The sequence below is a fragment of the Ovis canadensis genome, chromosome 6, assembly GCF_042477335.2.
Source record: "Ovis canadensis isolate MfBH-ARS-UI-01 breed Bighorn chromosome 6, ARS-UI_OviCan_v2, whole genome shotgun sequence".
NCBI classification, from domain to species: Eukaryota; Metazoa; Chordata; class Mammalia; order Artiodactyla; family Bovidae; genus Ovis; species Ovis canadensis.
The window spans coordinates 72,108,484-72,252,662 of NC_091250.1; the positions used below are offsets into that span (position 1 = coordinate 72,108,484).

At 38.0% G+C, this 144,179-nt stretch overlaps 1 protein-coding gene across 1 annotated transcript; it reads left to right on the top strand.

The window, feature by feature from the left end:
* Nucleotides 1-505: 505 nt before the first annotated feature.
* Nucleotides 506-87,549, top strand: DTHD1 (death domain containing 1). The gene is made up of 10 exons (XM_069593028.1): nucleotides 506-934; nucleotides 2,912-3,524; nucleotides 6,969-7,299; nucleotides 11,192-11,371; nucleotides 12,414-12,658; nucleotides 31,728-31,892; nucleotides 33,298-33,587; nucleotides 43,087-43,331; nucleotides 82,450-82,507; nucleotides 87,094-87,549. The coding sequence occupies exons 1-10, from the start codon at nucleotides 664-666 to the stop codon at nucleotides 87,453-87,455; spliced, it is 2,760 nt and encodes a 919-aa protein (XP_069449129.1). The 5' UTR covers nucleotides 506-663; the 3' UTR covers nucleotides 87,456-87,549.
* Nucleotides 87,550-144,179: the final 56,630 nt, after the last annotated feature.

Sequence of the window (144,179 nt, forward strand, 5' to 3'; positions counted from 1 at the left end):
CCCAGTGGTAATAGACTCTGTTCCAGCAGAGGAATATTTTTTTAAATTCTTTATGGTAAAAATATTATAAATATATGCTAACTAGAGATAATCATAAGGACTCCCACATGGAACTATATCCAGCTTCAACAATTATTAACCTATAGCTAATTTTATTTCATCTATACACCACTGCCACGATCTCAGATTATTTTGAAGCAATTCAGACAACATATTAGCTCATGCATAAGTATTTTAGAGTATCACAGAATTATTAGCAATGTTATTAACTTAGTTTACCTTTGATTAATAGACTTCTCATCCTACCACAGAATCCACATTTTGTTGCCTTAAAACGTGAAAAATACATGGAGCTTCCACGGTATATCAAAACTGTAAAACTTACATGGCAAGTGGGACTATGTGAGCTAACTCTGTCCCCGTGGTTTACCATTCTGTACACAATGGCATCCAGGGTGTTGGAATGCCCCTCCTTTGGTCACCTAGTAACTTTTCACTGGTCAACAGAAGCTGAATAAACTATTATGTTGCAGGAAAGTGCTTGGCGAGCTGACTTGGATTATCTCCTAGATTTTAGAAGAAAAAAAAAATCCATAGCCAAGATTAAATTTGCTAAACCTTTAGGCTTTGCTGTCAGGAAACATTCCACTCTTGGAGCGTAAGATGGATGCAGAAGACATGGGCTCAGGTAAACTAGGCCATATATTGAAGCAGATTTGGAGACAAAACCTGATGCTAACGCAGGTGCTTCTGGGTGAAGACCACTGTGAAGGGGCTGGTGGGGCCACTTGGATCGCCACAGTGGTCTTTCTGGGTCAGGAGCTCAGTGGGGCCCTTCACCAACTCTTGGAGCACACTGCAGGGACTCTGCGCTCCACCTGCCAGCAGCTGTATGCACTGCTTGACAAAGAGAATCATTGTACCTGGAGACAAGGCAAGTATTTATTTATTCTTTCTCTAAAAAATATTTATTAGCCACTCTGAGAGGGCTAATGAGCACACAGAGGTTAGGTTAAGGTCTCAGTCCATAAGGGATGAATGATTTGATGTGGGAAGTAACACAACTGCACAGTAACACAAGGGACATTGAGAACAATCCCATTACAGACATACAAATGAAGTGCCTAAACAGTTTTCAGAAACAGGTGAGATTACATTTTTTCAGGTGGAGAATTTTGCTAAGACAAACACAGCATCTAACCTGAGGGTGAAGGAATGGATTGGGTTTATGCAGCCAGAACTTGGGCACCTTGAAAGAACATTCCAGGCAGAGGTGTTATCAGCAGGATCCAACACTTAGAAGTAGGAAAATATAGTTTTAGTTTGAGGAAGGTTGATCAGTTTTTCCATATTGAAATATGATATTCTATTTTTAGACTTATTTGAACTTGAACTTGCTAATAGCAAAAATATTGGGAAGTCCAGTGTGGGATGGAATATGAAATTACACCACCAAGACACACGTAAAGAGGGGTGCAGTTTCTTGGGAATAAGCCCAGTTATGGATGCTAAGTACAGCATGGCAGGAAGAATGTGGTACCCAATGCCTATTATCTCAGACAACAGTTGCTCTAGATAAGAAGATGGGCATCATGAAATCCAACTCTAAATAACATGGTGTCAAGGCAAGTGGGCAGGTCTCATCAATTGGGAACCCAGGGAAGATAATGTTAAAAATTCAGTCTAGAGAGCAGATAATGGACATTGAGGGAAATCTGTCCAAAAGCAGCATGACCCAGAGACCCTCAGGTGGAATTCAGAGACAGGAGTTAAATCTCTAGAAAGAAGTGAATGTGATTCTAGGCAACATATGAAGACATGATTATTCATGGAGAATGATAAGGTCAGCTCCTAGAAGAGGAGTTCAAAATAAAGACTGGTTCTCAGAGAAAAGACAAAAAAAAAAAAAAAAAAAAAAAAAACAAAAAACAAAGTCAGAACTAGAGCCCCGTGATAAGGTTAGACTAGCTGAAGGTAATTTAGTGATGACTTTGAAAACACTGAGCTATATGGCACCTTAAATTACATATTCCTGAGTTCAGAGTTGAATTATAAAGATTGGAGAGTTGCTAAGCCTATAAGAAGCCATCAGGTAACCCCAGCTGTGAGGAGAGGAGGAATGAATAAATGGGAAAATAATAAGAAATAGGGATGGAGTGAGAGACTCTGTCAGATCAGATCACAGTGAGGGTTTACATGAGAGCAAAGAGGTTTGACTTGGTTTATTAGTTTTTGAGTAGCCACGTTCCAAAGAGAATTGGTGTCATTAGAGCTATTCTTTGAAAGCCTTATTTGAAAATTGTCAGTGATCACAAGCCCAGCAGGATGAACAGTGTGAACCTAATTAAATCATAATAGCAAACAAAGTACTCAACAAAATATAGCATCTGCATCAGCAGAAATAATGTAGATATGGCACGCCTGCTAACCAAGTCTATCTGAAGCGTTCCACTAAACTTCAGGCAAATCATTATAGATAGATCATAAACTATATAGTACATTCAAAGAAGAAAAATAATTTTCCCAAAATCATACCAAATGAGGAATGAATGAATGGAGGGAGATGTTGACTTCAATAGGACAGCATGTTATGGGGGAGGGGGTCATGATACCTTCAAATATTCAAACAATTTTCACAAGCAAGAGGAATTGGATTTACTCTCTGCTCTTATGTTAAAAAGACAATTTGTCCCCAATTTCTAGATGTGTTGAAAAAATTACAGTTGAACAAATGACTTCTTTAAGAGGGATACAGGCTTTAAAGCCTAGTAAGGGTCTTACACACACAAGGGTCTTTACAGATTTCTAGGATAATTTCTCCATACTTTATTACATATCAGTAGAGAAACATAATGTGGTTTAGTTTTGTATTTATTCTTTTTATGTGTCTCTGTGTGTATTGTGTGTATAGAAACCATTACGTTCATAGACTGCCTCATGAAAATAAATGAATATTTGGGGAGCACTGCTACATTTCTAAAGAAAGAAGAAAAGGAGATGTGTAATTTATGCGGCATGCATGATGAATGCACTCCACTGCAGACAAAGTCCGCCATTCAAGATATCAAAGCAACAGACATTGCTGCAAGAGGGGAACAAAATGTCATAGAAACAGCTACTGTTTCTCCCACAAATGGAGAGGAAAGTCATTACACAAACCAGGTCCAGTTGAAAAAAAATAAAATACATAGGAGTTCAGAATTAGTGGAAAAAGAAAACAATACATCATTGAATGGAGATGTAACAGGGCAAGAAGAGTCACAGAACAAAATGTTCCCAGATAATGCAGAAAATAAAGATGATAAACAAATAGAACACATGACTATTGAGAGCATAAATGGCAACAGGGAAGAGTTGCATGACATAATCCAGACAACAGAAAGAGAAATTCAAGAGATCTCAGAAAGCCAAAGAGAAGAGATTACCACATCCTCAATAACATGTGATAGCTCCAATAAATGTGTGAATAGTCTTCCCAGTGACTCAGAGAGTCTAAAGCAAAAGAATAACATAATGGAAAAGGAGTAAGTAAATACAATGTAAGAGGTGCTTGTGTATGCCTACTTATACGTGTTTCTACTTGTATATAAAACAATTTATGTATAAATAAATTTTTATATCTATATTTCATATCTCCAAAAGATATTAACAATCAATAACTGTTTAAATGACTCCCATAAAAATTTATAAGGCTGGTATTACTAGTACTATTAGTTTCTTACAGCTTCCAGAAAAAAAAAAATACTTCTTTAATGGAAGAAGGAATTGACTGTTTAAGAAAGTGGTTAAAATGAACAATTGTCCTGAACACGGACAGTTTCCTAAATCAGTACTCTTTAGATTATCATGAGGAAAAAACAACTAGGAGACTGAAGAGTTCAAATATTAGAAGAGAATTTCCTAGCCTCTGATTTATTTTATGTATATTTTCAAATTCTCACATTTATTTTATATATTAATATAAATCATTGTGTATCTGTAACCTGTGTCTGTAGAACTCTGGGAAGGCTCATGCATAAGCTGCAGGAGATTCTTAAAATTGAATATATATTTTCACAACTACTTTATATCCTTGGAGATGGTCTAGAGCTGGCTCTAGACCACAATCTGGCTCTAGCCAGATTCTCAAAGAGCCCATGACTTAAAAAAATATGTTGAAATTGACTGGTCTATTTTATGAATCATCACCCCTATACAAGGTAATAATAATCCATATTTATCTAATAAAATAAAATATTCACAAGCTATATTTTCCCAGTAAAAATAAGACTCTTAGAAGACAATGGGGAATAAAAATATCATTGGTTTAGAAGCCAGATAGACATAAATTTATCTCCTGTTTTATTCCATACTAGTTCTGTGACCCTGAGCAACTTGTTTCATTTCTTAGACCCATTTTCTTATTTGTAGAAATTATATATACTTCCTGGGATTATTTGATAAGATCAAAGGAGAAAATCATCTAAAAGGTCGAGTACCTTGTTGCTTGGCCGACCTTCACTCTCAGCTAAACATCTCTATGTTGATTTATTTCACCACCACCAACCCTCACTTTCTCCACCACACACACACCATCAAACATCACTTATCCCATCTGTGCTCTTTCAAACACACAATACCATTTCCAGGACACCACCACAAACGAGTCTATGGTCTCAGGCAAGTCACTTTGCTCACTTTGACTTAGTTATCTCATCTATAAAAGGAAAGGGTTGAGCTCTGAGGTTCCCTACATGTCTGAAAATCTAGTCGATTTCATAGATGTCACAGGAGCATATTCAAGGCATGAAAGACCCCCCCAGGTTTGAAAGACTTACGCTTCTGAAAAACAACTGTTAAAAGCAGTCAATATGCGGTTCCCATTTCACTTGAGAAAAACATTAACACTTTGTATCCTCACATTCAGAAATGACTCAATGCATCAACCAATGAGTCACTGCTGAACCACTCCCTCTAACACCTCCTTTAGGTGTTCTTTGTTGGTGATTTCCTCTCTGTGGCAATGTAACCAATTTTGCTTGGCTTGCATGTTTCTTAAGATGACTACTCACTGAAGCTCTTCAGGCTAGGAAGCCATGGTGCCTCCAGAAAGATGAGAGTCATAAACAAAACCTAGTTCGGAATCTGTCGTGATTCCCCCCTGGAGAATATTTTTTTAAAAGTCTATCTCTTTCAGGGTAATTGTCCTAGTATATACAGACTCAAAGGGAAACAACACTGGAATAAGCCAATATGATTATTTTGGTGGCTGGACTAGATCTGCTTGATTAGATCTAGGGGAAATGGAAGCATTAACAGGTCTCCTCGCTCTACTTTGTCAGTCTTTTGGAAGGAGAGTGTATTGAGTTGGGCTTCCAGGGCAGAGAAGAGAGTCAGTTTTGAAGTGATACAAGGCAGAATCATTTGCACCTTCCATTAAACAATGTATCTAATTTTCTGAAGTACCATTATCATCATGATCAGAGAATACTCAAACAGACCAATGACTTGAATAATTTTCTATTCCTTCTAACTGTATGGGTTCAGAATTGTAAATATAAACAAATAACCCTCTCTTCTATTTCAACATATTTTTTAGATTTCTGTGTTACAGGGCACTTTAAAGTTACATTTATTAATTGAAAATAGTTAAAACCTGATTATTTTAGAACTGGATATTTACGCTGTATTTCATAAAGACCCTTTTCTTTTTTAAAAAATATTTTTTAAAGATTCTCTTATTTCTCTTTGACACTATTTATGTTTCAGTCATGTCACTGGGTAGGAAACAAGAAATAGCAAGAAGAGAAGAAGTGCAAGCTGGTAGCTATAATGTAGAGATTTAATGTTTATTGAAAACTCATTTTATGTTAATTCACTATTATAAGAAGTTGAAACATTTAATCTCATTCAATCTTCACAGTATTGTGTATTTGATATTTGTTTCCATTTATAATGGATAATGAAACCAGTGTTTTAGAATGATTTGAGGAAGTCTGATATAATAGACAGTTTGAACTTTTGTGTTAAAGACAGATGGATTCATTTATTGACTCTACAACTTACTATCTGTGTAATTTTCAGAAAGTTAAAACTTCTAAATCTCCGTTTATTTATAAAATGGTAATGACAGTAGGGTATGCCTGACCCCATAGCATGGGAATTTAAATGAAATAATGTATAGCACAAAACCTGATCACAGAAAGAGCTAAAATATTATTGATAGCTATTTTAATAATTATTATTGATGTTGAAGATCAAACAGTTAGTAAGTAATATCAAATTTGAATTCAAATCTATAAGATTCTAAAATGGTTGGCAAAGCTGATGGTACAGAAAGTAAGAGTAAAACCAAATGTAAAAATTAGCTTTTGGATTGATTCTTTGAGGACTTGTGAATATTCTGTTTCTATTCACCTTGATTAAACATACATTTACAGTACTTTTATACTTTCTCAATTTTTCTTAAAAATGTAATAAGCATCATCACTTGATTTATGACATTTAGACAATTCCAAGACTACATATATATACATTTCCTTTCCCCAAAATTTAGAAAACTATCCAGGTATTAGTTTTTGATTTATCAAGAAGCTTCAGCAATCTTCAGATTTATATTTGAAGTGAGCAAAACTGAGAGATGAACTGACCACCTAAATAATAACTGTAATAACAACAATAATAATGGATAACTTACACGGTACTTACTATGTGCCAGGCATAGCTTTTAAATGACTTTACTGCATAATTGTTCATTTAATTCTCACAGACTTCATATGAGACTGGTATTATTCTTCACTATTTTACAGCTGAGGAAATTGAGGCACAGAGAAGTTGTGTATCTTGCCCAAGGTCACAGTGTCAGAAATGGGAGAGCTGGGATTCACACAACAACAGTGTGACTCTAGAACTGGTACTCTTAGGCATTTCACTATATAGTCCATAAATCAACTAACTGAAAAACAATGATGTCCGCTTTCCCCCTGCAGGTATCTTGATGTGCTGAGTGATGACACTGTCCCCCAAGTGTCTTGTTATATTACAGCACCAGCCTATGTTCTACAACATTTACAATGCAGGATAATTAATAGCATGAGTTCTTTAATAGTGAGTGAGAATGAAGAGTTGGTCAGCAATGTCATCACTGTGGAGTGCTCAGATATGGAAAAGAGGATTCCATTTCCAATATGCATTGCGATTCCATTTACTGCACGGTACAGGGGAAATTACAGAGATATCATGGTGAAAGTGTCTGACATAAACCTTCAATCAAGTTATCTAACTCCAAATTCACTGGAAGGAAAGAGAGGAAATTACAAGGTTGGTCAATCCTTGATTACACCTATATTTGCTCTTTGACTCTTCTAACTAATTACTCAGACTACCAGATGATTGTATAGATACAATTGCTTCATTGGTAAAAATGGAAGGATTGATGAGATTTATGCTGGTCAATTCAAGTGTTATTTTTGTTTGTTTGTTTCATTTTTCTATATATAAAGATCAAACAGCAGAGCTTTTTGGTCAAATTTGGGAGTGAAAAACTTGATTCTAGGAACCAGCAAGTGTTATATTTTTGCCTGGAAAGCAAAACCAATGTCATTGTTTAATTAGCTTCATATCTTAGACTAGTTTAGACTAACATTTTTAATGGGATGAGCTTCTGTTTAGAATCTCTAGATGACAGTAGCTTTATTTTTATCATTCATGGGTTGAGAAAATATTTGAGTGTCTTTGTGTTCTTGTATGTGTGTATGCACTGAGATAAATCATGTTTAATATAAATCATGTTTAGTATATATATGGAAAACAGTAAATGTGGTAGTTAGGATATGGATTGTGGAGGAAGACTGGCTTGAGTGTGAAGTTTGGTTCCTACATCAGACTTTGGTTGCTTGCAATGTCAACTTGAGTAAATTATGTAACCTTGCTATGACCCAATTTTTCCATCTAAAAAGTGAATACAATAATAGTGTCTACCAGGTAGGGTAATAAGGATTAAATGAGAAAATACACCCAAGATGATGGAAGGAAGCCTATAAACACATGATAGTAGTTAATAAACTATCACTAATATGGTAGACTTTATTATAATAACTCTAAAGCCATCTATTCCATTCCAATCCCAAAGAAAGGCAATACCAAAGAATGTTCAAACTACTGCACAGTTGCACTCATCTCATATGCTAGCAAAGTAATGCTAAAAATTCTCCAAGTCAGGCTTCAACAGTACCTGAACCAAGAACTTCCAGATGTTCAAGTTGGATTTAGAAAAGGCAGACGAACCAGAGATTAAATTGCCAACATATGCTGGATCATTGAAAAAACAAGAGAATTCCAGAAAAACATCTAGTTCTGCTTCACTGACTATGCTAAAGCCTTTGACTGTGGAACACAACAAACCATGGAAAATTCTTCAAGAAATGGGAATATGAGACCACCTTACATGCCTCCTGAGAAATCTGTATGCAGGTCAGGTAGCAACAGTTAGAACTGGACATGGAAAAATGGACTGGTTCCAAACTGGGAAAGGAGTACGTCAAGGCTATATATTGTCACCCTGCTTATTTAACTTGTATGCAGAGTACATCATGCAAAATGCCAGGCTGGATGAAGCACAAGCTGGAATCAAGATTGACAGGAGAAATATCAATAACCTCAAAAATACAGATGACACCACCCTTATGGTAGAAAGCAAAGGGGAACTAAACAGCCTCTTGATGAAAGTGAAAGAGGGGAGCGAAAAAGCTGGCTTAAAACTCAACTTTCAAAAAACTAGGAAATGGCATCCAGTCCCATCATTTCATGGCAAATAGATGGGAAACAATAGAAACAGCGAGAGACTTTATTTTCTTGGGCTCCAAAATCACTGTAGCTATGAAATTAAAAGACATTTGCTCCTTGGAAGGAAAGCTATGACCAACCTATACAGCATATTAAAAAGCAGAGACATTACTTTGGCAACAAAGGACAGTTAGTCAAAGTTATGTTTTTTTTCAGTAGTCATGTATGGATGTGAGAGTTGGACCATAAAGAAAACTGAGCGCCAAAAATTTGATGCTTTTGAACTGTGGTGTTGGAAAAGACTCTTGAGAGTCTCTTGGACTGAAAGGATATCAAACCAGTCAATCCTAAAGGAAATCAGTCCTGAATATTCATTGGAAGGACTGATGCTGAAGATGAAGCTCCAATACTTTAGCTACCTGATGTGAAGAACTGACTCACTGGAAATGACCCTGATGCTGGGCAAGATTGAAGGCAGGAGGAGAAGGGGATGACAGAGGGTTTGGTGATTTGATGGCATCACCAACATGATGAATATGAGTTTGAGCAAGCTCCAGGAGTTGGTGATGGACAGGGAAGCCTGGCACGCTGCAGTTCATGGGGTCGCAAAGAGTCCGACACGACTGAGCAACTGAACTGAACTGAACTGCAGGCCATCTGTGGTGACAAAATCATGTGCTTTGAAGAAAGAATACACGCACAATTATTAAACTGAGCATAGAGTCCATGGGAACTAAAATTTGAAGTTCTTCTCTGGACCACTGGAACTTATTTTTCAATAATTAAAATTATTTACTTTTCAGCTTTATATAAGTTGTCATTATTTGTAGATGGGGGTAGGGAATAAATGTAAAAAAAAATGCCATACATACAAAGAATTCTTGACTCATCTCTTCCTCTTCCAATTTGGGTCTTTTCTGAGTTATAAACGAGATTATACAGTTGAATATGAAAGCTGTGCCTGTTCTAATTATTTACTTCAATTCATGCAACCAAGACATTTTCTATTCAGTCTAAGAAGTCTGTAAGTAGCTTGTGGCCTTTTACCATTGACCGATCCATGTGACTATTATAATAATAACAAAAACTGTTCATAGCACATATGCTTTTCACCAAATAGATATGAAGATGGTTAATAAATAGTGCAAAAGAAAAAAAAGGGAGAACATTTCTACTGAGAAAAATAAAAGCATACACTTTTCTTTTAATAGTTTTCTAATGGTAGTTATCCCTATATTTAGCTTAAGAAAATTTAAACTCTGGATTCCTTCCAAATTTTTATGTGGTTCATATGACATTTAAGAAATCTAATTCTGGAGTCAGATAAACCATCGTCAGAACTCTGCTTATGACACTCCCCTGCTTAAAAATCCTTCCGTTTCCCCACTATCTGCCAAATATACTTTTTAACTGCATGGCAACCATCATGAGTTCCGAGAAAACCTTTTTTCTTACCTCTCACCATTTTCCCTCTGGCCAATTAAGAACATTCATCATGCCGTGAATTTTCCCAGCAACAGATTCATGCGGAGATATTGTGAAATCTCTTCCTTAGTCAGTTTTCAAATGATAGATTATTTTCCATTGTGATTGTCCCTGAAATGTTTGTGTGTGTGTCTGGATGATTATCCTCTCATGCCTGGGTGGAGCTCGGCTGGTGTTTGGGGAAGCATTGAATAGACCAGATTACTTCTAAGTCCTCCTCTTCATTTTAAGCTTTGGTGATTATATTGAGTAGATAATTATGTTTTCATTTATGTACACAGTTTCTTTCTGTGTGATAAAAAAAGCTTGAATATGTCCTTGCATATATGCATTCCAAATTTAAATGTCACCATATAAAAAGGAAACACAAGTGTGTCTCTGCAATCATCTGCTCCCCTTGCATGGAAGAGAGAAATAGAGAAAATGACTTTATCAGGAGGTTATGAATTGTCAGAGGAAGGAATTTGCTGACAGTACAAGTGCTGTAGGATTTGTGTAAACTACCCAAATGATGAAATTTTAGCCCTCGGAATTTCTAAAACTGTTAAACTTTCTGGATAGAGGCCAGTGCTTAAAGTCCATTCTGGTAAAAGAGGATAGGAATCCAAACATGGTTAATATTTGTGGAAACACTAAATGTGGTTGCCCATTATCCATTTACCTTTTCAGGGAAATAATTTAAATTTTAAAATATATTTATTTCTCTTTTTTTCTATTGTGTGGTTCGAATTTGAGAAACTCCTAGTAACTACTTCTAGTTTATCTTATGAAAGGACCATCCATTTGGGGTTAATGAAGAAATTCTCAATGACAGGAACAGTATATAGCTGTTGTTTTTTCTTTTTTCCCCACAGCTGTAGAATATGTACAGCATATACTTCCAGAACAATGCACTGCTAATGTGTTTTAATGTCATTGTCTTAATATCCTTCAATCCATACAGGGGACCTGTGCTGAAGTGAAAGTTTACAAGTTGGGGATCTTTTCTGTTGTATCTTGTTTAAAGAGAGAGTCTTTTACAGTAACAAAGAAAGGTCTTACTCATAAGACAAGCATGGATTCCCGAATATCCTTAAATTACCCTCCAGGAGTTTTCAACTCATCAGTGCTTGTACAAATAAAGGTAAATATTAAAAACTGGTGAGGCTTTTGGTGGGTTATCAAACTTTGTCCTAAAGGGAAGAAGATACAAATATTTAATATAGCAATAAATGAATTTTCATACTTTTAATCACCTAACTTATAGTGCCATTAGTGAAAAAGTGATGATTTAGAGCATATTAAATCTCTTTCCCAAAGAAATCCCTGACTTATTTTGAAGCCTTTTCTAGCTATTTTTTGTACTGTTTTGTTGTATTGTTTATGATATTTGTTGACAAAAAAATGTTGAATATCTTTGATAGAATTAATGTCGGACTTTGGGGCTTTCACATAATTCAAGAATTCCACCTGAAGCTAATCAATTAAAACATTTATGATTATGAATATTTGGTTATATTTAATTATAAAACAGTTCTTTGGAGATGAGAATTTAATTCATACAAGTATTATTTACAAGATGTACAACTATGTATCAATATATATTTTAGAAAACATATTGCCTCAGTATTTCCTATCCTTCTAGCCTAACTCTCCCTCATGCTCTCCTAATTTTTCCCAGTTGTTACCATAATGGATAAGAGAAGAAAACTCAGGAAGAAAACATATTATACATAATTGATTCATAAATATTTTTTATAAACCATGAAATTTTGAAATCATGCTAGTTATTTTTATTAGCCATTCTTATGTAAGAAGAAACAAATAAATGTAGTCTTGTTTGTCTAGTTTCTGAAGATCACTTGATCTAACAATAGTTCTAATTAGAAATTATGTAAAATGTCTATTTTGTTTTCTGGGTCATCTTGTTGCCTACAATTAAGAGCGATATCAGTTATTTATACCATAGAACAAGAAACCTAGATTTTACAAAGGCTTTGTAAAAAGAGGACCAGTTGCTATGATCTTTCATAAGATAGTATTGATTCTAGCCAACAATGCGCAGAAAAATGTATAAAACTATGTTCTAGTAAATTTTTAGAAAATTGACTTAGACATGTGCTGATACTTTGCACCTTCTGCTATTAAGATATAGCAATGTATATCCTTTATTTGTCTTTGTTTAGGTTCAACCAGTTGATCCATCTCTGGTGGCATATTTAAAAACTCAGCAAGAGACTTCCTACTCAGTACTATCCACAAGCCCTGTGATTCATATTCAGCACCCATCAACACATCCTTTTCAGAAGCCAGTCACTGTATTCCTACCTTGTTCTCCACACCCTGACAAAAAAAATCTTGGATCTGAAATAGATCATAAAAGAACAGCTTGTACCACAACAAACAGAATCATACCTTTATACTTCAACAGGTAAGTTTGACCCTAATGGCTTTAGTTGACTTGATGGTAAACAAAGAAACATAATTAAAAGTGTAATCAGATATAGTTAAGAGTCAGCATTGAAATATTTTTAATATAGAAATAAAATGTGGATCTGGAAGGGTAATAGCTTTAGCTGTCATGGGTCCAAAAGTATGCTATGAGAAAAGACTGACACAAAAGAGGCAAAATTAATCCTTGCTTTCAAAAAATTTATGATATGGTTAATTACAAAGATATGATATGATTTTAATTTCTATATTTAAGTGTAGAAAAAAGAAATCTGATCTTTAAAAAAATAAATTTGAGTCTTTATTTGCCACATAGGCAGTTTACTTTCTGTCCTAATTTTTATAATTAAAATAATTCCCCACAAATGAGACTAATATACATAATGAGTTGCCAGCCAGAATAAAACAGATATGAAATTTTAGCAATAAATAGTGGGCACTAAATAATAGTTGGGGTTTCCTTGGTGACTCAGTGGTGAGAGAATCCGCCTGCCAATGCCTACCAATGTAGGAGATGCAGGTTTGATCTCTGGGTCAGGAAGATCCCCGGGAGAAGGAAATGGCAACCCACTCTGGTATTCTTGCCTGGAAAACCCCATGGACAGAGGAGACTGAAGAGCTAGAGTCTGTGGGGTCTCAGAAGAGTCAGACACAAGTTAGTGACTAAACACACACACACACACACACACACACACACAAATAGTAACCGTAATCTTTATTTCTGTCCTTTAGTTTTTTTTTTTCCTAATAAGAAAGGTAAACAGGAACCTTTACATTCTTTGATTCTGAGGGCAATTTCTTTCTCTTTTTTGAAAAAAAATTAGAGGGAGAAACAACTACAGACAGAAATAATAACAATTATTAACTGAGAAGCTAATTTTTTAAACCAGATTCCTTGTGTGTATTATCTCATCCAATCTGCCCACCACCTCACCTTCATTTTGTCACATGGAAGTGTGAAACTCAATGAGACTAAGAACTTGTATTACAATTATCTGAAGGTTGTACATCTGAGGATCAATCTATCGCAGGTAGATAATATTTTTTTTTAATTCTAGCAAGTTCCCCCAGGCAAAACTTGAATATGCCATGTACTGGCAACTATTTATATACCATTTACACTGTATCAAGTATTATAATTAGTCTTGAGATGATTAAAAAGAAGATGTGTGTCTAGGTTATGTGCAAAACCTATGCCATTTACAAAAAGGACTTGAATATCCATAGAGTTTGGTACCTCTGGGGGTCCAAACTGTATGATTATACAGTAGAAGTGAGAAATAGATTTAAGGGATTCGATCTGATAGAGTGCCTGATGAAATATGGACTGAGGTTCTGACATTGTACAGGAGACAGGGATCAAGACCGTCCCCATGGAAAAGAAATGCAACAAAGCAAAATAGCTGTCTGAGGAGGCCTCAGAAATAGCTGTGAAAAGAAGAGAAGCAGAAAGCAAAGGAGAAAAGGAAAGATATAAGCATGTGAATGCAGAGTTCCAAAGAATAGCAAGAAGAGATAAAGCCTTCCTCAGCAATTAATAAAAAGAAATAGATGAAAACAACAGAATGGGAAGGACTAGAGATCTCTTCAGGAAAATGAGAGATACCAAGGGAACATTTCATGCAAAGATGGGCTCGATAAAGGACAGAAATGGTATAGACCTAACAGAAGCAGAAGATATTAAGAAGAGGTGCAAGAATACACAGAAGAACTGTGCAAAAAAGATCTTCACGACCAAGATAATTACAATGGTGTGATCACTCACTCAGAGCCAGACACCCTGGAATGTGAAGTCAAGCGGGCCTTAGAAAGCATCACTGCGAACAAAGCTAGTGAAGGTGATGGAATTCCAGTTCAGCTATTTCAAATCCTGAAAGATGATGCTGTGAAAGTGGTGCACTCAATATGCCAACAAATTTGGAAAACTCAGCGGTGGCCACAGGACTGGAAAAGGTCAGTTTTCATTCCAATCCCAAAGAAAGGCAATGCCAAAGAATGCTCAAACTACTAAACAGTTACACTCATCTCACACGATAGTAAAGTAATGCTCAAAATTCTCCAGGCCAGGCTTCAGCAATACGTGAACTGTGAACTCCCTGATGTTCAAGCTGGTTTTAGAAAAGGCAGAGGAACCAGAGATCAAATTGCCAACATCCTCTGGATCATGGAAAAAGCAAGAGAGTTCCAGAAAAACATCTCTTTCTGCTTTATTGACTATGCCAAAGCCTTTGTGTGGATCACAATACTGGAAAATTCTGAAAGAGATGGGAATACCAGATCACCTGACCTGCCTCTTGAGAAACCTATGTGCAGGTCAGGAAGCAACAGTTTGAACTGGACATGGAACAACAGACTGGTTCCCAATAGGAAAAGGAGTACATCGAGGCTGTATATTGTCACCCTGCTTATTTAACTTCTATGCAGAGTGCATCATGAGAAATGCTGGGCTGGATGAAGCACAAGTTTGAATCAAGATTGCCGGGAGAAATATCAAAAACCTCAGATATGCAGATGACACCACCCTTACGGAAGAAAGTGAAGAGGATCTAAAAAGCCCTTTTTTATTTTCTCAGTTGAATATCTAGATTTTTATTAAAATATTTTCCTAACTATTTCACTTTCAGTTCAGTTCAGTTCAGTTGTTCAGTCGTGTCCGACTCTTTGCGACCCCATGAATCACAGCACGCCAGGCCTCCCTGTCCATCGCCAACTCCCGGACTTCACTCAGACTCACGTCCGTCGAGTCGGTGATGCCATCCAGCCACCTCATCTTGTGTTGTCCCCTTCTCCTCCTGCCCCCAATCCCTCCCAGCATCACAGTCTTTTCCAATGAGTCAACTTTTCGCATGAGGTGGCCAAAGTACTGGAGTTTCAGCTATAGCATCATTCCTTCCAAAGAAATCCCAGGGTTGATCTCCTTCAGAATGGACTCGTTGGATGTCCTTGCAGTCCAAGGGACTCTCAAGAGTCTTCTCCAACACCACAGTTCCAAAGCATCAGTTCTTCGGCGCTCTGCCTTCTTCACAGTTCAACTCACATCCATACATGACCACAGGAAAAACCATAGCCTTGACTAGATGGACCTTAGTTGGCAAAGTAATGTCGCTGCTTTTCAATATGCTATCTAGGTTGGTCATAACTTTTCTTCCAAGGAGTAAGCGTCTTTTAATTTCATGGCTACAGTCACCATCTGTAGTGATTTTGGAGCCCCAAAAAATAAGTCTGACACTGTTTCCACTGTTTCCCCATCTATTTCCCATGAAGTGATGGGACCAGATGCCATGATCTTTGTTTTCTGAATGTTGAGCTTTAAGCCAACTTTTTCACTCTCCTCTTTATTTTCATCATGAGGCTTTTTAGTTCCTCTTCACTTTCTGCCATAAGGGTGGTGTCATTTGCATATCTGAGGTTATTGATATTTCTCCCGGTAATCTTGATTCCAGCTTGTGCTTCTTCCAGCCCAGAGTTTCTCATGATGTACTCTGCATATACGCTAAATAAGCAGGGTTGCAATATGCAGCCTTGACATACTCCTTTTCCTATTGGGAACCAGTCTGTTGTTCCATGTCCAATTCTAACTGTTGCTTCCTGATTGTATACAGATTTAAATCATTTTATATAGATTTTCTTCCTTTCTATCTTCCTTTCTGCCTTTTCCCCTCTCCTTCTCTCTCACTCTTTCATTAAGTAGTTTTAAATCTAATTTTTTTTCTTTATTTTACTTTACAATACTGTATTCGTTTTGCCATACATCAAAGCTTCTTCATGAAAGTGTAAGAGGAGAGTGAAAAAGTTGGCTTAAAGCTCAACATTCAGAAAACGAAGATCATGGCATCTGGTCCCATCACTTCATGGGAAATAGATGGGGAAACAGTGGAAACAGTGTCAGACTTTATTTTTGGGGGCTCCAAAATCACTGCAGATGGTAATTGCAGCCATGAAATCAAAAGACGCTTACTCCTCGGAAGGAAAGTTATGACCAACCTAGATAGCATATTCAAAAGCTGAGACATTACTTTTCCAACAAATGTCTGCTTAGTCAAGGCTATGGTTTTTCCAGTAGTCATGTATGGATGTGAGAGTTGGACTGTGAAGAAAGCTGAGCACTGAAGAATTGATGCCTTTGAACTGCGGTGTTGGAGAAGACTCTTGAGAGTCCCTTGGACTGCAAGGAGATCCAACCAGACTATTCTAAAGGAGATCAGTCCTGGGTATCCTCCTTTCGAAGGAATGATGTTAAAGCTGAAACTTCAATACTTTGACCACCTCATGCATGCGAAGAGTTGACTCATTGGAAAAGACTCTGATGCTGGGAGGGATTGGGGGCAGGAGGAGAAGAGGGCGACAGAGGATGAGATGGCTGGATGGCATCACTGACTCGATGGACATAAGTTTGAGTGAAGTCTGGGAGTTGGTGATGGACAGGGAGGCCTGGCGTGCTGCAATTCATGGGGTTGCAAAGTGTCAGACACGACTGAGTGACTGAACTGAACTGAGGGTCCTGGAATCAGTCTCTTGCACCCAGATACTGAGTAAGGACTGTGGCTAAGAAGTGTGTGAGCTTGGTTTGGACTCACATATTTTATCTTTAATCATGACTCTCTATAGCACATGAATCTGCCATGTATTTATTTTGAGGCTGTAAGATTAGAAATTGAGAGGTAGATTATTTGCTCTTTACCACTGTGTTTCTAATTAAGGAAGCTGACAGTAGTAGAACATTGGCCAGGAGATCAAGTTAAACTTTTCTTAGTATTAGGTATGTGAGAGCGAACATAGAAATATAGACACGATTCAATTGTATGTGCTTTTGCTGTACAAAATTATATGCATTATATCCTAACTGCCATTGAGTTAATCCATGTTCTTGTATATCAAGGAAATGTAATATTTAAAACCAGAAATACCCTGGAGCTTCCTATTTAAACATATGAGTCTTAACAGATTAAGACATTCTCTTTCAAATATCCTCTCATTTTATATACATATATTTTATATGTCTATATATATATATACATATATATATATATTTAAAGATGAGAGCTTAACTCTAAAATCTGATTCTTACTGGTAACCTATTGCTAAAATCTAGTAAATGTTTCCAGAGAAGGCAATGGAAACCCACTCCAGTACTCTTGCCTGGAACATCCCATAGATGGAGGAGCCTGGTAGGCTGCAGTCCATAGTGTCGCTAAGAGTCAGAATGACTGAGTGACCTCACTTTCACGCATTGGAGAAGCAAATGGCCACCCAGTCCAGTGTTCTTGCCTGGAGAGTCCCGGGGACGGGGGAGCCTGGTGGGCTGCCCTCTGTGGGGCTGCACTGGGTCGGACACGACTGAAGCGACTTAGCAGCAGCAGCAGCAGCAGCAGCAGTAAGTGTTTCTGTTGTCTCTAGGGTAGGTTGAGAAGGATTAATAAAAATAAATTTGTGTTGACATGTACTTTATATAATAAAAACAAAGTAGCTACATTTGCCAGAAAGATAATAATAAAACAATTTCCTGTTCCCAATTGTTGATTTTATTCATAGTCTATATACACCCGTGAGAATAAAAACGTATCCGTCATATGCAAATATCATTTGTGCAAGTGACTGGATCAATATTTCTTTTGCCTCTCCCTTGCTGTATTTCCGCCTCCCTCAGAAACAAAAGGGCAGAATGTGGAGAGAAATTGGAGGCAGTGTATTGCACTGCCAAAAGTGAAATCGCCAAAATATAGGGATAACAGTAGAGGCAATAAGATCTCTAAAGGATACACTTACTGGGGATGGCACATTTTCATACACTTCATTGACTTGAAGTACTGGAAATCTAGTCAATACCGATAGGAGAAGTTACACCTTTGTCCAGAGAAATTATACTCAGCAAAAATGACTAGACACTGAAAACTGGTTTAGAAATTTTGCCCTCTAGATCTATGAAAGATTCAAATGCAACCAAATTGAAAATGGGTGAACAGATGTTCACTTGAAGATAAGAAAACACCCAACTCCTCCATGATTTTTGTAAGGGAAAAAAATGATACCAATCAACACCAAAACCTCAAAGAAGAACAAACATAACAATGAAAAAAAAACATAGAAGTGACCATCAGGATGGGGCAGAAAAGAATAAAGAACCACAGGATGAGATACAAAGATAAGAAACTGAGATGAAAAGTCACCAAGGTATGATAAGGACTCATCTAAAGTGATATAACTTAAGAATTTTAAGTACCATTGAGAAAAAGACCAAAACAACCATGAAAGAAGTAATAATCAAAGGCATAGAAAGGTAATTTTCTGAAACCTTGAGTTATAAAGTGTTGATTTCAAAATTTATGAAAAAAAATAAACCTATACTTTAGACATAACATAGCAAATTGAAATGTATTTTAAAATAAAATGTAAGTCCATAAGCATTCATTCAGCAGAAATAGATTAAGTAAGAAGGAATAAAATCAGTCTGGCCCCAGGCTCATTCTGTGTAGCATGAAATATCAAGGATAAACGGACTAAAGCCTGCAGAGTTTTGAAGGGAAGATGTGGAATTAGGGTTTTCACCTAACAAGCAAGTTTTTTTTTTTTTTTAATACAAGTGCTCACAAAATGTACTACTCACTCGTTCTTAGCAAAATAAATAAATAGATAAAATTAATGAGTTGAGGATAAAATAAAATTTAACAGATCAAGAATAGGACATTAACTCATTTTCAGAAATTTAGAATTGAATATAAATAATATAAAAGCAAAAGAAAAGTAAAAATTCATATGGCAAAGTGGTAACAGAGCATGGTGAAATTAAAGAGAAAATAGTATATAAATAAAATAATCATTTATATTAAGTAAATATAAATAGGTTAAACATAATGTATATGAATGTCCACCTTAATCTTAAATATTTTTAATATTTTACATGCTACATTTGTGGAGATTTCCTTAGATTTATCATATAGTTTACCAATTTTACTGTCAATTGTTTAACTTGTTCATTTTAATAATTATAATCCTCTTCTAAATGGCTATTGCTATACTTTAAAATTTTTTAAAAACCTTTTCTGAGGTCCTCTATTTTTTCATTATGCTTACTATTTCTTCTTTTATTCCTTTGATCATTGTAAACACTTCCATTTTAAGTCTCATTCAGATTATTTTTGAGCATGATATTAACTGTGATATCTATTTACACGGTGTAAACTAGTAAATTGTCTTTCATACTAATTCTACTCTATGAATTTTAACCTTAGAAATTTATTTCCAAGTATTGATGATCATTTTTGATCAGATCAACTGTTCTCCCTTCCTTTCCACCCAGAGAAGCTTTTATGTGCTTCACTGTTGCTTTCTTGAGTCGGTGTTCAAAGGGATTTTGGTTGTTTTTGTTGTTTCTCATTTCAAGGCCAGTACTGTCCTTTTGGGGATTCCAGTTTTATGACTGAGTTAGCTCTAGCGGACAGCTGGAGGCTGTATGTAATGTGCCTGAGTGCGTGTTAGACTCCAGACCCCACACATCTGGTATGTGTGCGTGACTGGTGGGATTAGGGCAGGCTGATTCATGGAATCAATCCCTTGTGTTCCCTAGGGAGGAAAAAGAATTCTAGCTTTTTGAGATTTTCTTCCCCCCCAGATCTAGGGGATTTTCTTTCCAGCTTCAGAGTTTGTCTAACTTGTGTATTTGTGTATGTGTCATTTTGTCTGGTGTTCTAAGATTGCCATTTGTCATCAATTCAACTAGCCAAATTTCTTTTTTCTTCTCCATTTCTTTGTCTTAGTACACGATCTCTCTGCTTTTTCTACCGTGACTAGCTGAAGAACTCTCATTTGTTCTGTAAGTTGAAGCTCAGCTCTCTCCTTATGTCAAGATAGTCTATGATCTCCAGAAGGGATTGACTGCTCCTCTCGTAGTGCCAGCCCTGTTCTGTTGTATATCTTAATTCACACCATAGTGTTATTAAATTCTCTTTTCCATTTATAATCACTCAGCATCATTACGACATAGTTGGTGCCATGTTGAATTAGGTGAATTAAATAATTAAATGAGTAAATTTGTGGAAAAATAAATCATGCCATTAATTTTCTGTACTTTCTGACAATACTAAATTGATAAATTATGATATGCCCTGCTGCTATTAGTGCTAGACATGGGAGATGCATTTTCTCTATCTAGAGGAGCATAAAACAATTAAGTAAAAACCTATATGAACTATTTATTTAACGTCCTTATATCAAAGAGTAAAAGCTAGCTGAACATTTTCTGTGGAAATAGAAACGCAATGAAGCAATCCACGCCTCAGAATATAAAAAAGATAAAATGATTTGATGTCAAAATATAGTTTGAAAATAAAGAATAAAAGGTTTTTGTTGTAGTACATTCCTTCATGTGTGAATGATTTCTGGGCAAAACAAGACAGTTATTTAATTATGAGCCAGAAAAGATTTCTAAAAGCCTCTTGATGAAAGTAAAAGAGGAGAGTGAAAAAGTTGGCTTAAAGCTCAACATTCAGAAAACGAAGATCATGCCATCCGATCCCATCACTCCATGGGAAATAGATGGAGAAACAGTGGAAACAGTGTCAGACTTTATTTTTGGGGGGCTCCAAAATCACTGCAGATGGTGACTGCAGCCATGAAATTAAAAGACGCTTACTCCTTGGAAGAAAAGTTATGACCAACCTAGATAGCATTTTGAAAAGCAGAGACATTACTTTGCTTACTAAGGTCCATCTAGTCAAGGCTATGGTTTTTCCAGTGGTCATGTATGGATGTGAGAGTTGGACTGTGAAGAAGGCAGAGCGCCGAAGAATTGATGCTTTTGAACTGTGGTGTTGGAGAAGACTCTTGAGAGTCCCTTGGACTGCAAGGAGATCCAACCAGTTCATTCTGAAGGATATCAACCCTGGGATTTCTTTGGAAGGAATGATGCTGAAGCTGAAACTCCAGTACTTTGGCCACCTCATGCGAAGAGTTGACTCACTGGAAAAGACTTTGATGCTGGGAGGGATTGCGGGCAGGAGAAGAAGGGAACGACAGAGGATGAGATGGCTGGATGGCATCACGGACTCGATGGATGTGAGTCTGAGTGAACTCCGGGAGTTGGTGATGGACGGGGAGGCCTGGTGTGCTGCGATTCATGGGGTCGCAAAGAGTCGGACACGACTGAGCGACTGAACTGAACTGAACTGAACTGAATGAAAGGAGAAATTAATTTATTAAATAGAAGCTTATTCCATATTATGCAAGAAATATTTTAGAGAATTAGATGGGAAAGTGGTTTTTTTTTTGCATGAAAAATGCCATTTCTACAAAAGGCTATTGGTTTTAAGATTACCTTATCAAAATATGTGAGTCATATACAAGAATATCTGTACAATATGCATGTCATATAAAACATAATAAAATGGAGAAACTGGTAAAACTATCTCATAACTCAAGAAATTATATATTATCAACAAAATTATATCTCCTTACTTGTCTCTTCCCATCCTATCCCTTACCTCCCTACCCTAATTACTCTTCATTTTCACCAAAGTTAACCACTATTAGAAAATTTTGACTCATTCCTTTGCTTTTAATTTTTTTTGTTTTCATCAATATATTTTTATTCATCCATATATAATGTCTTGTTTGGCTTTGTCTGTGCTTGCCATTTGTAAAAATGCTACCCTTCTGCATATAGTTTTATGGTCTTGCTATTCCATTTATAATTGTATAACGTTTGTTCTCATTTCTGTATAATATTCTATTGAATAGCTTCGTATTTCAATTATCACTGTTCTTATTGGGGGTTATTAGCGTAGTTTCAATTTTTGCTAACATGGATATTACTATTTTGGTTATTCTTCACTCAAAGTGTATTTGTGTAAGCACTTCTTCAGAGTATCTACCAGTCTTACTGCTGGGCATAGTGTATGCACATGTACAGTTTTACAGGTTTTACAAACTGGTAGAACTAAATTTCATCCTTCTTATATTTTTTATATTTTTTAGCCTTGCATATTGCCAGATTTTGTAATCTGAAAATCTAATAGTTGTAAAATGGAGTTTTGTGGCTTTAATCTGCAGTTCTCTAATTAAAATAAAGGTGACATCTTTCATAATGGCTTTTATTAGATATTTGTGTTTTCTTATATGTCAGGTAACTGTTAATTTCTTGCTCATTTTTGAACTTTTTGCATCGATTTATAGCATTTTTTAATGGTTTCAGTGCTAAACCTTTGTCAATTTGTGGCCTGTATTTTTATATTTATGTGACTAATTTATTGTATATTTCTTTTATTATCAGTGTTTTTTTGTCTCAGTCCTAAAATGCTTCTATCTCCTAAATTATAAAAATGTTCTTCTTTATTAGCTTATAATTTTAAAGGTTTGGATTTCATGTAAATCTTCAATCCATCTGAAATTGGCTTTTACATACAATGTGAGGCAGGAATTCATATATTGTTTTTATGTGGATAGACAGCGTGATTTATTGAATGGTTTCCCTAACAATCTGTGAAACCTCCTCTGTCGTATAACGGATTTTCTTCTGAACTGTTCCACTGGTCAGTCTTGTTATATAGTTTTGAGCTAATCTAACACTGTCATAACATTTAAGGCTTTATGATAAGTTGATCCCTGATAGGTAAGCCATATCATATTATTCTTATCCAGACACATTTTTTTTGTTTGTTATCCTTGAAACTTTCCCATTCATATAAAATTGAATCAGTTTGTTAAGGTCCACAAAAACAAACTGTTGGGGTTTTGTTGGTAATTGCCTCTGACATATGGGTCAGTTTGGAGAAAGATGACATCTTTAGTATATTGTGTCTTTAAATCTATTACCTGTAATATATGCTTCAATTTGTGTTGTTTTCCAATGTCTTTCAATGAAGCATTGCCAAAGGCTCCACACATGTACTATATACATTTTATTAGGCTTATTCCTAAATACTATATAGCTTTGGTATGTGGATTAGGAAGTCAAGTAAGAATTTAATTTTCCAAATCAAAAAGAAAATATTGCTCAGACTGGCCAACAGAATACAGTAAGTCTCCTACATACAAACATGCAAGTTGTGAATTTTCAAAGATGTGAACATGTGTCTGTATGTCCAGTCATGTAAGTTAGTTCACATGTCTGGCATACGTCATCGTGTGTATGCGTTCTCTACAAGTGGCTGTGATTTTGTATACTTTATTGTTCTATGGAGTATTCAGTAGAACAGTATCTTTATTTCAAGTCCAGGGTATATGGAAAGAAGAGTAAAAGCAGTGGTGATACAGTTGGTACTGCTAAGAAGTGCCAAGAGATAATGATGGAAACAAAAGTGAAAATAATTGAGAGAGTGGAGCGAGGCGAAAAGACGATAGACATGTCTTATTCTTATAACATGAATTGTTCTGGTATGATTCTAAAGAAAAAAGACTTGTGAAGATTATAGAACGTGTGAAGTCTGCTGTGCTGATGATGTCGATGATGCTGGCAATAATATTTGAGAAGCATGGAAAAGTGATAGAAGAAATGGAGAAACTTCTAAGTGTGTAAATGCATGCATGCTAAGTTGCTTCAGTCATGTCTGACTCTTTGTGACCCTACAGTCTGTAGCCTGCCAGGCTCCTCTGTCCTTGGAATTCTCCAAGCAAGAATACTGGAGTGGGTTGTCATGCCCTAACCCAGGGAATCTTCCTGACCCAGGGATCAAACCAGAGTTTCTTATGTCTCCTGCATCAGCAGGTGAGTTCTTTACCACTAGTACCACCTGGATCAGCATCAAGTCCCACTTAGCTTAATGCTGCCTGGCAGTTGGTAAAGCGTCTGTCTACAATGTGGGAGACGCGGGTTCAATCCCTGGGTTGGGAAGATCCCTTGGAGAAGGAAATGGCAAGCCACTCCAGGACTATTGCCTGGAAAATCCCATGGACAGAGGAGCCTGGTAGTCTACAGTCCACGGGGTCACAAAGAGTTGAACATGACTGAGCGACTTCACTATATTCACTACGTTGATGAAAGCAAGTATTTACTTAGTCTTCCCTGGTGGCTCAGATATTAAAGAATCTGCCTGCAATTCAGGAGACCTGGGTTCAACCCCTGAGTTAGGAAGATCCCTTGGAGAAGGAAATGGCAACCCAATCCAATATTTTTGCTTGGAGAATCCCATGAACAGAGAAGCCTGGTAGACTACGGTCCAAGAAGCCGCAAAGAGTCGGACACAACTGAGCAGCTAATGCTTTCATTTACCTAAGCAGGTTTTTAATGTGGATGAGACAGCGAATGCGCAACAGAGAAAGAACAAAGCAAAACCAAAGGAAAAAGGAGTAACTGAAACACCAAAGAGATTCATGACACAGGAGATGGCAAGGAGATTTTCTTTATCTGAGGAGGTACTGTTGGTTCTTGAGGGACAGGACCCAGATGTAGAATGGTACAGGAAGGTTGCAGCAGCTATTGCAGAATGCAATCCAAAGCTACCTTGTCATCTATGACAAGAAAAAAGAGCTACTACCAGACATCACTGGATTTTTTTTTCAAGAGGGTAGATAGAATTTAATCCAGCAAGAAACCAGAACCTGTGCCATCAACGTCAGGCATGAGTGAAATTGCAGCTTGCCCTCCAACTCCTATTGCTGATGATCCATCAGCTCTACCATCTCCCACTTCTCATTCCTCTAGTCAGTAACTCTTTTTGCTTCTTTACTAGATGGCAGCCCCTGTGTGCAAGCTATTGTAATCTACTACAGTACTTTTCAAGGTACTTCATGATTAAAAATTATTCCTTTATTTTTTGTGTTTGTTTTTTATGTATTATTTGCATGAAAAATATATTAAACCTATTACAGCATAGTACTATATAGCTAATCACGTTAGTTGGGTATCTAGGCTAACTTTGTTGGACTTATGAACAAAGTGGACTTATACACTCTCTCTCAGAACAGAACTCATTCATATATAAGGGACTTACTGTATTAAGGAAGATCAACATTGGAAGACTGACCCTGCCTGATTTCAAGGTGAACTATAAAGCTACGGTGATCAAGACAGTGTGGTAGTGACCACTTAAGAATTGACACATAGGCCAATAGAACAGAATAGAGACCCAGGAAATACAACCAACTTGTATACATCTTTGATGAGGGGTAAAAGGCAATACAATGGAGCCAAGTCAGTCTCTTCAACAAATGGAGTTGGAACAAGTGAACATTCACACGCAAAAAGAATGAATCTAGACACAAATATTATACCCTTTACAAAAATTAACCCAAAATAGTAGCATGTAAACATAAATATGAAACACAACAACATACAAAACTCCTAGAATTAACATAGGTGAAAATCTAAATGATCTTGTGTAAGGCAATGACTTTTTAGATAAAACATCAAAGGTATAGTCTGTGAAAGAAATAATTGACATTGTTGGACCTCATAAAATTAGAAACTTCTACACTGGGCAAAAAATGCCAAGTGAGTAAGAAGATGAGCCACAAACTGGGAGCAAATATTTGCAAAACGTACATCTGATAAAGGACTGTTATCCAAAATTTATAAATAAGTCCTAAAACTCAACAATAAGAAAACAAAGACCTGATTCAAAAATAGGCCAAAAACTTTAATAGATACCTCACCAAAGACAACATACAGTTGCCAAATCAGAATTTGAAAAGATGGTCCATATCATATGTTATAAGTGAGACTCAAAGATATCACTACATACCTATTGGAATGACCAAAATCCAGGACATTGACAACTTCAAATGCTGGTGAAGATGGGGCAAAACAGGAATTCTCATTCGTTGCTGGTGGAAATACAAAATGGTACACTTCAGAAGATAGTTTGTTGATTTCTTACAAAACTAAATATAATCCCACCATATGATCCAGCAATAGCACTCCTTGGTATTTCCCCCAAAGGAGTTAAAAATGTATACACACAGATGTTATAGCAGCTTTATTCTTATCTGTCAAAACTTGGTAGCAAGCAAGATGTTCTTCAGCAGGTGAATGAATAAGTAACACCCACACAATAGAATATTATTCAGCACCAAAAATAAATGAGCTAACAAGCCATAGAAAGACATGGAAGCACCTTCAATGCATACTGCCAAGTCAAAGAAGCCAGTCTGGAAAGGCTACCTACCTACTGTCTGATACACACTGTATGGCATTTTGGAAATGGCAAAACCATGAAGATAGTAAAATATCATAGTTATAGGAGTTTGGCATTGGTGACAGATGAACAGGCACAGTACAGAGAATTTTTAGGTTGGTAAAAATACTCTGTACAATACTATAATGATGGATATGTGTCCATATGTATTTGTCCAAATCCACTGAAGTGTTAGTCACTCAGTCATGTCCTATTCTTTCGATCTCATGGACTGTAGCCCGCCAGGCTCCTCTGTCCATGAAATTCTCCAGGCAAAAATAATGGAGTGGGTTGCCATTTCCATTTCTAGGGTTCCTGTAGGGGAAATTAGAATTGAATGCCTCATCTAAGGAAGATTCCTAGGCATGTTCATTGTCAGAACATTCCTCTCCTTTGAAGCACTTAGGGCTTCCCTGATAGCTTACCTGGTTAAGAATCCACCTGCAATTCAGGAGACCCTGGTTCAATTTCTCAGTTGGGAAGGTCTGCTGGAGAAGGGATAGGCTATCCACTTCAGTATTTTGGGTTTTCCTTGGTGGCTCAGCTCGTAAAGAACCTGCCTGTGATTTGGAAGACCTGGGTTCGATCCCTGGGTTGGGAAGATCTGCTGGAGAAGGGAAAGGCTATTCATTCCAGTATTCTGCCCTGGAGATTTCCATGGACCAGTCCATGGGGTCACAAAGAGTTGGACAGACTGAACAACTTTCACTTTTTAACTGCCAGATTGTTTAATTGTGAGCCGTTCAGTGCAACACAAAGAGTGAATGCTAATGAAATTATGGACTTTGGGTGGCTATGCTATGCCAATGCAAGTTCATCAATTATAGTAAACATACCACTCTGGTGGGGAATGGGGAATGGGGATAAATGGAGGAAGTTATGCATTTGCGGGAGTAGGTGATATATGGGAAATCTCTGTACCTTCCTCTCCTTTTTACTATGAATCTAAAACTGCACTAAAAATATAGTCTAATAAACAAAAAAAGAAAGTATCCTTGAAAAATCCCCTGTATTGTCTATTTGCAGAGACAAAATATTGAGGTACTTTGGAACAGATATTTTTATCTTGGAGAAAAATCTTTAATTGTGTGGCACTAAGGCATGTGTCTGGAAATTATGTTATCAATACACTGTAAGACTTGAAAAAGGCAGCCTAGGGTGGATATGTACTGGTTTGTGTATCCTTCTACTTTTTCTTTAGGTAATTATACCAGATATTCTAGAAATTGTCTTTTCCATCCATGTGGAGCTCATAGAAGTTTTCATGTTCTTCAGTGTTCAGTGTAATTGAATATTTGACCCCAAATGGGCCAAACATAATTCCCTCAATGCCTGGAATTTTGGACATGGAAAGAGTTTTGTACCCAAGAAATAGCAAAGTCAGCTGTTCTTGAATAAACAAGTTGATTTAATAAAGGTTGATTATGTTGTATGGAACTATTTGTATATCAAATTCTCATCTTTTGTGGAATCTGATCAAGGGCTACTCACTGCCAGGTAATACTACTTGTCAAAGTTTGCTAATGGTATGTATAAAACAAAGAGTTTAATTGCAGAGTTGTTAAGAACATCTGGGATAAATAAGGATGTCATCAAATTATTTAATTTCAATACAAGTTGTGTCTATTATCATATTAAAGACTAAATTTTAAATGATAGATGTACTAACTAACCTAATTATGGCAATACTTGTCAATATATACAAGTATCAAATCATCACATTGTACATGTCAAACTCACATAAAGTTACATGTATATTGTATCTCAATGGAAAAAAATAGTCTAAATTTTATCTTCATATCATTAAGGACTTTTTTGATTTTAAGTGACAGAAAAACAAACTCAAAGTGCTTAAGAAATGGAATCCTTTGCTAAGTCACTTCAGTCGTGTCTGACTCTGTGCGACCCCATAGATGGCAGCCCACCAGGCTCCCCTGTCCCTGGGATTCTCCAAGCAAGAACGCTGGAGTGGGCTGCCATTTCCTTCTCCAATGTATGAAAGTGAAAAGTTAAAGTGAAGTTGCTCAGTCGTGTCCAACTCTTGGCGACCCCATGGACTGCAGCCTACCAGGCTCCTCTGTCCATGGGATTTTCCAGGAAAGAGTACTGGAGTGGGGTGCCATTGCCTTCTCCAATGTAAATTACAAATCTAGGAATACTTTTATTTTAATATTTCACTTGAGCCATAAAGAATAATATTAAAATATTATTTTTAAGTATTTCTTCTCTTTCTGCCTTTTTCTGTGCTGGTTTCATTCTTTGACATACATATTCCTCATGCTGGCAATATTTCTACATCTTCAAAACTCCAAGTTCAGTAGAAAAGGAGAATCATCCTTTCCCCACGACTATACATAAAAGCCCTGAGTCTTATTCTTACTCCAAATCTGTCACAAACCCATCACTAAACAGATCACTGAAACCAACAGGAAGATGTGCTATACAAGGCAGGCTCGCCTAGTTTATCACATGATAACAAAAACCTGATTCATCAAAGACAGGCTGCCTCTTGGTCATCTCTCTCCCAGACTTAATTTGAAGGGCAGTCATCATTTTGTTGCTGTCATGGTAGCAGAAAAAAGAGCTTTAGATACACTTAAACTAGCAGTTACATACTTAGCCTGAAAATGACAAAATGACATTTCTCAATATTCATTAACCAGAACTGGTCACATAGCCCCACTCAACCATAGGGAACAAGGAAGTACAATTCTATCATGTGCTCAGAATGTGCAGAAATCGGGTATTTTGGCAAATAGCACTGACGAATGCCAAATGTACTATGTGGCTCAAATCAAATGCCCACCTAGACCTGGGAGTAGGGTCAATCCCACCACAGTTGGTAACATGTAGATTTTCACAGAAAACTTAGGCTATTAGCAGGGAAAAAGTAGTCTTTAATCAGAAAAAATTAATATTACACATAATTAAGTCAATGTATAGTAAATGACTAAAACTCTGGATTCAGTATATCTTCCTGTGTTAATAGATCATTAACTTCCAAGTGTTAAAAATTTACCAGATTTGTGGTTATAAGCCAAAAGCTAAAAACTTACATTTTCCCCTATCCTCTTGATTTTAATCTGGGTTGATCAACATAGTCTAAATTTTTAAGGGTAGACATTTTAAACATAGTTCAGTTCCTCATTCCAGTTCATAAGATAGCTCAACCTGTGAAACTAAAGTGGTTTTAAACATATACCTAATTCTATTCACAAATGAAGATGTGAGATTCATTTTTTTTTGTTTGTTTTCTTTTCTTCTTCTTTTTTTTTTTTTTTCTGTTTTAACGTTTTTGGCCCCATAGTATGGCATGTGGGATCTTAATTCTCTGAGCAGGGATCAAATCCACATCCCTTGTCATGAAAGCAAGGAGTCTTAACCACTAGACCTACAGGGAAGTCCTTGTCTTAATTCTTTTAATTTTTTAAAATGTAGTTTCACTTATTTATTTTTGGCTGTGTGGGGTCTTTGTTGCTGGGTAGGCTATTTATCTAGTTGTGGTTAGCTGGAGCTACTCTCTAATTGGGGTGTGCAGGCGTCTCTTGCTGCGGAGCACAGGCTCTAGGGCATATGGGCTTCAACAGTTGCTGCAGGTAGGTTCGGTAGTTGCGGCTCCTGGGCTCTAGAGTACAGGCTCAATAATTGCGGCGCTTGGACTTAGTTGCTCCACTGTATGTAGTATCTTCCCAGATCAGGGGAATGAGCCCGTATCCTCTGCACTGGCAGGGCATTTCTTCACCACTGGCCCACCAGGTATGCCCCCTGTCTTCATTCTTACGGGATGTAGAGCTAGAGTTGTTCTATCCTTTTATGGGATGTAGCATCATTAGACCAGGTTTCATTTTTCTTTTTACAGCAAGATATTCAGTATCAAGAAATTTTCTTTCTTTAATTATGAGGAACGGTTATCTATTTCAGTGAATTTAAGAAAAGAAGAATTAATTGTAAGGCTTCAATACTTAATCTCTGCTTTCTCCATCTCCTAGCCTACACTACTTGATCATGTTTTTTTGTTTATTGTTTTTCCTTTTCTCTCTTCACATCTGCTCTAGCATTTCTTTCTTAATAATCTCTCTGCTTACTCATTTTCATAGCCCAGGGCACTACAACCAAAGGGCAACAAGTTATAATACAATCTCTGGGCCTCTTTATTAGTTAAATTTCAAAGACAGGAATCAAATTGTCTAGGTGTTGGAAATTGATCCACTGTTAGCAAAATCAGCTCTGGTTAGGGGAAAGTATCACATAACTGCCTCTTTTAAGGCTTTAAGGTGGGGCAGGTTAGCAAGGAGAATTGTACAAGAAAGCTAATTGACCAAGCCTGCTGTAAGAATTAGGATGAGAATATCAATACCATTTACGCTTATACAATTTTATGTGCTTTGCAAACTGTAACTCATTTAATCCTATAAGATTGATAGTATCGTTACACTCATATTACAGATGAGAAGACTGAGATATAGGGAGGTCAAGGCAGAGCCATCCAGAATTTGGAAGTAGGTGGCATTGCTCCAGAATTTATGGTTGCTATATCATGAGTCTTGGCTATCCTAAAGTATTGGTTTACATCAGTGAGTTTACTGTCTTGGGATATTCCTTTAACTTTTTTGCTAGGAGCAAAATGCTTCTCATTCTCCAAAGCTCATCTTGAATATTAGCATTGCCACTTTGCAAGCTCTCCTTCTGTTGTTAAACTGTCTCATACATTCCCTTCATTCCTACACAGATCACCTTGTCCTGTGATTAGTACTGTGAGCTTCTGTTGAGCAAGAGCAAAATATTTCTGATCTTTGTGTTCTTGGTGCATGGTATAATGACTGGCACACAACATATACTTAAAGAACTGTTATTGGATCGTTCACTTAATGAAAGAATGAATTAATTAAATATGATTTATGCTATACAAATCTTACAAATTTCTCTCCTGCTACTGTAATATAGGACAAAAAGCACTTCCATAAGAAGACCCAGGAACAATGCTTGTGAATCTTTTAAATTATTGGGATTCAGAAGCCGGGAGAGCGGTTGGTTTGTGCTTGATGATGTCGTGGTGAGATCCGTGCAGAGTGGCTTGATATCATTTGAATTGTGTGAACATCTAGAGAGGTAATATAATAGTAAACAATAAATGTTGATGATATTATATTCTGATGGCTTGTAATTGATGTTTATAGAAGTAGAATCATAGGATTAGATTTTTTTTATTTCTCAGATAGAGATATGAATAGTCCTTTAGGGTGTGTTTAAAATGCAAACTAGATCTGACATGAATACACTATCTGTAATTTCATTCATGATAGTTTAATAAGTGCTGTTGGAAACCACTCTTAACTTAGACTTATTTTTACAGCTTTCTTCTAACTCCAAAATAGTTCTAAAATAGTGTCTTCATTTCTGAAATTCCATGGAGATAGTAATTAACTGTTCTTATTATGCTCATCTCCTACGTATGTATTAACTGAATTTGCTATTTCTGTGTCCTCATTTTGCTCTCTCATTTCCATGTTTTCTAGACGGCTCATTACAAGAAGAGTTTTAGACATTTTAAAGTTCATGAGAAGTAGACACTCATAAAGAGAGGGCCATCACATGTCCAAAGACAACCTTTATCTTACAAAGGAAGAGCTTACATCTACAATTGTTGGGGGTCAGTTTCCCTAGAAAGGGTCTAAAATGAGAATGCAGACAGAATGAGAGTGACAGACTGAGAGAAGGCTCCCAGGGGACTCCTGTTGAGGAGAAAAGCAGATAGAAGCAAGGGAAGAAATGCGAGAAACTGTGGCTTAAGTTGAGGTTTTACCTCAGCCTGACACCTCAGGAGAGCCCTGATGTGAGTACCGAGGAGACTGGCTTTATACCCTTTCATCAGTTAGTCTTCGTCTGTGGATGTGGGGCTGTGCTGGGGAGGGGGCTCTTTAATGACCTCACACTGATTTGATTACCTCTGTTAAGAACATACCTCCAAATAAGGTCACATTCTGAGGTATTGGGGATCTGCCCTCCAATACAGAAGTTGGGTGGAAATGACACAATTCAAACCATTTGGGGTACACCATAACAACCCTTATCACACAGTGATGAGATGAATATTTCAATCCCCACTGAATATGATGTAATTTTTATCCTATTAATATTAGGTTATTATTGATAATAAGTGGATTATCTTGATTATCTTTCTCTTTTTGACGGGGTACTCTTTGGTAATGCTAGGTAAAATGTAACTTAAAATATGTTGCCATAGGTAGAGCTAAGCTGAAACTGGATGATTTCTTTGTTTATGGGCATCTGTTTTAGATTTAGCTTGATTTAAGCTGGTTTCCTGACTGCCAAGAGTTTTATTCAAGTCATTCATTCAAATTCATTCCATTAATGAATTTAATCAGTCTTTAGAATGCTTGATTTTTAAAGGAGGCTTGGTTTTTAATGGCTTTGGGGAGGTGTTATTAGTTATTTGTGATATTTTTGAGACTGGTTGTTTTCCCTCAGGTCACTCCTCTTTACTTCCATGCAGGTTTATAGTGCTTCACTCTTCTTCCAATGTGGACAACAGCCATTTGGTTTCCTTTGTGAAGTCTTTGGAAGAAGCCATGTTCAGCACCACTGCCTGTGCTATACTTTATTACCGGAAAGACAACCCACATAGAATTGTTATTTTAGTGGTGCCTTCTAAAGATTTATACCAGGTGCTTGGGAACTTGCGCTCAGAAGCTTCTAGTGGTCCTCCAGAACCATCTCGCCATTTCCAAGTGAAAGAAGGAGAATTGCTTCTTTTACGATTTACTGGAAATATATTTGCTTCAAGTAAGTATCATGAAATTGTTTTGTATATGCTGTGGGCTATCAGCCACGTGCTTCAGATGGAGTTCACTAAATGTGCTTCAAAAGAGTCTTCAAAGGACTGAGGGAAGGCTTTGGAAAAGTAGGAAAAGGAAAAGGACTTATTTACATCTTTCTTTCCAGTCTATTTCTTCTCTTCTTAGGGCATGCATGTTCCCTTATGGGCCTACTCTAAGTGACACTCTTTCGGAAATAGTCTTCTCTCCGTAATGGCTCTAGCTGAGACTATGTTAGGATCATCTTTCCAACACCAATGTAGTTGCTTTCTAAATATTCCTTTGCTTCTACTATTAGCCATGTGAAACAAAATGTATTTCCATACAGTAACAACAGTGATCCTTTAAAAATATAAATCATACTTTATTACTCCCCCCAGTTAAAACTTTATAATTACCTCCTATTCTACTTCAAACAATATCAAAACTCTTTATGTTGTCCTGCAAAGAATCTGATCTGGGGTCAGTGTACTCCCAAGAGATGAATGGAGAGAAATATGTTTCAGTATAATTGCCTTATTTATAGTTCCATTTCTTTTATTTTATATGCCTAAAAGACTACACTGAGAAGGAGTCAGTAAGTTTCACCACACTCAAATGGTTTTGAAAGTTGCTACGAACCTCAAATCCCGATGACATACCCCTGCTTACCTCTTATCTTTACATTTATCTAGTGATCTTTTATTTCTATTACAAATCTTACCACAACTTGAAATTATTTATTTGTTCTTATACTTTTCATTCCTATATTTGTGTTATTGACTATAATGTAGATTCCACAAGGGCAATGACTGTGTCTTTCTTGCTATGCATCCCTGAGACCAGAATAGTGCCTGGTACTTCAAGGGCTTTCAGTAAATACATAGAGAATGAATGAATATATGATGCCGAGGAAAACAAGGTAAATGACTATGAGAGGTGACAGGAGAGGTAGGAGAAGTAAGGAAATGACTGAGGTAGAAAAGCTAAAAAGAGATAAAGAAAAGGAAGCAAAAAGAACACAGAGAGAAAACAGCTGTGTGAGAGAAGAGAAGATCTTTGGGGGGTGCTGCCATCATAGGCATTTATTTTTATGAAAAAGACTCCTTTCCCTTTCTAACTCCCTTCCTTGAGGTAGAATAAGATCTAACAGTGTGCTAGTAAAGGAGGAGGTGTGGCAGGAAATTCAGGAATGGGTTTTGTGGGGATTTCTGGCCCAGGAGTCCCATTATAGACTTGACTTAAAGTAATATTCTCTGTTTATTTATAAATTAATATAGATCCCATTGATTTTTTAATGGTTTCTGTTTTCTAATTTTGAAAATTACTCCAAGCTCCACTGCTCTTTTGTTCTTTATTGTTTCCAAAATGATGTGGCTTAAAGCTTCAGCTGACCTTTTTTGGTTTTTCAGAAATAAGTGAGATTCAAAGTGTCCCAATTTGAAGTATCTCTTCCACTGTTACAGACATTGTCTCAGCCATCTGAGCCAGCTGTCGGGACCTAGGGAGTAAGTGACACAATATCAGAAAAAGGGGAAGGAAAGGAGAGGAGGAGAGGAAGGAAGGGTATAAGACATCCCTCCTACTTGGCTTCCAGAGAAGAAACCACCCTGGGACAATCTCTAAGATATAGTCAAAACCTGGAAGTGTCTCACCCAAACTAATGATGCAAAAGACTTCCTGTAATACTTGGGCCAGCAGCTGTGTTTACTTCCTGCCCTAAACAGGAGAGAGTTACTGTGATTCTCATAGGCAGTGGTGAAATGTACTGTCATCTATAAGGGGGAAGTGAGGAGCATATGCTAAAATAAAAGTGCCTGGAAACAGCCAGTGTGTTCACAGTTCCTCAATATAGGAATGGAATACTCCTCTTCAGTCAGGGAAAATTCATCAGGCAGAGTGCCAGGATCCTTCCTGCTTTGCCTTTTTTAGAGATGTATATTCAGACCTGGAGCTTCACTGGATTTTCTCCATCCATCTTTCTAGTGTATCCCATATAAGCCCCCAGTACTATCTAAGAGGAGCAAGTCTCTCAGTAAAGAACTGATACCTCTGTTTGATTCCCTTTGTTGTATGGCAGAAAGTAACACGACATCTTAAATAAACTATGCTCCAATAAAAATTAAAAAAAAAAAAAACAAACCAGAATTGATACCTGGCTACCTGTGGTAGCCTCTGTGAATCTCAAATACACACAGCCAGAGGTTGTCTGCCTGCAGGTCCATCTCTCGACCTATCCCCACTGGCTTCTGCAGTTATCTCCTACTATATTTTCATCTCTCATTTATAATGATCATGTTCAGAGAAGTCTTTCCTGTCTTTCCTGATTATGTCAGTTCATATTTTACTTTTTCAGATTTCTATGTAACTCATTGGAAATGGCCATAGATTTAATCTTCTATTTATTTTTTAATTGCTTGATCAACATCAGTGTCTCTGACTACAGTCCCAAGAGAGGACTATCTCTTTAATTAGTGAGAACTTCAATTCCAAGCACCTAGAATGGTACCTAAAAGCTATAAGAAGTATTTGTTCAAAGAATGAAGAGAAAACCTTGGGGATAAACTCAACATTATAGTATTGTGTGATTAAAAGTATTTAAAATTTTAATAAATTTAGATGGTTTCTCTCTGAGAAATATCAAAATCTGTAGATTAATTGTAGTCAGAAGCTCAGTCATGTCTGATTCCATGGACTTTGTGACCCCATGGATTATATAGTCCATGGAATTCTCCAGGCCAGAATACTAGAGTGAGTGGTCATAACCTTCTCCAGGGGATCTTCCAAACCCAGGGATCGAACCCAGGTGTCCTGCATCGCAGGTGGATTTTTACCATCTGAGCCACCAGGGAAGCCCAAGAATACTAGAGTGGGATCTTCCCAGCGGATACTTCCCAGGAATAAAACCGGGGTCTCCTGCTTCGCAAGCAGATTTTTACCAATTGAGCTATCAGCTGGAGCTATCAGGGAAGCCCGGGCTACCAGGGAAGCCCTCTAAATTTATTACATGGAATATAGATTATTCTTTTGATTGAGGATCTTGTCACATGGAGATTATTTCTACTTCTAAGAGAAAATCAGACATATAGGTGTTCCCATTTACATTGGCCTTTGGCATTCCTCTGGACACAGCTAGAATCTGCTTTCTTTTTCTAGGTTATAGGTGTTGATATAGCACTTAAGCTTTCTAGTGTATCCCATCTAAGCCCCCAGTGCTCATAAAATTCATAAAATGCTGAGAAAGGGGCAGAGAGAATTTTACATAATGATGCCTTAGCACAACTCACTCATAACACTAAGTAACGCCCTAAAGAGGTTTGTGTGTGTCCAAGTTTCCCCAAATACCCTTTGGCCTAGAGAAGTAGTTTTCCCAGACACAAGTGTTAGAGTGTTAAAATGACCATCCTTTTATTCATTTAACAAAGATTCCTTTCCTTTATTACATTGTATTTTACTGCAGAGCGACATAGAAGAAGCAAATAAGTAAGTAAAATGTACAGCTTAATGAGATGGAAGCTTCCTTAAAGAAGAATAAAGCAGGGAAGGGATATAGAAAGTCTCAGAGAGAGTGGCAGATTTGTAATTTTAAATAGACTCATCCAAGAAGATCTTTTTGAGAAAGTACCATTTCAGCAGAGGCTCAAAGATAAGAAAGCAAGCCATGGTCCTATCCCAGGAGAGTCTGTCCCAGACAGAGCAAGAAGGCTGAGATGGCTGGATGAGAGGGAAGGAGATGAGACTTGGAGGAGATGAAATGGATACTGTTCCTGCCTTGAAGGGCATTTCAAGGACTTTTCCTTTTATTCTAAGTGAAATGGAAAGCCCTGAAGGATTTTCAACAAGGTTGTCACACAATCTGGGTCAGATTATATCTGTGTTGATATTAGATGATGTAAGGCAAGTTAGCAGCAGGAAAATACATCAATAAGCCATTGCAGTGAACCAAGCAAAGAATGCTGGAGGTTTAGAGGGAAAGACATTAGAAATCATGTCTGGTATTTTTGTCATAGATATCTTTGCTGTGAGCATTTTTACTGAATAATTTATTGATCATAAGGCAATTTTGCCATAAAAGATATAGTGACAAAAAATAAAAAAGGGACATTTAAAAGCAAATTTTAAAAGCTAGTGGAGGTGATGGAATTCTAGCTGAGCTATTTCAAATCTTAAAAGACAATGCTGTTAAAGTTCTGCATGTAATATATCAGCAAATTTGGAAAACTCAGCAGTAGCCACAGGACTGGAAAAGGTCAGGTTTCATTCCAATCCCAAAGAAGGGCAATGAAAAAAAATGTTCAAATGACCATGCAATTTCATATGCTAACAAGGTAATTCTCAAAATCTTTTAAGCTAGACTTCAGTACTACGTGAACCAAGAACTTCCAGATTAACAAACTGGATTTAGACAAGGCAGAAGAACCAGAGATCAATTGCCAACATGTGTTGGATCATAGAAAAAGCAAGAAATTCCAGGAAAAATATGCTTCGTTGACTATGCTAAAGCCTTTGATTGTGTGGATCACAACAAATTGTGGAAGATTCTCAACCAGACCCCCTTGCTTGCCTCCTGAGAAACCTGTATGCAGGTCAAGAAGCAAGTTAGAACCGGAATAATGGAATGGTTCCAAATTGGGAAAGGAGTACATCAAGGCTGTATATTGTCACCCTGCTTATTTAACTTATATGCAGAGTACATCATGTGAAATGCTGGGCTGGATGAATCACAAGAAGGAATCAAGATTGCTGGGAGAAATATCAACAACTTTATACATGCAGATGATACCACTCTAAAGGCAGAAAAAAAACAAAAGAGGAACTAAAGAGCTTCTTGATGAAAGTGAAAGGAGTGAAAAAGCTGGCTTAAAATTCAACATTCAAAAAACAAAGCTCATGGAATCCAGTCCCATCACTTCATGGCAAATAGGATAAAGTGGAGACAGTGACAGACTTTATTTTCTTGGACTCCAAAATCACTGCAGATAGTGACTGCAGTCATGAAGTTAAAAGATGCTTTCTCCTTGGAAGGAAAGCTATGAAAAACCTATTAAGCAAGTTAAAAAGCAGAGATATCAATTTGCTGACAAAAGTTTCAAAGTCAAAGCTATGAGTTTTCCAGTACTCATGTATGGATGTGAGAATTGGATCATAAAGAAGGCTGAGTGCCAAAGAATTGATGCTTCCAATCTGTGGCACTGGAGACGACTCTTGAAATTCCCTTGTACAGCAAGGAGATCAAACCAGTTGATCCTAAAGGAAATCAATTCTGAATATTCATTGGAAGAACTGATGCTAAAGCTGAAGATTGCATGTGGCCACCTGATGTGAAGGGCCGGCTCATTGGAAAAGGCCCTGATCCTGGGCAAGACTGAGGGCAGGAGAAGAGGGTGACAGAGGATGAAACAGTTGGATGGCATCACTGACACACTGGACTTGGGTTTGAGCAAATTCTGGGAGATAGTGAAGGACACGGAAACCTGGCATGCTGCAGTCCGTTAGGTTGCAAAGAGTTGGACTTGATTTAGTGATTGAACAACAACAAAACCACCTAATGAATCATGAGAAATGATTAACAAAATTATAAAGACTTTTTGTAAAATGTAAAATATTCAAATACAATTAAAATGTGTGTAGTTCCATGCCAATGCTGCACAGATAACTGATTTTATTTTGTGAGTTGTACCTAAGCACTTGTCTCTAGGTATTTGTTCATTTTTTTAAATATATTTTTTACTTGTTTATTTATTTGGCATTGTTTTTATTTTTTTATTCACTAAACTTCATCCATCACTGCGAGAGGTATCAGTTTCCAAATACTGGGATGCATATTTGTAACTGAGCTTTGTGGTGGACTGCAAAAATCTTCTATACTGTCTGTCCTTGGCATATTGTCACATGTCCATTGATACATGTTCCAAAGTTCTATGGGAAAAGTGAAAGTGAAAGTCACTCAGTCATGTTTGACTCTTTGTGACCCCGTGTATTATATAGTCCATGGAATTCTCTAGGCCAGAATACTGGAGTGGGTAGTGTTTCCCTTCTCCAGGGGATCTTCCTAACCCAGGCCTCCCACATTTCAGGCAGATTCTGTACCAGATAAGCCACAAAGAAATATGTGTTCAACTCTGGGTCTGTCAGGCCCGTGGTCTCAGCCTCTTTCTACCCCAATGTAGTGTTTCAAAGAAAAAACAACAACAATAACAATTCATGGGGTAAATCATTGTCATCTGTCATGATTTTTTGGTTGTATATGTCAAATGAACCTATTAACCAGGTATTTTATCTCTTACAGCAAAATTGTCTTGTGGCCTGATCACTAAATCTGTGATATTACATGTGCTGTGCTGTACTTAGTCACTCAGTCGTGTCTGACCCTTCATGACCCCTTGGACTGTAGCCCATGAAACCCAGGGATTGAACCCAGGTCTCCTGCATTGCAGGTGGACTCTTTACCATCTGAGCCACCAGGGAAGCCCAAGAATACTGGAGTGGGTAGCCTATCCCTTCTCCAGGGGAACGTCCTGACCCAGGAATTGAACCAGGCTCTCCTTCATTGTGTTCTTGCCTGGAGAATCCCAGGGATAGGGGAGCCTGGTGGGCTGCTGTCTATGGGGTCGTACAGAGTTGGACATGACTGAAGCGACTTAGCAGCAGCAACAGCAGCAGCTCCTTCATTGCAGGTGGATACTTTACCAGCTGAGCTACCAGGGAAGCCCTATGGCCTGAGAGTTATATGGCAAAAATGTCTGTGGAAAAAGGCTCTGAGAAAGATGTCTATAGCAAATATGCTTACAGTGAAAGTACCTGTAACTAGTAGAGATGTGTTAGGACACAGAAATATCCCTAGCCAGTGGTTTTCAGTCTTCTGGTTCTCTGTGTCCCTAGCCTGTTACTTCCTCATCTTACCTTTCTAAGCAAAAGCACGTATTACTACCTTTGTACTTCCTATGTTTTCAGTGAAAAAATACTCCAAAACCCACTATTGAGAAAATATATTGCTATAAGAAATATCTAGTAACTTACAAAATATAAATAAATCTTGTTCTTTCTATGACAAATTTTTACTGTATAGTTACTATCCTACTATTCCTACTAGGAACTGTATACATAATATGCAGAAGGAGAAAAGTTCTCAAAATGTCAACTTATGATTGCTTTTATAATTTTGTTATGTAATGAATGACTTTTGGTTTTACTTCTCTAAATATGACAGAGTGGGAGAAAAAAAATAAAATGGTGCAATTTTCTGTGCTGCTCATCCTCTTTAGGTTCTGTTTTTTTTTTTTTTAAACTGAGACAAAGGGTCTTCCAAATATAGTGTAGTATATCTTAGTGAAAGTGAAATTCCAACTTTAAAAAGCTACATAATGTTTTCTATATAGAACAATAAGGTAATGTTATTTATTACTAGTAAATGCTCAATAATTTTGTCCTTATTTCATAAGTAAATGTGATTCTTAGAGATTTACATTTTAGATCTTTAGTTTTTTTTAAATTAACTGGCAATAAAAGGTCGATAAGGTTTAGGTCAAAATAGAAATGTGACTATTTCTCATCCTCAATCTTTATACAATGTATGTATGTAAATTATTGCTTATGAATAAGTGTGTACCTGGCAGGGAGCACCATTCATGAGATAGAAGGAGAAATTTAGTAAATTATATTCTACTGGGACAAAAGTAGCAACATTTTGCTTGCTAGTACTCTAGAGGGATGGAAGTAGGAGTTTGTTAGGTGCTCCCCCAGTGATCTAGAAACTCTAATTTATTATTTTCAAGATGGTATTTCAGTTTCAGTGACTCCAAATAATTTTCCTCCCCACTACCCCCATTTTTTTTCTTTTTAACCAGAGTGATTCTTTTAAGGCAAATCTGTCTAGTCATGCTTATCTTAGAATGTCTTAGGAATTTGTTTTCTTCAAGGAACCAGGTTGCCCCTAAAACACAGCCTTGTGCAAAGGAGCATACTGCTATACTTTCCATAACCTGGAGTTATTCTAATTCGAGATTTAACTGTGCTTTAGAAAGCCACCAAAATGACCTCTAGCAGTCACAACAATGAGAAAAGTATTGATGTCACCTACATCTCTCAACTCTTATTTCATTGGGAAGATTGGAAGTTTCCAATCAGAGAGATAGCGAGGAAGATAGAGATAGGTAGATAGAGAGAGATCTTGGAGAAGCCAACTTTCAGGCCTCTCAGAGCAGCAGGAAGTTGCTGCTGATATAAAAGCTTCATACTGACATTTCTTTAAGAAATTTAAGTGGGTTGTTTTTGTCGTAAATACAAATTCAAAACAATGTAAGAATCCCATCTGTTTCTTCTCATATGCTGTCTTGCTCTTGTTTACTGAGCTCTTACTATGTGCCATACCCTTTGCTAATCATTCTATCCACACAGTATCTCATTTCATTCCCAGAACAATCCTAGGAGGTAAGTTTTATTTCTCTTGTTTTAAAGGTAAGGAAGCGAAAGCTCTAAGACGTTCAGATGTGAAAGAACTGGATAAATATTACCATGTAAATAAATACCAGAAGCTGAACTTGGATCTAGATCTTTATGTCAGAAACATACTATAACTGTGACTTTATAGCTTCCTTTTAAATTTGTGAAGGGTGATGCACACCTGTCTTAGGGGGTGTGACAGTGTCTGTTTTACTATTGCAACGAGAAGGTGAAATAGCCTGATAGTCACAGAAAAACCCCCGTGAGTGAAATGTTATATTCACTAAAGTTCCATTATTTTCAGTGGATCTTTGAGAAGACTTTTACGTATCCTTGTATGGGGGGGATTCATTAGGTTTTAATAGAAATTTCAGTAACTATTAAATCTAGAAACTATTACATTTGAAAGTTCTAGAACAGCACTGTATTTCTGCCATGATGAATATGTTTTATATATGTACTCTCCAATAAGGTAGCTACAGACAGATGTGGTTATTGAACATTTGAAATGTGGTTATTTCACTTAGAATGCCTAAGGAATTGAATTTTTAATCTTAGTTTCAACTTTAATTTTAAAAGCTACATGTTGCTACCATATAGGAGAATATATTTCTAGAATGTCTATTGTAAGGTCATGATAGTGTGCAATGTGATATGGATAGTTAAGTGAAAGGAAAAAATGTCATTGTTAAGAAGTGAAAACAATTTTCTAAGTAGAGAAACAGCTAAATATTTCCTATGGTTTCTTGTCGCAAAATGTAACAGAAAGTGAAAATCAGATCAATGATGATTCCCACAAATGCATAAAAAAAGAAAAGAACCAAGGATATGCGATCTAGAAGCAGCCAGAGAGAACATAGTCCAAGTATAGATGAGAATTCTTTTAGCATTTACACAATCTCAGTCTAGTGCCGCTTTGCTAGGTTCAAGAAGTATTTACACGCAACAGATAAATTTAAAAAATGAATGATTATTTGAATTTTTAAAAATTAAGTTAGAAATGTGATATGTATTAATAGTAACAAATACATTTTACTTTTATTTAGGCAATGGGAAGGATTATGGGAAAGACTACAAGCTTATTTTTCACTTACAAAGGAAACCTAGACTGGAACTCCAAATCAAAGAAGTGGATGAATTTGGAAACTATAGCTGCCCTCATTATAAGGGTGCCATTGTAGTTTATAAAGTACCTAGAGAAAAGATAGTCCACAACTTGGATGAATCTCTGACATTTAATGAAAACAATGATCAGTTGCCAATTTGCAAATTAGCATTGAGATTGCCAAAGGTGAGTAATTTTACCTCCCTAATTACTATATTTTGTTAATTTCCTATAATTCTCTACAAATTCAATATTGTAGCCATATGGATATTTATGGTTAAAAGGAAAGCTAGGAATAATGGTGACAGGGAAGGAGTAAGTAGGTCCAATTTAAGAATAATAGAATACATATCAGTATATAAAGTTCTTTCATATCATCATTATTCTAGGAACAGTTCAAGTTGGTTTGATCCTGACAGGATGTTGTTAATGACTACTGAAAAATGTCATTCATTTTCTATAACTGCATCTGATTAACTAGAAAAACCAATTATAAAAACATTGAAAATATTTGGAACACAACACTTAGAAAAATTGTATGGTGAGCAGAAAAATTGTTTTGAAATACATTCAGGATAAACAAATCCTGCACACTTAAGACTTAATTACTCTTTCATTTCTGATTTTACTTGGGTTCTTTTTTTCTTGGTTAATCTAGTTAATGTTGTTTTTTTTTTTTCAATTTTATTTATCTTTTCAAAGATAACTAAAACTAACTTTTAGTTTCATTGACCTTTTATACTGTCTTTTCAGACTTTATTTCATTTATTTCCACTCTGAAAAAAGGAAAAGTATTAATCACTCAGTTGTATCCAACTCTGTGGGGTCCCATAGGCTGGAGCCTGCCAGGCTCTTCTGTCCATGGAATTCTCCAGGCACGAGTACTGGAGTGGGTAACCATTCCCTTCTCCAGGGGATTGTACCAACCCAAGAACTGAACCTGGGTCTCCTGCATTGCAGGCAGATTATTTACCATCTGAGCCACCAGGGAAGCCCCTATTTCCATTCTAATCTTTATTATTTCATCTCTTCTGTTAACTTTGGGCAGTTTTGCTCTTCTTTTTCTAGTTTTTTTTAGGTATAAAACTAGATTGTTTATTTGTGATTTTTCTTGTTTCTGAAGTAAGCCTGTTTTATTATCATGACTTTCTTCTTAGAACTGCTTTAGCATAGATTTTTGTGTTTACATTTCTGTTTTCATTTGCCTATGTATTTTGTGCTTGTGTCTTTGAATTTCTAGTTGGTTATTGGTTATTCAGTAGCATATTGTTCAATCTCCACACATTTGGTGATTTTCTGTTTTTTCTTATGGTTGATTTTTAGTTTCATGACGTTGTTTAGAGAATATGCTTGACAGGATTTCAGTTTCTTTAAATTTATGGAGACTTGTTTTGTGACCTAAGTGTGTGGAAATGGCCCATGTACACTTGAGAAAAATGTGTATTCTGCTGCTTTAGATGGAATGTTTCTTTTTTTACTCTATATATGTATATCTAATCTATTAGGTTCATTTGGTTTAATGTGTTGTTTAAAATTGATGTTTGCTGACTATTTTTCTATATGGATGATGTATCCATTGACGTAAGTGTAATATTCAAGCGGGACTTCTGGTAGTCCGATGGCTACGACTCCAAGCTCCCAAGTATTGCTGTCAATTTCTCCCTTTAGGTCAGCCCTAATATTTGCTTTCTTTATTCTAGTGCTCCTCTACTGGGTGCATATATATTTATAAATGTAACATCTAGAGAAAAAGTTACAATTGACACCATAAAAATAAAAAATATCATAAGAAACTACTATAAACAATTATAGACCAGCAAACTAGGCAACCTACAAGAAGTGGATAAATTCCTAGAAACAAACTATCTTCTAAGATTTAGTCATGGATAAATATACGGAATAGAAGATACTTAATCATGAAGAAAATCTGAATAGATTGATTTCTTGTAAAGATATTGAAATGGTGATTAAAAAAAATCTCTCAACAAACTAAAGTCTAGGATCAGAAAGCATTAGGGGTGAATTCTCCCCCAAATTTAAAAGAATATTTAATACTATCCTTCAAACTCTTCCAAAATGTTGAAAAGGAGGGAATGCTCCTAAACTCATTTCATGAAATCAACATTACCCTGATACCAAAACCAAATGAGGATACCACCAAAAAAGAGAAAAGTACAGGCTAGTATCCTTAATAAATGTCGATGTAAAAATCCTCATCAAAATATTAGCACACTGAATCCAACAATAGACTCATACAGCAGGATCAAGTGGGATTTATCCCAGGAATGCAAGAATAGTTCAAGGTCTGAAAATCAATCGATGTGTTATACCGCGTTAACAAAATAAATGATAAGAATCCTATGATCATCTCAATAGAAGCAGAAAAAGAATTTGACAGAATTCAACATCCATTTATGAAAAAATATCAACAAAGGTACCTCAACATAATAAATGTAATACATGACACATCTACAGCAAACACCACACTAAACGGTGAAAAACTGAAAGCATTTACACTAAGATCAGGAACCAGGCTTTTACCTAAGAAGAGATGCAGATGGTTGACACGCATATGAAAAGATGTTCAAAATCACTAGTTATTAGGGAAATGAGATTCAACACTGCAAAGAGATATACCTCAAATCTCTCATCTAGAATGATTATTGTCAAAAAGACAAGAAATAACAAATGTTAAAGAGGACGTGGAAAAAGGGAACATTCGTACACTTTGGGGTTGGTGGGAATGTAAATTGATGGAAATCTAAATTGGTCCAGCCATTGTGAAAATCATCATGAAGATACTTCAAAAATTAAGAAAAAATTACTATGTGATTCAACTATTCCACTTCTGGGTATTACTCAAAGTATACAAAAATATTAATTTGAAAAGATATGTGTACCCTATCCTCATTTCAGTATTATTTACAATAGCCAGGATATGGATACAACCTAACTGTCCATCAACAGATGAATGGAAGAGGAAGATCTGGTATATATATGCAATGGAATACTACTCAGGGATTAAAAGAATGAAATATTCCATGTGTAATGACATGGCTGGACTTTACGGTACTTAGTCATATTATTGACTAAGTCATATAAGTTGGACAAAAGAAAGACAAATACCATATGATTTTACTCATATGTGGAGTCTAAAAAACAACAACAACAAATGATTAAACAAACCAAAATAAAAATAAATTCATAGATATAGAAAACAGATTGGTGATTACCAATCAGAGGGGAGGAGGTTTTGGGGAATGAGCAAATGGTTGAAGAATGTCGATTGCATGGTGATGATTGATAACTAGATTTTTGGTTTTGTGCACTTTGCAGCATCTACAAATATTAAATGGTAATACACACCTGAATCATAAATAATGTAACATAGCAATTTTACTTCAATTAAAAAAAGAGACAATTGCTTTTGTCTAAAATTCTTCTTTGTATTGGGAAAGTAGGGTTGAGTTGTTCCCCTCAGCTTATGAAGCACAAAGTCAATGATGTTATTGCTATACATACTATTTCTTTTAGAGATCCAGGACTTGTACTTAACTATGTTCTAATGAGAAGTGAAAAATGTTTCACTCCAGAGGAAGAACAAATTTTTTATCCTTTAAAGAAAGTTGAGTAGTTTTCTTACTTTTATAGTTTTTATATTTTTACTTGTGTTAGGAATAGCAGAAACATGTTTTCTATGGGACAAGATTTTGCATTTACTTTAAATACATTAGTAAAGTAAGTAATTAATTTGATAAATATTAACTGAAATTCTGAAATAGAAAATGTGCTAAGTTAGGCATTATGATAAATAATGAGCTATATAGGATAATACAAGCCTTAAAACTGCATTGTCCTGAATGGTAGCCACTATCCACATCTTTCCATGGAACAGTTGAAATATGGCTAGTCCAAACTGAGATGTACCATAAATGTCAAATACACACTGGACTTCAAAGACCTAGTACAAAAATAGAAAATATTTCATTAATTTGTTTATAATGATTTCATTGTAAATGATAATCTTTTGGATATGGAGTTAAAAATGTATTACTAAAACTCATCTCACCTGATTAAAAAAATTTTAAGTAGAATATTTTAAAGTATATTTCTATAGGATATCAATGCTCTAAATTATTTACAATCTAGCAGAGTAGCAAAACATGAACAAAATTACCTTGCAAGATTGTGAATAATTAGATTAATGGTATAAACAGTGTATTAATAGTTATTCAGAGGAGGGAAATTGTTTTCCTGAAAGTTAAACTCGAGAAGAATTTCAAGGTGGTTATGGCAATTTATCTGAGCTTTATAAGTATGTAGACATTTGGCCACTGGAAATGAAGAAAACCTGTGTCAGGCTGAGGAAATGGAATGAATTTGACTGGGGATTGTAGACATAGTTCAGCAGGAATTCAGAATTCATATAATAAGCATTATAATAATTTATAAAGTACCAAAGATCTTTCAAGTGTTTTCCATTCATTGCATTATTAAATTCTCATAAAAATCACATGAGGCATTATCATTTTACAGGAAATTTAGGCACAGAAATTTTAGGCAAGTTGTCCATGGACCAAAAACTAATAAGTGTCAGAAGTGGGCTTCTGACCCAGAAAATCTGCTTCACACATGGGCAACCACAGAGCACTATTGCCTCTTGAGCAGGTAACACAAGGATTTTTATTCAAGGATGCAAGATGGATTTTAGGACACTCAGGTTCTCCCTGGAAGTTGTAAAACAATTTGATGTATAACATGCTTTAGTGTAGAGGTGACAGGACATAGATTCTGGTCATTGGCACTGAAAATAGCCATTTGCAGGGACCCAGAGACATTAACTCTACTTGCTGGTTTCAGAGAGACATCCTGAGGTTCTTAAGAGGCATGAGTAAGGTAGCTGACTGTAGCAAACCAATGATACTGAAAATGACATTTTAAGAAAGGTATAGCATCTTCCCTGGTGGCTCAGAGGTTAAAGCATCTGCCTCCAATGCAGGAGACCTGGGTTCGATCCCTGGGTCGGAGAGATCACCTGGAGAAGGAAACGGTAACCCACTCCAGTATTCTTGCCTGGAGAATCCCATGGATGGAGAAGCCTGGTAGGCTACAGTCCATGGGGTTGCAAAGAGTTGGACATGACTGAACAACTTCACTTACTTACTTACTTACTTATAGCTAGAGAGGTGTATATTCACTATCGGTTGTGCGTTTTCATTTCCATTTAGGGTCCTTGCCCTTGCTTCTCCCTGTGTTTGGGGGTCTCTTCCCTCTGATAGTCACGTCAGTTCAGTTCAGTTCAGTCATTTAGTTGTGTCTGGCTCTTGGAGAACCCATGGACTGCAGCACGTCAGCCTTCCCTGTCCATCACCAACTCCCGGAGCTTACTCAAACTCATGTCCATCAAGTCAGTGATGTCATCCAACTGTCTCACCCTCTGTCGTCCCATTCTCTTTCCACCTTCAATCTTTCCTAGCATCAGGATATTTTCCAATGAGTCAGTTCTTTGCATCAGGTGGCCAAATTATTGGAAGTTCAGCTTCAGCATCAGTCCTTCCAATGAATATTCAGGACTGATTTCCTTTAGGATGGACTGGTTGGATCTCCTTGCAGTCCAGGGAACTCAAGAGTCTTCTCCAACACCACACTTCAAAAGAATCAATTCTTCAGCCCTCAGCTTTCTTTATAGTCTAACTCTCACACCCAAACATGACTACTGGAAAAAACATAGCCTTGATGAGATGGACATTGGTTGGCAAAGTAGTGTCTCCGCTCTTTGATATGCTGTTGAGGTTGGTCATAGCTTTTCTTCCAAGGAGCAAGTGTCTTTTAATTTCATGGCTGAACTCACCTTCTGCAGTGATTTTGGAGCCCCCCAAAATAATGTCTCTCACCATTTCCATCATTTCCCCATCTATTTGCCATGAAGTAATGAGACCAGATGCCATGATCTTAGTTTTCTGAATGTTGAGTTTTAAGCCAGTTTTTCACTCTCCTCTTTCACTTTCATCAAGAGGCTCTTTAGTTCTTCTTCGCTTTCTACCATAAGAATGGTGTCATCTGTATATCTGAGGTTACTGATATTTCTCCTGGCAAACTTGATTCCAGTTTGTGCTTCATCCAGCCTAGCATTTCTCATGATGTACTTGGCATATAAGTTAAATAAACAGGGTGACAATATACAGCCTTGATGTACTTCTTTCTTGATTTGGAGCCAATCTGTTGCTTCATCTAAGGTTTTAACTGTTGCTTCTTGACCTGCATACAGATTGCTCAGGAGGCAGGTAAGGTACTCTGGTATAGCTGATTCTTCTTGTTTAGGTCTTAGCTCAGATATCACCTCCTTATCTATATTCTTCCATCTCTTTATCTCAAGGTGCTCTTTAATTACTGAACCTTTTAAAACTTACTTCATACCACTTATCATTAATTGAAATCATTAGATTTATTTATTTATTTCTACTTGCAATTGCTTCTTGAGAGAGCAAGGTCCATGTTCTGGCTCTACCTTTAGTGATTAGAAAAATGCCTGTCACACTGTTCAGCTCAGTTCAGTTGACTCATTCAGTCATGTCCAACTCTTTGTGACCCCATGAACTGCAGCACGCCAGGACTCCCTGTCCATCACCAACTCCTGGAGTTCACTCAGACTCACATCCATTGAGTCAGTGATGCCATTCAGCCGTCTCATCCTCGGTCGTTCCCTTCTCCTCCTGCCTGCAATCCCTCCCAGCATCATAGTCTTTTCCAGTGATTCAACTCTTCTCATGAGGTGGCCAAAGTACTGGAGCTTCAGCTTCAGCATCATTCCCTCCAAAGAAATCCCAGGGCTGATCTCCTTCAGAATGGACTGGTTGGATCTCCTTGCAGTCCAAGGAACTCTCAAGAGTCTTCTCCAACACCACAGTTCAAAAGCATCAATTCTTCAGTGCTCAGCTTTCTTCACAGTCCAACTCTCACATCCATACATGACCACTGGAAAAACAATAGCCTTGACTAGACAGACATTTGTTGGCAAAGCAATGTCTCTGCTTTTGAATATGCTATCTAGGTTGGTCATAACTTTTCTTCCAAGGAGTAAGCGTCTTTTAATTTCATGATTGCAATCACCATCTGCAGTGAATTTGGAGCCCCAAAAAATAAAGTCTGCCACTGTTTCCACTGTTTCCCCATCTATTTCCCATGAAGTGATGGGACCGGATGCCATGATCTTTGTTTTCTGAATGTTGAGCTTTAAGCCAACTTTTTCACTCTCCTCTTTTACTTTCATTAAGAGGCTTTTTAATTCCTCTTCACTTTCTGCCCTAAGGGTGGTGTCATCTACATATCTGAGGTTATTGATATTTCTCCCGGCAGTCTTGATTCCAGCTTGTGATTCTTCCAGTCCAGCGTTTCTCATGATGTACTCTGCATATAAGTTAAATAAGCAGGGTGACAATATACAGCCTTGACGTACTCCTTTTCCTCTTTGGAACCAGTCTGTTGTTCCATGTCCAGTTCTAACTGTTGCTTCCTGACCTGCATACAGATTTCTCAAGAGGCAGGTCAGGTGGTCTGGTATTCCCATTTCTTTCAGAATTTTCCATAGTTTATTGTGATCCACACAGTCAAAGGCTTTGGCATAGTCAATAAAGCAGAAATAGATGTTTTTCTGGAACTCTCTTGCTTTTTCCATGATCCAGTGTATGTTGGCAATTTGATCTCTGATTCCTCTGCCTTTTCTAAAACCAGCTTGAACATCAGGAAGTTCATGGTTCACGTACTGCTGAAGCTGGCTTGGAGAATTTTGAGCATTACTTTACTAATGTGTGAGATGAGTGCAATTGTGCGGTAGTTTGAACATTCTTTGGCATTGCCTTTCTTTGGGATTGGAATGAAAACTGACCTTTTCCAGTCCTGTGGCCACTGCTGAGTTTTCCAAATTTTCCAAATTTGTCACACTGTAGGCACTCTAAATATTTGTGACTGGTTGAATGAGGGGAAGTCTACAGAGTCCCTTAGCTTCTACTAAAGTTTAGGAATTACTGACTTAATGGAATACTTGAGTACTCCCATATCAGTGATTTATAGGCTGTGTTCAAACACTTGGCAGGTAGGCCAAGGGGTTGATTTGGATCAATATTGAGGATTTGAGAGCAGAGAAAGGATTCATCAAGGGTGCACTCTAGGCACTTTGATTTAGCACTTTACTTCCTATGATCATTATGTTTTTCTAATGCTATTGGGTAACAAAGAGGGAGACAAGTAACGGAGGCTGTTAGAATTCTCTGACAGGATTTGGCCAGAGTTTCACTGCAATGATGACAGAAAAAGGAAAGAAAGGCTCTTATGTGAGAGAGGACAACTTGAGGTACAAAATGTGACCCAAATTCAGCTTTCAGTTTGCAGTGATTTCTCTATGGCCCAACTTCATGAATTAATTAGTCAAATTAGCCAAGCTATAAAATTAAGAGGTTTATATAGGATTTTTCTCAATGAAAGTCTGTTTAGAGATTGTCCAGATCTTTTGCATGAGCTCTTTCTTTGCTTTGATTCTAGAACAACTTCTCCACCTGTTTGCCTGAGCAATTCCTACTTGCCATCCCTTATAGCTCTGCTGAAATGTGACTTCTCTCTGGAAGCCTTCCCTTACCTCCTTCTCTACCAAGTTAGCTGCTCCTGGCATGTGTTTCCACAACATTCTATGCTTTCCCTATCGCTGGAGTTATTATATTTTACTATAATTACTTGCTTTCCAATAGACAAGTGTTTCTCCATCTCTTTTCTCTTCTTAAGGGATCTTCAGACTGTATAACTGTTTATGTATTGTATGTGTGTGTGTGTGTGTATATATATATTATACATTAAAAGTTTAAGGTTTTTTGTCTTACCTAACAACAAATTTTCTGTCCTTAAGAGTGATGGTACCTTGGTTGGGAATGAGTATAATCAACCATGTAGATGCGTCTACTACTCTGCTAAACTTTGGCTTGTCAGTGCCATGTTTATAGTACACATTTGATAATTATTTACCTGGAGAAGGAAATGGCAACCCACTCCAGTATTCTTGCCTGGGAAATCCCATGGACAGAAGAGATTGGCAGGCTACAGCTCATGAGGTCGCGAAAGGGTCAGACACAACTTAGTAACTAAATAATTAGATAAATGAGATAATTTTTCCAATCCTAAAATTGTCTAACCTTGAAATTAATCATCTTGAGACTATGTTGTCATGTTAAAAAATGCATTTTAAATATCCGCTGCCTTTCTTACATTAAACGTATAGCAAGTATGCCATCTGTCTTTTTTTTCCCTCAGAGATAGATCTGTATAGGGATTTCTAGACTCACTCTTTTGACCTTTTCTCACAGTGTAGCCTGGCAGGCTACAGAGCATAGGATTGCAAACAGTCAGACGCAACTGAGCATCCACGCAAACTATCTCTTTACAAGTAAGTTTCTTGGCATTGAGAAAGAATCTGTGGCTGGAAAATTATGTCCCTCATTTAAAACTAACATATCTAAATGGGAATTGAAACCGTGACCTCTGTTTCTGTGAGAACAGACTTCTTCCATAAAGTTCAGAATTTAAAAAAATTCCGTCTCAGCTAGACAGTACTAGGATGTGCTATTTTTCAGGAAATGGAAGTAGCCGCATTATATAGAGCTTGGCATTAATGCATACTACAATACACATACATTTATAGATGTGGCATAAATTAGGTGAAAACATCTGTCAAAATTCAAAGTGTTTTCCACAGAGAAGGTAAGTGGTAAATATTCATATCTATGTATATAGATATAAACACACACACATTGGCATACAAATAATTATAAGGTATGACCTTAATGTTCTACCTCTGTTTTCCAACAATGTGAATATATCACCCATTACTTCATGCTTTTACGTATCTCTGTTTATCTTATTCTTCAGCCTCCATATTCCATTCATTCATATTTTAATTCATCTAACACACATCTTTTGTCTCCTAGGGCCATGCATACTGTGGTGTTCCAATATATATGGTCTCATTCTTCCCTTGTATCTCTACAGACTACTCTCAAATCAGAGTGTAGAGTAGCCTTTAAACCATCAGTCAGATCACCTCCTGCCTCTGCTCCAAACACTACAGTGACTTTCGGTTTCACTCAGAGTAAAAGATTCTATATGAACTTGCCCCCTTGACACTAAGACTTTTGCTTCCTCTTTACTTACTTAATTATTGTCACAACGGCTCTCTGACTATTTTTGGAACTTGCTGATAATGCATAGGTTTTAGGTCTTTGTATTAGTGGTTCCCCCTGCCTGGAATACTCTTCCAACCATTAGATACCTACACGGCTAATACCTTTGTCTCCTCCTTCAGTTTGATCAAATTTCAGCTTCTCTGAGGCCCACCTTGATTCTATTTCTTATTGCAGTCAGTTCCTACCCATACAACCTGACACTCCTGATCCTTCTGAAATTGCCCTGATATTTTTCTTTCCTCTAAAGCACTGCTACCTTCAAACATCTATTTCCTCATGTATTATGTTTATCGTAGGAGCACCTCCACTCCACAGCCAGGACATAAGGTCCTTGAGGGCAGATGTCTTTATCTGTTTTGTTCACTGATGAATCACAAGGAACTATTATAGGATAGTATCTGGCATATGTTAAGTCCTCAAGAAATGTTTGTTGCATGGGTGAATTCATAAATAGAGCTTGCATTTAAAATACCAGAAGTGTAAAGAAGAAAGTAAGAAGCAACAAGAAGAAAACCAAATTAGCATCAGAGGGTTGACAGAATTGGCAGTGGCTGCTTATGGATGAGATGGCCAGTAAGGGCTTCACTGTGGAGGTGTCTTTTGGGCTGAAGGGTCACAGTGACAAGAAGTCTGTGTGCCGTGTGATCAGGAGTGCACCCAGGGTGACAAACAGCAGGTAACAAAACGGCAGTGGGCACGAGCTTCTCACCAAGGACTGGAAGGAAGAATACTACAGTGAATGTACCCGTGAGGGACAGAGAAAGGGCCTGAGGTCTGAAAGTTAAAGAGGGTCCTAATGATAGTTGGCATTTCAATATGATCTTCTGAAAATGGTTATATAATCAATATATATGTGAAAATGTAAGGTGATTTATTTCCAAGTTTTTCTTAAGATGTGCTTCAAACTTCCTCCTTTTACAAAATACTCAAGCCAATTCAGTTCACATGATGTCTATTTGTGCTTTGGTGGAAACCAGGCAAGTTTCAAAGAAGTGTCAAAGGCTTTTAGGTGGCAGGAAGTAGCGTGTGTATGTGCTTCTGAAATCACGTCACGTAGGTGGCTGTCTGTGCAGTTCCGTTATTTGCACCAGCTTGAGTTGTGGCTGCCTTTGAGTGGTGACTCTTCCTTTCTGCTCAGAGGCTTTGCTTTGAAGGAGAGAAAGGCTCCAGGTGGCTGCTTCTGCAGGACTGTATTCAAGGGTGCAGTCATACCTAACCTTCATATTTACGTAAGCCAGCCGTTGACCCAAGTTTTGCTTAGCCTGAACTTCCTCTTTTTTTAATTTTTTTAAAATGAACTCCTGACATGTGATTTCTAGTAAATAATGGTATTGCATCAACGCTTACTTTCTCACCACATAAAATAACTTGCTGTGTCAAAGGGAGGAAGCATGCAGAGGCTGGTGCAACATTCAGTTCTTCAGAATCACCACTTTCTTACCATTTAGGACTTTCATTAGCATCTCCCTGCCCTGCAAGGGCTGACTTTCTTTTTTTTTTAATTTTTATTTTTACTTTATTTTGCTTTACAATACTGTATTGGTTTTGCCATACACTGATATGAATCAGCCATGGGTGTACATGAGTTCCCAATCTTGACCTCCTTCCCACCTCCCATTCCATATCATCTCTCTGGATCATCCCCGTGCACCAGCCCCAAGCATCCTGTATCCTGTATCGAACATAGACTGGCGATTAGTTTCTTACATGATAGTATACATGTTTCAATGCCATTCTCCCAGATCATCCCCCCCTCCCTCTCCCACAGAGTCCAAAAGTCCATTCTATACATCTGTGTCTCTTTTGCTGTCTCACATACAGTGTTATCATTACCATCTTTCTAAATTCCATATATATGTGTTAATATACTGTATTGGTGTTTTTCTTTCTGGCTTACCTCACTCTGTATAATAGACTCCAGTTTCATCCACCTCATTAGAACTGATTCAAATGTATTCTTTTTAATGGCTGAACAATACTCCATTGTGTATATGTACCACAGCTTTCTTATCCATTCATCTGCTGATGGATATCTAGGTTGTTTCCATGTCCTGGCTATTACAAACAGTGCTGCAATGAACATTGGAGTACATGTGTCTCTTTCAATTCTGGTTTCCTCAGTGTGTATGCCCAGCAGTGGGTCATAACTTTCTTTGCTGTGTGATTATTTTTTTTCCCCCAATATGACTACTAAAAAATGACCCTGATTAAATAAATGAGATGTTTCCACTATTGAAAATGTTTATATTCACAGGTACTACAGTTCTATCCAGGCTTTTTAGTTGTAACAATTTATAAAATTATATTACATTTCAACAATGAAATGGAACTTTTAATGCTATTGGTAAGAAAGCAGGTTAGAAAAAAGAATTAAAAAAAAAATAACCTGTAAGAGAAATCAGAGTTGTGTGTGTTGGGGGGAACGGTAAATTTAAAATAGTAATTTAACATTTTTTGATAACTTAGTCTTATGTTTTCCATTCTAATTACAATACTGCATTGCTTCATATTCCACCCCTACCAATTATAGAAAAAAGGCACTAGAATCTTGGTAAGTAGACACATCACGTCAATGTCTTTATCCTCTGAAAGTTTTAAAAGCCTTCTTACTCTTCCCAGTGTTTCAGTGCTGGCATCCTAGGTGCTGCCTAAACATGCCTTCCCAGCCTGTAGCCTAACCTTCCTCTAAGCCGTTAGAATGACCTTCAAAGACAATTTTGCCCAGTGAAAGATGGACTTTATATCATACATGACACACCAAAGGGAGAGAATGAGCAAAACTGGTTTAGTCAGCAACAGGATCCTATATGTTTTGGAAAGTGCTTTGCCCGCCAGTTCAATCGGAAGAGAATAACTGCCTTCTCTTTCCCTTCTCCTTCCGCTTGCCTTCCCCTCCCTTTCCTCGTCCCTCTCCTCTCTTCGCCTCGTCTCTCCAATCTCTTCCCCTTGCTCTTCCCCTTTATCTGTCTCCCCTCCTCCTTCCTCCTTAACCCTCTGTCCTTAAAAGGCAAGGTGTTCTCTGCTCAGTGGGCAGTACAACTAAACCAAGTATTGCACAGTGTTTGGCCATATAGTTTTAATGGTTCTTTCATGAAGGAAGCACATACATTCCTGCCTGTCTGGAAAAATGCAATAAAAATAGGTTAATCGCTATATTTCAATTTATTCTGTTAAGATTATAACATTTAATAAGTAAAAAATGATGTTCATTAATTCAAACAATTTACTAGGTCCTGAACTCTTTACTGTGGCTCAGCAGTAAAGATTCCATCTGAAATGCAGGAGTCACAGGAGGTATGGGTTCAATCCATAGTTCAGGAAGATCCTCTGGAGGAGGGCATGGCAACCCACTCCGGTATTCTTGCCTGGAGAATCCCATTCACAGAAGAGCCTGGCAGGCTACAGTCCATAGAGTGGCAAAGAGTCAGACATGACTGAAGCGACTTAGCGCGCGCACACACACATACACATATAAAATAAAGGGCTTAAAAAATGAATACAGGTCAGTCCTAACTTTCAAGGAAATTATGGTCCAGTGAAGGAAATAAAGCATAAACACTTTAAAAGTTCTAAAACAATGCAAAATATAAATAATAATTGAATACAATAATACAGTAATATCCTAAGACAGGAAGTGACGATAAGTTGCAAATAAGTGACTGAGATGCTAAGTGCTAGGACATTTCAGAGAATTTCCAGTAGACTGAGGTGACTTGGGGACATTTCACAGAGCAAGACAGATGTAGAGAATGTTTAGGTTCTGGAGAGGAAGAGAGAAAGAGGCAGTGTGTTCCACATGAGAGGGATGGCATGGGCTGAAACTTACAAGTATCAAAGCACAATGTGTGTTTCAAGGAAAGACAATGAACAGAACAGCATGGCTTGAGTGAAAGATTTGGAAAAATCATATTGGAAATAAGCTAGGGAAAGATCATAGAGGGATCTGAATGCCTTATTTAGTTCATCCAAATGTCTCTGTGAAATTGTTATGGGGGAACCTTTCTGTCAAAATTTGTCAAAAGAATGTGATTGATTTCATCATAGAGAAATCATGTAGAAGGGAGAAATTCAAACCATACATCCTTAGGATATGAGTAAACAGCAAAATCTCTTAGCCACTGGATTCTTGGAATGAGTCTGGCCATACTGAGGATAGGGAAGTAGGTATCTAACTAGTCATCACTGAGCTTATCTTTGGTCCTATAAGTAGTGGCTAGTGATTGGAAAATTTTAACCAGGAGGGTGATGTGATCAAATTTTGTTAGCTTATTACTGTGACAGCCTATAGGTATATATTAGAAAGAGATGAGTTTCAGCTACAGTAAAATAGAAATATAATGAGGCAGTCTTTGGACTAGATGGTGGTAGCCTGATGTTCAGACCATGGCAGCAAGGATGGCGAGTGGAGAGCAGGGTTGGAGCAGCTGGACGTGGTGATGAAGTGAATACGTGTGGGGATGGGAGGCAGGTGACACTGGGAGATGGACAGAGTTGTGGAGTGGGCTCTTCTAGGTGGCTCTCAGGACGCTGGATTGAGCGGCTATCCTTTGACACAACCTCATGTTTCATTGATTTTAGTTTGGGGGTGTGTTCAAATTTCTATTTCATCTCCATTCTCTCTAACATCTCATCCAGTAGGTCACTGCAACTTTCTCCTTGAAGCCCTATCACTAGTCCCTTTTTCTATCAATACTTCTAGGCTACATGAGTGATAGGTAGTTTTTCTCAAAAATAAATATGATTTTATCTTTTCTCCTAAAACATCTCAATTGGTACTTTATATCTATTGATCAAAGTCCAAGCCACTTACCCATATATAAGACCCTTCACAAACAGCCACAACTTACCCTTGCAACCCTTCATATTACATTTACCCAAAAAACATCTTTGCTCCACTTCCACTTAAGCTCTCACTTTTTCACACATTATTGTCTTAATTGCCTCATGGCTCTTCCCAAAGTTGTCCGTGTGAGCACTGACTCCCCACTTAGCTCTATTATCATCTCTTTAGAAGAAGCTCTTAAGTTTCCCAGGCAGAATAAGGTACTACACAGTAGCTAGAACCAAAGAACTTTGAATATGTACTAACTTCTGGTTTGTTATTAATTTATATAATAATAAAAGTAATGATAATATAGCTAATATTTGTTATTCTTGGATAGCAACTTGGTAAAGCACTTACACATTATTAAACCATTTACTGAAACAGTCAGTGGTTGAAGAACGTGAGATATAGAGTTTTGAGTACCCAAATTTGTCTGATTCCAATGATGGCATTCACAACCCCTCTACCTAGGGACTCCTTTTGTGATAGAGCTCCTCAGAGCTGGACGAATAGCTCATTCAATTCTTTAATCCCATCTCTAATACACATTCAATAATGTTTTGTTGCACTATCAAAGGATAAATGAATGCATGCTGGGGAAATTGATAAAACAATTAAAGGTGGAGTCTTAATAGCTGACCAAAGCTTTACGTGCTTCCTTTCCCAGCTAACAGTTACATTTAGCAGAAACCTTTCATGCCTACAAAGGAATGACTAATGTGGGGATTTCACACACTGGCCACAGATGGGAGGAAGATGTTTGTAGCTATCCAGGCCTTTCCCAGCACATTCATATCATCACCCTTTCTGTTAGAAAGTTTATTCCTATCTAGAAGCAGGAAAAAAACAAGCCAGGAAATTAAAAAAAAAAAAAAAAAAAACCTGTTAGAATATCCCAGAGACTCTTGTTCAGAGTTGAACAGGAACTATGACAGATATTTGTGCCTGACAAAAACTTGGGATTATAATTTAAAAGTGAAACAATGAAGAGACAAGGTGAAAGCTTATACAAGTTCTAATAGTGCTGTGTATGTTTGATTTGTTGAGTTGTTTTTAAAAATCAATATGGTCTCCCACATAACTGCATCTATGCATCAAAAGCATCTGCTTTGGCCAGACCTGCTTGGAATAGTGAGCAAGGTTTTAAGCATATTCCCAATAGTTAACACTGATACGGTACTTGGTAAATTCCAGCTATATTTGAAGTGTTCTACGTGCATTAAGTCATTTAATCTTCACCACAACCCCACATGTTACGTCTACTGCCTCACCCTTCGGTAGATAAAAATATCAATCTGGAGATACCAATTTATATATTAGGTTTATCTATTCCAGACTTCTCTTGATGACTTTCCTTTACTGATTCCATGTGTCCTCCATTTTATTGTTCAGTTGCTAAGTTGTGTCCGATACTTTGCGACCCATGGACTGCAGCATACCAGGCTCCTCTGTCCTCCACGCCCTTCTGAAGTTTGTTCAAATTCATGTCCATTGAGTGCATGGTGCTATCTATATTTCCTGAGTTATCCAGGACCTTACTTTACTTTATGCCTGCAGTTATCCCTAAGACTCCTTCCTTCTCCCTGTTGCCAGCTCTTTCGATCATTTAGGGTTTTTTGGATTGGTCTATCCGGTTTCCTGGGTCCTCAGGTTGTCTTCTTTTGTGATGGACTCCTTCAAAGGTTGAGAGATAATCAATTCCTTCCTCTTAATAAAGTCATAATCAAATTGAAGCCTTAAATAGAGTCATTTTCTAAGAAGTAATTTAAAAAAAAAATAATGAAGAAACAAAAGTTTGGCTCCAGTAAAAAGTGTACAGTTTTAAAACTAAGAGAGATCTAAGCAAAACAAAATGGACATTTCTAGGATTGGTAACTGCCTGATTTCATTTCCTAAGATCTTAATTTCTAGATTATCTCCAAGTGAGACCACTCTGGGTCAGTTCTTTTAGCTCTAAACTCAGTTTTAACTTTTTTTCCACAGTAATCTTACTTCTCTGTGGGCTTATTAGGATCTTTAGATCTTTCTATGTAGAAGCCCTTCCTTTCATTGTGTGGGCCAAGCCTTGAGGAAGTTCTACACTGTGCAGTAAAAATAATAACTGTGATGAAAACAATAACAGGATATTTATTGACTGATGCTTGTGTCTTTTAATCTTTATGTATATATATATATGTATATATTTAAAGGTGTGAGTGTGTGGAAATTTTCAGAAACACACAAAAATAGAGGAACTACAATGAAACTACATGGACTCATTACTTTTTTTTGCCCTTCTTGTTTCATCTAATAGGGAATTTTTATTTGTTTATTTGAGTATTGTAAAGCAAGTCACAGTTATTCCATCACTTTACTTGTAAATAATTCTGTATGTTTCTCTAAGGGTAAGGATTTTTTAACAAACAATGGCAAAACCCAATAGAATTAGTAGTTATTTACTAATAGTATCTACTACCCAAGCCATGTTCTATATTTACCTACTGACTCACGTTCCTCCTTTTATTATGAATTTGTTCAAAAAACGAGTTCTGAAAAGTATCGGTACGTTGCACTTGGCTTGTAAGTCTCCTCCTCCATTTGCTGAATTCTCAGTGTAGGTGACATCTTTTACAGACATCACCTTAATCTAGCCTCAGAGCATACTTCAGAGGTAGGAGCCATCATCTCTCTTTCACCAATCTGAGATTTTAGCAAGAGTTTAGATGACTTGGCTCGACTCACATGATCTCCCAGGGCAGAGGCTGTGTGAAGACCCGGTGCTCCCATGCTGTCCCATGCTCTTCCGCTTCCCCCATTCCTTACACAAGCTGGGTCTTCTGTTTCCTTTTGTCTGCCACTTCTGTCACTACATCGTATTTCCTCTCCTATCTTTTGCCCCTTTCAATGCATTTGGCAACTCTAGATCTTTCAGGAAGCCAGGGTGCTTAAATCTTTTGCTGAAACTAATAGAGCAACCTTAGTCTCATAAGGTGGTTTCCTTTGTTATCTGGAATTTTAAGCTCCTGAGGCAGAAGCGGATTTCTCTGTCATCTTGGTTTTACATACACAGTGACTTCTGAACAGCCCAGTAGGTTCCTCTGTTCTATCCACATAGATAGCTCATAGCTCCTCATTTTCAGAGCAGAGACACTGCTATCCTTTTTAGCATGATGAAAGCTCCAGCTTCCTCTGGCTCAGGTTATGAGTTCACATTTTTAACTTTTTGTTGCTGACCTATCACTCAGTACCCTCAAAATGTTCTTTATGGTTTTAAAAGAACAAAAATACTTTCCTTGCATGTTTACAGTAAAAGATGGTAAAAGGTAAGATTACTGGCAAATAAAAGTCGATGCTCAGTTACATTTTCCCAAAATTTTAGAATTCTAAGTACTTTATTTTTTAGAACAATAACATACCAGCTTTGAATAAAATAGATTCACATAGTGAGGCACTTATTTTATTTTTAATCCTTTTGAATCCCTGATCCTCTCAGTAGATCTTAGATTGGTGCTTACATGATTTCTTAGCTCTCTGAAATACCTGCAGAGTTAACAAGCAGAGAACAATTCTCAGTCTCAGAGATTTTGGCTGGCAAGATAATAAGATTTTTAATTGTATTTGTTTTTAAGATTTCCATGTGTTTATACAAGTTAAATGGTATTTCCACTTATGCCTGAAATATGATTTTTTTAAATGTATTTCTGTAGGTGCAAAAGTAGTTTTAAAGAAAAATGTTAAGTAATAGCTATTATCTTAAGTACTTATTACATGCAATGATCTGCTCAAAGTTATATGATGTAGCAAAAGATTTCTTTTAAGGGCACTCTGAAGCAGATACTGTATATCATCATGTCAATTTCATGAATGAGGCAAATGGGACACAAACTTTAAGATCACAAGGTTGATAGATAGTATCATTAGGAATTGACCTCTGTCCTTCTATCTAATACTGCTTCCAAGTCCAGAGCAGTGATGATATTTATGACTGGTGAGCTTAATACAAAAGGTACTAGAATGGCCAAGGGAAAGCCCTGTCTCATATCCTTCCCTTTATATACACAGGTTATAAATAAAGGATCCACAGGCTTACAAATTTTAGCTTTAGGATGACTTCCCTGGTGGCTCAGACGGCAAAGCCTCTTGCTTACAATGCAGGAGACCTGGGTTTCACATCTGATACTTAGTATGTATGTTTTTGGTCAAGTTATTTAATCTCTCTGAGCTTCAGTTTTCTAGGGAACCCTCCTCTACTGTTGGTGGGAATGTAAGTTGGTGGGAATGTAAGTGGTGCAGCCACTGTGGAAAACAGTGTAGAAGTTTCTCAGAAAACTAAAAAGAGAATTACCTCATGATTCAGCAGTTCTACTCCTGGGCATATGAAAATGAAAGTGACGTCGCTCAGTCATGTCCGACTCTGCGACCCCATGGACTGTACCCCACCAAGCTCCTCTGTCCATGGGATTCTCCAGGCAAGAATACTGGAGTGGGTTGCCATTTCCTTCTCCAGGGATCTTCCTGACCCAGGTCTCCCGCATTGCAGGCAGACACTTTAACCTCTGAGCCACCAGGGAAGCCCTGGGCATATAGTTGGATAAAACTATAATTCAAAAAAGATAAATGCACCTTTATGTTCATAGCAGCACTATTTACAATACCAAAAACATGAAAACAACCTAAATGTCAATGGACAAATGAATGGATAAAGATGTGGTTCATGTATACAACAGAATACTACTCAGGCACAAATATGATGAGATAATGTTCTTTGTAGCTCCATGGATCCAACTGGAGATTATCATATTCAGTGAAATAAGTCAGAAAGAGAAAGATGAATAATATATGTTATCACTTATATGTGGAATCGAAAATATGACACAAATGAACCTATCTTCAAAGCAGAAACAGACTCATGGATGTACAGAAAAGACAAGTGGTTGCCAGGGGAAGAAGTGTTTGGAGGTGGGTTGGAGTGGGAGGTTGGTGTTAGCAGATGTAAGCTATTATATAGAGACTGGATAAATAGCAATGTCCTACCATATAGCACAGGGAACTATATTCAGTATTCTAGGATAAACCATAGTAGAAAAGAATAGAAAAAAATGTATACCCTGAAGAAGGGGGCTAACCACTCACGTATTTTTGCCTGGAGAATCCCATAGACAGAGGAGCCTGGTGGGCTACAGTCCATGGGGTCACAAAGAGTCAGACACAACTAAGTGACTAACACACACACATATGTGTAACTGAATCACTTTGCTGTAGAGCAAAAATTAACATTGTAAATCAACTATATCTCAATTAAAAAAAATAAACTTCAGTCTTCTCATTTGTAAAGTGAGTATAAGAACTACCTCACAAAATTATAGATATACTAGACTCCACCAAGGTTATGTAATATATTTTCAGTTATTAAAGTTATTACTGGTACATGATAAGTAATTAAAATTGTAGCTAATATCATTAACTGGAAGAAATAATGTTTAACTCAGGGCTTTAATTGGAATTCTTTAAGACAGGGCTTTAGATAGAACTGGATTTCAAGATTAGTTCCATGTTACCTTGGAAAAGTTACATCTGTGAAAGGGGAATAGCAAATTTTCAAACTTGGTTTGGAATGAAATAATATAGTTACACATTTAGCCCAGTTGTTGCCACCAATCCTGCTTGGTATTCTCTGAGCTTCCTGAATCTGTGGTTTGGTGTCTGATATTAATCTGGGAAACTCTCACCCATTATTGTTTCAAATACTTCTGTTTCTTTCTCTTTTCCTGGAATTCCTATTGCACACAGGTTTTTATAGTCGTTTCACAGTTCTTAGATGTTCCATTTTAATCTTTTTCCTCTTGATTTTCAGTTTGGGGTTTTCTGTTTAGATATCCTCAAGCTCAAATTCTTTCCATGGCCATGTCCATGTACTAATAATCCTTCTAAAGACATTCTTCATTACTCTTGCAATGTTTTGATCTCTAGCATATCTCTTTGGTTCTTTCTGAGACTTTCCATCTCTCTGCTTACATTGCACATCTGTTCTTTTATGCCGTTCACTTTTACACTGGAGCCTTTAGCATATTAATCATAGTTTTAAAAAATTCCTATCTGATAATTCTCACAGTACTGCTATATCTGACTCTAGTTCTGATGTTGACTTGGTCTCTTCAAACTGCTTTTTGCCATTTAGCCTGTTTTGTAATTGCTTCTCTTGATGGCTGAACACGATGTACTGGGTAAAGGGAACTGCTATAAATAGAACTTTAGTGATGTGGTGGTAAGCATGAGGGAAGGCACGTGTTCTATAGGTCTATGACTTGGTCTCAGTCTTCAGTGAGCCCATGTCTCCTTCCCGTCCACCTTTGGTGGGACAGGATGGCTAGAGGGACCTGAAGTTGGCTATTTCCCTCCCCCTAGGTCAGTTACGCCTGATAAAACACCAGCAAATTAAGCTTTGGTTAAATAGTTTCTTCTGAGGGCAGGCCTTCTATAGAACAGAGTGCTCTGGGGTATTTCAAAAGGCTTCCTTTCCCCTCTCCCTACAAGAAGCACAATGGGATTTTTCTCAGATATTCACTGTAAGAATCTGGTTGAGTTCCTAGAGGTGAAATTCACAAAAGTGTGGACAATTTCCCCGTGACTGGGTCCTCCTAGAGTCTTCTCCTGAGCTCTTGGACTTGCCCTCACTGTGCCTCCAGCAATTTGTCAGTTATAGTTCAGGTTTCCTTAGCCTGGCCCTAGTTCCTGTGGTTGTTTGTGCTGTGGGTTTCTGCTCTGGTTAGTTGTGATTCTCAGTAGCTCCTTGTCAGCCTCTTCAAATTTGACAAAGAGGTTTGCCCCTATGACCTTGTTTCTCTGACAAATTTAAAGGCAGTTGTTGATTTTTAAGCTTGTTCTGCTTTTCACTCTTTAGGACAGAATGGCAACTTCTAGCCTCTCACATGCCTAACTGGAAACCGAAAATCTAGCCTAGTTCTTCATGCCTGTAGGTCCTCACTCAGTGCTACTATAAGCTCTTGTTTGACTTGTATTATGTTGGACTCATAACTGAAGCACAGAGATTTTATGCTAACATTAGTATTTTATATCAGATTACTTCTTTGATCAATATTCTATCTAATGTATTTATAATATAAAATCTCTAAGAGTTTTATAGGAGTCATACATTATGAAGTTTGAAACTCTACAGCTTATTACTATGATGTGATAAATGAACTCAAGTTAAGCAAATGGCTGCTATTACTTAGTTGAAGAGGCCTCTATGTGAAATAAATAAAGAGTAAAGTAAGCGGTTAAAACTTGCATGTAGCTATGATATCTTAAAGGCTTTTGGCAAAATCCATGCTAAAGATACACAAAAATATACTAATTATACATATTTCCTTGATTTATTATTCATACCATTTCCACTTTTATATCTTTTGACTACAAAATAAATGACCTATTTATCAGAAAAATCTACAATAAGTGTTTGGGGATGGGAGAGGTATGACAGTTAAGGCTGGATGGAGGAGTTGTTGCCACAAGATATTATCATAATTATCTGTGAAAATCTCTCCATGAATAATTGCCTTAAGGTAAATGATAAAAATGCTAATATCAGCATCACATTTTTTTTGTTGGATGTGTAATTCTGCCCTTTAGCTATAATTCTGTGTGGCATCCATGTTAGATGGTACTTAAAGTACTGGAAGGTTTTTAGCATGTTACTTTACACAAAAACTGGTTCTTCAGTAGAGACTCCAAGAACTAGTGTGTTTGTTGCTTGCTCAGTCATGTCTGACTCTTTACAAACCCCATGGATTGTAGCCAACCAGACTCCTCTGTCCATGGAATTTTCCAGGTAAGAATACTGGAGTGGGTTGCAATTTCCCTCTCTATGGGGCTTCCCGACCACAGCTCTCCTGCATTGCAGGCAGATTCTTTACTGTCTGAGCCACCAAGAAAGCCCCCAAGAAATAGTAGGCGTGTGTAAATTAAAGAAGAAAAGTCTATAACTTGTTATTTCTATATCCACCAAATAGCAATAGTAAGATCTTCATGACCCAGATAACCATGATGGTGTGATAACTCACCTAGAGCCAGACATCCTGGAATGTGAAGTCAAGCGGGCCTTAGGAAGCATCAGTATGAACAAAGCTAGTTAAGGTGATGGAATTCCAGTTGAGCTATTTTTGAAATCCTGAAAGATGATCCTATGAAAGCACTGCACTCAATATGCCAGCAAATTTGGAAAACTCAGCAGTGGCCACAGGACTGGAAAAGGCGAGTTTCCACTCCAATCCCAAAGAAAGGCAATGCCAAAGAATGTTCAAACTACTGCACCAAAGTAATGCTCAAAATTCTCCAAACCAGCATTCAACAGTACATGAACTATGAACTTCCAGATGTTCAAGCTGTATTTCGATAAAGCAGAGGAACCAGAGATCAAATTACCACCATCTGTTGGATCATCAATAAAACAAGAGGATTCCAGAAAAAAACATCTACTTCTGCTTTACTGACTACACCAAAGCCTTTGACTCTGTAAATCACAACCAACTGTAAAATTCTGAAAGAGATGGGAATACCAGACCACCTTACCTGCCTCCTGAGAAATCTGTATGCAGGTCAAGAAGCAACAGTTTAAACTGGATGTGGAACAACAGACTGGTTTGAAATTCGGAATGGCATACGTCAAGGCTGTATATTGTCAACCTGCTTATTTAATGTATATGCAGAGTACATCATGCAAAATGCCAGACTGGATTAAGCAGAAGATGGAATCAAGATTGCCAGGAGAAATATCGATAACCACAGATAAGCAGATGACAACCACCTTTATAGCAGAAAGAAAAGAAGAAATAAAGAACCTCTTGATGAAAGTGAAAGAGGAGAGTAAAAAAGCTAGGTTAAAACTCAACATTTAAAAAACTAAGATCATGGCATCCAGTCCCATAACTTCATGCAAATAGATGGGGAAACAGTGAGAGACTCTATTTTTGGGGGCTCCAAAATCACTGCAGATGGTGACTGCAGCCAAGAAATTAAAAGATGCTTGCTCCTTGGAAGAAAAGTTATGAATAACCTTGACAGTATATTGAAAAGCAGAGACATTACTTTGCCAACAAAGGTCCATCTAGTCAAAACTATGGTTTTTCCAGTAGTCATGTATGGATGTGAGAATTGGACTATAAAGAAAGCTGAGCACTGAAGAATTGATTCTTTTGAACTGTGGTGCTAGAGAAGACTCTTGAGAGTCCCTTGGACTTCTAGGAGACAAACCAGTCCATCCTAAAGGAAATCAGTCTTGAATAGTCATTGGAAGGACTGATACTGAAGCTGAAGCTCCAATACTTTGGCCACCTGATGCAAGGAACTGACTCATTGGAAAAGACCCTGATGCTGGGAATGATTGAAAGCAGGAGGAGAAGGGGACACAGAGAAAATGGTTGGGTGGCATCACTGACTTGATGGACATGAGTTTGAGCAAGCTCCAGGAGTTGGTGATGGACAGGGAAGCCTGGCATGCTGCAGTGTATGGGGTCAGAAAGAGTTGGAAATAACAGAGCAACTGAACTGAATTGAATTATTGTAGGTATCCTTGAAATTAGTAACCACACATGTTATAATTGGGGGCTTCCCAAGTGGCGCTACTGGTAAAGAACCTGCCTGCCAGTGCAGGAGACATAAGAGACATGGGTTCAGTCCTTGGGTTGGAAAGATCCCCTGGAGGAGGGCATGGCAACCCACTCCAGTATTCTTGCCTGGAGAGTCCCATAGACAGAGGAGCCTGGCAGGCTACAGTCCATAGGGTTGCAAAGAGTTGGACATGACTGAAGCAACTTAGCACGCAAATAACTGAGTCAGTTTACCATTCACTTGAAACTAACACAGCACTGTCAATCAAATATAAAGCAAAATTAAAAAAACAAAAGAATAGGATATTACTTGAGGTGCAAAAGATGTCATTTTATGTCACTCTTTCCATTTTTCACTTCAAAATATGTTTTATTATGATAAGGATTTATAATTTTCCTGACTTCTTTTGTACTTTCAATTTGGTTTTATAGGTTATTGTGGTGAACTTGCAGAAATTTCAGCAACAACTTTGTTTAATTCCCTAATTTTACCCATATTTGTTATTTTAAGCTGGAATGGAAGGCACAATGATGAGCTACTGGAGATCAGTGCAGAAATAACTCCAGAGAGAATGAAAGGATGGAGCCAAAGCAAAAACAATACCCAGCTGTGGATGTGACTGGTGATAGAAGCAAGGTCTGATGCTGTAAAGAGCAATATTGCATAGGAACTTGGAATGTCAGGTCCATGAATCAAGGCAAATTGGAAGTGGTCAAACAAGAGATGGCAGAGTGAACGTTGACATTCTAGAAATCAGTGAACTAAAATGGACTGGAATGGGTGAATTTAACTCAGATGACCATTATATCTACTACTGAGGGCAGCAATCCCTCAGAAGAAATGGACTAGCCATCATGGTCAACAAAAGAGTCCAAAATGCAGTACTTGGATGCAATCTCAAAAACAAAAGAATGATCTCTGTTCGTTTCCAAGGCAAACCATTCAATATCATAGTAATCCAAGCCTATGCCCCAACCAGTAACACTGAAGCTGAAGTTGAATGGTTCTATGAAGACCTACAAGACCTTTTAGAACTAACACCCAAAAAAGATGTCCTTTTCATTATAGGGGACTGGAATGCAAAAGTAGGAAGTCAAGAAACACCTGGAGTAACAGGCAAATTTGGCTTTGGAATGCAGAATGAAGCAGGGCAAAGAATAATAGAGTTTTGCCAAGAAAATGCACTGGTCATAGCAAACACCCTCTTCCAACAACACAAGAGAAGACTCTACGCATGGACATCACCAGATGGTCAACACCAAAATCAGATTGATTATATTCTTTGCAGCCAAAGATGGAGAAACTCTATACAGTCAACAAAAACAAGACCAAGAGCTGACTGTGGCTCAGATCATGAACTCCTTATTACCAACTTCAGACTCAAATTGAAGAAAGTAGGGACAACCACTAGACCATTCAGGTATGACCTAAATCAAATCCCTTATGATTATACAGTGAATGTGAGAAATAGATTTAAGGGCCTAGGTCTAATGAGGTTTGTGACATTGTACAGGAGACAGGGATCAAGATCATCCCCATGGAAAAGAAATGCAGAAAAGCAAAATGGCTGTCTGGGGAGGCCTTACCAATAGCTATGAAAAGAAGAGAGGTGAAAAGCAAAGGAGAAAAGGACAGAGATAAGCATCTGAATGCAGAGTTCCAAAGGATAGCAAGAGATAAGAAAGTCTTCCTCAGCGATCAGTGCAAATAAATGGAGGAAAACAATAGAATGGGATAGATTAGAGATCTCTGCAAGAAAATAAGAGATACCAAGGGAACATTTCATGCATAGATGGGCTTGATAAAGGACAGAAATTGTCTGGACTTAACAGAAGCAGAAGATATAAAGAGGTGGCAAGAATACATAGAAGAACTGTACAAAAAAGATCTTCATGACCCAGATAATCATGATGGTGTGATCACTCATCTAGAACCAGACATGCTGGAATGTGAAGTTAAATGGGCCTTAGAAAGCACCACTATGAACAAAGCTAGTGGAGGTGACGGAATTCCACTTGAGCTATTTCAAATCCTGAAAGATGATGCTGTGAAAGTGCTGTACTCAATATGCCAGCAAATTTGGAAAACTCAGCAGTGGCCACAGGACTGGAAAAGGTCAGTTTTCATTCCAATCTCAAATAAAGGCAATGCCAAAGAATGTTCAAACTACCGCACAATTGCATTCATCTCACACGCTAGTAAAGTAATGCTCAAAATTCTCCAAGCCAGGCTTCAGCAATATGTGAACCATGAACTTCCTGATGTTCAAGCTGGTTTTAGAAAAGGCAGAGGAACCAGAGATCAAATTGCCAACATCCACTGGATCATGGAAAAAGCAAGAGAGTTCCAGAAAAACATCTATTTCTGTGTTATTGACTATGCAAAGCCTTTGACTGTGGATCACAATAAACTGTGGAAAATTCTGAGAGAGATGGGAATACCAGACCACCTGACCTGCCTCTTGAGAAATCTGTATGCAGGTCAGGAAGCAACAGTTAGAACTGGACATGGAACAACAGACTGGTTCCAAATAGGAAAAGGAGTACATCAAGGCTGTATATTGTCACCCTGCTTATTTAACTCATATGCAGAGTATCTCATGAGAAACACTGGACTGGAAGAAACACAAAGCTGGAATCAAGACTGCCGGGAGAAATATCAATAACTTCAGATATGCAGACGACACCACCCTTAGGGCAGAAAGTGAAGAGTAACTAAAAAGCCTCTTGATGAAAGTGAAAGAGGAGAGTGAAAAAGTTGGCTTAAAGCTCAACATTCAGAAAACGAAGATCATGGCATCCGGTCCCATCACTTCATGGGAAATAGATGGGGAAACAGTAGAAATAGTGTCAGACTTCATTTTTGGGGGCTCCAGAATCACTGCAAATGGTGACTGCTGCCATGTAATTAAAGGATGCTTACTCCTTGGAAGAAAAATTATGACCAATCTAGAGCATATTCAAAAGCAGAGACTTTACTTTGCCGACTAAGGTCCATCTAGTCAAGGCTATGGTTTTTCCAGTGGTCATGTATGGATGTGAGAGTTGGACTGTGAAGAAGGCTGAGTGCTGAAGAATTGATGCTTTTGAACTGTGGTGTTGGAGAAGACTGTTGAGAGTCCCTTGGACTGCAAGGAGATCCAACCAGTCCATTCTGAAGGAGATCAGCCCTGGGATTTCCTTGGAGGGAATGATGCTGAAGCTGAGACTCCAGTACTTTGGCCACCTCATGAGAAGAGTTGAATCACTGGAAAAGACTATGATGCTGGGAGGGATTGCGGGCAGGAGGAGAAGGGAACGACCGAGGATGAGACGGCTGAATGGCATCACGGACTCAATGGAAGTGAGTCTGAGTGAACTCTGAGAGATGGTGATGGACAGGGAGGCCTGGCATGCTGCAATTCATGGGATTGCAAAGAGTCAGACATGACTGAAGACGAACTGAACTGAACTAAAACAAATCAGTGCTGAAGCCAGCCTATAATGGCTGTTTCCACTGCTTTATTTTTCACTCTAGTCTTTTTGGTGTATGTTCCCAGATCCCCTGGAAAAGGAAACGGTTACCCACTCTAGTATTCTTGCCTGGAGGATTCCATGGACAAATGAGCCTGGCAGGCTACAGCCCATGGGGTCACAAAGAGTCGGACACAACTGAGTGACTAAACACTTCACTTAACACACTCCTAGCGTGAGGTTACCTTACTTAACTATGGCACCATCCTAAGATTCCTCAAAGCACATTATAATAAGGGTGAGCCCTGACCAAGATTGAAACTCTGAGCTTCTTTCTATCAGAGATTTAATAGTCTGCAGCTGCTGAACCCAGGTGGGCTATGAGAACACAGGGAAAGGGGCTATCTCCAATGCCATTATGTCATGTAACACTTAAGTTGTGTCTCACTATACATAAAGTTATAGGATTTACCTTATTTAGAAATGGATCTTTTAAAATTAATTTCATTGGAGTAGAGTTGCTTTATAATATTGCATTAATTTCCACTGTATAGCAAGATGAACAGCTGTATGTATACATATATCCTCTCTGTTTCAGATTTCCTTCACGTTTAGGTCACCACAGGGCACTGGGTATGGAGCCCCCTGTGCTATATGTAGGTTCTCATTAGTTATTTCTTTCCTTTTTTTTTTTTTGATTGATTAACATACCAATTTAAAAGCATTCCCAAACCTCTATTTGTGTTAGAACTAAATTTATTTATTTTAATTGGAGGTTAATTACTTTACAATATTGTATTGGTTTTGCCATACATCAACATGAATCTGCCATGGGTGTACACATGTTCTGAATCCTGAACCCCCCTCCCACCTCCGTCCCCATACCATCCCTCTGGGTTCTCCCAGTGCACCAGCCCCAAGCATCCTGTATTCTGCATTGAACCTGGACTGGTGATTCATTTCATATATGATATTATACATGTTTCAATGCCATTCTTCCAAATCATCCTACCCTCTCCCTCTCCCACAGAGTCCAAAAACTGTTCTATACATCTGTGTCTCTTTGGCTATCTCGCCTACAGGGTTATCATTACCATCTTTCTAAATTTCATATATATGCGTTAGTATACGGTATTGGTGTTTTTCTTTCTGGCTTACTTCACTCTGTATAATTGGCTCCAGTTTCATCCACCTCATTAGAACTGATTCAGATGTATTCTTTTTAATGGCTGAGCAATACTCCATTGTGTATATGTACCACAGCTTTCTTATCCATTCATCTGTTGATGGACATCTAGGTTGCTTCCATGTCCTGGCTATTATAAACAGTGCTGAGATGAACATTGGGGTACACGTGTCTCTTTCAATTCTGGTTTCCTCAGTGTGTATGCCCAACAGTGGGATTGCTGGTTCAGTTCAGTTCAGTTGCTCAGTCGTGTTGGACTCTTTGCGACCCCATGGATTGAGGCAGTTCTATTTCCAGTTTTTAAGGAATCTCCACGCTGTTCTCCATAGTGGCTGTACTAGTTTGCATGCCCACCAACAGTGTTTATTTCATACATAGTAGAAGTAGTGTATATATGACAATCCCATTCCCCCAGTTCATCCCACTGCCCTTCCTTTTGGTATCCATTTGTGTGGTCACTACATCAGTGTCTCTGTTTCTGCTTTGCAAATAAGATCATCCGTACCATTTTCTAGATTCCACATACATGTGTTAATATAGGGTATTTGCTTTTCTCTACAAATGGATCTTTGGACAATCATTTATTGTATTGGAATTTGAGAGGTATCAAAACGTTTCTGATACAAAACGAGACTCTAGGTCTATCAAGAATCATGTGACAAAATTAAGTGACACTGAGCACACACTCTGTGCAAGGAATTCAATGAAAGTATTCCATTTTATTTCATCTAAAGTATGTTACACATTGTATTTCATTTAAAGTTCACTACACATCTAGGAAGGAGACAAGATGATGATAGAAATTTTAAAGTTTAGGGAACCAAGGCATGAGCTGACTCAGGAGTCAACAATGGACAGAATGAGGTTTAGACTCAGTCTTACCCAAGAGCCCTCATGCTCAAGCAGCCTCGTATTAAGGAAAGCATATGTTTTGGAGTTCATCAGAGTGGTATTGAGGCCACAGTTCCCTCACTCTGAAGTCTCAGCCACAAGACCTCACTACTTTTAAGCCTTGATAGTCTCTTTCATCCAAGAGGAAAAGAGTAAGAACTCTCATCTTCCTCACAGCATTTTGGGAAAAGTCAGATGAGATAACCCAGAAGAACACACTTTGTAAATAACTCTGAAGCAGGCTCAATTTTGAGAGTTTCAGACAAGCCTGATAAATAAGTGCTGAGATTCATCCAACTCATAAGATTATTTGCATAGAAACTGAAGTGATTCCTGGAGTAAGAAATTAAACTGTATTCACTGCTGAGTCTGAAATAACTGAATATGAGATATGACTTGACAGAGTTCTATTTGCAGAGGACTCAGAGTGTGTTTGCCCTCCCCTACACACATTTTTATATATATTAGAATATAAATAATTTTTTATTAAAGACATCTAAATTTATACCAAATATTCTATGTTAAATGTGTCACATATTAAAATACATTTAAAGCATACAGGCCATCAGATGTTGAGAACAGAGTACTATAATTATTAATGAAATCTGAGTCTCAGTTCAGCTCCTTGTCCTAAGGGGAATGATTATAATTTGAAAACAGAAGATATATTTAATTGAGTCCTGTGACACAACAGGGCAAAGTTCATATTACCGTAATGTCATGTAACCCAAGGGGTAGGGAGACACTTACTTCATTCTGTCACATTTCACCACACAATTTACACACCAGGAGAGATCATAGTGGTCACTGATGGAGAACTGCTTTGCTCGGGAGAAAAGTAGGAAAGACGATGGGCTTCATGTGGAGCAGGTTAGAATGGTGTCACTGCTGAAGGACCCAGCAGAATGGTAGTGGGGCTGCAACAGACAAACCCATGGTAACCCCTGATACAGAATAACTGCACCTACGTGAAACCTCGGGAGCGAAACTGTGGTATGGTAGAACACTTAGGGCACTACCTGGGAGGACACATGATAGACTCTGTGATATACACAGGAAGGGAAACTGCTGTGCCCTCAAAAAGAGCTTTGATGCTTGTGTCGCCTGGCTGACCATTGTGCTGAAGCTGGGGGAACGTGTGGATACCAACAGAGTAAAGCCCATAAGACTGCCAGAAACACCTGGGTGGGACTTTGCCTGAGTTGGGGTTTCTATGTGAGGAGGTACGCGTCAGAGTGAAGTCATCTGTGCAACTCCTATGAAGCAATTTTTGAGTGAGAAATCAATTTTATTACTGTACCTCTATAGCATCGGTTGTGTAAGAAGCAATCAGAATCTCACTTTGGCCCTGACGTGATATTAGATATCTCCATTATTTCTTGGATAAAGATATGTGTTTCATTCTTCCATACATTGCTGGGACACATTTGGAATGCTAGTTGATAACTGATGCTAAGTCCAACTCAATGGTGCTTTTCTAACTGGAGCCACCATACTTTGGAATAAGAACAATCTGTATTACAAATGTGGCCTTATCTGAGACCAATTCAAAGTATGAATTTAATTTTTGCCTTTTACTCAAGATTCATTTTCATGAATGCTATGGTTTGAGAACACTGCCTTATTTTCTCTGTGAGTAGAAGATAAAGCCCCTTGCTGAGAGTGTCGGGCAAGGGTGAGGTAGAAGTCTTGCAAAGAGTGGTAAATGTGTGCGATAGTTTCTGTAAGCAATGGTGGAAGAGGTCTTCAGGGACATATAAAAATATTGCTGAGCAGTCCCAGTCCCCAGCTGAAACAACAGACTTTAAATTTGTGGTGATAACAGTCTTCATAATTGTCCACAGAGAATCCCCAGAGCTATGAAGAATTGAGGCTTGAGGGTATGGTGTAGTAACCCTGTGGTAAATAGAAGCACTGATATAAAAGAAAACACAGCAAATGATACAATAGGATCTACTGATGTACAACTGTAAAGAAATTTAACAATGGTTAAAGAAGACAGCTTAAGTGATACAAGTAAACTTTAAGACTTCATGAAGTGGATGGTCTCCTTTCAAGGAACTACAAAATGGGGCAAAAGGTTAAAAAAATTTATAAGATAAAGAACAAGAGCAAGGATGAGACAAACAGAAAATATCCGACTGGCTGGGGCCACAAAGTCACCCCTGATGGGCATGAGAAGGCCTGGACTAGGCTTAGCCTTTATGGACTGGCTGACAGGATACACTGTATGTCTGGTCAAGCAGAACATTTATGAGGACATGAATGTTTTCTAAGTTTTGCTTTGCTGATGTGGCATCCTGGGAAGGAGTGCAGATTCTTCTTGGGCCTAGAGATTTATTTCAACAGAGGCACGGTCCTGTAGGGAAAGAGATCATGACACGGAGAGCTCCGGTTGGCCTCTGGGGTCTCCATGTTCCACGGCTTCTGTGCTCACATCCATTCTGTGGTTCTGAAGTAGCAGGGGAAATACAGCTCTTGGGTATCATGGAACTAGAGGAACCAGAGAAAGTGGAAGTGTTGCAGCCTGAGGAACATTTCAAGCAGTTTGTTTCCAGTCATCAGTGAGGGCAGGAGGCTATTGTGCCTTGCACTGGCGTGCACAGGAGAGCATATGGACATAATAGGATCAGGTTGTAGGAAATAGACAATAAATTCTTCCAATAAAAGCACAGGTGGAAAGCCTTGGGAAAAGCACTCTGAATTATCTTCAGAATCCAATCGATGGAGTCAAGGGCAGAGTGACCAAAAGGTGCAAGAAGGAGGAGAAAGCAAAGGAGATTGCAAAGATGACAGAGACAGATGCTGGCTGACCTGGTCAGGCAGGTAAAGAAAAGCAATTGTTCTGAAGGAAGGTCAGCCATTTATGTCTAATGGATTCTGCTCAAGCAGTGGAGATTGGCTGAGACCCTAAAGAAGCTGAAATAATAGAATCTTTTGTTTCCTCATTTTCTCTCTGTCTACACACTGTCCTTGCTTACCCTAATGTCCTGCTATGGTCTGTGGTTAATGACCTCAATATGAGCTGTAACTAACTGTTAAATAATTTTGTTTGAGGAAGTAACTTTTGTTTGGAAAATGCCCTCACATATGAGAATTAGTGATAAAGACTCTTGCAGGAGTAAGAGAAGCTAGCTACATTTGTTTCTGGCTTTCAGTTATTTCTAAATCTTGAGGTGCTTTGCGATGGCACCCCACTCCAGTACTCTTGCCTGGAAAATCCCATGGACAGAGGAGCCTGGTAGGCTGCAGGCTCCATGGGGTCGCAAAGAGTTGGACACGACTGAGCGACTTCCCTTTCACTTTTCACTTTCACGCATTGGAGAAGGAAATGGCAACCCACTCCAGTGTTCTTGCCTGGAGAATTCCAGGGACGGTGGAGCCTGGTGGGCTGCTGTCTATGGGGTCGCACAGAGTCGGGCATGACTGAAGTGACTTAGCAGCAGAGGTGCTTTGCTCTTTCTTGTGTGACCAGATAGCTTTGGGGAATATTGAGTCTGTGCTGTGCTGTGTGGCTCATGAGACTCAGAGCTGGAGTTCTGTAGTTCTGGAGGTGTCTGCCAAAGGAGCTGTGCTATTTTTGGAAGATGATTTCATACAGCAACTGCTAAAGAAGCTGTACAGGGGACCAGACTCTTACAGGGAGTGTGAATATGGTTGACTTGGCTAAGACTGATGAATCAGAACAAGGGGTAGAGGATGGTATTGTCTGTATTTTGGGACTTTAATTTCTGTGTAACACCTAAGAAGGAGATACGTATTTTGTTGAGACTTTAAATTTTGTGTGGCACACTATCTGATGTAATCAGTCTCATCAATTTGTTTTGTTGCTTAACTCAGCTTTTTTGACATGGAAGTTTCCATGTCAAAAGATGGAGAAGTCCTTGTCAAGATCTCAATAGGAGATGAGCTCTTGGTATTCTGTTCAAGTTGATATTATACCTTGATGCATTTCAGGGGATTCTGGACGTAAAATAAAAGAGGTATTTGCAAAGGCCCTTGAGAGGCTAGAGAAGGAAAGTGAAGACCAGGGCAATGGACCCTAACCTGGACAGGGAACAGGTATCTTCAATGTTCCATAAATCACCCAACAATAAGTTCATTTGAGTAGCAGACCTGACAATTATTTGGAGTCAAAACTGAGGGAAAATATTATTATGGTAATAAAAATAATTATTTTATTGAAAATACAAGGATACAAAAATTACTGAAAGTCTAACTGGGGAGGGAAAACAAACATATGCAAGTAATGGTATATGAGTGGCATTGATGACAGCACAAGACATGAAGAGATAAATTGAGTGATAGTACATAAATCCTCAGATAAGAAACCAGGAACCAGAGGAGTTGATAAAAGCAGTGGAAATGATCAGTGGTCTTGGAAACATGGTAGGATATGAAAGAAGAGATCATTCAAGTCAAGAGAAAGTATCACAGAAGTTAAATAGTTCTTACCACCCTATGTGTACATGTCAATACCATGTAAAGCATTAATATAGGAACAATTAATACTTTAATATTAATATTAAAGAAGAATTAATATAGGAACAAGGTACTTTATTGGCCCTCAAAGAGATGATAGTCTAATAAGCAGAGCCCAGACTGATCATGGCTGGTTTCTGGAGCGGTGAAAAGATACAATGAAGGGAAACTTTTAGGTGGATCACTAAAAATAATGTCAGATAAAATAAAGGATGTGCTCAAATTAATATTTTTGTTGTTGCGCATAAAAGGCCAAGTTGGTATAAACTCAACTAAAAATGTTTCTTAAGTTTTAAAAATTCAGTAACAGGGTTGTATTTAAGGAACATGGAAACAATAGTAATTGAAGGAGTCTTAAGAGCAGTGGCCTGTAACACTTAAGACACAATACCCCTTCCAGGTGTAAGTGACTGTTTTTAGTTCCAATCTTTTAAAAACACTTCCAAGTCAATGAGAGCTGTGTTGTAACAAGACATACTTGTATATATTTGAATTATTTACACTCTTATACTGATGGAGTATAGTCAAGAAGAAACTGCCCCATAAACCCCACTACATCCTTCTACAAGGTATATACGTAAAACTGAAAACTTACGTCAGGTTTAGATTTGCTAGTCAGCCTTCCTGAGAAGTAACATGTTGAAAGCGTCATTTTAGAAACTTTATTTGTCAAAATAAAGGCTACAATATTAGCATAAGAGCAGGTTACCTGAGAGGAATAACAAAATTTCCTCTAGCAAATAGTAGACCCTTTAGGGGATGCAACAGAATAGCATTTGTTGATGCTAAGAAGAGAAGAGAGATAAGTAGGGAAAAATCAGAGTCAATCCTGCCAGTGAAGGCATCCAGGTAACCCTGTGTAGACACAGAATCTGTGGGAGCAGACACTGTAGGACAAGCATTGGCTTCCCTGCTTGGCTTGGAGCTGACCCTGAGCACCAGTGAGATTTTAAAGGTGGTATGCAAGGCAAAAATAGTGCACAGAAGAAAAAAAAAAGGAATGAAAAGAAAAAAGAAAGAAAGAGGGAGGGAAGGAATAAGAAGGGTGCTGAAAATCCCTGAATGATGAGAATATATGGGAGACCAGCATAGTGCCTGGAAGTATAAAAGACCCAAGATTTCCCATGCATCCACAATTCACTGCTTCTGCAATTGGGTTCCAGATAAAGAACATGGCTTGAATTTTCACATATGTCAAAAAATACATATACTTGAACACCAGAATCACTCTCAGTGTATCAAGGTGCTACGAGCCATCTGTGAAGAAAGAATGACTGGAAGGGTGGGTGGTAAATTGTTTACATACAATAAAGAAAAAATCCAATGTGTACCTCTCGTCCTAGACTCAGTCCAGGTCATATGTCCATTGGTGGGAATGACAGAATCTGCTGCATGATTTAAACTGGCATTTCTCATTTTTTTTGGAGAGGATTAAGTACAAAGTTAATGCCTCAAAAATCTGTGCACTTCTTTTGAAATACTACAGTATCAATATTCTTGGATTTATATTGTTCTTATGTTGATTCTTAATCTCCTCCCATTAAAATTTCTTACTGTAAGGTTTTTTTTTAAATTTTAGGTGTACAGCATTAGAATTCAATATGTGTATACATTACACAGTGATCACCACTACAAGTCTAGTTACCCTCCGTCTTTGTACAGTTCACCTCCATCACCCATGTCACTAACCGCTCCAGCCCCCTTCTCCTCTGGAAACCACAATTCTGATACCTGTATCTGAGTTTGCTCTGGATTTATTTTATTTATTCCTTTGGATTTTTCTTTTGAGATTGGACATATGAATGAAATCATATGGTATTTGTCTCTCTCCATCTGATTTATTTCACTTAGCATAATACCTTTGAAGTTCATCCAAGTTGTCACAGTGGGAGAATTTCATTCTTTTTTATGGCTGAGTAGTATTTCACTGTATTCTTGGGTTTCCCTGGTGGCTTGGATGGTAAAGAATCTGCCTGCAATATGGGAGACCTAGGTTTGATCCTTGGGTTGGGAAGATCCCCTGGAGGAGGGCATGGGAACCCACTCCAGTATTCTTGCCTGGAGAATCCCCATGGACAGAGGAGCCTGGTGGGCTACCGTCCAAGGAGTCTCAAAAAGTCAGACACAACTAAGTGGCTAAGCACATAGCACAGTATTTCACTGTATATATTTGTGCATGCTAAGTCACTCAGTCATGTTCAACTTTTTGTGACCCCATGGACTGTAGCCCACCAGCCTCTTCTGTTCATGGGGATTCTCCAGGCAAGAACACTGGAGTGGGTTGTTGTGTCCTCCTCCAGGGGATATTAGTGACTCAGAGATCGAAACTGTTGTCTCTTACCTCTCCTGTACTGGCAAGCAGGTTATTTACCACTAGAGCCACCTGGGAAGCCTCGGGTATATATATATATATATATAAAATGTATCTTCTTTATCCATTCACCTATTGATGGACACTTAGATTTTTTCCATATCTGACAACTGTAATATATTGCAATAAACATAAACATAAGGGTGCATCTATCTTTTCAACTTAGTGCTTTTATATTATTAAGATAAACACCAAGAAGTGGAAATATAGTAGTTCTATTCTTAATGTTTGAAGAACGTCCATACTGTTTTCCATAGTGGCTGCACCAATCTGCAGCCCCACAACAATGAATGTTTTCTTTTTTCCTGTCCTCTCTAACATTTGTTATTTTTTCTCTTTTCAATAATAGCCATTCTGCAAATACTATCTCATTATAATTTTGATTGACATTTCCCTAATAATTAGTAGTGTTGAACATCTTTCTATGCCTGTTAGCCATTTCTATGTCTTCTTTGCAAAGTGTCTGTTCAGATTCCCTGTCCATTTTTAAATTATTTGTTATTGAGTTATGTGAGTTTTTAAAATGTATTTTAGATATTAATCCCATAGATAAATAATATCTTTTCCCATTCAGTAGGCTGCTATTTCATTTTGATAACAGTTTGCCTTAACTCTTCAGAAGTTATTTTTTTTAATTTATGTAGCACAATTTGCTTATTTTTACTTTTCCTTTGCCTTTGGAGTGAGATCCACAATGTTACTGCTTATGTTTTTGTCTAGGATTTTATGATTTCAGATCTTACATTGACCTTTAATCTATTTTTAGATCTGGAGCTTCCTATGCCACCATTTTGCTTGTAAGCCTTAATGGATGTTTTATATACATGTCTATGTAGTATATATGACAAGAATACCTACAAAGTATTATATTCAGATTTAATAAATTAGTGCTTTTAATGAAGCAGTTTATAATGCATTAATATAGAGTTCTACATCATTCTTGTATCATTGCTATGAGAAGACTTTTTAAAAAATCAGTTTTATTTTGAAATAATTATAGATTTACAGGAAGTTGCTAAATATAGTACAGAGAGGTGCTAGATATTCTCACCCAGTTTTCCTCAGTGGTTACACCTTAACATAACTATAGCAAAATATCAAAGCCAGCAAGTTGACATCAATAAAACATGGGTATATAGTACTGTTACTCTTTTATCAGATGTGTAGATTTGTGTAACCACTGCATTCAAGATATACAGTTGTTCTAGCATTACAAAGACCTACCTTGTGCTACCTTTTTATAATCTTCTACCAGCATCCTAACCCCTGGAAATCACCCATCTGTTCTATATCTTTGTAATTCTATAAGTTCAACAATGTGATATAAATGGAATCAGAATATATGACCTTTTGAGACTGAAATTTTTCACTCAGCACAATACTCTGAAGTTCATGCAAGGTGTTGCATTTATCAGTGACTTATACTCTTTATTATTTAATTGTATCCCACCTGTGGACGTTCAATAGTTTTTTTAGCCATTCACCTGCTGCAAAAAATTTTAGTCATTTCCAGTTTTTAGCTATTACAAATAAAGTTGCTATGAATATCTGTGTATAGGTTTCTGAGGTGTGTGTTTGCTTTTATTAAATCATATTTCAGAGCTGAGGACGAAAATAAACTGTCCAGAGCACTGACCAGGTTTTCAAACTTCTATATTTTTACTTACTCTCCTGTGCTATTTTTCCTGATTCTATAGCAACTGAGAACAAACCATTCTGTGGACAGCGTAGAAAAGTAATGATTATATATTTGATTTATTCTTGACAAAATGTTGATTTCAGGATAATATTGGCTTAAAGACTTGATTGTTTTTAGCATTATGTCTGCACATTGATTCACTCATTTATTCACAAAAACTAATGTTTGAGTATCCACCAGGTACCAGGCCTGGTGCTGAGTGTTAAGCAAGGTGCCTGGGTCACAGTGGCTTTTACTAAATATTATGTTTGTATCATAGAGGTAGCTTGTTCTTTGTTAGCTGTATTAACAGTTTTAAATTTTAGTTTAGAAAGTGTTTATTCAGAGTTAATTAAACTGCTATAATAATATTTATATGCATATTCCTGATTTATATTTTCTGAAAGATTTGTGTTAATATATGTTGCCTTATCTTGGGAAAGCAATTGCTGAGCATGCAGACACAAATACACAATGTAATTTTGCAAGGCATGCAATTCAGGACTTTTCCCAAACAGGGGTGAAGTTCAGAAGGACTTTTATGTGTATCTTGTTCATAAATTAATGATTTCTTCTGCTTATTCTGTGTCCCTTTCTCTCCAAAGCATGAAAAATTAATTAACCGTCCACAGAGTACCAAAAGAATTTCTACAGATCCACTCGGTAAGGAATATTTGCTGTGTCCTCATTATGATGGTGCTCTTTTCTTCTTATATTTTATATTTTATGTGAATCTTAGAAAAAACAGAGAACTTCGCTATTAACAATAGTTTGCTAAATAATCATTTCTTATCAGCCGAATAAATAAGTTTTCCTTTATAAGTCATGCACATACAAACAAAATTCCTACATGGAGATGTAGTTACACTTTTATGAAAGTCTATAAGAAATATAAACTTTACTAAGTACTGTTTAACTAAGGTAACTAGTAATTGCTTTATTTGGTAAACAAACTACTATGGTTTGTTCTGAAATGTTGACTATTAGGTTTTGAATCTTAAAATAGATTTTAAATAGAGGTATATATAGAGGTATGAAACCACAAGAGAAATATAAAATTTGATTGTGGTTATGGTTAATCCAGCTATATAACAATGACACATATTTCAGAATTTGACACTTTTATTCTTTTTCAGTCTCTGAATGATTCATTTTGTGATGCTAATAATTACTATTGTGACAATTTATAGGTCTTCGAAAGATATCATTGAGTGCGTCTTGACTATTGTGTCGGTCTCCCAACTGATGGCATAGCATTTCGTTTAGGGGTTTTCTTTGTGGAGGTGTATAAACACTTCACAAGCTTTGCTGAATTAAATTAGAAGTAAGTAGGATGGGCATAAACCTTAGCATTGTACACTCTCTCAGAGGCAATAAAATTGATATTTTCAGTGAGAGCAGGAGATAGAGCAAGAAGAAAACACAAAAGCCCAAACCCCCAAAACCAAACAAAAAATCCCCACTAAAACAACAATAGTAGTAGATGAAAACCCAGCGGGTTGATAATGTTGACTTTGAAGAACTTGGTGTTCAAATAAAAGCTCTCCCACTCCCACTGGTAACAACCACCAGAGAGGACAAGGGTATAGTGAGCTTTCTTACGTGTACCAGGGAATCTTAAATTGTTATACAATGTGGTCTTGCATGGCCAATGCGATCTGAGCTGCTGCAGGGTGATGGTAGCAGGATAAAATTATAAACAGATTTAAATGCTAAGTTGAGAAGTTTAGACAATGAAGGAGGCCCCAAGAGATGTATTAACAAGGAATGAACAAGATCAGATTAGACTTTGAAAACTTCTTGTTGTTAGTTGTGTAGGAGACGAAAGTCAGCCTACATTGATAGCAGGGGTATGAGTTATAACCCTGGTTCTTGTAGTTTTCCAGAAAAAAGAGGTAGGGCATGATTGAATCCATAAGACTATAAAGTGGGAGAAACATCTGAGGTATGATTACAGTTAGAGCCAATAAAACTTGAGTATAGGTGATAAGATACAATAGGCTTTGAGAAACTGGGATACTCTTATGTGTGTTAGTATACTAAGCTGAGTGGTCCCATTTACTGAAACAGTGAATAGAGTAAAGGATCAGGTGGAGGGAGGGAAAAACTAAAGTTGATTTCAATTTTAGTAATGTGGAATTTAAATTTGCTGTACTATAAACTGGTAAAGATAACCAGGAGATGAATATTGCAGATGAGTGTGGGTTTGGTTTCAAACCATCACAATAAAGCAAATATCATGATAAAATCACATGAATTTTGGGGTTTCCTAGTACATTTAAAAGTTACATTTACATTATACTGTAGTCTAAGTGTGCAATAGAATTATGTCTAAAAACTAATGTACATATGTTAAAAATATTTCACTGCTAAAAAAATGCTGACCGTTTTCTGAGCCTTCAGTGAGTCATAATCTTTTTACAATAGTAACATCAATGATCACGGATCACAGATCACCATACCAAATAAAATAATGAAAAAATTTGAAAAACTGTGAGAAGGACCAAAACGTGACACAGAGACACAAAGTGAGCAAAGATGTTGGAAAAATGGCACTCATAGATTTTCTTGACCCAGTGTTGCCACAAATCTTCAATTTGCGAACAACAACAACAAGCAATGCAGTATCCATGAAGGGCAATAAAGCAAAGCACAAGAAAACAAGGTGTGCCTGTACCGGGATTTAGGAAAACAGAGTTAAAGATGACGATACACTAGATCTGGGATATTTCACATCTCCCAGAGGAGATGGTTATGGCAGATGGTGAATTTCAAGGGGAGGGGCAGAAATAGAAGGGGCCTGAGCTAGGAAGCAGCAAGTCAGCACAATTAGGAGGAAGAAAGTCAGCACTGAGGGAAGAGAGAGAAAACAGGAACACCAGGGCAGGCCATGGAACCCAAGAGAAGGAGTAAAATGCTCTGTGGAAGCTGGAGAAGATGCAGAATCATTTGCTATAAGTAGTATCTAGGAGGGCTTTAGAAAGATTGGAAAGAAAAGCTTAAACAGAGTTTTAAAAGAGGATATCAATATGCTGTGATAAACTATATGGAAAAGAATATGAAAAATAATGTATATATATCTGAGTCACTTTGCTGCACAGTAGAAATTAACACACCATATAAATCAACTATACTTACATAAAATAATTTTTTTTAAAGAGGCTATATAACCCCAAAGCAAGGGCCTAGGAAAGAGTTTATATTGATGGATTTAAGGCATCAAATTTACGTTAGGCACAAAAAGATTTTATGGAATAGGAAGCAGAGAGCGAGCCTGGGAGCTAGAAACAGTAGGAGAAACAAGGAAAGGAAAGCCTGATACTACTTGTGGGAAGCCTGGAAAGAGCCTGATGGAAGAGTGGTTAAGGAAATGGTGTGAAGGGAAATTATTTGATGAAAAACACTGTGGGGATGGCACCCGTCAAGCACGGTGGAGTGAGATTCTATAAGAAAGTGACTTTGAAATGAACGTGAAATTATGAGAACTCAGGTCAAATGGCCTTGGGGAAAGTTAGGAGGAAGAGCCGCTGGCTAAGTGAAACACAGTAAGAGTGAGACTGAGACTTGATCGACACTCCTGTGGAAAATTTTAAATTGAACTCGGGAAGCAGAATTTTTAATGAATTTGTAAGCTGCTGAAGACTTAAAATGTGTGCAGAACATAGAACTTGAGGATCACATTCTGTTTCTTTTATAACCTGGGATATCCCAGTAGTTGATTGCCATGTAAGTAAGAATTGATGGCTGAAAAAGTGAGAACATCGAAAGCTAAAGAGGACAGCAGATTTTAAGGAGGATGCAAGCCCATCATTGACATATAGAGCTGACTGTTATGGGTAGTATGCGTTCAAAGGCAGACATGATGGAATGGTGTGGGCGTCAAAGGACTTGCTGTAATGGGGCAAGAAGCGTATTAAGCAGGAGCAAAGGAATAAAAGCTGTGGAGGTTTAGGGGCAGTGGTTAGCAATAATACTGAGCAGGTGAAGCCAAGGAGACAGAAAAATTCTGGCTGGTGATGAAATGTAAGGATTGGCCATGAAAGTCAGTTTCTGAGTCATCACACAGGTCGGTGATGTTGATGAGATTTAGAAATGAGGAGGTCAGAGGTGCAAATAGTTATCAACAGGATTGCTGATGACGGGGCCTGCCAACGGCAAGAGACAGATGATGCTGTCAGGGAGAAGAAGGCCTACCCATGTAGCGTGGGCATTAAAATGAATATATTGCAGGAAGGAAGCGGAATGTTGGTATGAAAGTGACAGTGGAGAGGACGGATGTGTTGGCTCCATTTCCTGAGTAGCTTTCACAGAAAAGTGGTATGATTTATCATGTAAAAGCAGGTGCAATCTATGTGAGGAGGTGGATAGAATACAGTAAAAGGTGGCAGACAGAGAGCTCTTTTCTGACACCAAACCAGGGAAACTGGTGCAGACTTTCGCATGAGTGGGAGAAAGTGGCTGTGATGCAGGTTAGAACTTACATGCGGAAGGAGAGAGATGGTGAGGTCTGAGGGGTTTTCTAAGAGTGAGGGCTACACAACAAAATAAGTAACAACAACAATAGAAAATTGGAATCATACATTTAAGCAGTAGCAGGAGTCACAGGGTAAGGGAAAGGGTAAGCTGAACATATGGGATATATTCAGAGATGTTTATGGTTCTAAATAGTCCAGAAGCCAAGGGAAGGACATGCAATGGACCTTCTGTAGAACTCATCTGTGGAGAGTGGATCTTGGTGAGTTTAAGTATATGTGCGTGTGTATGTCTGTAGTTGGGGGACTGGGGTGTGAGGATTGCCTAACTGCTGCAATTGTTTATGTATTAGGTTAGCACTAGTTAAGAGAAGTATTTTTTGAACCTAAAAATGTCTTTTAACATAGTACTATTCAAATGTGGTTGGGGACCTCAGCATCAGCATCATGCGGGTGCTTGTTAAAAATGCTAAGTTTTGCCCATATCCTAGTCTTATTTAGACTATCCAGGGTGGGGACATGAGTACCATGTTAACAAGCCCTCCTTGATCTCAGGGAAGTTAACATCGGAGAAGCATTTCTAACCCTCTGCAATAGGTGGTTCCCTCAGAAGAAGATCCCAAAGGCTCTCAGCTGTTCTGGGTGGGCCGACATCATTCTGCTGCCGAGAGGCCAAACCAGAGATTGAGTAGGTTTCCTGTGAACAGGTGGAGGGTTGGATGAGCATACCCCCCAGGAAAGGGTTCTAACTCTGAGTGTCCCCTGTGTTTCTGGCAGAAGCCCTGTGGGACAACTTGCTCTACTGGCTGGCTGATGAGCTCTCAGAGGAGAATGCCCTGTGTCTCTCCTCCTCACTCCCTCTTCGCCGCAGCACCATTCAGCTCATCAAACTGAAGAACCCTGATGATCTCACAGAACAGACCCATGAACTTCTTTGTTTTTGGAAAAGATCACTCCCAAATTCCACTGACAAACTTCGCCTCCTAGCTCGCCATCTCCGCAAGATCGGCAGGAATGATCTTGCAGAAGAGCTCAAATTCAAGTGGGAAAATAAAGTGTTCACTGAACCACAGCAGTGGTCTGAGGTGGCCGAATTAAGCCCCATTGCTCTTGCTTTAGCCCTAGAAAAAAGGTCATAGATGGTTTGAAGATGGTTTCTGTTAACATTTTACTAGAAGTTTCCCAGTAATGTTGTTTGAAGTGAACGTTTGATAGATGCAATATTGAGACAAGCAGAGTGCTGACAAGCACTAATCAGACCATAAAAAGCATCTGCGGGTTTGAGTCCTTGCTCAGGGTTCAGTAACGTATGTTCTGCAAGCAAGATTGTCTTAAGCCAAACTAAATAGCATTTGTAATAGAATATGTCCTGTGTATATTTTAATAGCTGAGGTAGCATGTTAAGTATAAAAGAAAGGTAATACATATATATATATATGATATACAGAATTCCTTTTTATTATAATCTACATAAAAGTAAACTAGTCACTCAGAATTCCAAGTAGCTAATTCACATTCTAGTTATACTGTGGAGCCCACAGGTAACAATGCAAAATAAATTAGGCTGCAGAGGCCTGATGTTGATGATAGAAAATCACTTTTAAAAAACAGCCAAGGTTGAAATAAATTAAAAATAGACTAACACTCCAGCCATTGACTGCCACAAGTTTTTAGTAAGATATAGCCTAGAATCTGGAAAGCCTCATATTTTATTATTAGTGAAGTGAGGCAGCAGAGAGATAATGGAATAGTGGTGTCTTTTGTGCAGACTTAGGAAAACAACCTGCTACTAAACCAGTTTGACAGAAACCTTATTACATAAGCCCTACAGGATCACTATTTTTTAAAAAGCTGCCTTAAAAAGGAAAAAATTAAAAGAAAAAATAGTAATAATTACCTAAGCCACTCCATCATTGATAATCCCTGTTAATATTTGTGTTTACACTTTGAGGCTTTGGTAACCCTAAAGCACTTTAGCTCCCGAAACAGCGTGACATGGTGGTTCATTAGATTCTTAATGCCAATCCACTAATGGAAGACCATAGGGCCTTGGATTGCAAATACCAATAACTATTAGTTTTGATTATGGGAACAGCTGAAAATTAATGAAATTATATGAAGAATTAAACATTCATATGGTTCTCATATGTAAAGACAGGATCTCATTCTATAAATTAACCAGAGACTTAAGATATCTGTATGGTTATATGTTAAGAAAGAGAGAAGTCCAATTTTCAAACACATTCCTGTCAAGAAACCTTATAACAGTCAAGATGTTTTATTATTTTTACCTGTTTCCAGAAAAGTACAATATTTCCCATGTGCTCTGGGAATGAAGGAAACAGACTGAAATGTTCATTGTTTTTTTGACTACAAAATAACAGAAGAGTCAAGAAAATTAGATTTGCCTCTTATTCCACCACTAGAGACTACTATTATGAAAATATTTTCTCCACTTTTCTATTTTCCTTGAAGGAAATGTTTTTACTTCTATGTTACAGATGCATCAACATATAAATGCACCTATGTGTGTGCATATGCACACATGCACACTAATACACACAGATCTTCACACATAGTCTTACTCACCCGCCTCCCTCTCACTCATACACATCTCACACACCCTCTCTCTGTCGTCACAGCCCAACAAGGGTACTCACTCATATAAATGCACACGTCCCCTCACACACACCTGTCACAAACATGTCTGCCCCTTACAGGAACAGAAACTCTCATCCACCTGTACAACATTCTCACATGCATTCACACTCACACACAAACAGCCTCCCACACTAACACGCTTTTTCACATACAACTCCCCACCATAGACAACCTTACGCACATACCACCTCAGATCCACTTGTGCACTCTCACACCCGGGCTTTCACAAATGCATCCACACCTCCCTCCCACAACTCATACACACACACGCTCATTACCATTCATACCCCAGAGATACATGCACAAGTACACCATCTCACATTACCTGTATACCTTCACATCCACGCTCACACATACCCACCTGCACTGTCTCTCACACACACACATAAATTCCTTTACATTCATAACCTCACAGGCACACATCCCTTCACACACTCAGACACACATTTTCCCCTAGAATTAAAAGCCTTGTATATTATTGCAACAAATAGACAGGTACATAAAGAACAAAATGGGTCTTCTCTGAAATCCCTCCTCCCGCTTCGGCAATCAGAGGGCACGTGTGCCACGCCCACACCCTCCCCGTGCAGCCTGTGCTCCTCCTGGTGGGCTGACCTGTAAGGACCACAGCCATGACACTTTGGCTTCAGGGTTAGCAGGGAGCCCCAGTGGGAGGCTGGGAAGATGGAGGAGAATGAGTTAAATGTTCCCTTCCTTCCTCCCTTGAATTCACTGCAGCCAGGCTGCATCTTTACCTAAGGGCCAGTGACCCTCTCCTCTATGAACAGCTCTCTCCTGGCACTGGGAGCCTCTCCTGCTCATGTCTCATCAGGTCTGGGGTAGTAACAACACTATTGCATCGCTGCCCCTTGTGGTCCCCCACACCCTGCCCAGGCTTTTAAGACAAAGCCTCCTCTAATTATCCTAATTTGAGTGTGTCATACATTTCCTATTGAGATCCTGACTGATGTTTCTCGCAGCAACTTTTTTTTTCTTTTGCAGAATGGGGATCATATATTATATATAGTTTTAAATGTTACTGTCTTTTATTAAATTATGAGCATTTTCCAATATCTTTAAATGTTTTAATAACTATCTCACTTCACAATCATCAGTCAGTCAGTTCAGTCACTCAGTCGTGTCTGACTCTTTGCGACCCCATGAACTGCAGCACGCCAGGCCTCCCTGTCCATCACAATCTCCCGGAGTTCACTCAGACTCATGTCCACCGAGTCAATAATGCCATCCAGCCATCCCATCCTCTGTCATCCCCTTCTCCTCCTGCCCCCAATCCCTCCCAGCATCAGAGTCTTTTCCAATGAGTCAACTCTTCGCACGAGGTGGCCAAAGTACTGGAGTTTCAGCTTTAGCATTATTCCTTCCAAAGAAATCCCAGGGTTGATCTCCTTCAGAATGGACTGGTTGGATGTCCTTGCAGTCCAAGGGGCTCTCAAGAGTCTTCTCCAACACCACAGTTCAAAAGCATCAATTCTTCAGCGCTCAGCCTTCTTCACAGTCCAACTCTCACATCCATACATGACCACTGGGAAAACCATAGCCTTGGCTAGACGGACCTTAGTCGGCAAAGTAATGTCTCTGCTTTTGAATATGCTATCTAGGTTGGTCATAACTTCTCTTCCAAGGAGTAAGCATCTTTTAATTTCATGGCTGCAGTCACCATCTGCAGTGATTTTGGAGCCTCAAAAAATAAAGTCTGATACTGTTTCCACTGTTTCCCCATCTATTTCCCACTTAATTTTAGTATTATCCATTTTTAAAAAAATTTAAAAAGTGGAATAATACATTATATATTCTTTAATGTCTGGCTTTTGAATTCAAATTTACTTTGTTGAAATTCATTCATCTTGCTTGTGCGGCAATTGCTTGCTCCTTCTCATCAATAAATACTATTTCATTATATGCAGATACTATGTTACATATCCATTTCACTGTAACTAGGGACTTCAGTAGATTCCAGTTTGCACCTCTCATGAACAGGGGTTTTATTAACTTTCTGTAGATATCTATTGGTATTGGTGAACATGTATATTAATTTCTTCTAAGCCTGTACTTAAGATGACTATAATTGTTAACCCTACTTCATTCATCCTTTCTTCCCTTGTTGGATGTTCAGATGATTTCCTTCTTTTCAAAAAATGGTGCATGATCATTTTCTACATGTGTATATAAATTATTTCATTTGGATACATTTTTGGAAATGAGGTTACTTACTAGGAAAACTTTTAAGGCTCTTGATACATATTGCTAAGTTGCCATTTATATTCTAATTATCAGGTTATGAAGATTCATAAGAAAACAGCATATTTAAGTATATTTATATAAATTTATAATTTACATAAATTAATAAAATTGACTGCTTTAATAAATTTATTAATCAGTTAATTAACCACTTTTATATTAATTCATATTGATTTGTATAAATTAATCACTTTGAGGTGAATAACATGAAATTCTACACCATAGGTAAGCCTTTGGATTGTCTTTGATTGGTCTATTGGATAAAACAGATATCGGCTTAAATCTTTTACAATATTTCTTTTACGAATGAACAGATCATATCCTATTGTCATTGCCAGTTTAAAAAAAAGTATATGAAGGGAAGTAATATAGCAGGCATGGGCAGATTCCAGGATGTCAGAGACCTTAGCAAATATAGCTAATTTTCAATGAAAAAAAAACGTTAAATCCATTTATTCAGTATATATGTACTACTGAATACAAACCCTGGGTCAGACAATCTGTTTAATGCCAGGAGCAAAGAAATAGAGTAAGAGACAGTCCCCTGGTTATGCTTTATGGGTTAAAAAAGAAAGAAGAACCAAGGAATGAGATCAATATATTGTTCATTGCCTGTAATGAACCAGGGTCTTTTGGCTTAGTCTTTTGCAAGTATTTACTCCTTTAATTCTTCCAGTGCCCTAAAAGGAAGGTACACAGCCCAGTTCTACAAGAGAGGAAAGGAGACTATAAAGACTGAGTGCCTTGATTAATGTCGCAATTGAGCGACATAGGATCCGAAGGCAGGTTGTTGGCTTGGCTCCTACCACATCATGTTGCTACTAACCTAAGGAGAATAAAGGAGGGAAATCGATATATCTATTTTTTCCTAAACTTTCTCTATTCCTACTTCTCATTTTGAAAAACAATATCTCTAATTCATATCAGTGGTACAAACAGATACCACTTTTGAGGGTGGGAATGGGAAAAGGCCCAGGAGGTGGGATGGGTTATGATTATTGCTATGTGTCTCAGCTCAGTTAGTTAAATGTTCCCTTAGACTTAAGAGACTGACAGATTAGGATAATATTGCATATTGACCTAACACAAAACAGGTGATGCCCAAATACTGGGCTATTTGCAGTAGATATCAGTAATCACCAATAGTTAGAGCCATATTACCATACCTAGCTATTCAGACACATAGAGAGCCCTTGAAAATAGTGGCTGCAAAACAAGGCCATTTAGCAATGAGGTCTTGGGCATCATTGCTGTGTACAGAATGAGGACTTCATCTAAGGGACATAGGCTTCCTGAATTTAAAAAAGCAGTAGTTCAGAAGAAAGGGAAGTGTCAAGTGAGGTCGAAAGAGTAGCTGACGCAGGACTTGGGTTTCCCCTGTAGCTTAGTCAAGCTAGCGTCTTGTCCCTAACCTCATCAGATGCCCCTGGACTATGTCAAAGGGTTTTTTTCTGACTTCACATCCTTAAACCTCCACTCGCCATTCTCATGCCCTCAACTAGCACTTTCAGTTTTATCCACTCTGCATTTATTACCTAATATACTAAATAATTTATAATTCAATTATAGTTATTATTTTTGTAAACCTCCACCTTCGTGCATGTTATCCAAGGGTCAGGGAGCTTGTTTCTTTTGTTCACTGATGTAATTTTATTACTCAGTACTCTGTCTGGCACTTACTGAACGTGTCTCTGTTTTGGTATCCTTATTTTACAGATGAGAAAACTGCAGTTCAGGATTACAGTGATACCCAGTCTGGTAGAGCCTGGATCAGAGCTTAGATGATTCTGTTTTCAAAGTCCTTTTTCCTCTGCTTCCAACATTTTGCCTTTGACTCCCTTGCCCCCTTCCCCTCCATAGCCCTTTCTCTTCCATAACCTAGGGTAAACTTTTTCTAGTCCCCTGAACCACCAAGACTCAGTTAATTGTCCTTGGCAGCCCTAGTTACAGCACCTATGCCCTGCTGTATTTGCCTATTTATCTGTTTTTTTTTCTACGAGTCTGAAAGTTTCTTGAGGGAAGAGACAGTTCTGTTCATCACAGAATTTCCAGTACCCTGCACAGGCCCCCACATGTAGTAGGGACTCAGTAAGTCTCTGCTGAATTAATGCATGAATCATATCTACACGCTGTCATGCTTGGGCCCTCTTCCTGTGCCATCTTCCTTCTGGAAGCAACAGAGTTGGGGCCAATATTCTGTCTGAAAAGGTAAAATTTAGATCAGACTCTGCTCTGCCATTCCAAGCTGGAATAACTGACACAGATGAAACCAGTTGCAAAGTTAACAGGATTCAGTATTTCTTCACTAAATACACTGCAGCTGCAAAGTGTCCACTTTGAGTGACTGCTGCTTTCTTACATACTGAGAAACTTTGTTATCCAAAATCACAGACTATCAGAAAGTTTGCTGTCTGAAATCATATCAGTAAGAAGGAAATATCCCTCTCTTGTCTGGAGGATGTAAGTCACTTTGACACAGAAAAATGGTCTTGATTGACAACCTGAGTGCAGAGCCTCTGATAAAGGGTTTCTGGATACAACACTGCCCCTCTGTCTCAACGTTAGTGTGTCCAAGGAAACAGGACTGTAGGTGCACTTTGCAGTGCAGACCTGACGTTGATTTCTTTATACAAGCTGTTTTGCTTTGAGTCTATAAAAACACTCAACTCCACCCTATACCCATGACCTAAAATAACCCTGTCTTGGCCGTTCCTCAGTGAGACACCGCTGTTCCTTCAGTGTGCAATCTCCCTCATTGCAATGAGACAATCAACCCAACTTTGTTGAACTTTAAGTGGGTACCTGGTGGTCCTAGGCTGTTCAGGCTACCGCACATCCATGCTTCTGTGCTCTATTCCAGTAGTTCTCAAATTAGTTGCATGTTAGAATCAGCAGGAGGTGCCTGGACCCATTCTGAGAAATCCTGATTGAAGTAATCTTGAGTGAATCCTAGGAATCAGAATTTTAAAGTCCCTCAGTTGATTCTATAGCCAAAGCTAAGAATTACTCTTGTAGCCAAATGGACCTAAAAAAATCTGGAATGGGTATTAAAATTGAGTTTCACAGGACCCCTAAGTCAGAAATTTTGGCTACAGACCTGAAGAATCTATATTCTCAAGTGATATTTACATACAGAGAAGCTGAAGGTCACTGCCCTTTCTACATAATTCCTGCTTAAAGTACTCTCTCAATTATTATTTTCATTTTTCATGGTAAGCACAGACCCTAGAGTAACATAGGAGGAAAAGAGAAGAAAATAGAGCAGGCTGTGTGCTATGCTAGATATAAAATATTTTTTATTTTAGTTTATAGTCTTTTGAGACAATTCATCTGTTCACAAGACTAGGCAGGGTGGCATCAGGAACTGAGGCAGGGAATTGGGACAATTGGGAAAGAGGAACATTTGACCCAGAGGAACTAAATATTAGGTTTCACTCATCTGTGTTACCAGAAACAGTCATGCCAAAATCACAGAGATAAACTGACTCCCCTGAAAGCTGAGTATTGTACACATTTAAATTTGGTTCTGTTGATAGCCTACATACCCAGTCATACACTGTGAATTAGTATTTTTGATCTTTTCTCTCATTTTAAAGAGCAGATTTATATTTCGTTTTAGTAGGTGTCCTAAAAAGTTTAAATGAACTATATTATATTCTTTGTAGACATCTTTTTGGCCATTTTTATACATGCTGAAGACCTCAAAAATTTTAAATGACCCAGGACTTAATTCATTTGAAAAGCCATATCTGTGCCAGACAAGTTGAAACTTAAAAAACAGTCACTGCAAATGCCTAGATATCACCACAAGAGGGCCTCTGTATCTCAGATAAAACTAAGGAAACATTCAAGACTTTACATACAAAATTCTTTATATTGTCAAATAATTGTTTTGCATGATACTTTAAAAATATTTGTTATAAGCCATTTTGGAGTGTAACCTCATTCATGATCAGTATATTGTTAGTGTAACAGTATATCATTTTGTGGCTAAATTATGCTCTAATATTCTGAAATGTCTAATTCTCATTTGATATAAAGAAACAAAATATATGAAAACTCTTGTGTTATAGAGACCTTTATGTTACATTGTATTTTCTGTTTCTTCAGTCAATGCAATAGACATGAGAGTGTAATCTATTACTGATCATAGGAAATGATGTAATTTCTCTGAAATTATCTGGAAATAAAATTTTAAAGTATAAACTATTAAAAGTATTACAGAGTATATGTATTTTTGACTCACTTCACTTTCAAATAAATGTGATTAAATTATTTGATTTTTAAATAATTACCTTCTTGCTTTTGAAATATTTTGAATAAAGTGTTGCTATGGTTTGCCAGCAAAAGAAAATGGGTTACATATATTCAGAGTATATTTCTGAATTAAGATTATTTAAAAATATTATTTTCAGAATGTTTTGGTTGCAATTTTAAAATAATGTACTTCTGAGATTATATTATAAAAAATGATGAATAATACCCCTTCCACAAAGCATCATAAAAAACAGCATGATAGCCATAGAATAGCCGTTGAACATAAAGAAAAAACAGGCATGACAGCTGAAAATAGTTGAACTACAAAGATGACCACTGAAATGTAACTGATTGTACTAAAATACTTGCCACTTCTCTCTGTGGAAAGGCAGTGAATTCCTGCCCCATTGTTTTTACTCTGGTCATATAATTTAGAGTGCCCAGTGACATATGAGTATCATATTTAAGCAGAAGCTACATGAGCCTTCCAGTGTTTCCATTATGTTCCTCTGAGATCAGTAATGTCTCAAATAAGAAAGTTTGATCAGTCTGGATTCTGGAGCATGGAAGAGAAATTCATAGCCTATTTATAACAAAGAGCACAAAAACTATGTGAGAAAAATATGTTTCATTGTAAATCCCTATTATCCTGATTGAGGTAATTAATTTATGAAGCATAAACAAAAAAATACTGTGATTATCAGTCCTATCAGATTTTAAGAAAAGGAATAGAGCCTTGGCTTTACAAGCGAGGTAAAAAAAAAAATGATAAGAAGGGCAGCAAAAATGCAAAGATTAGAATCATTGGTGTTAATAGCAGACTGCTATAGCAAATGGGGGGAAGAGGAAATCACTTATAGATACGGCAAGCCCAAATACTATGCCACTGAAGAAAGATTAATAATAAATACCAATTTATTGAATGCTGACTGTGTGTTAGTTAACCAATCTAATCACATGGACCACAGCCTTGTCTAACTCAATGAAACTATTAAGCCAAGCCATGTAGGGCCACCCAAGCTGGACGGGTCATGGTGGAGACTTCTGACAAAATGTGGTCCACTGGAGAAGGGAATGGCAAACCACTTCAGTATTCCTGCCTTGAGAACCCCATGAAGAGTATGAAAAGGCAAAAAGGCAAAAATATAGGACATTGAAAGATGAACTCCCTAGGTCGATAGGTGCCCAATATGCTATTGGAGATCAGTGGAGAAATAACTCAAGAATGAAGGGATGAAGCCAAAGCAAAAACAACACCCAGTTGTGGATGTGACTGATGATGAAAGCAAGGTCCTATGCGGTAAAGAGCAACTTTGTATAGGAACCTGGAATGTTAGGTCCATGAATCAAGGCAAATTGGAAGCGGTCAGACAGGAGATGGCAAGAGCAAACATTGACATTTTAGGTATCAGCAAACTAAAATGGACTGGAATGGGTGAATTCAACTCAGATGACCATTATATCTACTACTGTGGGCAAGAATCCCTTAGAAGAAATAGAGTAGCCATCATGGTCAACAAGAGTCTGAAATGTAGTAACTGGATGCAGTCTCAAAAACAGCAGAATGAACTCTGTTCATTTCCAAGAGAAACCATCCAATACCATGGTACTCCAAGGCTATGCCCCAACCACTCATGCTGAAGAAGCTGAAGTAGAACGGTTCTCTGAAGACCTACAAGACCTTTTAGAACTAACACCCAAAAAAGATGTTTTTTTTTTTTTTCATTATAGGGGACTGGAATGCAAAAGTAGGAAGTCAAGAAACACCTGGAGTAACAGGCAAATTTAGCCTTGGAGTACAGAATGAAGCAGGGCAAAGGCTAATAGAGTTCTGCCAAGAGAATGCACTGGTCATAGCAAACACCCTCTTCCAACAACACAAGAGAAGACTCTACACATGGACATCACCAGATGGTCAACACCGAAATCAGATTGATTATATTCTTTGCAGCCAAAGATGGAGAAGCTCTATATAGTCAGGAAAAGCAAAACTGGGAGCTGACTGTGGCTCAGATCATGAACTCCTTATTGCAATATTCAGATTTAAATTAAAGAAAGTAGGGAAAACCACTAGACCATTCAGGTATGACCTAAATTAAATCCCTATGATTATACAGTGGAAGTAAGAAACAGATTTAAGGGACTAGATCTGATAGATAGAGTGCCTGATGAACTATGGACAGAGGTTTGTGACATTGTGCAGGAGACAGGGATCAAGACTATCGCCATGGAAAAGAAATGCAAAAAAACCAAAATGGCTGTCTGGGGAGGCCTTACAAATAGCTGTGAAAAGAAGAGAAGTGAAAAGCAAAGGAGAAAAGGACAGATATAAGCATCTGAATGCAGAGTTCCAAAGAATAGCAAGGAGAGATAAGAAAGCCTTTCTCAGTGATCAGTGCAAACAAATAGAGAAAAACATTAGAATGGGAAAGACTAGAGATCTCTTCAAGAAAATTAGAGATACCAAGGGAACATTTCATGCAAAGATGGGCTCAATAAAGGACGGAAATGATATGGACCTAACAGAAGCAGAAGATATTAAGAAGAGGTGGCAAGAAAACACAGAAGAACTATACAAAAAAGAGCTTCACGACCCAGATAATCATGATGGTGTGATCACTTACCCAGAGCCAGACATCCTAGAATGTGAAGTCAAGTGGGCCTTAGAAAGCATCACTATGAACAAAGCTAGTGGAGATGATGGAATTCCAGTTGAGCTGTTTCAAATCCTGAAAGATGATGCTGTGAAAGTGCTATGCTCAATATGCCAGCAAATTTGGAAAACTCAGCAGTGGCCACAGGACTGGAAAAGCTCAGTTTTCATTCCAATCCTAAAGAAAGGCAATGCCAAAGAATGCTCAAACTACTGCACAGTTGCACTCATCTCACACGCTAGTGAAGTAATGCTCAAAATTCTCCAAGCCAGGCTTCAACAATATGTGAACTGTGAACTTCCAGATGTTCAAGCTGGTTTTAGAAAAGGCAGAGGAACCAGAGGTAAATTGCCAACATCTGCTGGATCATCAAAAAAGCAAGAGAGTTCCAGAAAAACATCTATTTCTGCTTTACTGACTATGTCAAAGCCTTTGACTGTGTGGATCACAATAAACTGTGGAAAATTCTGAAAGAGATGGGAATACCAGATCATCTGACCTGCCTCTTGAGAAATCTGTATGCAGGTCAGGAAATAACAGTTAGAACTGGACAGGAAACAACAGACTGGTTCCAAATAGGAAAAGGAGTACATCAAGGCTGTATATTGTCACCCTGCTTATTTAACTTATATGCAGAGTATATCATGAGAAACCCTGGGCTGGAAGAAGCACAAGCTGGAATCAAGATTTCTGGGAGAAATATCAATAACCTCAGATATGCAGATGACACCACCCTTATGGCAGAAAGTGAAGAGGAGCTAAAAAACCTCTTAATGAAAGTCAAAGAGGAGAGTAAAAAGTTGGCTTAAAGCTCAACATTCAGAAAACGAAGATCATGGCATCTGGTCCCATCACTTCATGGGAAATAGATGGGGAAACAGTGGAAACAGACTTTACTTTTTTAGACTCCAAAATCACTGCAGATGATGATTGCAGCCATGAAATTAAAAGATACTTGCCTCTTGGAAGGAAAGTTAAGACCAATCTAGGTACCATATTGAAAAGCAGAGACATTACTTTTCCAACAAAGGTCCATCTAGTCAAGGCTATGGTTTTTCCAGTGGTCATGTATGTATGTGAGAGTTAGACTCTGAAGAAAGCTGAGCACCGAAGAATTGATGCTTTTGAACTGTGGTGTTGGAGAAGACTCTTGAGAGTCCCTTGGACTGCAAGGAGATCCAACCAGTCCATTCTAAAGGAGATTATTCCTGAATGTTTTTTGGAAGGTCTGATGTTAAAGCTGAAACTCCAATTTTGGCCACCTCATGTGAAGAATTGACTCATTGGAAAAGACTCTGATGCTGGGAGGGATTGGGGGCAAGAGGAGAAGGGGACGACAGAGAATGAGATGGCTGGATGGCATCCCCGACTCGATGGACGTGAGTCTGAGTGAACTTCGGGAGTTGATGATGGACAGGGAGGCCTGGCGTGCTGCAATTCATGGGGTCGCAAAGAGTCGGACATGACTGAGCAACTGAACTGTACTGAAGTGGTGGCTTAGAGGAAAACAATCTGCCTACAGGAGAGGCAGGTTTGAAATCCTGGGTCAGGACGATTCCCTGGAGAGCATGGCAACTCACTCCAGTATTCTTGCCTGAGGAATTCCATGGACAGAGGAGCCTAGCAGGCTGCAGCCCATAGGGTCACAGAGAGTCAGACATAACTGAAGTGACTGAGCATGCACACACATTAATCATAAGGGCTTCCTTGGTGGTGCAGACAGTAAAGAATCTGCCTGCATTGCAGGAGATCAGGGTTTGATCTCTGGATCGGGAAGATCCCCTAGAGAAGAGCATAGCAACCCACTCCAGTATTCTTGCCTGGAGAATTCCATGGACAGAGGAGCCTGGTGGGCTACAGTTCATGAGGTCACAAAGAGTCAGACATGACTGGGCAAATAACATTTTATATTAATTATAAAACTAGAACATAGCAAAATTAGCTTTCAAGACACTCTTTTCTCCTAATTTTTTTTCATTCAAATCAGCCTTCTGACACAAAGCGTGAGTATCAGTTCAGTTCAGTCGTTCAGTCGTGTCTGACTCTTTGTGACCCCAGGAATCGCAGCACACCAGGCCTCCTCGTCCATCACCAACTCCTAGAGTTTACTCAAACTCATGTCCATCGAGCGGGTAATGCCATCCAACCATCTCATCCTCTGTCGTCCCCTTTTCCTCCTGCCCCCAATCCCTCCCAGCATCACAGTCTTTTCCAATGAGTCAACTCGTCACATGAGGTGGCCAAAGTATTGGCATTTCAGCCTCAGCATCAGTCCTTCCAATGAACACCCAGGACTGATCTTCAGAATGGACTTGTTGGATCTCCTTGCAGTCCAAGGGACTCTCAACAGTCTTCTCCAACACCACAGTTCAAAAGCATCAATTCTTTGGCTCTCAGCTTTCCTTACAGTTCAACTCTCACATCCATACATGACCACTGGAAAAACCATAGCCTTAACTAGACAGACCTTTGTTGGAAAAGTAAAGTCTCTGCTTTTGAATATGCTACCTAGGTCGGTCATAACTTTCCTTCCAGGGAGCAAGTGTCTTTTAATTTCATGGCTGCAATCACCATCTGCAGTGATTTTGGAGCCTAAAAAAATAAAGTCTGTTTCCACTCTTTTCCGATATATTTCCCATGAAATGATGGGACCAGATGCCACGATCTTCATTTTCTGAATATTGAGCTTTAAGCCAACTTTTTCACTCTCCTCTTTGACTTTCATCAAGAGGCTTTTTAGTTCCACTTCACTTTCTGATGGTATCATCTGCATATCTGAGGTTATTGATATTTCTCCCAGAAATCTTGATTCCAGCTTGTGCTTCTTCCAGTCCAGCATTTCTCATGATGTACTCTGCATATAAGTTAAATAAGCAGGGTGACAATATACAGCCATGATGTACTCCTTTTCCTATTGGGAACGTCTGTTGTTCCATGTCCAGTTCTAACTGTTGCTTCCTGACCTGCATACAGTTTTCTCAAGAGACAGGTCAGGTGGTCTGGTATTCCCATTTCTTTCAGAATTTTCCACAGTTTAGTGTGATCCACACAGTCAAAGGCTTTGACATAGTCAATAAAGCAGAAATAGATGTTTTTCTGGAACTCTCTTGCTTTTTCCATGATCCAGCGGATGTTGGCAATTTGATCTCTGGTTCCTCTGCCTTTTCTAAAACCAGCTTGAACATCTGGAAGTTCACGGTTCATGTATTGCTGAAGCCTGGCTTGGAGAATTTTGAGCATTACTTTACTAGCATGTGAGATGAGTGCAATTGTGCGGTAGTGAGCATTCTTTGGCATTGTCTTGGGGATTGGAATGAAAACTGACCTTTTCCAGTCCTGTGGCCACTGCTGAGTTTTCCAAATTTGCTGGCATATTGAGTGCAACACTTTCACAGCATCATCTTTCAGGATTTGAAACAGCTCAAGTGGAATTCCATCCCCTCCACTAGCTTTGTTCATAGTGATGCTTTCTAAGGCCCACTTGACTTCATATTCCAGGATGTCTTCACATTCCAGGATATCTGGCTCTGGGGAAGTGATCACACCATCATGATCATCTGGGTCATGAAGCTCTTTTTTGTATAGTCCTTCTGTGTATTCTTGCCACCTCTTCTTAATATCTTCTGCTTCTGTTAGGTCCATACAATTTCTTTCCTTTATCGAGCCCATCTTTTCATGAAATGTTCCCTTGGTATCTCTAATTTTGTTGAAGAGATCTCTAGTCTTTCCCATTTGGTTGTTTTCCTCTATTACTTTGAGTATAGGACTGGCTAATACAGGCCAGACCCATGGAAACTATAAGCATATAAAGAGGCATTTTTCAAGTCATTAAGTTTGTGGTAATTTACTGTGCAAGAAGAGAGAACTAAATACATGTTCCTTTAGGCTGATAACTTTGAGTCATTAATTAAAGTTCAAAGTATAATTTATGTTCAGAATTTTTTGCTTGAACAAGTAGGAAAGTATGATGGTAAAGTTTAGAAATATGTTCAATAAAGAGCAAGGAAAAAAAGAAGGAAAAGCAATGAGAAATGATTTTAATAGAGTATCTCTAAGCTTTCTTCTATATCAGAGTTTATGGCTTTATTATCTATGATTTCATGACCTCTAAAATCCCTTATTTTCAAAGTTCTTCTATGAATTTTATTAATTTTGCCAGATACACTGAGTTGTTGATCCTGGTAAAAGTTTGTGGCAGTGATGGTCTATCCACAATATATAACTTTGATTGGACTGGAATTCTTCATTACTTCCTTATATGAGTCTCAGCAGTCTATGCAAAAGCTTTTTCTCTGAGACTAGTATGAACAAACGTAAGGGCACTTTCATTACTATTGTCTCTTCTGTCAATGTATGTATTTCCTACCATAATCTTGACCTCTCTTTACTTTAGCTTTTTCTTCTCTTTGCATTTATACAGCAAGGGTTAAATATTCATTGACAAGCTGAGATTTTTTGGGGACAAATCCCTGACGCTTTTGTGCAAGATCCTTTTTAACCTTACTATTCTTCGATAGCAAAAGCTTCATGAATAGTTTTAATTTTTCCTAATTGTAATATGTATCTCTAATGAAATGTTGTCCCACTAAAATATGTGGCAAATATACGACCTTTATTTTAAGAGAATCCTTTCCCTTTCCAAGATCTATGAAATATATTCTTCCAAATACAAAATAAGGCATAAAAGCAGAAACTGGTCTTCCATCCTATAGCTTTACAAAAGGAAATCTTGCTGTGAGAAAGCAGCTTCCTAAGTAATGGATCTTCTTTGTGTCTCTCTTGCAGTGTGCTCCATTATTCATTAGTATATACTGTCAGGATGTCCTTTATCCAAGTTTAATTTCCCTTTCTTTCCTTTTTAATTCATTACATTGAATTGCATGTCTCTATTTAAGAAAACAATCCCCCTCTTTATTCTTCTTAAGTATTTGGGAATGTAATTACTTTTGGATTCAGTAACACTGCTTCAATTAATGTATCAAGTTGTCTTCCTAGAAGAGAATTGTTCTTGTCTTGTCTGTTTGGGAATTGCACTGTTTTGAATAACATGTAAAGAAGCTAAATTGCCACTCCTAGTCATTGAACAGAATGCAGCACTCAGTTCTAAAGGAGCTATTTAGTTACTTAGTAAAATCTGGCAGAGGAACAGCTCTGCTTTTAGTAGAAGAGTCTGTGTTAAAATATGTAAAAATTGCATTGTATGAGCTGTGAAGCTACTGCCTTCTGACATATGTGAAAGCATTAGTGTTAGATTGTGGGTCAGATGTCCTGAATCTCTAGTTCAGGTTCTGAAACTCACTCACTATTGACTTTTGGCCAAGTTCCTTAATATCTCTGTCTCAATTATTTTCACTTAAGTTTGAAAGGGCTAGATACATTTAAGATAGCATAAATACTGCTTGAGGGTTGTTCTCTCATGTCTATGTATCCATAACACATAGTTGATCATGGCACAATTCATTCAATCATTCATGCAAATTCAGCCAAAATCCTCATTCTTAAACTCAGTGGTTTTCAACATACATTGTTATTGTTTAGCGTGAAACAACATACCTCTCCAGGAACAGATGGTCCCCAAATAATCTCCTATTTATCCAGAGTTCTATGTTTCTTGTTGTACTTGCTAACTGAAAGAGTTTTACATGACTCAAAGAAGGCCCCATTTTGCTCCAGTTCTTGGCTGTGTGTCTTGTTTATTCATCTTTTCTCAATGGGGGATATGCTTTGTTCCTGAGTAGAATAGACGGCTAGGACAGTGGTTCCCACTCATCGGTGTGCATCAGCAATCTAGCAAACCCAGATTGCTAGGCCCCATCCCTGGTGAATGATTCAATATATCTGGGTTAAGACCTATGAATTTGTATTTCTAGTAAGTTTTCAGGTACTTGTGATTTTCTGGTCTGAGGATCACATTTTGAGAAACACTGATCTCTAGAAGAACCTTACTTAACCTAGGCATGCTACTCTTCTATATTATTTTTCTGTTTTGGAAAGTATAGTATTTTTAATGAAATATAGTGTTTCTATTAATATATAATTAACTTATAATTGTTATTTTTAAATGAATTTATCAATAAACATGTCATTAATTTAGTTTTAATTTATAATATGATAAATATAGCCAGATATAATCAACAAGAGGAACAAAAACACTTTAGGGTCTTCCATTTTAAAGCATGGAATGAAGTCATGAACCAAGGTTTATTTCCCCAGAGAATTTACAGCCTGAAGAATATAATTATTAAAATATCAAAAAAGTCTACTAGTGACGGGTACTTTTGGCAGGTCTTGAACCAAGCACATAAAAATAGCCTTTTCTTTGGGAATTTATTAAGACTACACATTGACAGGAACTATAAAAGAGATAAGATCAAACTGGGAACATAAGTGATTTAAGGAATTTTTTTTTTTTTTAAGTTCAATAACTTCAGAGGACGACAGGATTAAATGAAAGCAGGGTTGGAACAAACAGGAGGAGCTGGTGGCCACACCTGTGGCATGTGACAGCATGCCATGATGTTTTCCTTCTCTGCTTGGCATTTTTATTATAAGGAGAAATAGACAAAGTAGAAATAGTCCAGACAGGAAACATATTAAGTAAAATTCTCATTAAAATATGAATAACTGTTATTAGATCTGAAGAGCCAGGCTGGAAATGTAGACAAGCAAAGCCCCCATGGTGTCAGAGAATATGAGATTATGAGCTAGATGACTTCATTCAGATACAGCCCGTATTTACAAGCCTTTTAGTAGAAGAAGCTTAGATAGAAAGTAGAGGGGAAGATGACCTAATGGGGGCCTGATGGAAATGTCAGTCAATGGGAAAAGAGTAGCATTTAACACAACATTTATAGTCAAAGTCATGTTTTGGGTAACCATCAGTAAATCTAACTCATGGCTAAGGGTGAAAATAATGTCTGTTCTCTTACATATATAGCAGGCAGTCTTCTGTAGGAAACTGAAATATGTAAATCTCTTCATTCTCATTTTAAGTTCCTTCTCGAAGCAGATGGATTTAAACTATGTTAAAAAGTATATTATCTAAGGAAAAAGCTCATTATTAATGTACTAACAGTTACATACACTAAATAGATTAACTAACTAGTTTATAGGGCTTCCATAAATCATTACCAAATGAATGATCATATTAATCAAAAAACTAGACTAACTGGCTAGGTGCAAACACTATAGCTGCCCTACTCTCAAACAAGCAAATATTTCCAGTTATTAGTAGCTTGTAGTACATGACAGCAATTGGTCACCAAACTATAGACAGGTTCTTTATTTGTTCATTAATATTTCCTAAGTGCTAAGAACAATATGTTATCCAAAATTAGTGTTCAGTAAATATTTAATAAATGAATTGTTACATTGGTTTAGGGTGTAAAAAAGGCAAAATTTAACTCAAAGCAGAGAAAACAATAAAGTGAATGTATGAGTTCGCTTACTGATAAGTACATAGTTTGGGAGAGATTTAGAGCATCCTCTCCTATAAAAGGAGGGCTTTGGAGCTTTTATACTAATTCTCAGTGAGCTTCTCAAATCCACTCTTGCCAATGAACTGTCCTTGTACTCAGGCTGGCTCCACCTGTGGCTATAGCATACACTCATTTCTCAATATCCCTGAGGGGTTGATTCTAAGACCCCCACGGATACCAAAATTCACTGACGTCCTTATATAAGTGGTGTAGTATTTGTATATAACCTAGAAACATCTTCCCATATACTTTGAATTATCTCTATATTACTTATAAAACTTAATATAATGTCATCTTATATAAATAGTTGTAAATACAATGTAACTGCTACATAAATACTTGCCCATGCTTGGTAAATTCAAGTTTTGATTTTTGAAACACTATAGAATTTTTTTTCCAAATGTTTTTGATCCACTGTTGGTGGATGTGGAACTGGAGGATGCAGAGGGTTGACTGTCCTAGCTTCTTTCAATCATTTCTGAAAAGAAGAAATCTCACCCAAAATGATCAAGACCTTCACCTAACAGTATTTGGACCATCCTCAATATATCCTTATGAGCAGAGGGTACCAGGTTCTGGGACACTCATGGTGACAAGAAGCAGAGTGATCAACACACCCCTCCATCCTTATGCTAAACATCGTCTGTTTTTCCTTAAAGTTTGTGCAGTCTGCTCTGGCCTGAGTGCAAGCCTTACCTTCTTTAGCATTCATTAAGGCATTTCCCTTCACATCACTGTGATTATTTTATCAGAAGTAAAAAATGGTTTTAACAGAATGTTCCTCACTTTGCTAAACTTTAAAACAGTGGCTGCCAATCCTGGCTGATCATCAGAGTCATTGCTGAGTTTTCTAAAAATTCGGATTTCTGGGATCAAGCTGGCGATTTTAATTCAGTGGGTACCTTAAGTCATTATATCAGTTAAGTTTTAGCATTGTTGCTATTAAGCACTGTAAAAATGTATGGTATAATATTTGAAAGTATAGAGTTTGTTTGTATTGGGTTTGGCACTCATTGTTGGGTAACGCTGGGTACTGTTTCTCTTTGTTTTCCTAGAGATTGTAAGCTTATTAAAAGAATAAAACCATCCTCCTTATATTTATGCCTTACTATATCACCATATTTGATATATTGTGCATAGCGTGAGTTCAACAAATATGATTGGGTTCAACACATCACCACAAAGGAGACATGGGGATTTGGGACCAGCATATCTAGAAGGTTCGACTGGAGTCTGTGCCTTGCTTACAGAAACTAAGGTTTTGTGCCTCACATTTAACCTGGAAACCAACCCATAGGTCCATCAGAAGCACTGCTCTCCCACAATAACCAGGGATGCTCAGTATGATAAATCAGTGGGACAGTCAGCTTAAAAGCTCTATTTGATTTATATAATAAAAATATTTCTAATGTGATATTTGACATTCACAAAAATTCTATGCCAGCATTTATCAAATAAATTTTTAGAATAAGAAGAGATTCCATATAGACTAAAAAGTCAATATTGCTTTGATTTGCAAATCAAAACTCCAGTGAGGTATTACCTCACACTGGTCAGAATGGCCATCATTAAAAAATCTACAAATGATAAATGCTGGAGCAGGTGTGGAAAAAATGCAACCCTCCTATACTGTTGGTGGGACTATAAATTGGCAGAGCCACTATAGACAACAGCAGGGAGGTTCCTTAAAAAACTGAAAATAGAGCTACCAGATGATCCAGCAATACCACTACTGAGCACATAGCCAGAAATAATTTTAAAAGATGCATGTACCCCAATATTTATTACAGTACTGTTTACAATAGCAAGGACATGGAAGCAATCTAAATGGCCTTCGAAAAAGGAATGGATAAAGAAGATGTGGTGCATATATACATGAAATATTACTCAGCCATGAAAAGGAACAAAATGAAGTCACTTGCAGAGATGTGGATGGACCCAGAATCTGTCATACGGAATGAAGAAACTCAGAAAGAGAAAACAAATATCGTATATTAACGCATATCTGTGGAATCTTCAAAAATGGTACAGCTGCTGCAGCTAAGTCGCTTCAGTTGTGTCCGACTCTGTGTGCCCCATAGACGGCAGCCCACCAGGCTCCCCCATCCCTGGGATTCTCCAGGCAAGAACACTGGAGTGGGTTGCCATTTCCTTCTCCAATGCATGAAAGTGAAAAGTGAAAGCGAAGTCGCTCAGTCGCCTCTGACTCTGTGCGACCGCAGGCTCCCCCATCCCTGGGATTCTTCAGGCAAGAACACTGGAGTGGGTTGCCATTTTCTTCTCCAATGCATGAAAGTGAAAAGTGAAAGCGAAGTCACTCAGTCGCGTCTGACTCTGCGCGACCCCATAGACGGCAGCCCACCAGGCTCCCCCGTCCCTGGGATTCTCCAGGCAAGAGCACTGGAGAGGGTTGCCACTGCCTTCTTCGCAAAAACGGTACAGATGGACCTATTTTCAGGGAAGGAATAGAGACATGGAGATAGAGAGTGGAAATGTAGACACAGCGAAGCGGGGGAGAGGGTGGGATGAACTGAGAGAGTAGAACTCACGTATATACACTACCACGTGCGAAACAGATCGCTAGTGGAAGCCGGCTGTGCAGCACAGAAAGCTTAGCTCGCTGTCCTGTGCTGACCGAGATGGGTGGGAACAGAGGGATGGGAGAGAGGTACAAGAGGGAAGGGATATATACCGATGGCAGATTCACCTTGGTGTACAGCAGAAACACCAGGCTTCCCTGGTGGCTCAGTAGTGAAGAACCTGCCTGCTGATGCAGTAGATGCAAGAGATAGGAGTTCATCCCTGGGCTGGAAAGATCCTTTGGAAGAAGAAATGGCGACCTATTCCAGTATTCTTGCCTGGAAAATTCCGTGCATAGAGGAACCTGGCAGGCTACCGTCCATCGGGGTTGCAAAGTCAGACGTGACTTGGTGACTGAACATACACACACGCAGAGAACAGAAACTAACACAGCATGTAAAGCAATTATACTTCATAGAAATTTAAATCTCATCTCAATAATTATATAAGTCATATGTAGAAATGATAAAAAAATTGTGACAATGGTATGGAAAAACAGGTTTTTAAAATGCTGTTACTATACTATGCTATTAGTCAGTTTTTCTTTTTTTAAATTCTGAATCTCTTAGTCCTTGCTTTATATTTTTACTCAGTTCCTTAATGGAATTTTATGGTTTCATAGTTCAACAATGTAGCTTTCCTTTTGATTAGAAGCTTCATTAGGGCAAAACATATACATTTATTCAATTTCCTTGGGGTCCTGTATGACAATGTTCAAAATGGATATGGAGCATTTATTCACAAAATCAATTTTTTTGGAGATGAATGCTTCTTTGTGCTTTTCCTTAACTTTACATCATTCATTTATCACAAGTATTAAAAGCCCAGATGATTGTTATATTTTCCTTTGGAGTGACTAACGTTTTGATCATTGATAAGCGCAAAATTATCACTGGGATTATTTTTTTCTGTGATCATTTGCATTGTTTTATATTGACATAAAGGTAGGCTAATCACTTGTTCTCTGCCAGCTCTGAGTAGATCTATTCAGAACTGGGAGAGAAATATACATCATTTTGCAGCTCAATCTCAACCCCTTGGCATGGCCACCTAGAAATCTGTCTGGAAGATTCTGACTCCATGAGTGCTGGCACCAATTTATGAGTGAAAGAGAGAAGATGATTATGTTATGATGGCTCATGCATCACATACCTGGAGAATTCAACTTAAAGATGATTTAGTACCACTAAGTGTTATCACTCTCATAAGGAGCCTCCAAAAGCCTGAAAAAATACATAATAAGATGTATAGATTTCAATGCACAAATTCAGACATTTGGGGCAATGGTAGAGTGTGTGAGAGCCTTCCTGGCCTCCTTCAATTATTTCCACAAAGGAGGTTACTAAATTTGCCTAATTTTGAGGCTGCTCTTTTGGAGCAGTTTTTTTTTCCACATATTTATACCAAAATATTTTATGACTTATACACGAAACTTGATTTTTAGACAAAAAATGTAAGTAAAAACATATTACCATTATTATCATTATGGACAAAACAGACAATAAATTCACATGAACATAGAGAGAGAAAATGTTCCATTTAATAGCACAGAATCTTTTTTTGTTGGAAGAAGAGAGACCAAATGTCAATCTCTCAAATTTAAAAACTGCTTCCCAGTTAGCTTGGCAATGATCCCAGGCTGGTTTCTGGGAATGCTATGAATCACCCCTGACTTACCATATATGCCAATTTAAGTTCATCCCAAATGAGGCCAAAGGCAGTCAATTCTCTCCCTATACTACCTCACCTGCCACGTTGCTTATTCTTATCAGAGAGAGATGCTGCTTTGATCACCTGACAGGTACAAGTTTCTCAAAAGTAATCTAGAATTTCCATTTATAGGAAGCATTTCCCAAAGGTTAATCAGCAAGCAAACACTCTATTGCATCACTTATCACCTAGATTATAAGTTCTTTGAGGACTGGAGAAATATTTTAATTCGCATAACATTTCTGGGACCAAGGGCAAAGAAATGAGATGACTCCTCCTCATACTGTTTCCCTGTTGAGGGCTGCTATGCTTTAGTATACATATATACAGGTCTCTCCCATCTGTCCATCTGTCTCTCCATCCATTCATCACACTAATCAGCAAGCATTCATTGAGCATCTATATTATCAGAAATAAAGAGATGAATACATTGTTTTGTTTTGTTTCCTCAAGAACAGCACATTCTAGTATGAAAGAATTAAATTATAATACCTTTAATTTTCTGTAGATAGATCAGAAGTGCAGTTAGGGTCTACATACCCTTCAGGGAAAATTTTTTTGAATAATAAAATATCTAGATGCCAATGCTTTTATAAGAAACATTACTTCTGGGAAGGTTTTTCCTGTAGATTAGGAGTCAAAGTAAAAGGAACTTAAGGTCAACTATAGAGCAGGGGTCCCCAGCCTCCGGGATCTAACACCTGTTGATCTGAAGTGGAGCTGATGTAATAATGATTGGTTGATTGAAAGTCACTAGGTGTATCTGACTCTTTGTGACCTCATGGACTATACAGTCCATGGAATTCTCTAGGCCAGAATACTGGAGTGGGTAGCCTTTCCCTTCTTCAGGGGATCTTCCCAACCCAGAGATTGAACCCAGGTCTCCTGAATTGCAGGCGGATTCTTTTATCAGCTGAGCCACAAGGGAAGCCCTGATGTAATAATAATAGAAATAAAGTGTACAACAGATGTAATGAACTTGAATCATCCCCAAACCAGCCCCCCTACCCAAGTTCGTGGCAAACTGTCTCCCATGGAAATGATGTCTGGTGCCAAAAAGACTGGAACTGATGCTATAAATGACTCTATAGTTGAATAGGAAGCACATGGATCAACACTGAGGCTGATCAACACTTACTACAATTTCTGTAGTAAGAACAGAGGTGCATCTTGCCCTGAGCTCTGGCAGAAGTACGAGACTGATGGTTCTCGCTTTGGAGAAAGAGATCCACTCTTTTTTTTTTTTTCTTAGTAGAAATATATTTTCCATTCATTCATCTGACAGCTGAACACCAGAGACATACTTGAAAACACAGGCATCTTTCCTCGGACTCTGCAAAGATACTTTCCTTGGGAGCTAAAAGTCAGCAAGTGTACCTGTGGTGACACTGGCGCCGTGAGCAACAGTAACAGATGCAGAGCCAAGCCTGACCTGCATAGTTTGCAAGGGTCAATGAGAAATACTTCATTCCTCAGCCTGCAGCCTGGGGCTTCCACATTACTCTGCTCACGAGGCAAACTGGCAGTGTATTCATTTGACTGTATTAGGACAATAGAGTCCGTGGATAGATTGCAATTTTGGGTCTCTCTTGTTAGAGAAAAGCAAGTGGGACATAGTACCCATCCCTTTTGAACACGTTTGCATTTTCAATGGAGATCATTTCTTGCATTCATTCATTCATGATTATTTTTTCATCCAATTAAACACCAATCAGCTAGAGTCAGGTAGAATGTTAGATGCTGTGACTCCAACAGCTTGAAAATTTTTTTCTCAAGAAGTTTTCATTCATTACTTTTTCATTCAGCATATATTATCTGAATACCTACTATGTGCCATATACTATGCTATGTTCTGAGGATATAATAGTGAACAAAAGCACATGTGGCCAGGTGTCTGCCCTCATTATTTTGCAGTTTTCTTTCTAATGCTATGCTGAGAATACTGAAAATCTAATAAGTTCTCTGATTGTGGGTGGAGCCACAGGCTACAAGCTCCCAGAAAGGCAACCTATTCTTTCAGAACTAAACAATCAGGGAGAAAAAGAAGCCTGTTTCCTATATGGAGGAGGAACCATGGTTAATCTTTTCCTTCCAAACAAGAGCAGTTAACTAAAAATATTAATCTGATATATATTTTTCATATTAGTATATTATATTGCTCAATACAAAATAAATTTTGGAAAGTACAATTATAGATATAAAACTGATAAAAATGTGGAGAAGCAGTAATAAATATGTCCTTTTTATCAGTATATTGTTTTCAGGACACTTCTTCACACTGAAATGGCATGAAGCAGTATCCACTCTAGTATTCCTGCCTGGAAACTCCCATGGACAGAGAGCCTGGTGGCCTATGGTCCATGGAGTCGTAATGAGTCAGACACAATGGAACCTCTGAGCACACAGTATAAAAAGAGCCTAAAAGGAATAGCACTGTGACACAGCTGGGCTTCTTGTCATGGAAACTTCCCTCCAGCAGACTGTCTTATTCTTTGACATTCAGCATCCTTAAATATCAGGGCAGAAAGTTAGAATTAGATTTCCTTTATTTTACAAATGCTATTAGAAGATAGAATTTTAAAAATAAGTAAATAGGTTTTAAGTAGAGGCCATACCAAGAAAGTAATATGAAGAAAATAAAAGTGATGGCTGTTTTTTAACAACTGTCTCTCTTTTTTTTTTTTCCATAAGAAAAGCTGGAAAGTGTGGTTTGTAATGGCTGAAATAAAGGTCCATTATATGGAATCTAGAAAGATGGTAGCAATAATCTGATGTGCAGGACAGCGAAGGAGACATAGACGTAAACGCCAGCCTCTGAACCCTGGGAGAAGGAGAGGGTGGGATGATTTGAGAGAACAGCACTGAAGCATACACATTACCAAATGTGAAATAGAGAGCCGGCAGGAGTTTGATGTATGACCCAGGGCACCGGAAGCTGGTGCTCTGTGACAACCTGGAGGGATGGGGTGGGGAGGGAGGTGGGAGAGTTGTTCAGGAGAGTGGGACATACATATGCCTATGACTGACTCATACTGATATATGGCAGAAACCATCACAATATTGTAAAGTAATTATCCTCCAATTAAAATAAATAAATACTTTTTAAGGTCATTATATGGGGTTGAAAGGGGAAAATTCTAAATGAGAGGTTACTCCAAATGTTCTCCTCATTACCCACATGCACATCACAGACAACACTGGTCCTCGGCACATGCTACTAATCCATACCTGGAATAAACTCTTCTCTTCAGCCTTCTACCCAAATGAAACAATTCTCAAATCTTTCTCCTTCATGGCTCTTCCAGCCATTCTGATCTCCTTTGTTTGACTTGTCTCTATTGCTCATTTCTCTGACTAACCAAATGTTGCTTTGATTATTTTTTTAGATCATAATTATTACCACTGAAGTGTCTAGACTAAGCCCAAGATGGAGCTGCTTATGCTAAACTCCACATCAGCCAAACAGAACTTAACTAAGTTTATATGCTCAACTGTTCAAGAAAAGAAGGAAAGCCAAGGTCAACCATTCAGTGTTTGGCTGCTCAGCACAAGTTTCCTGACCTGGCTGCAAGACTTCCCTTTGCTCCATGTAAAGAAAGTAACACTGCTTTAACCAATCAGCAAACACCCAGGATAACATCTTTGTTCCTGCTCACTGCAGTCTATGGGCTTCCCTGATAGTTCAGTTGGTAAAGAATCCACCTGCAATGCAGGAGACCCTGGTTCGATTCCTATGTCAGGAAGATCCACTGGAGAAGGGATGGGCTACTCACTCCAGTACTCTTGGGCTTCCCTTGTGGCTCAGCTGGTTAAAAAGTCTGCCTGCAATGTGACAGACCTGGGTTCGATCCCTGGCTTGGGAAGATCCCCTGGAGAAGGGAAAGGCTGCCCACTTCAGTATTCTGGCTTGGAGGATACCATGGACTGTATAGTCCATGGGGTCTCAAAGAGTCAGACACAACTGAGTGACTTCCATATTCACTGTGGTCTATAAAATCCTCTTGCTTTATACAATTCTTTAAAACTTCTTCTACACTGGATGCTTCCAGATCTGTGAATTGGTGGATAACCAATCAGATTTTTTCAAAATTTTATGATTATTGGACTTTAATATTATTCAGCTCTTCCAGATGTACATATTTTTTCATTTTTTCCATCTCCCTCAACAACTTTAGTGATCTGGGATGTCTCTTCCACATTTTTCTTTATCAATCACATGGACCAAGAAGCGAATCAACACCTAAATTACTCTATGACCTTAGATAACTCAGGATCTACTCAATACATTTGGACCAAGAGGATTTAGGAGCTAGCTAGAGCAGTAAGTAAACTTGCAGATTCTATCTGAGCCGCATATGTTTTTTGTCCTGCTTTGGCTTCTTTTGTCAATAATTTCTGGATAATAACAATAAATATTTGTTAGCAATTAAATAAACAAACAAGTGAGTTGTCTGGTATATTGTTATGACTCCAAAGATATGAAATACTTTGGATACTTATGATGAAAAAAAATTGGAGGAAACATTTATTTAGTTAGAAGTATAAAGAGGGACACAGGGTAATCTCTCCAGCATCTTGCTAAATATGCAAAATGTTGCAACTTAGCCTCTGCTCAAGATGGCACTTTATCAGAATTCTAGAACCTAGAAGATTACTCTTTCCTTAAGCCCCTCCCTGTTTTACCCCTTTTTTTGAGTAGAGTATACTGCCAAAGACTTCATTTTTTCTCTCTTCCAAGGTGATACTGCAATGCTATTTTACTCCAACTTTACTGTCTATTTTAGAATCCTTTTCCTTTTCTTAAGTTGTGATATTGTAACTACTTGAAATTCTAACAACATAACATCCAAGAACTTTGCTAGAACAAGGTAGAAGCAACACAAACACTTCACAATTCATTGCATTTTTTCTTCAAAATTTCAGGAGGTCCATGAGTCTTTTGATATATTTTATTTTTTAAATTTATTTTTTAAATTTTACTTTATTTTAGTTTACAATACTGTATTGGTTTTGCCATACATCAACATGAATCCACCACGGGTGTACATGAGTTCCCAGTCCTGAACCCCCCTCCCACCTCCCTCCCCATACCATCTCTCTGGGTTATCGCAGTGCACCAGCCCCAAGCATCCTGTATCTTGCATTGAACCTGGACTGGTGATTTGTTTTTTACATGATATTATACATATTTCAATGCCATTATCCCAAATCATCCCACCCTCTCCCTCTCCCACAGAGTCCAAAAGTCTGTTCTATACATCTGTGTCTCTTTTGCTGTCTCACATACAGGGTTATCATTACCATCTTTCTAAATTCCATATATATGTGTTAGTATACTGTATTGGTGTTTCTCTTTCTGGCTTACTTCACTCTGTATAATAGGCTCCAGTTTCATCCACCTCATTAGAACTGATTCAAATGTATTCTTTTTAATGGCTGAGTAGTACTCCATTGTGTACATGTACCACAGCTTTCTTATCCATTCATCTGCTGATGGACATCTAGTTTGCATCTCTTTAACAAGTGGTGCTGGGAAAATTGGTCAACTACTTGTAAAAGAATGAAACTAGAACAATTTCTAACACCATACACAAAAGTAAACTCAAAATGGATTAAAGATCTAAACGTAAGACCAGAAACTATAAAACTCCTAGAGGAAAACATAGGCAAAACACTCTCTGACATAAATCACAGCAGAATCCGCTATGACCCAACCTCCCAGAATACTGGAAATAAAAGCAAAAGTAAACAAGTGGGATCTAATTAAAATTAAAAGCTTCTGCACAACAAAGGAAACTATAAGCAAGGTGAAAAGACAGCCTTCGGAATGGGAGAGAATAATAGCAAATGAAGCAACGGACAAACAACTAATCTCAAAAATACACATGCAACTCCTGAAGCTCAACTCCAGAAAAATAAATGACCCAATCAAAAAATGGGCCAAAGAACTAAATAGACATTTCTCCAAAGAAGACATACAGATGGCAAAACAAACACATGAAAAGATGCTCAACATCACTCATTATCAGAGAAATGCAAATCAAGACCACAATGAGGTACCATTTCACACCAGTCAGAAGGGCTGCAATCCAAAAGTCTACAAGCAACAAATGCTGGAGAGGGTGTGGAGAAAAGGGAACCTTCTTACACTGTTGGTGAGAATGCAAACCAGTACAGCCACTGTGGAGAACAGTGTGGAAATTCCAGAATTTTTTGATATATTTTAAAATAATCACTATGAACATAAATTACATAAGCCTTCAGTTAAGTTCAGTCACTCAGCTGTGTCCAATTCTTTGTAACCCCAGGGACTGCAGCATGCCAGGCCTCCCTGTCCATCACCACTCTCGGTATTTACTCAAACTTATGTTCATTGAGTCAGTGATGCCACCCAGCCATCTCATCCTCTGTGGTCCCCTTCTCCTCCTGCCTTCAATCTTTCCCAGCATCAGCGACTTTTCAAATGAGTCAGTTCTTTGCATCAGTTGGTAAAAGTACTGGAGTTTCAGCTTCAACATCAGTCCTTCTAATGAATATTCAGGACTGATTTCCTTTAGGATGGACTGGTTTGATTTCCTTGCAGTCCAAGGGACTCTCAAGAGTCTTCTCCAACACCACTGTTCAAAAGCATCAGTTCTTTGGCACTCAGCTTTCTTTATTGTCCAACTCTTACACCCATACATGACTACTCGAAAAACCATAGCCTTGACTAGATGGACATTTGTTGGAAAAGTAATGTCTCTGCTTTTTAATATGCTATCTAGGTTGGTCATAACTTTTCTCCCAAGGAGCAATTGTCTTTTAATTTCATGGCTGCAATCATCATCTGCAGTGATTTTGGAGCCCAAGTAAATAAAATCTGTCACTGTTTCCCCATCTGTTTGCCATGAAATGATGGGACCAGATGCCATGATCTTATTTTTTTGAAGTTCGAGTTTAAGCTAACTTTTTCACTCTCCTCTTTCACTTTCATCAAAGAGGCTCTTTAGTTCTCCTTCACTTTCTGCTATAAGTGTGATGTCATCTGCATATCTGAGGTTATTGATATTTCTCCCGGCAATCTTGATTCCAGCTTGTGCTTCTTCCAGCCCAGCGTTTCTCATGATGTACTCTGTATATAAGTTAAATAAGCAGGGAGACAATATACAGCCTTGATGTACTCTTTTTCCTATTCGGAACCAGTCTGTTGTTTCATGTCCATTTCTAACTTTTTCTTCCTGACCTGCACACTGATTTCTCAAGAGGCAGGTCAGGTGGTCTGGTATGCCCATCTGTTTCATAATTTTCCAGAGTTTGTTGTGATCCACACAATGAAGGCTTTGGCATAGTCAATAAAACAGAAGTAGATATTTTTCTGGAACTCTCTTGCTTTTTCAATGATCCAACAGATGTTGGCAATTTGATCTCTGGTTCCTCTGCCTTTTCTAAATTCAGTTTGAACATCTGGAAGTTCATGGTTCCCGTATTGCTGAAGCCTGGCTTGGATAATTTTGAGCATTACTTGACTAGTGTGTGAGATGAGTGCAATTGGGCTGTACTTTGAGCATCTTTTGGCATTGTCTTTCTTTGGGATTGGAATGAAAACTGACCTTTCCTAGTCCTGTGGCCACTGCTGAGCTTTCCAAATTTGCTGGCATATCAAGTGCAGCATTTTCACAACATCATCTTTTAGGATTTGAAACAGCTCAACTGGAATGCCGTCACCTCCACTAGGTTTGTTTGTAGTGATGCTTTCTAAGGCCCACTTGACTTTGCATTCCAGAGTGCCTTGGGAGGGAAATAAGTGCTTTGAACTTTCTATTTACTTGATCATTGTATACATGAAAATTTAATAATTGATTTTTACTGGAATAAAGATCATTTGTTACCCTAATATCAATTTGAGGATGATACAAGAAAGCCAGCAGCTAACGTAATATTAATACTCAACAGTGAAAAGTCCAAAGCTTTTCCTTTAGGTACAGGAATAATTCAAGGATTCTCACTCTTGCCACTAACATTTAACATAGTTTTGAAAGACCTAGCTGGATAAATTGGGTTACTTGTTCAAAAGGAAGAAGTAAAATTGTCAATATTTGCAGATGACATGTATAAATAGAAAGCCCTAAAGATTGTGAAAAAAATGTTAGAACTAATAAACAAACTCAGCAAAATTTAGGGATACAAAGTCAATGCAGAACATACTCTCATGTTCATTACAGCATTATTTAGGATTCACTGATGAATGAACGGATGAAGAAGATGTTTTATACCTAAACATGGAATACTATTCAGTTTCAAAAAGGAAATATTGCCATTTGTGACAACTAGACTCTGAGAGCATTAATGCTAAGTGGAATAAGTCAGATAGTGAAAGAAAAATACTGCATGATGTCACTGACATGTAGAATGAAAACAAAATAAAATAAAGGTCAGAAACCAGATTGGTGGTTACCAAAGGCAGCGTCTGAGGGGTGGGTGGGAGAAATGGGTGAAAGGGATCAAGAAGTAAAAACTTTCAGTTATAAAATAAAGAAATAATGGGAGATACAGCATGGTGACTATAATTACTAATGCTATATCACAGATTTGAAAGTTGCTAAAAGAGTAGATCTTAAAAATCTGCATTATAAGAAAAATGTTTGTAACAATATATGTGGACAGATGTTAACTGCACTTATTTGGTGGTCATTTTGCAATATATACAAATATATTTTATACTTATTTCATGTGTACAACACAATTCTATATGTCAATTGTACCTCCATAAAAAGGTAATACAAGCAAAAACAAAGAGTTACCATACAAAGAAAATTCAAAGTGCTTGAATTTTCTGATTATTTTACATGTATTATCTCTGCTGTTTATTCTCTCAAATGTCCAATGAAATCTCACTTTTTTTTTGGAAATCTTACTTTTTATATATAGCAGTTAAGTAACTTGCTCAAAGCACACAGTTCTATACTGCTGAATCAAGATTCAAATCTAGGCATTCTGACTGGAATTTACGCTCTGAATTCTGATATCAGGAACTAGCTGCATCTTCTGGCTCACAAGAGCTCTTTGTTAAACTTTCAGGAGCCTTGTGAGCCAGTTTTTCAGGAGCCTTGTGAGCCAGTTGACATCACCCTGGTAGTTTGAAACTGGCCATGGTGAATGTCAGCAGCAAAATAATGTCCTCTCAAAGTTGTCTGTGTCTTAACTAGTCCTAGAACCTGTGAACAAGTTTCTTTCATGGAAAAAGGGACTTTTACATGTCATTAAGGATACTGACTGTGGGGAGATTATCTTGGATTATCTAGGTGGGTTAATTTGATAACATTGATCCTTAGAAATTTCCCCAACTGCAGTTTGAGAAGAGATGTAAAAACAGAAGCGGACTCAGAGAGATGAGTGTGTGTAGGAAACTGGTATGGCAGCAACAGAAAACTAAGGAGTTTAGGGGCAATATTTATAGCACAGAATCCAGCAAATGGTATAAAGAAGCTCCATGCTTTTTTTTTTCTTACCAGCACATCACTGCTCCTAAACAGTATAATATACTGTATCTTATTATATAGATGAAGAAATAGGAATATCAAGAGCTTAAGTAACCTATCCAGAAGATAGACTAGACATTTGGTTGTCTCTATAAAACTGTTTGTTATAGTTAATATATAAGCATGTTTCTTTGCAATAGCTGGGAAGTTTAATTTATTTATTACTGTACAATGTACTTATGTCAAATATATCTAGGTAAAATCCTTCTCTATAACAGTAGGTCATTTTAGGATCCCCTATTTTTCCTGAGTATACCTTAGTTGGTGCATATCACTGTGTCTCCAAGAAATAGTAAGGATACGATCCAAGAGCATGCGGGCTGTTTAAAGAAAATGATTAGTCGATGAACTTTCATTCATATGTCCATTAATTTACACATTCGAAGAAGAATCCTGTCACTTCTCCAATTTAACAAATACTTATTGATGAGCTGCTATATGCTCAGCTTTAGGACTAGGTTACTGGCAGACAAAACAGTCAAGAACAACAACACAAAACCAAAAACTACTCCGCTCTTATAGAGTTAAAAATCTACCAGAATAATATATAAAATCAATGCCCTCAGACATAGAATGTTAATTTGGAGATTAGGAGCTTTCACATACCAAGGTGTTGTCATTTGGGGAAGGTCCATCTCAAATAAGAAACCGGGGTCCACTCTGTAGCCTCCTGAACGTTCCTCCTTCTCCAACTACCCCTCCCCTCCTTGCGCTTCTTCCCCTTTACAGAAAGTGGGTCTCCCTTAGAAAAGTTATCATTAAAGAACCTGGTAAATGAAGACAGAGTTCAAATAAAGAGCTATATTGAAGTCACTACTTAAAGAGGCATTACCAAAGCTGCTGGAATGAGAAAGGATGGTGGAGATACTGGGAAACTAACAATGTCAAGTTCATGAACACAGAATGAAGAGCCCTGGATAGGAGCTATGCTCAGGTAGATACTCAGCTTTTGCCAAAGGCACAGCACGTAGGCATGAAACTAGGAAGGAAAAACTCCGCGATACTCACTCCCCCTTCCGCCTGTCCTCCCGCTGCTTCCTTCCATTGACCAGAGCTGCCAGAAGCCAGCCAGCAAGGAACTTGCGTGATGCGCTCTGTTTTGGTCGAGACCTGGGGTTACAGATGTCAAAGCCTGGATCCAGATGAGAGATTAAGCGGAGAGTTTGGAATACAAAAATAATTCTATTTATGTTGCAAATGGATAAACTATTACATATTAATGAGGGATATACCTTAAACTAAAGATAGAATCTTTTAATAGCATAATTTAAGATAATGTTAAGAAATACTTTGGGTGGTGAGGCTTACCTCTTGACCTCAGATCATACTGATCTTACAAAGTGTCATCCCTACCACTCACCTTCTGTGTTACTGTAAGTCACTACTGAATTCAGTCAATCACCAGCATTCAAGTTTGCTTCAGTTGCTGGTTTACTAAGTTACTGTGTTTTCAGAAGAAAGCACTCAAGAAAATAATCAGATATGGGAGATGCGGAGGTTAGGACGTCCCAACCTGACTGTCTTTTGTCCTCTAATTTATTTGTGTTGACTTCAGTTCAGTTCAGTAGCTCAGTCATGTCTGACTCTTTGCAACCCCGTGAATCACAGCACGCCAGGCCTCCCTGTCCATCACCAACTCCTGGAGTTCACTCAGACTCATGTGCATCAAGTCAGTAATGCTATCCAGCCATCTCATCCTCTGTCGTCCCCTTCTCCTCCTGCCCCCAATCCCTCCCAGCATCAGAGTCTTTTCCAATGAATCAACTAGTTGCATGAGGTGGCCAAAATACTGGAGTTTCAGCTTAGCATCATTCCTTCCAAAGAAAACCCAGGGCTGATCTCCTTCAGAATGGACTGGTTGGATCTCCTTGCAGTCCAAGGGACTCTCAAGAGTCTTCTCCAACACCACAGTTCAAAAGCAGCAACTCTGCAGTGCTCAGCTTTCTTCACAGTCCAACTCTCACATCCATACATGACCACTGGGAAAACCATAGCCTTGACTAGATGGACCTTTGTTGGAAAAGTAATGTCTCTGTTTTTCAATATGCTACCTAGGTTGGTCATAACTTTTCTTCCAAGGAGTAAGCGTCTTTTAATTTTATGGCTGTAGTCACCATCTGCAGTGATTTTGGAGCCTAAAAAAATAAAGCCTGACACTGTTTCCACTGTTTCCCCATCTATTTCCCATGAAGTGATGGGACCAGATGCCATGATCTTAGTTTTCTGAATATTGAGCTTTAAGCCATCTTTTTCACTCTCCTCTTTCACTTTCATCAAAAGGCTTTTTAGTTCCTCCTCAATTTTTGCCATAAATGTGGTATCATCTGCATATCTGAGGTTATTGAGATTTCTCCTGGCAATCTTGATTCCAGCTTGTGATTATTCCAGCCCAGCATTTCTCATGATGTTCTCTGCATATAAGTTAAATAAGCAGGGTGAAAATATACAGCCTTGACATACTCCTTTTCCTATTTGGAACCAGTCTGTTGTTCCATGTCCAGTTCTAACTGTTGCTTCCTGACCTGCATACAAGTTTCTCAAGAGGCAAGTCAGGTGGTCTGGTATTCCCATCTCTTTCAGAATTTTCCACAGTTTGTTGTGATCCACACAGTCACAGGCTTTGGCATAGTCAATAAAGCAGAAATAGATGTTTTTCTGGAACTCTCTTGCTTTTTCCATGATCCAGTGGATGCTGGCAATTTGATCTCTGGTTCCTCCGCCTTTTCTAAAACCAGCTTGTACATCAGGAAGTTAATGGTTCATGTATTGCTGAAGCCTGGCTTGGAGAATTTTGAGCATTACTTTACTAGCGTTGACTTATGTACAATGAAATCCTGCTGTTAAAGAATGGATCTGTGGGACACTTTGGGTGAAAGGAAGTCCCTGGTCCAGTAGGCATTTTCCTTACATGGGCAGCCTTAAGAAGTTGTTCACTGATGCGTGTGGAAAAACATGAGCTTTTGCTTCATGTACACCCTTAACCAGTAGATGTTATGCAAAGTCCTGTGCATGTATTTTTTACTTATTGTTGGTAAGTAGAACAACTGTATGAAATCAAGGAAAAATTCTTATAGGCTTGAAACACCAAGGATTATCTCCATTTTCCTTGAGAATAGTAAATTTAACTAAAGATAGTTTATATTTTAATATATTTGAGGAGAAGGAAGCAATGGGATGTTTAATATATTTGGAGAAGAGAAACACTCGAGAAGTAATCAAGTATTCCTAGCTTTATATCTTAAAGTACAGTTATTCTAATTATTCTCCATGGGCATTGGAACCCTCACAGCTTAGCAATTGTGCTGTTCCAAAATGTATGGAGGACAGGGTAAATTTAGAGTGTTTTTCACAGCATTGATTCTGCCCCTTTGATCAATGGTCTGGGTATTTTAAAATCTAAATCATGCAGATTTATGACACGCTGAAAACATGCTATTCTTCCCCACCAAATCTGTTTGTTAAATTTACAGAGTAACTTACCCACAGTCACACCCTGTTCTCAGGCTGCTCATATCTTACCGGAATATTTTTCTCACTGTATACTATACTTACTGGGATTTTTTTTCCATATTAAATTCTGTTCTGTTCAGTCTGTAAACATAAAATCCCCTGAAAATATAATTACTCAATTTTTTCCCTTTACTGCATCATTTTTCATCTTTGCACTATCCACATATTTTACACATTTGCTGCTATCTTTCTCTCTTCCAGCTCTAACAATGTCTAATGTCTAACAATTCGTTAGACATCATTCAGCTGGGCTTTATGGTACCCTAATGGCTATCTCCTAATTATATGGGGAAAACTACAAGATATCATTATAATCTAATACATGTGATTATGTTTTCATTCAAGCAAATGTGAAACATAATTTATAGCCAGTGGATCAATAAACCAATTATAGAATAACAAATGATCCATGCTAAGCAGGCAGCAATTATTGATGATAAATAGGATAAGTTTTCATTTTTTTTCTTACATCTAACCAGAACTTCAGTATTACAGATCATATATTAGTCAGGATTCTCAAGAGAAATAAAACCAATAGGATGTATACATATTGAAAGTGATATAAGAATGAGATCATGCAAATATGGAGGCTGACAAATTCCAAGATCTGCTATGTACTCTGTATACAAAATATAAAAACAACAAGGACCTACTGTGTAGCACAGGGAACTTATTCAGTATCTGTAATAACCTATAATGGAAAAGAATCTGAAAAAGAAAACATGTGTTCTATGTGTGTGTGTGTAAATGAATCACTTTGCTGTATACTTGAAATGTAAATCAACTATACTTTAATTAAAAAAAAAAACAAAACCAACCAAAACAATCTTAAACAACAAAATAAATTCCAAGATCTGCATTCAGTGAGCTGGAGACCTAGGAGAGTCAATGGTGTTGATTTATTTCAAAGACCTGCAGGCTTGAAATTCAATGTTTCATTTCCAGTTTGAAGGCAAGAAAAAGCCAATGTCCCAGCTCAAGGTCAGTCAGAGAGGGGAAGTTCTCTCCTCAATGTTGTACTCTATACAGCCTGATTAGATGAAGCTGCTGCTGCTGCTAAGTCGCTTCAGTCATGTCTGACTCTGTGCAACCCCATAGAAGGCAGACTACCAGGCTCCGCCCCTGGGATTCTCCAGGCAAGAACACTGGAGTGGGTTGCCATTTCCTTCTCCAATGTATGAAAGTTAAAAGTGAAAGTGAATTCGCTCAGTCGTGTCTGACTCTTGGCGACCCCATGGACTGCAGCCTTCCAGGCTCCTCTGTTCATGGGATTTTCCAGGCAAGAGTACTGGAGTGGGGTGCCATTGATTAGATGAAGCGCATCCACACTATTGAGGGAAAACTACTTAGTCCATCAGCTTCAATGTTAAACTCATCCAAAACACAGAAACACCCAGAATAATATTTGACTCAATATATTGGGCACCTCATGGCCCAGGCAAACTAAAACAAAATGAGTCATCATAAAGCATAGGATGCTTCACTGCCTTTGTTCAGTTTCCTCACTGTAGATTGAAGGGTGTGTTCTGGACCCACGGTTTCCAAATTCAGCTGAACTTCAGACTCACCTGGATACCTTAATACCACAGATTTTTGCTGCTCAGTTGAGATCTAGTGAATCAGACTTTCTATGAATAGAGCCCAGAAGTCAAGTCATTCTGATTCTAAGTTCTTCAGATTGATGGTTGGAACTCTGTAAGTTATATTTCCCCATTGCTGGCTAGTTTCTTCAAACAGAGCTCACTAGGAGGAGACTGGAATGCAGGAAAAGGAAAGAAGGAATTTCATGATTCCTATTTGCTTTGTACCTGTCAGTATCACTCTAGAAGTGGCACTTACACTCGGGAAAAATTTGATTCTAGTTTTCAGGTTTTGTTGGCATGTTCATAACTAGTCTCATTTTGACCCTCGAGAGCCACCATCTCATGGTCCTAGGTCTGGCTCTCCAGTTCCCTTATTTGCTCCTCTGAGGCATCAGTGCAGGAGGAGCAATGGTCCTTCCTCTAATATCAGAGCAAAGCTTAGGGACTCTTCTGCGTTTCTGAGATCCCAACATCAGGTAATCAGCATACAATCCTCAGATGTCTGAGCCATATCTCCACGACCACTCCTCTGAACTCCGGGTTCTGACAGTTCCAAACCCTTCCATCTGCTTCTCCTACTTGTTGAGGGAGTAGCTGCTCCCTGCCTTTTCTGTCTGGTGTTCACCTTACCGTTGCTTCTGGCTGTTACTGGGCTTCAGCATCCACTTCACCAATTCCATATAAGTCTTCTGTCAATAGGCCTAACGCAGTTTGTGTTTCCTGGCTGATGACTGTTTGCTAGATGTTAGTGAACCACCCCTGTGAACCACTTGCTGGACCAGATGTCAGTCAGACTGGTCGGCTTTTTGTACCTCGGACACATCAAGCTTTTTCCGGCTTCAGAACACTTGCACTTTGCTTTCCCTCTGCCTGGGAAATTATTCTCTTGACATTTTAGGCTTCTTCTTTCATATATTTGAGATTTTGGCCTATGTACTCCTTTTTCAGAGAATCCTTTCCTGATAACATTACAGAAAATATGTGTTCTGAAATTACTCTCTGTCATTATGCTCTGTTTACAGCATTTAACATCATTTGTAATTATCTGGCATGTATTTGTTTACTAGCTCGTTATTTTTCTCCTCAACCAAAATGTATGCTCTAGCTATATCTCTAACACCTAGAAAGTGTCAGGTACACACAGAAGATCAATAAATTATGTCTGCGACATAGAAAAATCTTTATTAAGATTATAATCAAACTCTCAGTATCCTGAAATTCTTTAGACCTTCAGGATGTCTATTACTTTTAATATATATTCCATAATGATCTAAGCTCCCATACTGGATAATTGCAGGAAGTCTAATTTTCTTCCCAAATATTTTTGATATCACTCCTTATGTGCCCTAAAAATCTATTTTGTCTTGCTTATCGCTTCTTTTTCTCCCTTACAGATTGCCCCCGGTTCTCATCATAACTTTCTCATTCCTGAGCATACTTCATCCCAAAACATAGATAAAAGCCTCTAAGCACAGCTAGAGCAGTACTCTCATCTTTAGCCATTTTACCAAGTGTTGAGAGCATAATATTGGTAATAATAACAATGATGTATTCAGCACTTGCTAGGGTGAGAGACTGTATATATTGACTTAATTATGCCACCAATCCTATGACAAAGTATTATTATCTGTTTTCTAGATAAAACACTGAAGCAATGGGGAGATATGCAAATTTCCAAAAGATATTTAACTAATAAGTGATTAACCCAGGATTTAATCCCAGACAGTCTGCCTGCAGAGTTCATTCTCTTAAATGGAAGGGAATTATAATCAACAGAAGAAAAGGTTAAAACTGACCATCTGAAGACGTTCTCCTCTACTGTGTTATCTCATTCTCTTTGATCTAAGTTCTCCCAACAGACACATCTTTGTCAGCTGCTGCTTATTTCCAGATCACTGGGGGCTGCTTCTCTTTCTTTGGGATAAATTAATCTTTTCTCAGCTCTATTTCACTCTCCCAACTTGCTCTAGGCAGAGAAAATCAATATGCCTTAACAACACAGTAATCTTTGCAAAGACTAACTTAACTCAAAATTAGAAAAGTCTTTTACATAATTAAACATTAACAACAGCTTGATCTGAAACATGAGCATTTTCATTTTCTCATGGTCTTATTTATGTGAGGCTAAAAAAGTCACCAAGGAGGTCCTTATAATAGCAAAGGGAGGATGCTGGCATTTGCCTGATAATTTAGAAATGGCTGTAGCCTTTAAAATAACACGCTTTTCTCTCCTCTTTATATGCCAGAGACTGCAAGGGTTATGTGAAACAACAATGGCATTTGCTATGCCCAGGAACTAACAGGAAGAGGGGTGACAGCATGACACATGGCTTTAAGTGTTATAAAGTAGCCTTTGAGAGCTGGGAAGTAGCAGCAGTTGGTTGAGCAAAGATAACACGACAATGCCTGAAGAGTGAAGCAAAAATCCAACAGGACCACCAGGAGCCTTTAAGAGGGCAATCATGTTAAGAGTTTGGGGAGTAATGCTTTGAATAAGAAGGATGTTAGAAAATACTGATTCTCCTGGTCTGAGAAGGTAGAGACCCTTGATATATTAGAAACCCAACAGTGGACCCAGCTTCTCTAAATATTTTAAGGACAGTCCATGCCTAGATGGGTTGGAGATTAAACCATTGACAAAAAAAGAACCTACTGAAGGTGAGAAAATATTTGCAAATGATATGACCTATAAGGGCTTAATATCAAAAATATATAAACAGCTCCTACAACTCAGCATCAAAAAAACAAACAACTCAATTGAAAAATGGACAGACCAGAAATGACATTTTTCCAAAGAAGATATGCAGATGACCAATAGGCACATGAAAAGATGCTCAACATCATTAATCATCAGATAAATGCAAATTAAAACCACAAGCTGTCATGTCACACCTGTCAAAATGACAATTATCAAAATGACCACCCATAACTACTGGTGGCAAGGATGTGGAGAAAGGGGACCCTCATACACTGTTGGTGGGAACATAATTTGCTGCAGCCACTGAACAGCATGAATGTCTCAAAAAACTAAATGTAGAATTATCATATGATCTAGCAATTTCACTCCTGGGTGCATATTAAAAACAACAACAACAACAACTCTAATTTGAAAAGATACAAGACCCTAATGACCCTAATGTTCATAGCAGCATCATTTATAATATCTAAGATATGAAAGCAACCAAAGTGCCCATCAACAGATGAATAGACAGAAAAGACGTACACATATAGGTATTATATACACACATACACATACAATGAAATATTGTAGTGTGTGTGTGAAGGTCACTCTGCTGTATCTAACTCTTTGTTACCCCATGGACTGTAGCCCCCCAGGCTCCTCTGACCATGGACATCTCCAGGCAAGAATACTGGAGTGGGTAGCAATTCCCTTCTCCAGGAGATCATTCTGACTCAGGGATCAAACCTGGGTCTCTTGCACTGCAGGCAGATTCTTTACCATCTGAGTCAATGGAATATTACTCAGTTATAAAAAGGAATTTGTAATAATATGAATAGACTTGGAGGGTATTATACTATTAAATAAGTCAGACAAAGAAAGACAAATAATGTATGATATCACATATTTGGAATCTAAAAAATACAACAAACTAGCATGTATAGTGTGTATAGCAAAATGGAGACAGACGCAGATAAGCAAAACAAACTAGTGGTTATCAGTGGGAAGAGGGGAGGGCAGAGAGGTAAGACAGATGTATTGGATTAAAAGGTACAAACTATTATGTATACAATAAATAAACTACAAGGATATAGTGTATAACACAGGAATACAGCTAATATTTAATAATAACTATATATGGATTCGGGCTTCCCTGTAGCCTCAGTGGTAAAGAATCTGCCTGCAACACAGGAGACCTTGGTTTGATCCCTGGGTAGGGAAGATCCCCTGGAGGAGGGCATGGCAACCCACTCTACTACTCTTGCCTAGAGAATCCCATGGACAGAGAAGCCTGGCAGGTTGCAGTCTACAGGGTTGCACAGAGTCGGACAAAACTAAAGTGACTAAGAAGCAGAAGTAAATGGACTGCCTTGGTGACTCAGATGGTAAAGAATCTGCCTGCAATATGGGAGACCTGGGTTTGATCCCTGGGTCGGAAAGATCCTTTGGAGAAGGGAATGGCAATCCAATCCATTATTCTTGCTTGGAGAATCTCACGGGCAGAGGAGCCTGGCAGACTACAGTCCATGGGGTTGCAAAGAGTTGGAGTTGACTGAGCAACTAATACTTTCTTTCATAAACGGAGTATAACCTTTAAAAATTGTGAATCTCTATGTTCGATACCTGTAAAATTTATATAATATTATAATCAACCATATCTCAATTTTTTAAAAAATAATAAAGTTTTTCCTATATTGAAAAGATATCTGCACACCCATATTTACTATAGCATCATTCACAATACCAAGACATGGGAACAACCTGTGTCCATCAACAGATAAATAAAGAAGAGGTGTGTGTGTGCTTGAGTGCATGTATGTGATAAATGCATATGCACACACACATTCAGCAGTAAAAGGAAGGGACTCACGCCATTTGTGACATGGATGGCCTCTGATGACATCATGCTAAATGAAATGAGTCAGACAAAAAATGGCAAATTCCGTACAATATTACTTATATTTGGAATCTAAAAATGATAAATTCAGAGAGTATAAAACTCATAAAAACAGTTGAATGGTGGTTAACAGGGGCTGGGAGCTGGGGAAAATTGAGAGCTGTTGGTCAAAGTGTACAAACTTCCAGTTATAAGCCAAATTCTGGAGATCTAATATGTAGCATAGTGACTATAGTTAACAATACTGTATTATATACTTGAAAGTTATGCTAAGAGAAAGAAAGAAAGGGAAAGGGAAAGTCACTCAGCCGTGTCCTGCTCTTTGCAATCCCATGGACTATACCATCCATGGAATTCTCCAGGCCAGAATACTGGAGTGGGTAGCCTTCCCCTTACTCCAGGGATTGAACCCAGGTCTCCGGCATTACAGGTGGGTTCTTTACCAGCTGAGCCACAAGGGAAGCCCAAGAATATAGGAGTGGGTAGCCTATCCCTTCTCCAGCCAATCTTCCCAAGCTAGGAATTGAACCAGGGTCTCCTGTATTGCAGGCGGATTCTTTACCAACTGAGCTATGAGGGTAGATTTCAAATGTTGCCGCTTCCCACACACAAAAAAGTAATTGTGGAAAAAAGTTTATCCTATTTGGAAAGTTAATATATTACACATGACTTGGTAGTTTAATGGTTCAGCTGCTTTTTAAAATTGTCTACCTTGTCTTCTCTTGATTTTAAAGAGCAGTAGCCTGAAATTGACCAAGCAAAGAATGACAGAATAAGTCTGTCCCAAATCCCCAAACAGGTTTGATTTTGCATGCAACACACAGGATTAAAAAACACTGATAAATCTTTGAATTCATTTTTTTTAAGTCTTTAGTGTAGAAGATAAAAAATTATTCAGCTGAAAATAAATGAGCCATAAGTTGTTTATGTAACTGTCTAAGGATAATATGTCAAAGAATATTATGATAGTAAACTGATAGGAAAAAGATTTATTCGTCTCAAGTCTGAAATGATTAAAAAAAAAACTGTTGGAACGCATGTTTGAAATGTCATTCTGCCTCACTGAACTACATAATTTGTATTGATAATTTATGATCAGACTATTTTTAATTTAATGTGCACGGCAACTTTTATGAGCATGTTGGCAATTATTGCAAACCGAATTTCACATAAAATATATCTGTTTCACAGTACTTTGCTTTACTCATCTTAAATATATTACGAGATAGGTAACAGATTCAATTTCTTTCATTTTCTTTGTAAAATAAACTTAATTTCTGAACATTTTGGATTAACATAAAGTTGAAAATACAGAGAATTCCTATATAACCCAGGCCCAGTTTCCATTATGAACATATTGCATATTTGTTATAAATAATGTTGACATATTACTAACTAAAAGTTCATAAATTATTCATATTTTCTTACTTTTACTCTGATGCCCTTTTTCTGTTCTTGGATCCAGCACATTAATTTTAGTTAACAGGTCTTAGGTTCCTCTAGGAAGTGATAGTCCCTCAGACTTCCCTTGATTCTGATGACCTTGAAAAATTTGGGGAATACAGGCCATGTATTTCATAGACTGTCCCTTATTTGGGATTTGTCTGGTGTTGTTTTATGACTAGACTGGGGTTACAGGTTTTTGGGAGGAAGACCATATGGAAGATGTCCTTTTCATTGCATCATATTATGGGTAAATACTATGAATATGACTCATCACAGTTGTGATGAGTTAACCTGGCTGAGACGGTGTTGTCAGGTTCCTCAACTATGCTGCTGCTGCTGCTAAGTCGCTTCAGTCGTGTCTGACTCTATGTGACCCCATAGACGGCAGCCCACCAGGCTCCGCCATCCCTGGGATTCTCCAGGCAAGAACACTGGAGTGGGTTGCCATTTCCTTCTCCAATTCCTCAACTATAGAGTTACTCTATTTTCTCTTTCCATAGTCTATTCTTTGAAAGGAAGGTGCTTCCTTAAATAAACCTTAAGGAAGGTTTAGTTCTCTGGGGGTGCCATAACAAAGTACCACCAACTGGCTGGCTTAAATATCAGATAATTATTGTGTCACAGTTTTGGAAGCAAGAAAGCCTGAGGTCAAAAACGTCAGCAGGGTCAGTTCCTTCTGAAGACAGTGGGGGAGAATCTGCTTCATGCCTTTCTCCCAGCTTCAGGTGTTCGCTAGCATCTTTGGAGTTTTTTGATTTGTACACACATCGTCTCAGTCTCTACCTTCATGTTCACTTGATGTTGTCCCTGTGCTCATTTATGACTGTGTCCAAATTTCCCCATTTTAAAAGGAGAAATAGAAACACAGATGTAGGTAACAAACATATGGATACCAAGTTGGGGAGGTGGAGAGTAGGATAGATTGGGATTGACATCTTATATACATATAAATAAATTATATATATATAAATTTTATATATGTATAAAATGTCAATGAGGCTGACTATGTACAAAACAGATAACTAATGATAACCTACTATATATATAGCACAGGGAACTCTACTCAGTGCTCTGTGGTGACCTAAATGGGAAGTAAATCCAAAAAAAGAGGGGATATATGGATAATTGATTCACTTTTCCATACAGCAGAAAATAACACAACAGAGTAAAGCAACCACAATGTAATAAAAACTAATTTAAAAAATGACTCTAGTCATATTTGATTAGGAGCTCACCCTACCCCAGTATGGCCTCATTTTAAATAACTACATCTGCAATAATCCTAGTCCTAAATAAAGTCAAATTCTGAGGTAGCAAAAGCTTGGGCTTTAGCAAATACAGTTTGAGGGAATACAGTTCAACTGATGCTAAAACTGAGGCTCTAATACGTTGGTCACCTGATGTGAAGGGCCGACTCACTGGAAAAGATCCTGATGCTGGGAAAGATTGAGGGCAGGAGGAGAAGGGGGAGACAGAAGAAGAAATGGTTGGATGGCATCACCAACCCAATGGACGTGAATTTGAGCAAGCTCCTGGAGATAGTGAAGGACAGGGAAGGCTTGTGTGCTGCAGTCCACGGGGTCACAGAGAGTCAGACAGGACTTAACAACTGGACGATAACAACTTAAGCCATAACAGTTGCTATATACAATGCACACTTGAAGAGTGGGGAGTTATAGTCTACCTCCTTTATTTATATTAGAATGGACTCATTGGTACCTGCTTTATATTGGGGGTTATACTCCAATATTATTTTGTTCCTCAACTTTGGCATTTGGAGCTCTTTCATTTGGCTCCTCTGGTGCCTTTAACATATTCCCATCAACATACTTTTTTTATATATTTTTAAAAATGTAGCACTTCCTTACTTTCTGCCCCTACAAAATGCACCAGCCTCATCTTGTATATTTCCTGCCCAGTATCACGGTCAAACTTTTCTCCAAGGCCCCAAGGAGCCCTGGACTCTTTTGTTGGAGAATGGTATCAGCAAACAAGATCAGGGCATGAGGTATGCTCATTGCTTCCAAGTTGCTTCTATGTCCTGTAAGTCAACAAAGTAAGGAGATATATGTGTATAGAGTAACCTATGTATATATATTATCTACATATGTTTCCACATGTAACAATCAAATCTATATTCACCTAAATGAGTGCGTACTAATGTCTCCAACTGTCATCCACTACCATGTGGATCTTCTAGCCTCTTCTCCTTGCTTCTATGTAACCTCCCACTATAACACTGAGTCATCTGAAAACTACCACCTACCATCCATTCACTTAATTGTAGTATATGTTATTTATTCACATAGTAGTAGTATATATTTATAGCAGATTTTCATTTACTTTTAATCTACAGAATTATTAAAGTATAAATATTTATAAACCAAGTATAAATATTTAAATATGCAAAATTGCATGCAGTTAATAGCTTACATTTCCTAGGAATAGCTGCAGACTAAATTGAAAAGTAATTTCTTCTCTGGATCATTGTGAATGAGGACATTGCCATTACTAAAGTGCTTTCTGTTTAACGTAATATGTCAAAATTAAATATGTTTAATGTAATATGTTAAAATGTGCATTATACCAATTAGAATAAGTGAAACAAACATCAACTTTATGTTTTCATCAAGTAGTAAATAATAAAGTGTATGTAATCTACTTAACCCTCCCATTTCTCTCTCTCCATACATACATATATACAACACACATATATATTATTTGTATTTATGTCATGTATATGTACATAAATATATTTTACATATCCATACAAACATGTAATAAAAATATAATTGTGGAAATTTAATAAGTAAGGAATAATTATTGAGTTTCTAAGACAGAAATAAGATATAAAGGTAAAAGCCAAAAGGCATTTTCAATATAGTATTAATAATTGTTTTTGGTTATAAGAGGGAAAACATGCTTCTGATGCCAGAGGTTTGTACTGGTAGAAATCCAACTATGTTAAGCATTATGAAACGTAACCTTGTTTTTGTTCATCATATGCAACGTTGAATTTTGCCTGCCTTCTGTAAACTATATGGTATAGTATTTATCAATAGTGGGTTTTTAAATTTTGTTTGGTTTCAGTTATAAGTTTGGTTATAATTATAAAGACCTACATACTGTTTCCAAATAGGAAAAGGAGTATGTCAAGGCTGTATATTGTCACCCTACTTATTTAATTTATATGCAGAGTACATCATGAGAAATGCGGGCTGGATGAAGCACAAGCTAGAATCAAGATTGCTTGGAGAAATAGCAATAACCTCAGATATGCAGATGACACTACCCTTATGGAAGAAAGCGAAGAAGAACTAAAGACCCTCTTGATGAAAGTGAGAGTGAAAAAGTTGGCTTAAAGCTCCACATTCAGAAAATTAAGATCATGGAATATGGTCCCATCATTTCATGGCAAATATGGGGAAACTGTGGCTGACTTTGTTTTTGGGGGGCTCCAAAATCACTGCAGATGGTGACTGCAGCCATGAAATTAAAAGATGCTTACTCCTTGGAATGAAAATTATGACCAACCTAGACAGCACATGAGAAACCTATATGCAGGTCAGGAAGCAACAGTTAGAACTGGACATGGAACAACAGATTGGTTCCAAAGAGGAAAAGGAGTACGTCAAGGCTGTCTATTGTCACCCTGCTTACTTAACTTCTATGCAGAGTACATCATGAGAAACGCTGGGCTGGAAGATGCACAAGCTGGAATCAAGATTGCTGGGAGAAATATGAATAACCTCAGATATGCAGATGACACCACCCTTATGGAAGAAAGTAAAGAGAAACTAAAAAGCCTCTTGATGAAAGTGAAAGTGGAGAGTGAAAAAGTTGGCTTAAAGCTCAACATTCAGAAAACGAAGATCATGGCATCTGGTCCCATCACTTCATGGAAAATAGATGGGGAAACAGTGGAAACAGTGTCAGACTTTATTTTGGGGGGCTCCAAAACACTGCAGATGGTGATTGCAGCCATGAAATTAAAAGATGCTCAGTCTTTGGAAGGAAAGTTATGACCAACCTAGATAGCATATTCAAAAGCAGAGACATTACTTTGCCAACAAAGGACCGTCTAGTCAAGGCTATGGTTTTTCCAGTGGTCATATATGGATGTGAGTTGGACTGTGAAGAAAGTGGAGTGCTGAAGAATTGATGCTTTTGAACTGTGGTGCTGGAGAATACTCTTGAGAGTCCCTTGGACTGCAAGGAGATCCAACCAGTTCATCCTAACAGAGACCAGTCCTGGGTGTTCATTGGAAGGATTGATGCTGAGGCTGAAACTCCAGTACTTTGGCTACCTCATGTGAAGAGTTGACTCATTGGAAAAGACCCTGATGCTGGGAGGGATTGGGGGCAGGAGGAGAAAGGGACGACAGAGGATGAGATGGCTGGATGGCATCACCGACTCAGTGGACCTGAGTTTGGGTAGGCTCTGGGAGTTGGCTGTAGACAGGGAGGCCTGGTGTGCTGCAATTCATGGAGTTGCAAAGGGTCGGATACAACTGTATGACTGAACTGAACTGAGGTAGAATATTAAAAAGCAGAGACATTACTTTGCCAACAAAGGTCTGTCTAGTCAAGGCTATGGTTTTCCAAGTAGTCATGTATGGATGTGAGAGTTGGACTACGAAGAAAACTGAGCGCTGAAGAATTGATGCTTTTGAACTGTAGTGTTGGAGAAGACTCTTGAGAGTCCCTTGGACTGCAAGGAGATCCAACCAGTACATCCTAAAGGAGATCAGTCTTGGGTGTTCATTGGAAGTACTGATGTTGAAGCTGAAACTCCACTGCTTCGGCCACCTGATGCAAAGAGCTGACTCATTTGAAAAGACCCTGATGCTGGGAAAGATTGAGGGCAGGAGGAGAAGGGGACAGCAGAGGATGAGATGGTTGGATGGCATCATCGACTCAATGGACCTGAGTGTGTGTAGGCTCCGGGAGTTGCTGATGGACAAGGATGCCTGGCGTGCTGCAGTTCATGGGGTTGCAAAGAGTCGGACATGACTGAGTGACTGAACTGAACTGAACTTACTTCAAGGCAAAGAAAAAAATGAGGATGTTTGGGGACAGACCCCCAAATTAAACAGTTAATTAAAAATAATGAGTTTATGTCTAATTGTGTGGTATAGGTTCTGAGCATTCACTGACTACAAACTTGGATCTAAGTTTTCTATCAGTTCCCCTGTGGTGGACACCTCTTCTGCAAGCCTTCAGTGTCCTTCAGCTTCATTTGTCTTTTGTCTCAGTTACCACCATGGTAACCAGTTCTGCCTGGAACTGGACTGACATTACACAGCCGCCAACATGACATCTGGGCTCTGGACCCAAGCCACACTCTCACCTCCCATTCTGCGATTTCTCTTTTGATAGTATTTTATTTTGAGTCCTTAGCTTCTCTGTGAAATCTCATCATTGTCATCAGCAAAGGAACATGATAATCTTCTTGCTCTCAAAAATGTGATTCCTGATGTCATTTTCCTTCTTGTATTGCTCTTTTCTCAGCAAACTCTTATGTATCTGTGTGCTTACTGTGTTATGGAGAAAGCATTAGACACAAAATGGGAGCCTATCACGTGGGAGCCTCTGGGTCTTTCAGGGAATATGGTAAGACTATGGCAATTTATTACAGCATTAGTAGAGTTGATAATAGCATTTTTTTAATCTTCTGCATTTGTCTTAAAAGTTGAATATGAAACTTCATGAAGAGCTTCCTGTACATGAGAAGAAAAAGCTGGCTGCCCTTAGACAGTCAAAGAACAAGGGATTTAATTTTTACTTTAGGATCACTGAGCTCTTTCAGAGAGAAAAACCTGCAGATGACATTTAATTGCAAAGGCAAGACCAGCATTACATGGGCAGATATCCTTGAAGGAATGAATTGCCTTATCAAGGCATCTGCTGCTAATCCCATATCACATGGAATTCATTCACTTGGTCACCTTTGTAACTGACTGACTGCTTTTATTTTTTTAAACGTTTTATTTTATATTGGAGTAAATAAAGCTTATGTTCTACTAGTCCTTCTGATAATATTCTGAGATTCTTCATGCAAACTGGGGAACAAACTAAGAAGACAGAGAATATTGAGACTTGCTTCCAAACCATCCAAAGTGAAATTCAGGCTGTGAGATGATGATACTTTCCCTCCAGTGGGGACGTTATAACCTTCTATTCATGGGAAATTCGATTAAAATATGCATCTCTGCTGTTGCCTGTAACATTTAATTCGTATCTTAACTTGCTACTGCTGTGCTCAAGATTTTCAAATCAAATATTAAAAATGAACTTGTCAACTCCAGCAGCTTTATGCTGGGAGTTAAACACTTCATAAATTCTCCCTCTTTTTTTAGTCTATTAAAACACCCTTATAAGTGAAAGTGCAGTGGCCTAAATTGTTACTAGGTAATTTTTACAATGAGTTTTAAATTAGGTTCTCTCCACACACTCACTAATCCACCTCATTTCCTGTGTGTATTTTCATCTTCATGTCAGATTCACAATCTCAGAATCTAACAGAAGGCATTGTGTTGTTTGAAAAATCTCAGAAGACTTGTAGTCGAATATCTCATAAACTTACTTTTCTATTTTATGCTTTTGAACTATTTCAGATCTACCTAACTAGCAATGCAAAAAAAAAAAAATCAGAGTTCATTAGACATGTCTGCCTTTGAATGGAAAAATTATGACCTTATAATTCTTTAATAAATACTCAAGATTGAATATCAAGATGAGTTTTCTCTGTAAAAATACATATACTAGTTAACAGTTACATAGTGATATCACCTGTGTAAGTCAGAATTATTTTTACTTTCAAGTGGGAGAAAAAGAACCTCACATTAAATTTTCTGGATGTGATGAGGTATGGTCACTTTTATGAATGGCTAGGTCCTGAGGCTCCTTCAGATTCTGTAACTCTTGCCATCTCTGCTCTTCAGGTGGTCCACAAAATGGCTGCTGAAGTCATCCACTTAAATCTTTCAAGTTTACTAACCTCAGTGGTAGGATAATCTTTCCCAACAGTCCTTAAAGAAGAGTTCACAAAGGGGCATGTTTGTCTGGCATGTAACACTACTCACTTGGATCAGGGCTCTACAGAGCCATGTTTGGGTAGACCTACCTCACAAGAAGGGCTTCCAAGTGGTGCTAGTGACCCATCCACCAGAGCAGGAGACCTGAGTTCAATCCCTGGGTAGGAAGCTCCCCTGGAGGAGGGCATGGCATCCCACTCCAGTATTCTTGCCTGGAGAATCCCATGGACAGAGGAGTCTGGTGGGCTACAGTCCACAGGGTTGCAAAGAGTCGGACATGACTGAAGCGACGAAGCACGCATGTCTCACAAGAAATATCCTTATGGCCTCACACAAACACATGATATGGTTTTTCTCAGAAAACAAAAGTTCCATCACCTGAGAAAGGAGGGGGAAAAAATAATGAAAAGGCAAAAATAATGGTAGTTACTACAGTCTATCGTTCTTTGTTTTGGTCTCTCCTCACATTTGAATTTGGATTGTATTCTCCTGGGTTACAGAATTTATCATGTTGTATTGTGATTATTTTTATATTTCTCGTCTGGATCAAACTTGGAAAATCTTAGAGATAAGACGTAAATATTACTAATTTTAAAATATTGCCACTATCCCATTTTCAGAGTCTAATCCAGTATTTGTCATTTAGTAGTTCTTCAACAGATAATTACTAATTTTACTAAATAATTACATGCAACTAATATTCTCTTTTTCCCCCGCCTCTGTTTTGGCATTCTTTTATCCTCTTATTCAGCTCTTGTGAGTCCTTTTTTTTTTTTTTAAATTCCCTTTAAATTTCCATTTTAGCTCATTCTCAAATCATTTTCCTAGGAAGCCAAAAGAAAAAAATACGTAAGCTTAATAATACATATTATTTACAAAAGACACTTTCATTTTTCAAAAAGAGTCATCTCAGATCTATTTTTAAAAAAGCAAAAATACCAAAAATTGAGTTGTTTCATACATGAAGCTAACTAAATATGCCTAAAATATCTATGCTGTCATTTTCTCAGATTCAGGAAAGAACTTTGATTTCTTGTTGGCCCTCCTACCCTCCATCTCCAATACCTGTAACATACTAATTGCCATTCTTACTTAAAATGAAACTAATTTTGATTGTGTCACATTATGCTGCATTTTTGCCCTGAACTTTTGGCATGTTTTCTATCATTTTCTATCATGAGTCACATGTATTGTTATTTAATTTATTATTTGCTCAGAGCTAGTCTCATCCTATTTAAACTCAATGAGCTTTACTTTGTTTTGACAAGCAACACCCAGCACATATCCAAAGTCTATGGCTCCGGACTGGTCCTGAGGCTGTTGTAAGGCTGAGGTTACTCTGAACTACATGCAGATTAACAGTGTGTCCCAGATCACCACGAAGAAAATAAAATTAGAAGAGCTTCTTATGCAGCCTCTTTTCCTATGCACCCTCTTAGTGCTTAAACACTTCTTCCTTCATTCCTGTATCATGCCATGTTTAACTGAGTTGTTTTTAGTTACTTCTGTCTTGAGTGTCTTCCTGGAAAAAATTTTCCGGGTTATTTTTACTCATCTCCTTCCTTAGAAAAGCTTTCCTTAAACTCTAAAAAGATTTGGGTTACCCTATTGCGTACTGTGGTATCACCTTGCAATATATTTACCAGCTTATCATTGGTCTTAAGTGGACACTTAAAAATTAGTTCTGTGTTCCCTACTCAGAGAAGGCAATGGCAACCCACTTCAGTACTCTTGTCTGGAAAATCCCATAGACAGAGAGGCCTGGTGGGCTGCAGTCCATGGGGTCACTAGGAGATGGACACGACTGAGCAACTTCACTTTCACTTTTCACTTTCATGCATTGGAGAAGGAAATGGCAACCCACTCCAGTGTTCTTGCCTGGAGAATCCCGGGGATGGGGGAGCCTGGTGGGCTGCCGTCTCTGGGGTCACACAGAGTTGGACACGACTGAAGCGACTTAGCAGCAGCAGCAGTGTTCCCTACTATGTTGGTGGTAAAGAACCTGCCTGCCAATACAGGAGCTGTAACAGATGCGGGTTCAATCTCTGGGTGGGGAGGATCCCCTGGAGGAGGGCAGGGCAACCTACTCCAGTGTTCTTGCTTGGAGAATCCCACAGACAGAGGAGCCTGTCAGGGTACAGTCCATAGGGTCACAGAGTCAGACACGACTGAAGCGGCTTAGCACACACTGTGTTGTAAACTCAGTGAAAACTAGGACCACCTTGTCTCATTCACTACTGAATATCCAGTCCAAATACAATAGCACACAGTAGTCTGATCCCTCAACAATTTTTAAATTTTGTTTTATTTTATTGTGATAAGAACACTTGACATGAAATTTACCCTGTTAAAAATTTAAGTATACGGTATAATATCGTTGACAAGTAAAATAGTGTACAGATTTCCAGAGCACTTTCATTCTATTTGACTAAAACTTTATGCCCATTAATTAGCAACTTCTCATTTCTCCTGCCCTCAAATCCCTGGCAACCAACATTCCACTCTTTTACTCTGTGAATTTGATTCTTTTAGATACTTCATTTAAGTGGAATCATGATATATATCGGCATGATATAGATCAGCATGATATACAGAAGCTATCAGTCTTCCCTGATAGCTCAGTTGGTAAAGAATCTGTCTGCAATGCAGGAGTCCTGGGTTCCATCCCTGGGTTGGGAAGATCCCCTGGAGAAGGGAAAGGCTACCCACTCCAGTATTCTGGCCTGGAGAATTCCATTGACTGTCTAGTCCATGGGGTCGCAAAAAGTCGGACATGACTGAGTGACTTTTGCTTTCACTGTCTTCACCTTCATGGTGTATATATATTCTGTGCCTGACTTATTTCACATAGCATAATTTCTTCAGAATTTATGCATATTGTTACATATTGCAGAATTTTCTTTTTTTTAAGGCTGCCTAGTATTCTGTTGTAAGGGCATACTACATTTTCTTTATCTATTCATCTGCTGATAGACATTTGGGTTGCTTCCACATCTTGGATATTATTAACAGTGCTACAGTGAACAAAGAACTGCTAGTATCTCTTGAGATTCTGATTTCATTTATTTTATGTAAATACTGAGAAGTGAGATTGCTGGATCACATGATAGTCCTATTTTTAAATTTTGAGGAATTTCCATTCTGTTTTCAATAACAGCTGCACCATTTTGCATTTTGACAAACTGGGAAAGGGTTCCAATTACTCTGTGTCCTTGTCAACATTTGATGTCTTTTGCTTTTTTGATAACAGCTCTCTAGAGAGAGAGCTGTTAATTTCATGGTGCCTGCAGCCATGAAATTAAAAGATGCTTGCTCCTTGGATGTAAAGCTATGACCAACCTAGACAGCATAATAAAAAGCAGAGACATCACTGCTGGCAAAAGTCCATCTAGTCAAAGTTATGGTTTTTCCAGTAGTCATGTATGGATGTGAGAGTTGGACTATGAAGAAAGCTGAGTGCCAAAGAATTGATGCTTTTGAACTGTGGTGTTGGAGAAGATTATTGAGAATACCTTGGACTATAAGGAGATCCAACCAGTCCCTCCTAAAGGAAATCAGTCCTGAATATTCATTGGAAGGACTGATGCTGAAGCTGAAATTTCAAAACTTTGGCCACCTGATGCAAAGAACTGACTCACTGGAAAAGATCTTGATGCTGGGAAAGATTGAAGACAGGAGGAGAAGGGGATGGCAGAGGATGAGATGGTTGGATGGCATCACTGACTCGATGGACATGAGTTTGAGCAAGCTCCAGGAGTTGGTGATGGACAGGGAGGCCTGGTGTTCATGCAGTCTCAAAGAGCTGAACATGACTGAGTGACTGGACTGAATTGATGATTTGGATACTGAGTACTTTTTCATATTCCTGTTGGCCGTATGTAAGTCTTCTTTGGAAAAATAGCTATTCAACCTCTAAGCCCATTTTTAAATTTGGTCACTTTTTTTTTTCCTATTGAGTGGTAGGAGCTCCTTATATATTTTGGGGATGTTGACTCCTTGCTAGATAGATGGTTTACAAACATATTCTCCCATTTCGCAAATTGCCTTTGCACTCTGCTGGTATTCGGTTTGCTATAAAGAGCTTTTTACTGTGATGCAGTCCCACCTGTTTATTTTTGTTTCTGTTTCCATGCTTTTGGTGTCACATCAATGAAATTGTTGCCAAGACTAACATCATGGCGTTTTATGTTTTCTTCTAGGAGTTTTAAACTTTTGGATCTTGCATTTAAGCCTTCAATCCGTTTTCAGTTGATTTTTGTGTATGATGCATGATAAGGGTCCAATTTTATTCTTTGGATTGCGGATATTTAATTTTCTCAGCACCGTTTCTTGAGGAGACTATCATTTCCTCACGTGTATTCCTAACACTGTTGTCAAAGATCAGCTATGGATTTCTTCTTTGTTAATTTTGACTTGGCTATTGCTGGTCCTTTGTGGTTCTGTATGAACTTTAAAATTGTATATTTCTCTAAACAATGTCCTTGGGATTTCGATTGGTATTGCATTAAGTCTGTACATTACTTTGGGTAGTATAGACATTTTAACAATACAAAGTCTTCCAAACCATGAGCATGGGATTTCTTTCCATTTGTTTGTGTCATATTTCTTACCAGTTTAGGCTGTTCAAACCACCATTTTTGAGCGAAATCTAAACAAGCTCAGGGATAAAGATCTCATTTTTCTTATTCATTGCTGTGTCTCCCAGGATCTAGAACACTGTTTGGCCCATGTGTTGTATTCAGTAATTATTTCTCTGAATAAGTGAAGGAACTTTAAATATGTATCTGGTAATACAATGTCTTTGCATTAAAGAGCCAGTTGCTGAGTTAGTGACGCCCCCTGGTGATTAAAGTCATCACTGTAGCCTTTTTCTTAAATCGAGCGACAGGTCTTCGGGCTTCCCTTCTGTGTCTAAGATTTCTCAGTGCAATGTAACTGAGGATTGTGTCAATGAGATACTCTAAAGAGACCCTAGTGCAATCCTAGCAGTGTAAGGATAACACTTTATATATGAATATCACTAAAGTCTTGGAGCACACCAAGGTGTGTTAGGTTTCTCCTGGGAAATAGACGAGTCTGCAGTGTGACTGTATTTGAAAACAGGGAGAGGTTAATAAAGGTTAAGTGAGGCAATATGAGTTGGGCCTTCATCCTGTAGGACAGATGTCCTTATAAGAAGAAGAGGTGAGAGAGTGTTCTTTCTCTCTGCGAATGTACAGAGAAGAAGGGCCATGTGACGACAAGAAAACAGCTGTCTACACCCCAGGGAAAGAGTCTTCGTCAGAAACTAACCCTGCTGGCACCTTGATCTTGGACTTTTCACCTCCAGAACTGTGTGAAAGTAAATTTCTGTTGTTTAAGCTACATAGATATGGTGTATTTTGTGGTATTTTGTTATGACAACCCTAGCAGACTAACCCAGAAGCATTGCCTAAGGTATCTCATCTGAGAGGTTAGGTCATTCTAACAGAAAAATCTATGAGATTCAAGTGAGAAATGAGCTAAATGGTATGTGAAGTTGGGCAAGGGACTCAGTTTTTCAAAGGCTCAGATTCTTCGTTTTAAAAACATTGGCAGCAGTGTCTAAATTACTGGATTACTGTGAGGATTAAATGATTAAATAATTTAAGGAAATGCTTGGTAAACTGTAAAGAATTATATAAATATCCTGCTTCACCCTACCCAGCCTGAGAATCTTCTGTTTCAGGGAGACAAAAATAACATCTGCTTAGCTGAAATCTCATCAGACCATTCTTGGGCAGGAAGCTCCACCCAGGTCTTTCAGATGGAGAGGACAAATACTCCACTTGAATATAAACAATTTCCTTCCACAATTACTTTGAGGTCAAGTTGTATGAAAGATTTTCCTTTTAAACCAGTAATTCTTAGGAAGCAATTTTAAATAGGACAACTTTCCTATTCAGCTTTTTCCCTGATTTTATTGATAAATATTTGATAAATATAATTGTAAATATTTAAAGTATACAATGCAATGAATACACACACACACACACAAATGGGATAAAATGGATCATGGATCTTGATTACCATGATCAAGATAATTAACACATCCATTACCTCACACACTTAACTCCTTTTTATCTTACTTTCTGTGCTGAGAATTCCAAAGATCTACTCTCAGCAACTTTATTATTATCTATAGTCCCCATGCTGTACATTTGATCCTGAGAACTTTGTCTTTGATGAAGATGAGAAAGGAGAAAGTACAGGAATACACTATAGCATTAGTTTCAAGATGAAAATCTGTTACCTATTTAATAATTCATAAGTAACAAATAGGTGTAGTTTTTTTGTGCTAATTCCTATGCAACATCTTCCTCCTATTTTAAAACTGTTTATTCTTTTAAATGTGACTTTATTCTCAATTTACTTCACAAGGTTTCTGTCCAGTGTGATTCAATTAGTAGACTGGCATATTTCTTTTTCCTTTAAAAATATTAATTGAAAAAAATGTTTTCAGAACACAGATGATTTATTTCTCTAGGGTCTTTATCGAAAAGAAGTCACTCTGTTTTGTTGTCAAGGATACCAAAAATTGCTGGTTGACTGGTTAGTCATTTACTTTCTAATGA

Coding starts and splice junctions, on each gene's coding strand:
- DTHD1 (XM_069593028.1), top strand. CDS start 664: ATGGATGCAGAAGACATGGGCTCAGGTAAACTAGGCCATATATTGAAG. Junction 31,893..33,297: donor TTGTGTGAACATCTAGAGAG/GTAATATAATAG, acceptor ACTTCCATGCAG/GTTTATAGTGCTTCACTCTT. Junction 43,332..82,449: donor TAGCATTGAGATTGCCAAAG/GTGAGTAATTTT, acceptor TTCTCTCCAAAG/CATGAAAAATTAATTAACCG.